The sequence below is a fragment of the Dermacentor variabilis genome, chromosome 5, assembly GCF_050947875.1.
Source record: "Dermacentor variabilis isolate Ectoservices chromosome 5, ASM5094787v1, whole genome shotgun sequence".
NCBI classification, from domain to species: domain Eukaryota; kingdom Metazoa; phylum Arthropoda; class Arachnida; order Ixodida; family Ixodidae; genus Dermacentor; species Dermacentor variabilis.
Window position 1 is genome coordinate 104,064,892 of NC_134572.1, and position 144,179 is coordinate 104,209,070.

At 44.5% G+C, this 144,179-nt stretch overlaps 1 protein-coding gene, 1 non-coding gene and 1 pseudogene across 2 annotated transcripts in view; all 3 read right to left on the reverse strand.

The window, feature by feature from the left end:
* Positions 1-7,640: 7,640 nt before the first annotated feature.
* On the reverse strand, positions 7,641-93,172 carry LOC142583012 (facilitated trehalose transporter Tret1-like; annotated as a pseudogene).
* On the reverse strand, positions 76,544-76,618 carry TRNAS-GGA (transfer RNA serine (anticodon GGA)). Its single transcript has one exon. It is a non-coding gene; the product is annotated as a tRNA-Ser (tRNA).
* Positions 93,173-138,723: 45,551 nt separating the features above from the next.
* Positions 138,724-144,179, reverse strand: part of LOC142583013 (solute carrier family 2, facilitated glucose transporter member 8-like) — a 15,612-nt gene continuing 10,156 nt past the window's right edge. The window contains exon 3 of the mRNA XM_075693240.1: positions 138,724-141,822. Coding sequence (XP_075549355.1) covers positions 140,636-141,822 — 1,187 coding nt within the window. The 3' untranslated portion in view covers positions 138,724-140,635. The remainder of the gene's footprint in view (positions 141,823-144,179) is intronic.

Consider the following 144,179-nt stretch of genomic DNA (forward strand, 5'->3'; position numbering starts at 1 on the left):
TGAAGTTGCAGCACTTTCCATTGAAGTCAGTGGATCTGTCTTCAATTAAATTTCACTGGTCTATAGCCTTAACTTTTTTTCTCCAAACGCCCATTTTGCAAAATCAGTTTATTCATCCCGTAAATAGGCGCAAGCACTTGTTTTTTCCGAGAAAGCAATCGATGTGAAGTTGCAGCCCTTTCCAGTGAAGTCAGTGGATCTATTTTCAATTAAATTTCACTGGGCTATAGCCTTACCTTTTTGTCTCAAAACACCCATTTTCAAAATCAGTTTATTCATCCCGTAAATAGGCGGAAACACTTCTTTTAACCGAGAAAGCAATCGATGTGAAGTTGCAGCACTTTCCAGGGAAGTCAGTGGATGTGTCTTCAATTAAATTTCACTGGACTATAGCCTTACTTTTCTTTCTGAAAACACCCATTTTGCGAAATCAGTTTATTCACCCCGTAAATAGGCGGAAACACTTGTTTTAACCGAGAAAGTAATCGATGTGAAGTTGCAGCACTTTCCATTGAAGTCAGTGGATCTGTCTTCAATTAAATTTCACTGGTCTATAGCCTTAACTTTTTTTCTCAAAACGCCCATCTTGCAAAATCAGTTTATTCATCCCACAAATGGGCGCAAACACTTGCTTTAACCGAGAAAGCAATCGATGTGAAGTTGCAGCACTTTCTAGTGAAGTTAGTGGATCTGTCTTCAATTAAATTTCAATGGGCTATAGTATTACCTGTTTTCTCAAAACGCCCATTTTGCAAAATCAGTTTATTCCTCCCGTAAATAGGCGGAAACACTTGTTTTAACCGAGAAAGCAAACGGTGTGTAGTTGTAGCGCATTCCAGTGAAGTTAGTGGATCTGTTTTCAATTAAATTTCACTGGGCTATAGCCTTAGCATTTTTTTCTCAAAACACCCATTTTGCGAAATCAGTTTATTCATCCCGTAAATAGGCACAAAGACTTGTTTCAACCGAGAAAGCAATCGATGTGAAGTTGCAGCGCTTTCCAGCTAAGTTAGTGCATCTGTCTTCAATTAAATTTCACTGGGCTATAGCCTTACCTTTTTTTCTCGAAACACCCATTTTGCGAAATCAGTTTATTCATCACGTAATTAGGCGCAAGCACTTGTTTTAGCCGAGAAAGCAGTCGATGTGAAGTTGCAGCACTTACCAGTGAAGTTACTGGGTCTGTCTTAACTTAAATTTCACTGGGCAATAGCCTTACCTTTTTTCTCAAAACACCCATTTTGCGAAATCAGTTTATTCATCACGTAAATAGGCGCAAACACTTGTTTTAGCCGAGAAAGCAGTCGATGTGAAGTTGCAGCACTTACCAGTAAAGTTAGTGGATCTGTCTTAACTTAAATTTCACTGGGCTATAGCCTTCCCCTTTTTTTCTCAAAACGCCCATTTTGAAAAATCAGTTTATTCATCCCGTAAATAGGCGGAAACACTTGTTTTTACCGAGAAAGCAATCGATGTGAAGTTGCAGCACTTTCCAGTGAAGTCAGTGGATCTATTTTCAATTAAATTTCACTGGGCTATAGCCTTACCTTTTTGTCTCAAAACACCCATTTTTCAAAATCAGTTTATTCATCCCGTAAATAGGCGGAAACACTTGTTTTAACTGAGAAAGCAATCGATGTGAAGTTGCAGCACTTGCCAGAGAAGTCAGTAGATCTGTCTTCAATAAATTTCACTGGGCTATAGCCTTACCTTTTTTTCTGGAAACACCCATTTTGCGAAATCAGTTTATTCATCACGTAAAAAGGCGCAAACACTTGTTTTAGCCGAGAAAGCAGTCGATGTGATGTTCCAGCACTTACCAGTGAAGTTACTGGGTCTGTCTTAACTTAAATTTCACTGGGCTATAGCCTTACCTTTTTTCTCAAAACACCCATTTTGCGAAATCAATTTATTCATCACGTAAATAGGCGCAAACACTTGTTTTAGCCGAGAAAGCAGTCGATGTGAAGTTGCAGCACTTACCAGTAAAGTTAGTGGATCTGTCTTCAATTAAATTTCACTGGACTATAGCCTTACTTTTTTTTCTGAAAACACCCATTTTGCGAAATCAGCTTATTCACCCCGTAAATAGGCGGAAACACTTGTTTTAACCGAGAAAGTAATCGATGTGAAATTGCAGCACTTTCCAGTGAAGTCAGTGGATCTGTCTTCAATTAAATTTCACTGGTCTATAGCCTTAACTTTTTTTCTCAAAACGCCCATTTTGCAAAATCAGTTTATTCATCCCGCAAATGGGCGCAAACTCTTGCTTTAACCGAGAAAGCAATCGATGTGAAGTTGCAGCACTTTCTAGTGAAGTTAGTGGATCTGTCTTCAATTAAATTTCAATTTGCTATAGCCTTACCCTTTTTTCTCAAAACACCCATTTTGTGAAATCAGTTTATTCATCCCGTAAATAGGCGGAAACACTTGTTTTAACCGAGAAAGCAATCGATGTGAAGTTGCAGCACTTTCCAGGGAAGTCAGTGGATCTGTCTTCAATTAAATTTCACTGGACTATAGCCTTACTTTTCTTTCTGAAAACACCCATTTTGCGAAATCAGTTTATTCACCCCGTAAATAGGCGGAAACACTTGTTTTAACCGAGAAAGTAATCGATGTGAAGTTGCAGCACTTTCCACTGAAGTCAGTGGATCTATTTTCAATTAAATTTCACTGGGGTATAGCCTTACCTTTTTGTCTCAAAACACCCATTTTTCAAAATCAGTTTATTCATCCCGTAAATAGGCGGAAACGCTTGTTTTAACTGAGAAAGCAATCGATGTGAAGTTGCAGCACTTTCCAGAGAAGTCAGTAGATCTGTCTTCAATAAATTTCACTGGGCTATAGCCTTACTTTTTTTCTGGAAACACCCATTTTGCGAAATCAGTTTATTCATCACGTAAAAAGGCGCAAACACTTGTTTTAGCCGAGAAAGCAGTCGATGTGAAGTTGCAGCACTTACCAGTGAAGTTACTGGGTCGGTCTTAACTTAAATTTCACTGGGCTATAGCCTTACCTTTTTTCTCAAAACACCCATTTTGCGAAATCAATTTATTCATCACGTAAATAGGCGCAAACACTTGTTTTAGCCGAGAAAGCAGTCGATGTGAAGTTGCAGCACTTACCAGTAAAGTTAGTGGATCTGTCTTAACTTAAATTTCACTGGGCTATAGCCTTCCCTTTTTTTCTCAAAACGCCCATTTTGCAAAATCAGTTTATTCATCCCGTAAATAGGCGGAAACACTTGTTTTAACCGAGAAAGCAATCGATGTGAAGTTGCAGCACTTTCCAGGGAAGTCAGTGAATCTGTCTTCAATTAAATTTCACTGGACTATAGCCTTACTTTTTTTTCTGAAAACACCCATTTTGCGAAATCAGCTTATTCACCCCGTAAATAGGCGGAAACACTTGTTTTAACCGAGAAAGTATTCGATGTGAAATTGCAGCACTTTCCAGTGAAGTCAGTGGATCTGTCTTCAATTAAATTTCACTGGTCTATAGCCTTAACTTTTTTTCTCAAAACGCCCATTTTGCAAAATCAGTTTATTCATCCCGCAAATGGGCGCAAACTCTTGCTTTAACCGAGAAAGCAATCGATGTGAAGTTGCAGCACTTTCTAGTGAAGTTAGTGGATCTGTCTTCAATTAAATTTCAATTTGCTATAGCCTTACCCTTTTTTCTCAAAACACCCATTTTGTGAAATCAGTTTATTCATCCCGTAAATAGGCAGAAACGCTTGTTTTAACCGGGAAAGCAATCGATGTGAAGTTGCAGCACTTTCCAGTGAAGTCAATAGATCTGTCTTCAATAAATTTCACTGGGCTATAGCCTTCCCCTTTTTTTCTCAAAACGCCCATTTTGCAAAATCAGTTTATTCATCCCGTAAATAGGCAGAAACGCTTGTTTTAACCGAGAAAGCAATCGATGTGAAGTTGCAGCACTTTCCAGTGAAGTCAGTGGATCTATTTTCAATTAAATTTCACTGGGCTATGGCCTTACCTTTTTGTCTCAAAACACCCATTTTTCAAAATCAGTTTATTCATCCCGTAAATAGGCGGAAACACTTGTTTTAACTGAGAAACCAATCGATGTGAAGTTGCAGCACTTTCCAGTGAAGTCAGTGGATCTGTCTTCAATTAAATTTCACTGGTCTATAGCCTTAACTTTTTTTCTCAAAACGCCCATTTTGCAAAATCAGTTTATTCATCCCGCAAATGGGCGCAAACACTTCCTTTAACCGAGAAAGCAAGCGATGTGAAGTTGCAGCACTTTCTAGTGAAGTTAGTGGATCTGTCTTCAATTACATTTTAATGGGCTTATAGCCTTACCCTTTTTTCTCAAAACACCCATTTTGCGAAATCAGTTTATTTTTCGCGTAAATAGGCGCAAACATTTGTTTTAGCCGAGAAAGCAAACGGTGTGTAGTTGTAGCGCTTTCCAGTTAAGTTAGTGGATTTGTTTTCAACGAAATTTCACTGGGCTGTAGCCTTATCTTCTTTTCTCAAAACGCCCATTTTGCAAAATCAGTTTATTCATCGCGTAAGTGGGCGCAAACACTTGTTTTAACAGAGAAAGCTCCCGATGTGAAGTTGGAGCGCTTCCGAGTGAAGTTACTAGATCTGTCTTCAATGAACTTGCACTGGGCTATAGCCTTAGCTTTTTTTTCCTCAAAACGCCCATTTTGCAAAATCAGTTTATTCATCCCGTAAATAGGCACGAACACTTGTTTTGAACCGGGAAAGCAATCGATGTGAAGTTGCAGCGCTTTCTGGTGAAGTTATGGGATCTGTCTTGAAATAAATTTCACTGGGCCTGAACTTTTTTTTCTCAGAACACTCATTTTTCGAAATCAGTTTATTCATCCTGGAAATAGGCACAAACACTTGTTTTAACCGAGAAAGAAATCGATGTGAAGTTGCAGCACTTTCCAGTGAAGTTAATCTATCTGTCTTCAATTAAATTTCGCTGGGCTATAGCCTTACCTTTTCCCTGAAAACAGCCATTTTGCGAAATCAGTTTACTCATCCCTCAAATGGGCACAAACACCTATTTTAACCGAGAAAGGAATCGATGTAAAGTTGCAGCACTTTCAAGGGACGTTAGTGGATCTGTCTTCAATTAAATTTCACTGGGCTATAGCCTTACCTTTTTTTCTCAAAAGGCCCATTTTGCGAAATCAGTTTATTCATCCCGTAAATGGACGCAAACACTTTTTTTTTGCCGAGAAAGCAATCGATGTGAAGCTGCAGCCCTTTCTAGTGAAGTTAGTGCATCTGTCTTCAATTAAATTTCACTGGGTTATAGCATTACCTTTTTTTTTCAAAAGAAAACGTCCATTTTGCGAGATTATTTTATTCATCACGTAAAGGCGTAAACACTTGTTTTAGCCGAGAAAGCAATCGATGTGAAGTTGCAGCGCTTTCCAATGAAGTTAGTGCATCTGCCTTCAAGTAAATTTCTGGGCGATATATAGCCTTACCTTTTTTTCTCAAGACGGCCATTTTGCGAAATCAGTTTATTGATCCCGTAAATGGGAGCGAACACTTGTTTTAGCCGAGAAAGTAATCGATGTGAAGTTGCAGCGCTTTCCAGTGAAGTTACTGCATCTGCTTCAATTAAATTTCACTGAGCTATAGCCTTACCTTTCTTCCTCAAAACGCCCATTTTGCGAAATCTATTAATTCATCGCGTATATAGCCGCAAACCATTGTTTTAGCCGAGAAAGCAATCGATGTGAAGTTGCAGCGCTTTCCAGTGAAGTTAGTGCATCTGTCTTCAAATAAATTTCACAAGGCTACAGTCTTACCTTTGTTTTCTCAGAAGATCCATTTTGCGAAATCAGTTTATTGATACCGGAAATAGCCGGAAACACTCGCTTTAGCTGAGAAAGCAATCAATGTGAACTTGCAGCGCTTTCCAGTGAAGTTAGTGGACCTGCCTTCAATTAAATTTCACTAGGCTATAGCGTTACCTTTTTTTTTCTCAAAAGACCCATTTTCCGAAATGATTTTATTCATCCCGCAAATAGGCGCAAACATTTCTTTTAGCCGAGAAAGCAATCTATGTGAAATTGCAGCGCTTTCCAGTGAAGTTAGTGCAGCTGTATTACAATGCATATGACACTGTTTTAATGTTTAAATGTTTAAATGTTGAATGTTTAAATGTGCATCATTGGCAATGCGAAGATGTGTTGTTCGCGCTGCGCAGTGCTTCAGAAGTCCTTCGCGAGCTAAGAGATTTGGGAACCACGCTCAAATTTTAGTGCACTCTGCCGGTTGCTTCTACAGTCATATTACAAACACTGCGGTCTCGCACAGCTACCTCCATAATAGTGGAGATGTGTTATTGAGTGAGCGTAAACTATATTGTATTGCGATTTCATTTACAAGTAGAAAATCAAAATAAATAAAGTGTCCACGAAGCGATTTGAAGTGAAGCATTGTAGGTGGCAGCATTACTGTTTATCAGACCAGTGCACCTCCTTTTAATACGTGGTGTTCATTTCAACGAATGAAATTATTCATCAGTCTTACAGAGACGCCGGCCATTATAGTAGTACACAAACATGACACATGCCTGCAGAAACGATCTCTTGAGCTTTTGTGTACTCACACCTAGGCAGCTAAATTGGGGCTTGGCGAACAGGCTTCGTTAGTTTGGAGAATTGACAGCCATCTTTGTAGCATGCCCGAAGCTACAGAAGGCGGTTTTGTTGTTTTCAAATGACAGTGTATTTAGGCATGAGAACTTTGAAGACAGAAATATTTAATTTTCCGCTTAGAACCCAGCCACTGTCTTAAGTTCGGCCACAAAGTGTAGGTGGGGGAATTGCACATATTCCAGCCGCAGTGGTTCTGAGGCTATCATGCTGTGTACTGCCGAGCATGAGATTACGGGTTTGATTGCGCATTTGAACAAGGGTGAAACACAGAAACTCACATTGGAAATGTGCCGGTTAAAGACACGTACGTGGGCATATTTATTACGGAACCCTTAACTACGGCGTTCCTGATAAAGCACTGGGCCAGTTCCGGGACGTTATATCCCACAATTAAATTTAATTTACTTACCTATAGCTGCCAAGAGAGGAGAAACGCAGCTGAGTAATACACACACAAAAAGGATCACTTGGGCGTCGACATTAGAAAATTTTCTGGCATAGGTCCGAGTCAGCACACGGAAGACCGGTGTGTGTGGTGAGCACTTGACACTACATCAGCTCCTACACAGTCGAGTTGAGACGACAATACCTTCCACTAGAGTTGCTTTTCTCTCACCGCTGACGGTGCACCAGCTGCTTGGTGCACTAGCGCTTATCTGCATCATGCCGAGAGGGTGGACCTGCGTCAGCCTGTGGTGGTCCAGACAAGCTCAAAAAGTAGTCCAGAGACATGATGATGCAGTCTTTCCGCAAGGTTTACGGCGAGATTTCAGCCGGTCGGCCAGCCAACTTTTTGTCGAATCGGGATACATTTTCCTGTCCTTTTTCTTCGCTCGCTCTCTTGTCGAGTCGGCTCACAGGCAGCCCACGGGAGTTTCCCGTGAGATACGATCATCAAGGGCGAGTTTTCGTGGCAACCTTGTACTACGGTTCCAAAGCAGCATAAAAAAAGCGAAGGAGTAAGTACGGCCAGGTATCAAAATACGACATGTTTATTCATATCACTGAGCCAAGGTAAAATAAACCACGCGCGATGTAACAGTTTTGCAGGCGCGCCGCTTTAGTGACATAAAAACTATTGCTTAACAATGGGGCACGTGGGCTTTGTGGCTGTGCCACTGGGCAGTCTATTCACTCACTGATTTCCGTTATGCTTGAACTCGCTCGGTGCTGATTGATTGTTCATTCCTGTGCATAATGTGAAACCCCTTTTTTCGGTGGAGGGGGGATGTATAGTGTAGAAAAATAGGATTGAAATAAAATAAAATGCTTCAGCCATCTGTTAACATCGTATGATTTTCATGATTTACGTAATAAATCATCGATAACTTGCAACACGACTGCATCATTTAGGCGACTTGCACTTTTCGGAGTGACGTATGCAGTAACTATGCACACGACCGCTTCACAATTGTGCGGACATCAATTGTTTTAAAGAACCTTTATCCCACAATTCAAAAGCCCTGCTTTCCGTTAAAGAAAGTGCCAGCTATACATATATACACACAACCGTGTAATACTTGTCTGTAAGTATAAGAACGATATTTGAATACTGTACAATCTGAGCCTAAAGACGCTCAGCGCAGAAAAAAACTGTAATGAATAGAAGAACGCAGAGAAGAATGAGATGTAAACCATGAATTACAATATAAAATAAGATAAAATATAACGTAATCCGCCTCTACATATATTATGTTACCCCTTTTAGTACACCTACTGTCCAACATACAAACTCGAGTCAAAATAAAATACTTCGCACAAATGGACAGACTAGCTAGTCGAGTACTGTTGCCGAGTAAATTCATATATAAACAACTTAAGTGCTAGCAACACGTGCTCCTTTATGGACTTCGCTGAAACCAGGCGTACGTCAAAAGCTATACCCTTTACAGAAGCGTTGCAGTCTTCTGACGTACACAGTTGAGTGAATCCTAACTAGAGCGCGATTCCAGCTTACTTGAACTGATGGCAACATTGGCGCTTCATAGCTAGTGTTAACAAAAGCAAGTTTGCATTAGAAGGTAAGCCCTGTTAGGGCGAAAAGAATCGCGTACGTTAAGTGCACTTATGCTGATTTGTCGCTAATGCCACGGCTTGTGTCCGCCGTGTTCAATGGCTGGTGGCTAATCGGCTTATAAGATCGCTTTTGCAGCCGTATCTCTTCATACTGCTCTAAAATAATCATTCAGATAACTTGACTTTCATAATAATAATCACTCTCATAATGACTCGTACATACATCTTCTGCCACATATGACTGAGGAATTGCGCCTCATACAAAAAGCGATACGCTACCTTCTGCTATTGATGTGCCGCTTTGGGTGCTTTGGTGATGGCGATCACGCAACTTTCAGCAAAGAATCTCGTCGCTGTAAGGAGCCAGAGGGCTTATTGCTTGTTTGGCAGTGCCGACAGAAAGTCTCTCTTCAATATCAAATTCACAAGCGAAGTTAGAACAATAAGTATTATCGGGAAGGTCATACTTTCTTTTGTGTAAACTCACTGGGAATAACGTCCTGGTCAAGGGCACGTAATAAATAAATAAATCTATCTATTTGTTGTCGACGCGCTTTTCGGCCATCTGAATATGTATTTCCCGGTAAACATGTTTACTTAACGTGGTTCGCCACATCTCAAAAGCCTGCAGCCGTTTTTAAAATGATTGATGGCGCACTAAAACGTGCTCACTGAATAACTACCCTCAACAATGGAGTAACAATCATGCACACAATTTCGTAAATGCAAGCAAGGAAGAATAAATGATATACCACGTTCATGCCACCGTTACTAAATCACTCAAAGGTGAAGGTTTTGCACACGCAAAAGTCACCTAAAAAATTAGGCATTTTTGGCACCTTTGCAGAACACTCGGTTGTGCGCCATATGCGCTGAAGTGTCACACTGACTGTCCTTCGCAGCAGGAATTGGAGTTTCTTGGAACTTTTTCAATTCACAGTCATTTCGACGTCTTTGTCCATGGTGTCGAGAGAGGCAGAGGAGTCGGTCTTGCCGAATATGAGCTCTATTTCTTCTAGACTCTTGCCTTTAGTTTCTGGCACAATAAATATAAACAAAATAAGCGAGCCGGCCAGAAGTCCCGCAAACATCCAGTACGTTCCCGCCGCAGTCATGAGCTTCACTAGATCGTCGTAGCACTTGGTGACCAGAAAGGCTAGTGCAAAAAGGAACGCCGTGGAGACACCCGTAGCAAAGCCTCTGGCCCTAAGTGGAATCATTTCTCCCAACAGCACCCAGGGCAGCGGACCGAGACCGATGGCGTACATTACGAAATAGATGGCGACGGCAAGCAGGGGCAACCAACCGAAGGAGTCCAGAAACTCTTGTCCACGAGTCGCTTTCAGGTGGAAGGAAATGCCCAGGAGGGCAAGGCTAGCACTGGATCCCACAGCAGAGACGATGAGGAGCGCTTTGCGTCCCAGTCGGTCGGTGAGCACTGTGGCGACGAAAAGTACGACTACTTGGAGGGCGCCAACAATGATGGTGCAGTCGGCAGCAGAAATGGACGTTCCGGCAGCTTCGAATATGTCCTGCGCGTAGAAGAGAATGACGCAGACGGCGGACGCCTGCTGCATGAACATCGGCAAAAGCGTGCAGAAGAACGGCTTGTAGAAGTACGGCATAGTTACGTCCACGAGGGTGAAAGGCTGCTGGTTGGCCAGGTTCGCGTCGAGCGCACTTAGTTCCTCGGCAATCTTGGGACCGTGGTAGAAGTGCAGCGCAGCGATGGCGGCCTTGCGGCGTCCCTTCTGAAGCAGCCAGTGGGGCGACTCGTGCACCCAGAAGAGCGCGAGCGCCATGATGACGCTGGGCGCGAGGCAGAAGGCAGCCAGCCAGCGGTACGAGAGGAACTTGCCCAGGAAGAAAGTGAGCAAGGTTCCGACGGAGAGGATCGCATTGGCACCCGTGTTGAGTAGACCGCGTATGTTCGCGGGACTGATCTCGGAGATGAAAACGGCGACGGTCAGGGCAGTTATGCCGACGGCGACGCCGGTCAGCGCTCGGCCCACGAACAGCAGCGCCGTGGACGGCGCGAACATGATGCATAGCCAGCCGGCCATGAACCACACTGCGGCTGCGAAGAGTGCGCCACGTCGACCAATCAGGTTCACCAGCTGACCTGCACAATCAGGTAACAAGGAGGAGAAGACGAAAGTCAAGAACTTTGTTGCTGTAAGGAGTGTGGGATTCGATGGTGCAGCTGCGCATGGACGTGTGCGTTTCTTAAGTCTGCAGGGTCACATGATTCTTGACCCCGTACTTATTTGAGCATTTCCTAACATATGGCGACAGACATGGCCTGTATAAGCTCGACCACCGCATTAACTATTTCGCGCACCAATGAACATGTTCACGAACTGAATGCAATGTGCTATAACCTTTAGATTGTACTTTGATGGTCTTGCTGGGGAGCTACGTATGAACCTGTCTCCGTAAACACCTGGATTTATGCTTTGTTTAGTGGGCATGTAGTATATTTTTCGTACCATTAGGACATCCAGGGCATTATGAGGTATCTTGGAGTGTGCTAGCGCAATAAGCATTGTGGCTGTCGTCTTTGGCTGTCGTCTTGCTGTCGTGCACTGTAAACCAATTCACATCCTTATGGGTATTCTTGTGTCTATACCACAAGCCCTTAGTGCCCCGAAAATGGGCGTTTTGCGTGTGATAAAAACACTTACTGAGGGTGAAAATCACAATACTACACCCTTAGCAACGTGATATGTTTATGGGGATAACTACAAGATTACGCAATTCAGACAGCCTTCTAAATCTAAGTTAACAAGATTATCAACTTTTCTCCACGAATAAGATAACATTTGATTGAATATTTACTTAACGAAGTGAGATACGATTGTATGCTGGGTATGTTAGCACTCTAACTTGCATAGCATTTTTATCGCCAGTGGACGAGGACAGAAAGGAAACGTCAACGACACAGTGCGCTAACTTCAATTTTCTACAAGACAAAAAAAGAACTTTCAATTTCAAGAACAACCACAATTTAAAAAAAACGGTAACCAATAAGAAATATAATACCACGTGATATGAGCCGTATCTATACGAAATAGGAACAAATAAATACTGTAAAGCCAACATGATACGCATGCTATGTTAGAAAACTTCCACGTTACATGTCTAAAAACTTCAATTGCTTCTCAGATACAACAATCGCACGTACGTAGACGCATTTGGTGCTGCAACGTAACATCTCTAGATTGTACGATAATATCCGCTGCTCTAGCGTTAGTATTGCCTAGAAGTGGGCACCAATCAAACTTGCTTGTACAGCCGCACTGTTTGCAGTGTGCACCCAGGTGCCCTTACTAGCATCGCTTCACCTAAAGCTCAAGCTCACGCATATGATCCTTGCACGAAAGCTGGATCTAAAAGCAACGTCCTCTGCGCATGTGACGTGTGGCTTACGATGTTTAGTTTGGCAACCGCTTCGTTCCTGGTCAGCGACGGTCCTTTTTTTGTTTTACGTAACTCTAGCAACTAGTGAGATGCAGAAATCATCACACGCAAATGTATGTGTCAGCCAAGTTTTTTATGCGGTGTCACACGCCATGAATGAATGTTAAATTGTGATCCTGTGTCTCGGAGTTAGTTGCTGGTCGTATTGTACCACTTCGGCTGAACGCCGTGCAGCCCTTAATTGATACTCAACCAACAGACCCAAATCTTCGGCCTGTTTCACGCTTGCGGGCAAGTGATAACCGAGGAAAGCTTCCGTACGTGTCAAAGCTGAGGTAAATTTTAGTTCAGTTCACTTGACTGAAGTAATATTTCGAGGAATGCAGCTTTGCCGCTTATTGAAGAACGCCGTCCTCGAAGGTGTTCGAACATTCCATCAGCTCCTTCGATAGCTGGAAACCGACTGTAGTTGATTTAAGAGGAATGTGCTAAGCATTGTTTTCCCTGCCGCATTGCATTTCCCACCTCTCGAGTTTAGTGCCCCACCGCAATGACTGCCCTGAAAGTTTTCTGCCCTGCATCGAAAGCGCACACACCTTAAGTAGTTTTTTTACGCGTGTGGATTTAATGTCCTTCAGAACTGTCGGAAAGACCGGCACGTGGAAGAGCATGCGAACAAGTGGCAGCGCTGTTGTTGTTCGCTAGCCGAAAGGGTCCTCGCGGCCTTTTATGATTGATGCAGCGTTCCCGTCTCGTTGTCTCTGACGTAATGCTGGCTTTACAGCGCGAGCAGCAGGTAGCAACAATAGCGAGCAAAAAGAAGTTTATTCACTTGACAGCTATAAAATCTGTGCATACTAAACATGCTTCCCTAAATTGCCGAACTATATTATTTCGGGGTCTTGTGTTCTAGTCACACGATTTTATGTCCCGATGGGGAAGGAGGGGGGATAAAATTTTTAAAACACGGTGTTCCTTAACCTTTACGCAAAGCTCAATACGTGAGCGCATTTTTTTCTTTCAACTATCTTTCCGCAGGGTAACCGAACCCACGACCACCTAGCACAAGTGCGCAGCCACGCAGCAACGGCAGTTAGTAGGTTCTTTTTTTCTTTCCAGGCACAAGGCGAGATATAGCAACAGTCCCTTCCGTTTCTGAGTTGAGAACAATGCATGACGATGTGTCCGAGAAGAAAAATGCTCTTGAAAAATGTTTCACAAGAAATTTGTTTTAAGCTTTTATAAGAAATAAAACGTTCCTCCTACTGTCGTTGCCCCAGCCACTGATATATGACGTTGAGCTCAATATTACACAAGGAAAATGCATACGTAATTTCTGTGATTACTATTGTCGCACTGTGTTTATGCGTTCGTGCTTACAAAATATTGACTAATTTTTTCGTTCCTTCCTGAAATTTAAGTTTTCTAAACACAGTTCCAGTAATGACGTTACATTAGGCAGTAAAGTATTATTGGCATAGGTTGAGAGCACCTCAATTAGCACATTCGTTTACGGTGAGGCTTGCAGGCAAGGAAGAAATCCCCGTTTTGTTAACATTTGCTGCAGAAGGCCATATACAAGAAGCGCAATTCGACGCACGATCTTCCTGTTTAATTTACCACCTAGTGCTTCATGACAAAATGCCCTGCAGTACTAGACCAGCGCCTGGTATACTTTGAGGGAAGTGCGTTGCGCTTCGCGTCTTGCTTTTGTCGGACTCTCGCAGAAAGTGCTGCGAGATGCATACATGTGGTATCCTTGGATACATCGCGAACGCATGTGCTTATGCATGAAGATCACGCACCTGCGGAGATTGTACCTGCTTTTGCTGCAGCGGCGTCAGCGTGTGAGAAAAATAACGCGCAATAACATCCGTTTAAATCACTGCCATGCAGCAACCTCTTGTAGCTCCTAGCCAATAGCGTTGTGCAATTGCACCTTAGCAGTGTGTCTACGTCAAGCACTGGAACGCGAGCGCTTTTCCTTTCGCAAGAGACTACGTTGTTTTAGGTAGCTTTTCGGTGTTTACTTAGTATGCGGTAATAAGCAACATAAGTAGCGAAACAGGCTGAGGTGGTCATCCGGAGAAATGAAGTGCAGAGAAGTTTGCTTTCTGAGACGATTATTCTGCAGGTCAGACACAATCTCCTATCTAAACTTATAACCCATGGATTGAGGCTCCCATACAGCATTTGAGATAAAAAAAAAAAATGCGCGGAAATTAAAGCTGCACAGCTGACTGCAACAATCTGAAGTTTTGAAGGGATGTCCACTGCAATGCTGTAAACTTTTCACAACGCATTCTTTATACTATACTATAATGCGGGAAGACGACGCGTGCTTACAGTGGCGCATCGAGGAAGTTTTTACGGGACAACTGTCCGAGGTAGCGCGCCTTATATATAGAATTCCGCATCGCTGAACATTCCAGATGTTAATGAACGAAGAAGACAAAACACCGCCAGTTAATGTTTAATGTTAAGTTAATGTTTCCCGCTCCGTCATGGGAGCCAAATACAATATAAGACGAAAAGCGATAAAAACGCTAGCCTAAAAATGTTGTATGAAGTCACCGCGAAACCTAGCTTAGGGTGACCGCGAAACCTAGCTTAGGGTGACCGCGAAACCTAGCTTAGGGTGACCGCGAAACCTAGCTTAGGGTGACCGCGAAACCTAGCTTAGGGTGACCGCGAAACCTAGCTTAGGGTGACCGCGAAACCTAGCTTAGGGTGACCGCGAAACCTAGCTTAGGGTGACCGCGAAACCTAGCTTAGGGTGACCGCGAAACCTAGCTTAGGGTGACCGCGAAACCTAGCTTAGGGTGACCGCGAAACCTAGCTTAGGGTGACCGCGAAACCTAGCTTAGGGTGACCGCGAAACCTAGCTTAGGGTGACCGCGAAACCTAGCTTAGGGTGACCGCGAAACCTAGCTTAGGGTGACCGCGAAACCTAGCTTAGGGTGACCGCGAAACCTAGCTTAGGGTGACCGCGAAACCTAGCTTAGGGTGACCGCGAAACCTAGCTTAGGGTGACCGCGAAACCTAGCTTAGGGTGACCGCGAAACCTAGCTTAGGGTGACCGCGAAACCTAGCTTAGGGTGACCGCGAAACCTAGCTTAGGGTGACCGCGAAACCTAGCTTAGGGTGACCGCGAAACCTAGCTTAGGGTGACCGCGAAACCTAGCTTAGGGTGAACGCGAAACCTAGCTTAGTACGACCGCGAAACTTATTTGAGGTGTCCGAGACATCATGCGGTAGGCTTTCATAAGTGTATGATACTAGCCTATGTCTAATAGCTTTCCCATTAGATTGCCCTTTTTTATGGGTTTTGAATTTCGCAAAACTGAAAAGCGCATTCTCACCACCAGCGAGTCCACCGAACACAGCTCCGAGGGTGACGAGAGAACCGAACCAGCCACTGTCAGAGGCTGAGAACTCGATGCTCTTGCGGATGTCCGGCAAAGCGGGCGAGGAGTAGGTGCAAGAGTAGCCAAACGAAATGGACGCCATGTACGCTGTCGCCACAGTGAGGTAGAGTCGCCTCTTGGCGTCCTTCTCCGTGCCGGAGCATTCAGTAGCAACGTAGGCATCGTCAGAGTTGGGAACTGCACAAAATAAAGACAGAGCGTCCTATCGGAAATTTGCTTCACTGCAGGCAATCAACGTTTTTTCTTCGTTCTTAACTACATCTGCCGCCCGGGTTACCGTGACGTGAACAGACCATGTTGTATCGCTTGTGGCTCGTATTTACTAAAACTGATGCTTTCCTCCCTAGAATAGCTGCCAATCCTACATCTGACACATGCATTTGTGTTGAGACACAAATTTCCTTTGTTTCTGTTCGTGCCATAAATCCAAACGAGATAAAAGCTCGCAGGAATGCGGGGAGTTGAAATAATTACCAGTAGTCGAAAAAGAAATGTCGCTGGAGCCAATGTGAGCTTGTCCGTCAATCCGATCATAACTTCGTGCAGGATTGGCTCGATAAATGCATCATGACAATTAATCCTAGCAAGTCTAAAATAACCTCAATTGCTCGCTGTCCAACCCATCGTTTTCTCTAACAGTTTCTAACATACATATTGACTATGTACCTTCCTCTATGTAGCTGTCGTGGCGCATGCACATTGCTAACATTACTTCATCAGCTAACCAATATCTTAGATTCTCGAATGTCATTTGCGCCACGCACCACAGCATGTAAAACTGCTTGAATACACAACACTGGTTCGATAAAAACTGCATTATGGATCCGCAGTATGGGATCCACATCAGTCATAACTCGCCGATGCACTAGAACCCGTTTTAAATCGTGTTGCCAGATTGATTCACTCGTCGTATTCTTCCGGGATCAGCGTTTCATCATTAAAAGCCCAGGGTGACCTATCGCCCCTTTCCTCCCGTTTTCGCGCTGCTAGCTTGTTCTTAGTTCACAAATTGTTTTACTCTGCTATCAACAGCGCACTCAACATCGCACACCCTTCACACTTATCGCATCGGTCACCCACTTAAGGTTTCTTGTCCACATGCCCGCACAACAACTTTTAGTCCTTTATTCTAATGCGAAAGCCTCAAGTGGCTCATACCACCAATAGATCAAAGGAAAAAAAAAACACGTCGTCCGTTTCAATGGTGCAAATACTATCATCATCAGCAATGGCTCATACAACTCCCCCCCCCCCCCCCAAGGGATCAATAAACGCACTGGCTCAAGCCTCTTGTAATGCAAAGGCTACAACCATTCAGCAAAGTGAAGCGTGCAGTGCATATATTCATTGCAAGCACGCCTACAACGTACAGAAACACGGCGTCAAGTCGAGTAGTCAAACAAACAAACAAAAAACAGAGGACCTTCTCAATGGCTCATAACCCCATAACGCTGAGGCCACAAGCACTCAGCAAAGTGAAGCGAAACGCTAATACATTCATTGAAATCACCTATACAACACACCGAACAGCATGCGTTTCAATCCCCTGCTGAGAGAATGCAACGTAAAGTCGAGGAGAGACACCATTGGCGCGAGTCTGACCCCGCTTTACAATCGTGCGAAGGCGCAGCTAAGCATCGAAAACGATCTGAAAAAGGCGAACTGCGAAAGCAAAAACGCGACGATGCGAGACGCTGCATTGCCAAGTGTGCAGTAGGCTTTGGCCTTCACGTGTTGCTGCCGAACTTTTTTTTTTTTTTCGAGCAGCGTCGTGTGCTCTGATTCGTTTGGTAATTCAGTGTGTGTGCGTGTGCGCGCGTGCGTATACCTACCCCTTATGTAACACCCCTCGTGAGCGCGTAATTAAGGTAACAAAATGAAAAAAATGAAAGATTTTCATCAGGGAAATAACTAGACTTTGTTTATATTCGTCAGGGTGCTTGCTCCATGGCAAAGTCTTTTCTTCAGTACCCCTGTTTCTGTGGTTCTTTAAAAGTTGCTGCTCTTCAGGCATCTTCAAATGCCTCCCGCTGAAGTTTTACCAGAGGCCTGTAATTTCTGAGATCATGGGACTCGCTTCTTCATACGTTCCTCGATACTAGTTTTATTTGATCGAAACAAACTGAATGTACCAAGAAAATATTGCAAAGAACTCCAAGAAATTTAAGCGTCTTAGTCGTGAGCCATTCCTGCATGAAGGCAGTGACTGAATAGTAGCTTAGTTACAAGCCCGTACTTTTACTTAAACGCTCCTGGTCGATCCCCGAAGTAGTGGTCAGTGTAGCACAATGTTTCGCACGTCTACGTGCCAGCAAAATTCCCTGCTGTCTCCTGCTCGGCAAAGTCAACAGCAAACTTCTCCAAATGCGCCATATCTTTCGAAGTGGTCATGAATGGGTGATGTATTCATTTTCTCTTCGTTTATTGCCTTTTATTGGTCGCCTTGAACGTTAGGGAAACAGGAAGCAGCAGTACCACTACAACTCACGCTTTTCACACCGCAAGATTACTTATACCATAAAATACAGCATTTGTATTGACAGCAAATTGTCCGTCATTCAGTGTGCAAATGATTTATTTATTTATTTATTTATTTATTTATTTATTTAGTGATCATATTGAGACGCACCGTACAGCGTTTTCGAGGAATGCGGCTAAAGCCAATAGTTTGCTGCCTGATTAGGTCGCAATACCCTTGGACAAATTCACACTTCCCTGAATGCAGCGCACAACAGCAAAGCACATTACAGTCGAAAAGAATATATATATATATATATATATATATATATATATATATATATATATATATATATATATATATATATATATATTTACACCTTTATATATTACACAGCTTCCCATAGAAATGATTTCAAATGTTACATCAATGACAACAAAAAATGTGCCATCAATAATCATGCAACATATAACTGTATCTAGGGCACATTAAGGCATCCAACCAAGTGAATCTCTAGCACTCCTAAGGACATCAGCACATAAAGCAGGGGTTCTTTCTTTCGGTATTAAACAGTTTTTGTTTAATAAAGAAGGAAGCTGAAACGTTCATGTCTTAGTGTAGTAGTTGGTAGGTGCGCGCGAGTTTATACTCTTGAGATAGCAAGGACCGTCAAAATTTTGGTGGTTCCTAAGTCTTTGTTCAAAAGTTACAACAGCAAGCTTGTACTAGAACGCTTACGGACACTCCTAGTGTGTTAAGTTTCTGAAGTATGGTTTACTGTGTTCTAGGAATATCAGATTACATATGGAGCGCATAGCTCTTTTCTTAGCAGTAATTCCAGATAACCTTTAGAAGTTATTCCCCACACAAGAAAAGAATTCTGAATCGCAGTATAAATATCACAGCTTTTTGATGCACGTAGGAAAGTAATTACGGATCACGTTCATTATCGCAATGGGTTTCTGAAGAACTTTGCGGATGGCATCGATAGGAAAGGACCAAAATAAGCTTTAATGAAAAAAATCCCTTAAAAAGATTATTGACATCGCATTCTGCACATCCTGGTTCCCAAATATTAACTTCAGGTTTCTTAGTATCAAATAATTTTTTCTATAAAAATAAGATATTCTGTTTTGTAAATATTTAGTCACCATAAATGCTTACGTTTAACTTCGTAAAGTCCCGCAGTTGAGCACAAAGTCGAAATTGACAGGGTAGTTGGTAGGTGCGCGCGAGTTTATAATGTAACTAAAATCAAATATCCATGGCTTTCACGACTGTGACGACCAAGTATCTTTCATGAGATAAGAAAAGGTTAGAATTATTTGGTGAGTGAGAAGTATCGTTTTACGCGCCCCTGACCACTCATAATAATTAAAAACATAACATGAAAAAGTGGGAGGTTTTTCTTGGCATAGCAACCGATGACGATTGACTGACTTGAATAAGACTTGAAGCAGTAGTATTTGTTTTGTTTCAATCAGAGAAAAGACGTGAGAAGACGGCACGAAGTAGTGGATCATTCACCTCTGTTCAAATGGTGAGTTTCAATAAAAAGTTCATGAAAAGTAAAGACAGATGCACCAACCGGGCTAGAGCACGTCATCAATGCAAATTGAATTAAACGTATTACCTGATGTTCAATGTTTACGCGTATTTTATTCGCGGCAAAGTGTTTATTGGCCCAATGGTAACACTATTTATTTTTTTAGCATTGTGTAATAAGAAAAAAAAATCTAGAGCAGTTGTAGTCATTAGCACAGCTTCACGCATACCAAAAATAACAAAACCGAGGAACTTAATTTGCTGTTATAATAGCAGGGCGTCCTGTAACGCGGACCGCAAATGTCACACAGCCGTCATGGCTCTTTTCATACCTAAATGTGCGCCATCAGGCGTTGCAGTCAGGCTGTCCTACTCGCTAAGCTCTCGGCGCAGGTGTCAGGTTGTGTATCGCCCTCCTGTTATCGATAACGGCTGCCGCAAGCTACACGCAAACTCGCAGATTAAGTGAACGCAGGGTTTAGAGCTTTGTTAGCGAGCGCTTCTAACCGGTTGAAGCAAGCATATATGGCAATTTCTATGTTTGGTTTAATAGGGAGCCGGGCGATAGATGCCCATCATAGAGCCATCGGTAAGGAGTACTCATTAACCAAGGTAGGAAATGACCCGCCACAAGATGCCATGTTGTCCGCACGTTGCGCTGCTACGATATAGCGTCACGAATATCAAGAAATAGTGCGAGAGACTACAAATATTGAAGAAAGAAAAATGCACAGTGCACTTAAGATCTTACGACTTCCTGACAGCGTAATATGAAGGCGCCAGTGCTTGCGATAACTCGCAAGAGCAGAGATGCAACTCTACCCAGTAGCCTTGGGGGAGCGCCGATTTCTGTGTTGGCCTTGCACTATTTAGCACGGCAACTGGTCGCGATAACGGCAGCTCGACGCAAGGGCATCCACAGTAGGATCCTTTCGTAGCAAATTAAGTTGTTGGGCGAGCTTGTCCATGTTGATGAGCCGGAAAAATGGCACGAAGAAACAACGAAGACAAGGAAGACACCTGAAAAAGCACTTGTCTTTTCTCTTGTCTAGTCCTGTCTTCTTCCTAGTCTTTGTTCTTCTTTCATGCCCTTCTTACTATTCATGTAGGCCCTTCTACATTACAGCACTGAATATAAACATGACGGGGAACCAATGCCTGGCTAACCATTGTGTTATCGATGTCATCAAGCACCTTCCTGTCCGTAGACATATTGTATAGCACGTTTAGCTTGCTTTCTGTTCAACAGCTGTCAGTTGTTAACGTTGAGAAGGCTTTGTTTGCAAAGTAGGATGAATTTCTCTTGAACTGCAAAATATGCATTTTGAGAAACTCATATGAGCTCCCTTTATAGGGGACTTCTGCTATTTTGAACTCAAAGTAGACTTTGCTTTCGTACAAACTTCGCACACTTCGCGGATTTACAAAAACTGATTTGTTTTCTTAATATACTGCTCTTCGAGAAGTCGATTAAATCGCTTTCGCTTTACTGTGTCCTACTGCCCTTCGGTCAGCTCCATTTATAATGTAACTACCGTAGAAAGGCAGCCGTACCGCACTATTTCCCTAGACGAGGGAACATTTTGTGCAACGGCGAAAGTTTCTGTTGAACCAGTATAAATTTACCTTAGGTAAATGCTTGCTCAGCAGTGGGATTAGGTTTGTTGAATAATGCCCTTCCATTTCCCACATAAGCACGTTGGCGAAGCCGCCCCAAAGATACAGGAAATCCGTGAAGCGACAATCACCGCTCTCACGTTCTGGGATCCTGGTGTTATCCGAGCTTCTTCTCACATCTCAGAGCCTGAAAAACCTGCAAGGTGAAGGGCATAGCACTCCAAGGTTCGGCTCCGGGGCCACCGTACCACTGTGTTCTATAGCTGGCCGTTGTGTGCTCCTAACCTTCCGAGTTTAATTCTGGGCAGCAGCCTCCGCTCCTCCACTCGTTTCTCGGAGCGCGTGTTCTGGAACGGTGCCAGCGCCCCAGTGTCTGGCGTTTCCAGAGACGCCGCTGCCAGACTCTCGGGCGTTCCCCGCTGCTTGCGACACCGCAGCGACGAGCATAAGATGTGCATGCCAGCCGCGTTATTTCGTTGCAGGTCACTAGTTTCATTCGGCGTGTGGGTCGTATGCCTCAGGACCTTTGGTGACGTACTGATGAGCGTGCGCTTTTATCGCCTCGATTTGTTCATAAGTTCGTGGTTTCGTTGCTTGCGGATAGAGCCTATAACTGCAGTAGAATGAATGAATAATTGGGTTAGTTGGCGGTTCATTGTTGGAAAAATTGAGCGCTGTGACAGTAAACCATGACGGAAGACGGCATGTAGAGTGCTAACTCACTACTGCTGTGAGTGAGTGAGTTCTTCGATGCGTTCTCTTTCTTAGCATCTTGCCATCGCAGCGCTAAAGTTTCCCAAATGAGCCGCTCACTTTTCCATTCCTTCCTAAGCGACACCGCAACAGCCCTGAGGGCTTTCAGCAAGGTTTCACACTTGCTAGTGGTAGGTAAGTGAACCTGGCGAAGAATAGGATTTACGGTGTGCAAAACATTGCAGAACAGTGCAGCATTTATATGCATTTGTCCTCCGATGAAAAAAAAAGAAAAAACATGGCAGAAAATTAATAAACGAGAACTAAACGTCTCGGGAGGCCAGTGTCTAATCGCTGTACCCACCACCAATAAACTTGGGCATATTCTAGTAAGAGATAAATCTTTATAAGTAACGAGAAATGGTGGGGTGAGAACTGATCGACGGCGCATGTCGGAGCAGACGCTGCGTTCAGAGATGAGAAATGATGCCGACTCCTGTACAAAGGTCGCACACTCAATGCGCCGGGCTATTTCAATCACATTCCTGCATTTGTTGAGTCCGCGCTGGGCATATAAATGCCATAGCTTTACTAATAAGTTTCGGAGGTGACGGGAAAGTCATGGTCGGGGAAGTCGTACTGAAGAAAGGCGTAGCGAAATGTTTATGCAGGTGCGGTGGTACGCAAGATAATGGTTTGTCAGAATTGTCAGAGCCGAGAGGAAAAATTGACAATTACGTACACTAAATAGTAATTTCGTTAAATGAACTTTAAGAAACTTTCCTTTTCACAATTTACCCATCCCTTGTATAGTCTGATTATTAAACCAGCTTCCAATTGATTTCTGATTTCCACTTGTTGCGATCTTATCACCTTCATATATATGACATTATAATGATGATGATGGTGATTTATTGGCATCTCTTTTCAAACTGGGCGGCGACAGTCACCTAGGCTGTTTGAGTTAGACAGGTATGCTATACATGACTTTTAGTCTAGCATTTTTTTATATGCAACCTTACTATTTCTTTCTCTTCCTTAATTCACCTACATCTATCTACCTGGCTCCGCTACTTATGCCTGTCCGGTCCCATCAACCTCTTCCCTAATTTTTTTCCGCTAATACTGTAAACCTCTCTTGTTTATCTCGACTGCTGACTGGTTGATGCTTCCATCCGTTTTCAAACCCAAGCTCTTCAGGAGGGTGAACGTTACGTACGGGTCTCACTGGGTGAATACTGTCGCATTTCATTAGGATGTGCTTAGCGCCATCCGCACCATTGCTCCAGCAGACACATGCTTCGTCTTTTGCAAATAATTGCTCCAGTAAGCTTTTTTTCCCTTAGGCAACCAATTCGAGTCTCAAACAGCAAGACGCTGCCATCAGTAATATCAAACAGAACACAATAAGTGGTGTCATGTTCAGTTTCCTAGGGGTAAAAATTTAGCTATAATTTAGGCGTTGTTAAACCCTAAACTATTTCTGAGAAATTATCTTACTGTCTCTTTCCTTCCCCGTTGTCGTGTATTTATCATGCGCTTATATATATATATATATATATATATATATATATATATATATATATATATATATATATATATATATATATATATATATATATATATATATAGTTGTGGCTGAGGAAATCAAGCTGGCCCCGGTAGTAAAATGAAGAAAAAATGAGTACGATGTACGTTGAATCAGCACAGCTTATTTCACTGACGTGTCGGCTGGTAGACCAGCCGAAACGTCAGTGAAATTCCACGTACGTCGTACTCTCTTTTGATTCATAAGCAAAGAAATAAATAAAATATATATGTTTATAGACCGCAGAACTAAAACGTCAATATATATATATATATATATATATATATATATATATATATATATATATATATATATATATATATATATATATATATATATATATATCTCAAACGCTTGCCTTTGCTTCGAATAGTTGATGGATTCGACTTCGTCCTGTCATGTGCTAGCCGCCTGATTAGATCAGATCCGGGACCCCTGAAACGCAGGGGTCCCGGTTTCGAGTGCCGGACCAGGACGAATATTTCTTCAACCACGAGGCTTTTGTTTTGAGGAATCATTATGGGTTTCCTTTGCAGCAATTGCTACTATTGGGTGGATGTCTCATTTGCATTTGACAATACACCTACCACGTGAACGGCTGCCCCCACACATGCGTTTTCCCCCCTTTGGCACTTCGAGTGCTAGCGCACTAAAATGAATTTACGAAGGCAAGCGTCAGTACAAGACTTTCAAATCGTGTAAGCGTTACTTGTTTGCGCGGTGTTCTATAAACGGCGCAGTTGCGCGAACACGAAAACAATGGGCATTCTATTTACCCCTAGCGGGAGATAGGTGCGCCGGGCTCGCAGTCGTCACAATACGTTCTACATGTGTACCTTCGTTCAGGAGTGTCATTATGACGCTTTATTCTTATGCTGCCTGGCACTTGTTGACTTGACTCGCGTCCCGCATAGTTCGTTCGCTGTTCCTGCGACTACTACGATCACTTTGTGTTAGCTTCGAAAACTGATGTGTCAATTCCAGTTTACCCTCTAAAACGTAAGTGATATCGTAGAAGTACGGATATATGACACGAAACCTCGAATCAAACCAAAACCTCGAAGCAGAAATTGGCACAGTCTCCGGGCAAGCATACGTACTCAAACGCTTTGCAACGAAGCAACAGTTAGCTTTCACCGGGATGGTTACTCGAGTTGGAATTCATCCGTATCTGCAACTATTGCATGAGCCTTCGTTTAAGTCACGCTAATATACGCATGCTTGATCTACCTTAGGGCTTAGTCAGCGCGGTACACTACCAAAAGAGGGCTTCCCGTAGTACATCAAATTTAGTTGTATGGCCTATAATAACCCGCTTCACTGAAACTGCGCTTTGCATGGACTGCAACACGAGCGTAGGATCAGAACATGTTTTTTTTTATTTTTGCAATCAGCGTGCCTAATTCAGAGCCCGATATTTTGACTAAGCGCTGGACCAAACTTCGCGCACTTGCGACGCCCTTGAGTAAGCCAGTGCAGGTCACTTGTAACGTGTAGGTAACGTGTCCTTATCTGCCCTAGCAGGGAAACATCTTCCTTGTTGGACTACGGAGCTCAGTCGTTGCATTAAAAGATTGCATCTTTACATGAGGGACCTCTGCACATTGGACCGTGGTCTACTACAGTTTACATTTATGACCGATCAGGACAAAAGCAATTGACTTAGTCCACCATACGGGAAAACCTGGAGGAGTTGGCTTTCATTTACATATTTATTGATAAATTATTCATAATTAAAGCTCTTTTTTTCTCTGATTCGGCTGCAATAATTGTTAGATTGTCAATCTCTCCGAATTCGTTTTGAAATTGCAAGAATGACTAATATTGTCACCCTTCCAACAATAGTGCAGTCAGCGGCCCGTCAAATGAATATGAGCGTAACTTTTCCTTTTTCCAAACTGCCTACCACCGCCCATATACTCTAAAAATTCAGAGCTATTCCGCTCCGTGAAGGCGGATGACCAGTTGTATATACAGGGATAAATATGTTGATAATAGATATGTTGATTGGAAATAACGGACACATCCCACAAATGTTTTTTCACGATTTTTTTGTTGTTATATTGAATTGCATACTGAATGCTTTTTAATCTTCTTTTGTTTCCTTTTTTTGGATTTGTTATTTGGTGACCAAGGCGACTATTGCTGTACGATCGCTATGATATACGGCCAGTGTCTCTGTGGTGACAGTGAAAATGTTCTTGGTCAATGTGAAGTCTATAGATGACCGATGACGCGTCGTGGGCACACAGATGTTCACATAACATTGAATGCCGAACCTTTCCAAGAGAAACGCCGCGGACCACTTTCCGTCTGGCCGAGACACGTGCCCATATTGAAATCACCCACAATTACGATGGGAGTGGAGTCGGTAGGGGTGATCCAACCGATAGTGCATACGGTATAGGCGTTTGCGGCCCGGTCTTTGTCTGTTTTATGAGCCGCACGCCGTCGCCGCGCACATTCCCGCTTCTCTTGACGACGGTGTTCTTCGTAGGCGCGTTGTTCTTCCGCAGTCCTCATAGCACGGCGCCTATCCATTGCACGGATGGAAAGGAACTGAGATAAGGTAACGTGGTTTGCCTATAGAGCCCGTGACGTAAAACCGCAATCCATATTAAAGTGTCTATTGCGGTTTTACTTCTTTTTAAATATATTTTTTATGAGCAAACGTTTTGACACTTCTCGCGTTTAAACAGAGCTGGGGCACAGCCGGCGATACGCTTTTGCTTTATGCTTTAGTTCTTTTAGCACTTGGGTGGCCACTGTCTTTCTTGCCTACGCACACAAACCGCCAGAACCTTGCGTTATAACAGCTCCGCCGTAATGTAAGCTGCTATAAGGGTCGGGCGACGTGCCATGGCAAGCGTTTTGCTCAGCAGTTTTCTCGCATTTCATCAGCCTACAGCCGACAGACTGAGTTGTAACGAGCGTTATCATGCTGAACGCCTTTCGTAGCCTTGCTAATTCGTATCTGAAGTTACGAGAACACGCTATTGCGCGACGCTTTTCAGATTACTCTTGTTATCGCGAGGGCAACTCGACGCTGAATGCGGGGATTCTCGCGCGTTGCCTCGCCACATTTCGTAGTCGTTTTCCGTCGGAACGATACGCGCTGTATGAGCTCGGGACTGTCTGTACTCGCGGTTCGGGACTTGCGCATACCGGCTCGTTTTCCCAAGGCGACGCCGCAGCCTTCATTTTATGTATGGGTCATTGACCCCCAGGAACACTGCCAGAAGCCGTAGAGCAGAAACAGCTTCATGGGAGCAAATTTTCGCGTGCGGGCTGTGTAGCGATTCGCAGATATAGTTCAGTATTTGTGGAATGGGAACGAATCTCAACTTAAACGAAAATCATGTCTGAACTGTTGTCGCTTTTCAGTTCTATATTTTACTGTGTCACGCAGTCTGCGCCATCATTCGCTAATACCAGATCGACTGTTCACGCGGTGTGACGTATGTAACGAACGCTATAAGTGAAATGAACTAGCAACCGACACTTCCAACAGGCTTTGAAGTGCCTTCTTTTTTTTTAATTTGTCACCGTTAAACAATTAACAGTGAAAGAACGAGAAATGTCACTGTCGCCAATGCTTCGACAAGAGGAATTGTCTTCGTCAGGGAAGCAACAGGCTCGAAACGCTGGCTCGGGTGACATTTCTTGTTCTCCCACTGCATACCATTTCAAGACTGCATATTTCTGTAAGCATTTGTAATATTTGAACGAGTCGTTCCAAAGCGTCACACTTATGCGATGATGTATTTTTAAGGCCCGTCACGATGCTAAAGTTTCACTCCCATTAGTATATTGCTTAACACATTAATGCGCTACTGAATTTGTATGATGCCGTAGCACAGACTCACCACTTGCTCGTCGTTCTACAGATGTTAGAGACCAATTGATCACAAGCGCCTGCCATGCCCCCAACGCTTACAAAAGCTTCGGGCGCACTCTGAAAAGGAAGCTTACTCGTCGGCATTTTTGCAGGAGAGAAATTTTCATATATCTTGCTGAGCTCGACGACTTGTTGCTGGCACCAAGAAGGAACAAGAAATCGAATACCGATTTCTCTTTGCTTTTAGTGGCTGTCGTGAGAATTTCAACACATCGCTGCGCGGTTACTGAACTTATACCGAACACATTGACTTCACATGTGCGTCAGCGAAAGTTAGAAGCCTACGCTTCCAAGCGCATGTCTGGGTATTCATTTCTGCTATGCAGCACCTGTGAGATGCACACTGGTAGAACTCGCCGCCTTTGTTCGATGATTTTCGAACTACGAGAAAAACTGCGGCCACGTGTTCTTCTATGTTTATTTTTTATAAAAGTCATACGCATGGATTCCGGCCTCAGAACTTACAAATACAAAAAAATAATTGTACAACGAGAGTTTCTTTTTCAAAAATGGATGGACAGTGTCTTCGTTACAACAACGAACATATTGTCAATAGAATTTCGAAATCTCTATTTCCCTATCCGTCTGATCGCGCTATTTGTTCGTATCATATCTTGTGTGCTAAATCTAACCCATGTTCTAGGTAAACTGCAGTATTCGCATAAAGCAAATTGAGGTCTGTCACAAAATAGTAGACACCATATCTCACTGGTGGAATTGAAGTCATCCAATACTGCGTTGCTAGTTTTGCTACATCACAATACTCCCTCCCAACCCTTGCATCCCGCTTGATAAACAGTGTCTCATTGTGTCATATCACGCCGATGGCTTTTGCAGTGCTTCTAATGCTATCCCGTATGACAATACTCGTTGCTAAAAACGCCTTTGAGTGTGCCATCTCACTTATATAAGTCATCCGAATGCAAGAACAGATTGTCACACTTCAGAATAGTACTCTTCCCGCATCCAATGAAACATTGGAATGCCATACCAGATCTTACAGCCTCATGTCAGTCAGTTTACCGCGAAAGGCTAACCCGGTATTTTTCTGTGAACTTGTTCTGATTTCTCTTTTCTTCTGCCGATTCTGATACTAGACCAAATTGGTTGTCTTTCTCTGCTGTTATTCTTGTTGTATGCCATGACGACACAATTGGTTGCTCCCGCTCCTCCTCCTCCCCCTCCTTTTTTTTATGCAATGCTCATGGGCAGTTAAGAAGGAATAAAAACAACAGATAAAAACAAAGAACTCGATAATATTGCTCACTAGTCGCATGGTCTTAAGTTGAGGCGTATGTCGCAACCGTAGCATCTAAAAGGTCCAAACGCATGATAGACTTCTACACTGCGTGTATATAAGGGTAAAAAAATTCATATAATCCTTAAGATTGTGCCGCGACTTAGAACCGTCGATGGTTAAACCATACTTTAGGTATCATAGGGTTTAATCTTAGAATCCTGATATAAACCTACTACAGGACAGCTACTACCTAGTACAACGCTACCAGGCACGCTGAACAAACCTATTACAGGACAGCTACTACCTAACACAAATCTACCCAGCATGTTGAACAAGATTACTCTAAGATTGCGACCCCTACTATCATCACTGCTGCGCTGTCAATAAAATCGAATAGGATGGAAATGATGTCAAACTTTGTCCAGCGATCGTAGAAGCCTGCCACGTTGCTCCGTCGGCGGGCTCGTCTCGAGTAGGTCTGAAATCCATGGCAGCTAAGGATTAGCAGCACTATGCTGCGCGCATCCCGTGTCGACTCTTCTAAATAGCGGCTTTCGCGACTGCGTCACCGATCGCTTTTGCTCTACGCTACGACAAAAGAGGGCGCAACCCAGGGCCAAGCAGTTCGACTAGAGATCGCAGCTGCCAATAAACCCACCGCACCCGGCAAATGAGTCATGGACCTCACGCTACACAGAGAGAAACAGTGAATACTTCCGGCAGCCTTTCAAGTGTTGTTTTCTTTTTTAAATATTTGTCACGCTGGAACAATGAACAGTGTAAGAACAAGGAATGTCACTGTAGCCGACGCTTCGAGAAGATGAATTGTCTTCGCGAGGTAAACAACGGGCTGCCGAATACAGTTTTCCTTCTCGCAACGCTGATTCCGGCGATGTTTCGTATTTTACCACTGTTGATCATGTCAAGCCTCCATCTTCTGTAATATACAAGTCCGTTATATATTTATGATACAAATCGCTGGAAAGCGTAACGCCTATGCGTTAATGTATTTTTATGGCGCGTCACCATCCGAAAATTTAACTCCAATTACTATAATGCTTAACATATTATTGCGTTACTGAATTTTTATGATGAAGAGCAGAAGCGTCCATAGCTGGACAAACTGCAGTTAGACATCACTTGATCACAAGCGCCTGCCATGCAGCGAGTGCTTTCAAAAGCCTCGTGCGCGCTCTGAACACGAAACTTACTGCTCGGCATACCTGGAAGGCAAAATTTTTGACTAATCTTTCTTAGCCCCGCGACCTGCCGTTGGAACCAAGAAGGAAGAAAAAGAATGGAATACTGATTTATCTTTGCTTTAGTTGGCTGTCCTTGGAAGTTCTACACATCGGTGCATTGGCTACACATGGCTACATTGGCGTCAAGCATACGCTTCGAAGCACATGTGTTGATATTCGTCTCTGCTATACACCACCTGTGAGATGCACACTGGTAGAACAAGTATATAGACTTTCTTCAATGATTTTATTGCGACAACAATTATCTGGACGTCGTTCCAGGCGCATTTCCGCCGTCGTCGTGACGTCCCGTATAAAGTCCAAGGACGATAAAGTCCTAGTCGCACGCAGTATGCTGTATGTGCAAGTGAACGCGTGCGAGACGAACGCGGCTCAATCTCGCGTGAGCGACGAGGAATGCGGGCCCCGTAAGCGTGCTCCTTCCTCTCGCGCAATAGGCACGAGGGGGGCGTTCTTCTGTGGCGGTGGCTGCTGCTTACGGCGCCGTATCTTGAAAGAGATTTGCCTCGTGGCCAAAGTTCTCCCCCGCACGGGCGTCATCTTCAAAGCAATATGCGATATTTCCAGAGTGCGCGTAGTGCCGGTAGTTTTGCATGCGCTGTGCTTTCGACGTTCCGTTCGCGCTGAAGCGAGACATACACGCATGAGGGAGGAATCGTTGCAGCTGCCGCGATTCCTAACTCCAGCATTCTGACAGCGAGTTTCCGCGCCCACAGAGCAAGATGCATTCGTGTTTACCTGTCCGCGTGACACCGCCTTGTTAATTTACTTAAATCACGTTGGTGGGCTAGTTGGTTTGGATCCAGAAACACATACGCACGGACAGCTCTCTCTCTCTCTCTCTGTCTTTCTTTCTATGTCCTCGTTAAGTGGCGCTGAAACATTACACCACTGCTAATTTATTTTGTAAGCAAATGTTTACAAGTTTACACGACCGATAAAACTACTATGTTTTCTTCGTATAGCTATTTATTAATTTGCTATCGCAATCGGTGCGTCGCCTTCCAGGCGAAACTGCGACATTTTTTTTCGCACTCACCGGAAAACTCCGGCCCTCGTTTTCTAAACTAATTAAAAATAAAAATAAAAGGCGTACGCGTGCAGTCACGCCTCAGAACTTTCAATTACAAGAAGAACAAAGAAAGAAAACAAAATAATTCTTGAACAAAAGTTATTTTTTAAAAGTAAAAGCGCAGTGTCTCTCTTCTTTACAAGAATGAACACATTGTCAATGTAATTTCGAACTTGATATTTCCCACTCCATCGGACCGTGTCATTTGATCATATGTTCGACAAGACAACGTGTGCTAAATTTAACTCTCGTTCTAGTTCAATTGAAATTTACTAATAGAGCAAATTGAAATGTGTCGCTGAATTTTAGACACAATATCTCGCTGGCATAATTGTAGTCATAAAGAACTGTATTGCTAGTCTTACGAGAAGTCTATTACCAGTCTAAAAATTATTTTGATTTGTTGGCAAACAGACGTCTTTCATCACGGAGTCATCGCGTCCTTTGGGGGATTTTCGAGACTCAACTGGACAACACGGCTTTGTGCCTTCTGGAGTAACCGTACCTTGCCGCCAAAACACAAATGGTCTACCCAGTTTACTACAATCATTCAAGACTGTGCTTTGACAGCCTGTTCATTATTTGGTCCTCCGGTTCTAGTCAGTGAAGTTCATACCTTTTTACTAAACTGTACTAGTAAGTGAGGTTATATTCGAATTTTAGTCGTCCGTAATGTCTTATTCTTGATACCATTGTTGTATGCAATCACATAGTGCTCGGTCCTAAGCACTCCCACTATTGTGATTCAAATAAACATAACCTGATCTCATTTGCTCAGAACGAAGCCCTTAATAAAAACGGTGACATCCTGGACAACATCAACATGGCTGTAGTACTCCATCTTCTGGTGCCTCTATTCCAGCATTTGTCAGGGTGTGATCCTGTATTGTATAAACGTCCCCCGGATGCATCTGATTTGCTAGTTATTCTACAGTACCCAAGATAAACAGTCACTCCGCCACTCCTTGATTACCTGGTGGAGGCGACAACCGTTTGACACGCACGTATGACCAGGATGATTCATTCGGGTTGGCATACAATATTCGGTGTGTCGTTGCGTCGGCCCATACAAACTCTGCCAGAGCTTCAAAAAGCCGTCGATGATACCTCATTGCCTTCGCTCTGTTAAGGTACCGTACGAGTGCTTTCATCATGTTATTTTTCAACTCACCCGACCCTTTCCTTCTGTTCATTTTGGCAAAGTATGTGTATATCGATGTGGCTGCCTAATACGCCCAACGGTAAGCTGCCATTGAAATCTTCCCGGCAACTTGCTCAACTGATGTCTCAGGCTTTCTTCAAAACAACGCTCACATTCAATATGGCAGTCGTCGAGTGCTCCTGGCGGACTTAGTTCACCGCTATCTCTTCACTGCCGTCGCAGACACTACTAGTTCGTGCTAGACACAACCAAAACACACAAAGACCTTTATGAAGTCTCTGTCATACATTATGCAACAGGTAGTCGATGTACATTCCCGCTGATCATGGGGATAGGAAGGTGACCCTGTCTTCGCTGGCCTTCACGCGCAACTTGTCGCTCTTCGAGACCTCTTTTGGCCATAACTTGATCAATTTGTCGATTGGAGCATACTGCTCCCGCATGTTTCCTCTGAATATACTTTCGGATTTAGATGCGATCTCTGATAACACTTTAGATGCTCGTGGTAGTGTTGTCTTGACTGATCACAGAAGGAAAAATGCTCGTGCCCCCATATCTGCTTAATCATCATCATCATCATCATCATCATCATCATCATCATCATTTATGCCCACTGGAGGACGAAGGCCTCTCCCTGCAATTTCCAATTACCCCTGTCCTGCGCCAACCGATTCCGTTTAGCGCCTGCGAATTTCTTAATTTCATCACCCCACCTATTCTTCTGCCGTCATCGACTACACTTCTCTTCTCTTGGCACCCATTCTGTAACACTAATGGTCCACCGGTTATTTAACCTACGCATTACATGACCTGCCAAGCTTCATTTTGTTTTTAGTGTCAATTATAATATCGCCTATCCCTATTTGTTGTCTGATCCACACCACTCTCTTTCTGTCTTTCTGAATAACGTTCTTCGTTCCATCGCTCGCCTTAATAGCCGCACCAAAACTATGATGCGACACCCACACCTGGATCACCCGCTCATCACCAGAACCAGTTCTGCTTGTCAGCTGCCCTTCTTTCGCGCTGCACATACGTCCGTGTTGTGAGCCTGGACGTAGATACAAGTAAACTTGACCCCTGCATCGAACGAATGGAGCATATCACTCCCTTGTGCTTTTAGCGCTTAGTACAGCTGCATCGCCTACAACTCAAGTTTAAAACATTGTAAAAAATAGACAGCAATGCAACCTTCAAGTTTACAGACGATTACCACCATAGATCCTATGCATGTGTTTATTACCCATTTGCAGGCTTTTGCATCGGGTTTAAATAACTCGAGTATAACTTAGAAGTTGCCGGATATCTTACTTATGCGTCGATCTTCTAGAAACTTCTCGTTCGAGTATAATGACGTTTTCAGTAGAATGAAAAAAGATAATATAAAGTTCATACGAAGTAATATAGTAGTCGATCTTAATATTCTTGGAAAATAATGTATTAAAATGTAATTTGAAGCCACAGCGTTCATGGTCCGGCGATTACTTGATTTTCGCACACCGATTCTAACGCTATACCTAAGGGCATGCAAGAACCATCCAGCTTCAGATTTACACAACGATTGTTTTCTTTGGGGCGTGTGCTGACGCTAGAATTCCACTCCCATTGGTATAATGCTTGATATATTGAGACGGTACTGCATATCTTTGACGTAAGAGCACAGACGCGTCCTATGACGTCAGAGCACAGACGCGTCAGTAGCTCGCCTATCTGCAGTCCTTACAGACCAATTGAGTGCAGGCGACTGTCACATACCAAGCGCTTACAAAAGCCTCGTGCGCATCCGAAACACGAAGCTTATTGCTCCGCATATTTGGAGGTCGAAATAATAATTAATCTTGCTGAGCGCGACGAGCTACTGCTGGCACCAAGAAGGAACAAAACATCGAATACCGATTTCCCTGCGCTTTACCTGGCTGTCCTTGAAAGTCCTAGACACCGCTGCGCGGTTAATGAACTTCTACTAAACGCGTTGGCTACTAGTGCGTCAGAGAAAGTTACAAGCATACGCTTCCAAGAACATGCTTTGGTATTCGTTCTTGCTATACACCACCTGTAGAAAGGCGCACTGGCTGATCCCGCCGACTTTTATCATTGATTTCTTGAACTCACAGAAAAACTCTGGCCCACGTTTTCGATATATGTTAAAAGAAAGGCATATGCGTGGAGTCAGGCCCCAGAACTTCCAATTACAAGAAGAAAGCAAATATAAGATAAAATAATTGTTGAACAAGATTTCCTTTTCCAAAATGAAAGGACAGTGTCACTCTTCTTTACAAGAATTTCAAACGTTCAATTTTCTAATCCGTCTGATCGCGACATTCCATCATATCTTGGACAAGAAAGTGCGCGCTAAATCTAGACCCCGTTCTCACTACTCTGGAGGATATGTATGGAGCACACTGAAATATGTCGCAGGACGTTAGACACCATATCTCGCTGGCGGAATTCAAGTGATAATTATAGAGGTTGGACTGCGCTACATTTCGACGAGACACACAGCACAGAAAGACACACCGAAGAGCGCTTCAGAGTGTTTCTCTTCTGTGTCTCGTCCAAATGTTGCGTAATCCAGCCTCCAATATGATATACCAACACGCCCAGTCTTCAACTTTGTGAAGTGATAAAAACTGGATTGCTAGTCTTACGAGCAGTCTATTACCAGTCTAAAATTATCTTTATCTGGTGGCAAACAGACGTCTGGCATCACGGAGTCGTCGCGTCTTTTGGGGGATTTTATCACTGCGAGACTCAACTGGACAACACGGCTTTGTGCCTTCTGGAGTAACGTTACCTTGCCGCCAAAACACAATTGGTATACCCAGTTTACTACAATCATTCAAGACTGTGCTTTGACAGCCTGTTCATTATTTGGTCCTCCGGCTCTAGACAGCGAGGTTGATACCTTTTTACTAAACTGGAGTAGTAACTGAACTTATTTTCAAATTTTATTCGTACGTAATGTCGTATTCTTGATACCATTGTTGTATGCAATCACAAAGTGCTCGGTCCTAAGCACTCCCACTATTTTGATTCAAGTAAGCATGACGTGAACTCATTTGCTCAGAACGAAGCACTTAATAAAAACGGTGACATCCTGGACAACATCAACATGGCTGTAGTACTCCATCTTCTGGTGCCTCTATTCGAGCATTTGTCAGGGTGTGATCTTGTATTGTATAAACGTCCCCCGGATGCATTAGATGTGCTAGTTATTCTACAGTACCCAAGATAAACAGTCACTCCGCCACTCCTTGATTACCTGGTGGAGGCGACAACCGTTTGACACGCACATATGACCAGGATGATTCATTCGGGTTGGCATACAATATTCGGTGTGTCGTTGCGTCGGCCCATACAAACTCTGCCAGAGCTTCAAAAAGCCGTCCATGATACCTTATTGCCTTCGCTCTCTTAAGGTACCGTACGAGTGCTTTCATCAAGTTATTTTTCAACTCACTCGACCCTTTCCTTCTGTTCATTTTGGCAAAGTATGTGTCTATCGATGAGGTTGCCTAATACGCCCAACGGTAAGCTACCACTCAAAGCTTCCCGGCAACTTGCTCAACTGATGTCTCTGGCTTTCTTCAACACGACGCTCACATTAAATATGGCAGTCCTCGAGTGCTCCTGGCGGACTTAGTTCACCGCTATCTCTTCATTGCCGTCGCAGACACTACTAGTTCGTGCTAGACACAACCAAAACACACAAAGACCTTTAAGAAGTCTCTCTCACACATTATGCGACACGTAGTCGATGTACATTCCCGCTGATCATGGGGATGGGAAGGTGACCCTGTCTTCGCTGGCCTTCGTGCGCAACTTGTCGCTCCTCGAGACCTCTTTTGTTCATAACTTGATCTATTTGTTGATTGGAGAATACTACTCACGCATGTTTCCTGTGAATCTGCTTTCGGATTTAGATGCGTTCTCTGATAGCACTTTAGATGCTCGTGGTAGTGTTGTCTTGACTGATCACAGAAGGAAAAATGCTCAAGCCCACTATCTGCTTAATCATCATCATCATCATCATCATCATCATCATCATTAAGCCCACTGCCGAACGAAGGCCTCTTTCTGCAATCTGCAATTACCCCATTCTGCGCCAACCGATTCCATTTAGCGCCAGCGAATTTCTTAATTTCATCACCGCCACCTATTCTTCTGCCGTCCTCGACTGCACTTCCCTTCTCTTGGCACCCATTCTGTAACACTAATGATCCACCGGTTATTTATTCTACGCGTTACATGACCTGCAAAGCTTCATTTTTTTCTCTTAGTGTCAATTAGAATATCGCCTAGCCTCATTTGCTGTCTGATCCACACCGCTTTCTTTCTGTCTTTCTGCCTTACCTTCTTCGTTTCATCGCTCCACTTAAGAGTAGCACGAAAACTATTTATACGACAGCCACACCTGGATCACCCGCTGATCACCAGAACCAGTTCAGCTTGTCTGCTGCCCTTCTTGCGCTCTGCACATACGTCCATGTTGTGAGCCTGGACCTAACTACAAGTATACTTGACCCCTACATAGAACGGATGCATTATACCACTTCCTTGTGTTTTTGGCGTTTAGCACATCTCTATTGCCCCACAACTCAACTCTAAAACATTGTAAAAGATAGACAGCAATCCAATCTTCTAGTTCATTGACGGATCACCACTGTAGATCCCATTCATGCGTTTGCTATTTCCCATTTGTAGGATATTGCACCGGGTGTAAATCACTCGAGTATAACTTATAAGTTGTCGGATATCTTACTTATGCGTCGATCTTCTAGAAACTTCTCGTTCGAGTATAATGACGTTTTCAGTATAATGAAAAAAGATAATATAAAGTCCGTACGAAGTAATACTGTAGCCGATTTTAATTATCTTGCAAAATAATGTATTAAAATGGAATTTGAAGCCACAGCGTTGGTGGTCCGGCGATTGCCTGATTTTCGCACACCGATTCTAACGCTATACCTAAGGGCATGCAAGAACCATCCAGCTTCAGATTTACACAATGATTGTTTTCTTTGGGGCGTGACCTGACGCTAGAGTTCCACTCCCATTGGTATAATGCTTAATATATTGAGACGGTACTTCATTTCTTTGACGCAAGAGCACAGACGCGTTCTATGACGTGAGAGCACAAACGCGTCAGTAGCTCGCCTATCTGCAGTCTTTACAGACCAATTGAGTGCAGGCGACGGTCACGCACCAAACGCTTACAAAAGCCTCGTGCGCACCCTGAACACGAAGCTTACTGCTCGGCATACTTGGAGTAGAAAATATTAATTATTCTTGTTGAGAGCGACGAGCTGCTGATGGAGCCAAGAAGAAGCAAAAAATCGAATACCGATTTCCCTTCGCTTTGCCTGGCTGTCCTTGAAAGTCCTACACACCGCTTCGCGGTTAATGAACTTCTACTAAACGCGTGGGCTACTAGTGCGTCATAGAAAGTTACAAGCATACACTTCCAAGCACATGCTTTGGTATTCGTTCCTGCTATACACCACCTGTAAGATGCACACTGTCTGATCCCGCCGACTTTCTTCATTGATTTTTGAACTCACAGAAAAGCTCCGGCCCACGTTTACGATATATGTTAAAGGAAAGGCATGCGCATCGAGTCAGGCCTCATAACTTCCAATTACAAAAATCTAAATAAGAACGAAGTAAAATAATTGTTGTACAAAAGTTCCTTTTCTGAAATAAAAGGACAGTGTCACTCTTCTTTACAAGGATTTCAAACTTTCACTTTCCTAATTCGTCTGATCGCGCCATTCGAGAAGAAAGTGCATGCTAAATCTAGACCCGGTTCTAACTACCCTGGAGTATACATATGGAACAAATTGAAATCTGTTGCAGGACGTAAGACACCATATCTCACTGGCAGAATTCAAGTGATAATTTTGGACCTTGGATTGCGCAACATCTTGACGAGACACACAGAAGAGAAACACACACCACAGAGCGCTTCAAAGTGCTTTTCTTCTGTGTGTCTCGTCAAAATGTTGCGCAATCCAACCTCCAATATGCTATACCAACACGCCCAGTCTTAAGCCTTGTGAAGTGATAAAAAACCGCTTTCCTAGTCTTACGAGCAGTCTATTACAAGTCTAAAAATTGTTTTTATTTGTTGGCAAACAGTCGTGCGTCATCAAGGCGTCATCGCGTCCTTTGGGGAATTGTATCACTGCGAGACTCAACTCGACGACTGGGCAACACGGCTTTGTGCCTTCAGGATTAACCTTAACCTGCCGTCCATAACACCAATGGTCTACCCAGTTTACTACAGTCACACAAGACTGTGCTTTGACAGCCTGTTCATTATTTGGTCCTCCGACTCTAGACAGTGAAGTTGATACCTTTTTACTAAACTGTACTAGTAAGGGAACTTATTTAGGCATTTTATTCGTGCGCAATGTATTCTCGCTACCATTGTCGTATGTAATTTACGCAGAGTGCTCGGTCCTAAGCACTCTCAGCATTGTGATGCAAATAAACATAACCTGAACTCATTTGCCGAGAAGGAAGCGCTGAATAAAACACTGACGTTATCCTGGAGAACATCAACAAGGGCCGTACTAGACGTGGTAAGGGTAAAAGCAGAGCAATTCAGGCGGCTACTTGCAAAGAAATATGCAACCTTAGAAGAGAGAGATGAACATGACATAGAGGTTATGAATGCAACCGTAACTAGGCTGGATTCAGAGGCAGCAATTGAAGTGGGAGGTAAAGCACTAAGGCAACCAGTAGGCAAGCTCTCCCAAGTAACAAAGGACCTGATAAAGAAACGAGAAAGAATGAATGTGTCCAATTCAAGAGATAAGATAGAATTCGCGGAATTGTCGAAACTGATCCACAAGTAGAAAATGTTCAATATCTTAACGCGAGAAAGTCGGAGGAAGCCGTAAAAATAGACGCAGCATGAAATCATTGAGCAAGAAACTTAGCGTAGGACAAACTATGATGTACGCACTGAAAGATAAGCGGGGTAATATGATCAGCAACCTCGAAGGTATAGTAAAAGCAGCGGAAGAATTCTATACTGTCCTGTGTAGTACCCATAGGAGCCACGATCCCTCCATTTGAAGCAGTAATGAACAGGTTGCATAGACTCCTTCTATAACTAGCGATGAGGTTAGAAGGGCATTGCAATACGTGGAACGGAGAATAACGGCAGGATAAGATGGAATAACAGTCGATTTAATCAAAGATGGAAGATAGAACTTTTGAAGAACTGGCGGCTCTCTATACGAAGTGTCCATCGACTTCAAGGGTCCCAGAGAGCTGGAAGAATGCAAACATTATACTAATTCACAAAAAGGGAGACGTCAAATAATTGAAAAAATTATAGGCCCATTAGCTTACTCCCAGTATTATATAAAATATTCACCAAAATAATTTCCCAATAGAATAAGGACAACACTGGACTTTAGTCAACCAAGGGAACAGGCTGGCTTCAGGAAGGAATACTCTACAATGGATTACATCCATGCCATAGATCACGGGAGAGAGAGAGCGAGAGAGAGAGAAATAGAAGACAGGAAAGGCAGGGAGGTTAACCTGACGAACGTCCGGTTTGCTACCCTGCATTGGTGGGAAGGGGGTATGGGGATGAAAAGAGAGAGAGCACACTTCGCGCACCGTGAAAGGTTCGCACCGAGTCTACACACGGTTCAGTAGCGATAGCAGCAGTCATATATGCATTACGTAATCAAGGAGTACAGGCCGCTTACACAAATATCTTGGAAAATATCTACACAGATTCCGCAACTACTCTAATTCTATGCAAGAAAAGTAGGAAGATACCTATAAAGAAAGGAATCGTACAAGGAGACACAATCGCTCCAATGCCATTCACTACTTGCTTGGAAGAAGTATTGAAGCTATTAAACAGGGAAGGCTGAGGAATAATGATCAACAGCGAATATCTCAGCAACCTTAGGTTGCTGAGATATTGGAGAACACTGGAGACGAGTTACAACAAATGATTGAGGACCTTAACATAGAGAGTGTTAGAGTGGCGTCGAACATTAATATGCAGAAGACAAAGATAATGATGAATAGATTGGCAAGGAAACAAGAGTTCAGGATCGCCAGGTGGCCTGTAGAGCTTGTGAAGAATTTCGCGTTTACGTTTACCTAGGTAATTTACTCACAGGGAACCATGATTATGAGAGGGAAATTCGCAGAAGAATAAAAATTGGTTGGAGCGCATACGGCAGACACTGCCAGCTCCTGACTGGAAGTTTACTATTATCATTGAAAATTAAGGTACCATCAGTGCATTTTACCGTTGTTGACATATGGGACCGAAACTTGGAGACTGACAAAGCTTAAGAACAAGTTAAGGACCGGGCAAAGAGCGATGGAACGAAGAATGCCAGGCATAACGTTAAAAGACAGGAAAAGAGCGGCTTGGATCAGAGAGCAAACGGGTATAGGCGATATTCTAATAAACATTAAGAGAAAAAAATGGAACTAGGGAGGTCATATAATGGGTAGGTTAGATAACCGGCTGACCATTAGGGTTACAGAATGTGTGCCAAGGGAAGCGTAGTCGAGGATGGCAGAAGACTAGGTGGGTCGATTAAATTAGGAAACTCGCGGGTGCTAGTTAGAAACGGTTGGCGAAGGACAGGATAATTGGACATCGCAGGGAGAGGCCTTCGTCCGACAGGGGACATAAACTAGGCTGATTATTATTATTATTATTATTATTATTATTATTATTATTATTATTATTATTATTATTATTATTATTATTATTATTATTGCGTTGATGGTGGCGATGGTGACGATGATGATGATGATGATGATGATCTCTCCATCACCTGCAACTAAACATGAATATTGCAAAAATATATAACAATGCCACTTTCAAGTGCATAGGTGCATTAGCACTATTGGTCCCATTAACGCGTCTGTTATTCCTTTTTCGTACAATTTTGCATCGCGTGGAAATCACTCGAATATAACTTAGAGATTGCCGGATATAATAATGATTCGTCGATCTTCTAGAAACTTCTCGTCCGAGTAGTAATGACGTTTTCAGTATAGTGAAGGAAGATAATACAGAGTTTATAGGGAGCAATCGTGCAAGCGATTATGAAAAATTTGCAACAGATATGTATTAAAATTTGATTTGAAAACATAGCGTTGGCAGTCCGACAAAGGCCTGATACACCGACTATAACACTATACCTAAAGGCATGTAAGAACCATCAAGTGTCACACATATACGATGATGTTTTATTTACCGCAAGTCTTGACGCTAAAGCTTTACTCCCGTTAATATAATGCTTACTATATTAGTACGGCAAAGAATTTATATGATGTTTTAGCACAGACGCGTCAATAGCTCACCTATCTGCAGTCAATAGAGATCAATTAATCACAAGGTCCTGTCTTGCACCAAACGCGTACAGAAGTCTCGTGCGCCTTCTGAACATGTATCTTACTGCTCGGCTTAGGGCAAAATATTCATTAACCTTGCTGAGCGCGAGCACGTGCTGCTGGCAGGAACAAGAAACAAAAAAATCGAATAGGTTTCGCTTCCCTTTAAGTGGCTGTCCTTGAAAGTCCTACAGATTGCTGCACGGTTAATAAGCTTATACAAAACACTTCGGATACATGTGCGTCAGAGAAAGTTACAAGCATACGCTTCCAGGCAAATGTATTGGTATTCTTTTCTGCTATACACCACCTGTAAGATACAGACTGGTAGAAGCCGCCAACTTTCTTCAACAAAAAAAAAACTTCGGCCCACGTTTTCTATATATTATTACGATATCATCGAGCGATGCTCAATAGATGAGCCGCCGCGAGAACATCGATGAAGTTGGTCGGTGCGCTTGGCGCGAGCGAGTGTCGGCCTGGCTGCCTGGATCCAGTGTAAATAACCTGTAAATAGCTTCTTCTGTCTACCCGACAAGAAATATCCGACAAGAGAATTTCACAGGGAGAGATAGGAAACTCTCCTGTCCGATATTTATATGCGCCCAAGGCTGTCAGAATGATTACAAAGTTTTCAACCAAGTCTTTTGTTATCGCACGGCTCGTTAGAGCTCCACTGTCATCCTCTATAAATTTTTGTAACGCCCTAACGGTAAGCGTGTTACAGTGCGACAAGAAAAAAACCCTTAAGGGCGTAAATATTTTTACAGTGTAATACTCTTTCCGCATCCAATGAAACATTGGAATGCCCTACCAGAGGCCTCATGTCAGTAAGTCTCGCGCGAAAGACTAAATCGGCGTTTTTGAAAAACCTGTTTCGCTCTTCTTTTTCTTTTCCTGATTCTCATGATTGACCACAGCGTTTATCTTTCTCTGCTGTTATTCTTGTTTGATGTCATACCGACAAAAATATTCGCGACACCCCCCTCCCTTTTTTAACAGCGGAACTGTTCTAAGTCGAGCATTCGCCTTCCGGCGTCTGGTGCCACGCAGGGGGGCAGGGGCAGAGCCGGCGACCTGGAAGCGGGGAAGCGAGGGGAATAGGAACAGGTGTTCCGCCGGCGCGCGCCCTTTCGCCCCGTGGATTCCACTCGGCGCGAGAGGGAGCTTGCACGACAACGGCAGCGTCAATGTAACGAAAATCCCGAGCTTCGAGAGTGAGAAACACAAGAAAGCGCCAGCGGAGGGAAGCCGGTACCGCCGAGGATCGAGAACGGGAAGCGCAAGCCAAGGGAGGATGGAGGCAAGGCAACCCCCACTTTCAAGAGAAGCCGACCCAAGCCAAGCGACAGCAGAGGCAAGCTAACCCCCAACTTCCAGAGTAGGAGGCCGAGCAGAGATGTCGACGCAGAGAGATTCCTCCCACGGAGGGTGCCGATGGACGGTGCAAGAGAGAATTCCTCGACCGTGATTGCGGCCACAGCTGCAAGGTGTGTGACAGACTGTGGTGTGATCACCACCTCACGCAACTAAAGAGTGTGCGCAATCCGGAACCGAAGCTCGAATCTAGCAAAACGACGACAACGAGACAAGAGAAATTTACGAAAATTGCCCTAAACACGAGTTTATCGCTATTTTGACAGATTTCGCTGCGTGGAACTGACTTCGCTTCTTTTATATAATGTCTATGGTCGCTGAACTTGGAATGATGGAATGAAAAAAAAAATTCACCGGCGATTACGATACTACCTAATGTAAATTTTGAGCGCAACTGCTTAGGTGTTTTAGGTTCGAGTTATAGTGTGGCAAATAATTTGATTTTGAACTACAGGGTGCTCTGAGCGGCGGCGCGGAGCCTCTGCTTGGACATCTCGTTTAGCAGCAGCGGTAGACGAACCACTTCTACCGGGTGCGTCGCTCATTGCTGAGAAATAAAGTGTGAACACGGGACCACGTAGGTAGCGCGGAGCACATTCTCTTGCGGCGGCGGTGCCGCAGGCGAAGTAAATTATCCCATGCATAATCGGTCCGACGCCTACGCCGCCCCTTTGTTTCCGCTCTTGCCGCATACCTGGTGGCAGGCGGCACTCAGCTTTCCTCCTCGCGCCTCTTTGCTCTCGCCGCCTTTTTCCTCCCCCGCTTCGTGCCCGCCGTGGTTGCTCAGTGGCTATGGTGTTGGGATGCTGAGCACGAGGTCGCGGGATCGAATCCCGGCCACGGCGGCCGCATTTCGATGGGGACGAAATGCGAAAACACCCGTGTACTTAAATTTCGGTGCACGTTAAAGAACCCCAGGTGGTCTAAATTTCCGGAGTCCTCCACTACGGCGTGCCTCATAATCAGAAAGTGGTTTTGGCACGTAAAACCGCATAATTTAATTTTTTTTTAGTCCCCCGCTTCGCGCCGCATTCGCTCTCATCTTTCGCTGTGCTCGCTCGCTCAATTACACCGAGGAAGGACGCCGAGGAACAGCGACGCTCGCCGTACTAACGGGCGCTAAGAGAAACGCTCTAAAAAAATATCACCGACGATTATGATACCCCATCGTGCGAAATTTGAGCTCAGCTCTATACGTGGTTTCATTTCGCGATGTATTGGCTGGCGCGACAATCGGCGTCGTGCAGCGCTTCGCAAATGGAGCGAATGGAACGTGGCTACCTCGCTAATCTGGAGATGGCAAAAGCCGACGTGTGCGCGCGATTCATAGCAGCCGCCGCTGACAGACCTCCCACACAACGCGCGCTACTCTGGCGAGATCTCGTAGCCATCGTCGCCGCTCTACGGTGTTCTTCTCACGGTTTCGCCGTACCCTCCTCCGCTTTCCAACTCATGCTTCCGTTGCACCCTCCACTTCGTTTTCCTCCTCGCGTATTTCATCCCCCATTACACTCCGCATTCGCTTTTATCTTTCGCTGTGCTCGTTCGCTCAGTTACGCCGCCGTCGCCGCCAACGACGACGCTCGCCGCACAGACGGGCGCCTGAAAGCTGTGCTCTAGAAAAAAAAAAGAAAACGAACTCAATAGTTTTGTTCACTTGTGTGGTTTTAAGTTGAGGCGCATGTAACTGTAGCATCGGGAAGGGTGAAACTGATGGCAGACCTCTAAATTGCGTGTCTACAAGGGAAGAAAGTGAGGTATTCTTTAATATTGTCATGATTCAGAACCGTCAATTACTGAATTTAATTACTTTTGTGACACAGGATTGAATCTTCGAATCTTGATATAACACTGCGAAAGAATTTATTGCAGCATATCCAGATTTTCTGGATATCATGATATAGTTCGCGTTGGTACCACCACAAGGCGTATTGACGCCAAACTTTCCATGTCATGACATTCACTATCAAAAATGAACAAATTTAAGGCTATCTCTGTGCACTGAACTTTACCACAAATTTTGTCCCGCCGGCGTTATCATTATTCAGAGTAGCCACTCGGCGGCTTGAAATGATATGCCATCCTTACATGCGTTTAGTCGCGACACGGCGAACACAGCAATGATTGATTCCAGGTTTTTCAGAGGATCGCGGAATTGGCAGCCACAGCTTTCTTCTGTGTGTTTCTTTTTTTGAGTGATACGAAACGAACCTGCTAGGATAATCGTCAGAAGCACTCCGCGGCTGCTTTTCTTCATTGAGAACTCATTTTGCATTTGTTGTTGAGACTTGACGGCTGAACGTAATGCAGCGCCTGTTAGAGCTACCGTTGTGGACGGCTCTTGATTTTGACTTATCGGTTTTGTTAAGATGCCCCCAAATACTTCCCAAGCAATTTTCCTATTCGCATTCATTATCTACCGCAGGATCTGCAAATCGTGAAAAGATGGTCTATTTATAAATTATGGTGGACCTAGGAAGTTTGTTGTGAGCTATGAGGCATATGGCACGACACTATAATTGTGAAAGCTGACTCCGTGTCGTCATCCGTTAGCATGTTATGGCCGAAGGTGCTGACGTCACATTTACTGGGCACCGTACCTGGTACATCTTCAGGCATTGCGCATAAGTTACTTGGAGTCAGTCGTCGGAATACTGCAGCATGTCATGTCACTGGTATTCATGTGCGTGAAGGAAGACTGCAGCTTTCGATGATTGTGCAGTAATACAGGCGGTATTTGTCTGTTCTCCATATTATCTCGGTGATGCTGTTCCGCCTTTATCATAAAGCCGCTATGTACAGGGTCGTCCGCTCTTAGTACGAACACGGCGCAGTGTGACCGCTCTCCGCGGAGCGCCAGCGCACACGGCGCGGCCGCGCATCGGAGCTAAGCGGCGCAAGCGCACAGGAGCCTGGAGGTGGGATTTCGTCTCCCATGTCGTCTGCTAAAGCACGGGAGCACGCCGTGCTTTAGCAGACGACGCAAAGCCCTGCCTCCAAGCTCCCTGTGCGACTGCGCCGCTTAATTTCTATGCGCGGCTGCGCCGTATTCGCTGGCGCTCCGCGGAGAGCGGCCACGCTGCGCCGTGTTCGTACTAAGAGCGAACGACCCTGTACACTAGCAGAAATCGAAAGCCAAAAAGGCTGCCCACATACTCAAAGGCATAGAGATTCTAAGTGGTTGGATCCGCTGCATTTTTTATAAGTAGTACTAGCAAGTCTCTTGATCCTGAAATAAACCACGCATTTTAAAAATTTGTCCACATTTGACTCGCAGCATGGCGCTTCTTTTGTGTATATGTAAACCAGCTATCATATTCCGTGTTTCAAGAATAGCGGCAAAACATGCGTACGGCGCTTGTATAGTCCTTTGCAGTGGTAGAACAAGTAATTCGCTGCGAACACTGCAATTAAACGACACAGATTGATATAATGCCAGCATACGTCCTAAAACATGGCCCCCTTTTTAGAGTGGTCAAACCTTGCTGCTATATTTGGTTGTCCCATAGCACGGGGAAATTATGCGCGTAACGTTTTCAAGCGCTTGTACGAAGCTTTATATTAACCTAATCGGTGAGGGACCGCTCTTCAGAACTTTGATATTGCAAGCCTTAATGAACACGCTCTTACGAGCCTGAACGATGTGTTTAATTTGCATGTAGTCAGCCAAAAAAATGTTGTTGCCAGCTTACACGAAACGTATGATTTCTTTTCCAGATTACAAAGCCTTCAGGCTCAAGCGCTCCGGATTTGTCTAGGCCTGCCTCAGAGTTCTTCAACAATGGCTACGATAGCAATCGCTAGCGACCACGTCGTTAGAACCTACATTGAAATTGAAGTGCTCAGGGCCCATATAAGGCATCTAGGCAGGACTCCTCGTCACCACTTAGCCTCTCTGCCAGCGGACAGACACCAGACATCCTTCAGCACAACGATAACCACATATGATGAATCATTGCCAGCTTGTTCCACTCCAGCCGCGAGACCTTCGATTCATCCATGGTGCCTCGCTCAGCCGAAAATCAACCTCACAATACCTGGTATATCGAAAAAAGCTGATCTATCATTACCAGCCTTTAAACAGCTCACGTTACTATATTTGTACGAGAACTGCCGTGAGTCTAAGCATATTTACACTGATGAATCTGTCCTTCCAAACAGCTCCGCGGCGGCAATCATCATACCAGCGAAAGTTACAACAATCAAATTTAAGACGACCCACGGGACAACATCGACAGCAGCAGAGCTCGCAGCACTCTTTACTGCCCTTCATCAGTGATGAACCGTCACACAAGTGGATGGTATTCTGCGATTCGAAGGCGGAACTGCAGTCTCTACTGTCACCTTTACGACGCGGACCGCACGAACAACTAATATTTCATATTACAGAGACGTTACACCATATAAGTGATGCAGGCCATGAAATAACCTTCCAGTGGCTTCCAAGTCACTGCTGGATTATCGACAGCGAACTGGCGGATCAAGCTGCCCGCTCAGCCCATACTGAGGAGCACCACGTCCAAATTCCACTTTCTAGAACTCAGGCAGCACGGAAGCTCCGCCTACTTGCTCGGCAGTGTACCGCGTCGCAATGGAATGAGCCACATTCAAACAATACGTGACTGTACTCACTTGATCCCACATTAACACTTCGAGCGCCATCACAGCTTCGCCGTGGAGACGCCACGCTTTTATATCGACTGTGGTTGGGTGTTGCTTTTACCAAAGCCTATGCATTCCGCATAGGGATGACCGACACTGCAACATGTGACCACCGATGGGGGCGAAATGCCAAAACACCCGTGTACTTAGATTGAGGCGTACGTTAAAGAACCCGATGTGGTCAAAATTTCCGGAGTCCTCCACTACGGCGTGCCTCATAATCAGAAAGTGGTTTTGGCACGTAAAAACCCCATAATTTAATTAACATGTGACCACTGCGGCCAGGATGAATCGATTGACCATATTTTGTGCACCTGCCCGCAGTACAGTCTACAGAGGGAATGCCTTCGCCACGAACTTGACCAGCTGGACGACGAACGGCTATCGAAAAAAAGAATTTTACGCCATCGAAAGGACCTCCCGTCAAAGAAGAAGGCCGTGCAAGCACAGTTGCGATTTTTGCGATCTACCGGCCTTTGTGAACTGCTTTAACTGGAACGCCTCTTGTGCGTGTGTGTGCCTTCGTGTGTGCGTGTTTTCTGTTTTCTTTTAACATTTTCCTCTCTGTCCTCTTTCTAACCCCTATCTCCCATACCAAGTGTAGGGTAGCAAACTGGAGACTGATATCTGGTTAACCTCCCTGCCTATCCTCTTTATCTCTGTCTCTCTTTTCCAGATAAATAACTGTGGTGCTTTCAACCCTGCTCATACCAATGTGATCAGCTTTAGGTTATTCTTCAGTTGGCACTGACAGGGAATTGTACTCACAAGCTTTGGGCCGCACAAGGTCGCGGGATCGAATCCCTGCCACGGTGGCCGCATTTCTATGGAGGCGAAATTCGAAAACACCCGTGTACTTAGATTTAGCTGCACGTTAAGGAACCCCAGGTGGTCCACAGTCCTTCACTACAGCGTTCCTCATAATCACACAGTGGTTTTGGCACGTAAAAACCCCCCAATTTCTTTTTTTTTAAGTTTAGGGCTAGCTGATTCTCAATGTTTTGAATTCCGAGTCATTTCATCGAGCGAGTGCCATTTCTCTTAGTTACAGTGTCGATATTGTCTACTTTAGTGCGTAGCCCGATCCTCGGTTGATCGTCGCCGTCCCTCGACGTAACGGCGCGAACACGCTCGTGCGACAGCTCACGCGTTCGTCGTCATCGTCTTCTACCGGCGATTCCGATGACGCTTATCATGCCAGCGTTCCCATATTGCCCCTCGCGCTCGTGCAATTGCTCGCGTCTTCGTCACCGTGTCCTTCGGCAGCCGACTCCCAATCCGTGTATCTCCACTTTCGTAGTGGTTCAGACCCATATCACTGACGTCGTGCGTGGGTAAGGCGGCGGAACACGCCATTCAAAACAGAATCTCCAGATTCCTCGAAACCAAGGGGCTGTTACCACACACCCTCATCGGATTTAGACCCGGTCTATCAACTCAAGACACCATGATTTTAATCAAGCACCAAATCATTGATGACCCCATTAGAAACGCCAAGGCCATTCTTGGGTTGGATCTAGAGAAAGCGTTCGATAACCTCTCTCACCAATACATTGTGGACACCATTTCCGAACTCAACCTCGGAGCTAGGTTCCACTCGTACGTCAAGGCATTCTTGGATAACAGGACGGCTACGCTCCGATTTGCCGACCTCTCCACGGAGACACTCTCGCTGGGGAGCAGGGGCACCCCCCAAGGCTCGGTCATCTCCCCTATGCTTTTCAACCTTGCCATGGCGGGACTTGCTGAGAAACTAGGGCAGATCCACGGGCTCGAGCATACCATATACGCAGATGACATCACCATGTGGGTGTCCAAAGGAACCCCGGGCATGGTGCAGGACATCTTGCAAGAAGCAGTGAACGCCATAGAAGAATTTCTCATTCCCACAGGACTCAGATGCTCGCCTACCAAGTCGGAGCTGCTCGTACGCAGACCCACGCAGAAAGGCCGCAGGCCATACTCGTCAGACTTCGACTATAATCAAGAAATTATCGTACGAACCACTTCGGGACACGCCATACCGTGCGTCGACAAAATCAGAGTCCTGGGTATGATCGTAGAGACTAAAGACGTCAATGCCTCTACGGTTCAGAAGCTCATCACCAAAACCAACAACGCTATTGGACTCATCAGAAGAATTGCCAATAGACACAGGGGCCTCAAGGAACATAACCTCATCAAACTCATACACGCGTTCGTCACCTGTCACTTCGCATACGTTGCGGCAATGCTCAATTGGACACGATCCGAAAGAGACAGACTGAATGCCCAAATCAGAAAGGTCACCAAGCAAGCCCTCGGCATTCCAACCAGCACCAGCAACGAGAAGCTGGGGCACCTGGGCATGCACAACACCCTGGAAGAAATTGCCGAAGCCCAGCAGCGCGCCCAGCTTGCTAGGCTTTCGACGACCCCTCCGGGGCGCACGATCCTAGAGAAGCTAGGCTTTGCACAAGGACACATAGAAAAAGACTTTGCGGACCTCCCACGGGACATACGCGCCAGGATCACGGTCCGCCCTATACCCAGAAACGTACACCCCGAAAACAACAGGGGCAGACGACAAGCGAGAGGACAATTCCTTCTTAATCAAGCCTTGGCGAACCGTGAACGCTCAGCTTTTGTGGACGCGGCGGCATACACGGGAAACAAAGCTTTCGCAGTGGCGGTTGTGGACGGCCGCGGATCCACAAGATATGCAGCCACGGTAATTGCAAGGAAGCCTGAACAGGCCGAACAGGTTGCGATCGTTGTTGCGCTCACCGACGACAATCTTTCCCATATCTACAGCGACTCCATAGCCGCTATCAGAGCTTTCCAGAAGGGCACGGTCTGCGCACAGGCTCTCAAAATTGTTTCAAAGAAAGAGATTAAGAAACACTTCATATACTGGTTCCCGGCACACTTAGGACCAAAGCTCGGCGACGTCCCCAACCTTAACGAGGCGGCACACGAGGCTGCGCGCGCGCTTACAGACCGCGCGGCTTCACCCGACCACTCGGAGAATAAGGACGCGCCCACTACATACAACGAAGTCACTAAACACTACTACCTACAACGCAGACAATATAGCACGCCACACCGCACGCTCACTCGAGCTCAAGCAGTTACACTCAGAATGCTACAAACAGACACATACCCCACTCAAAACAGATTACACCATTACATGCCTGAGCTCTACGACAAGTCTTATTGCACCAATTGCAATACATCCCTTAACGTTTATCATTTACTCTGGCCGTGCTCGCAAGCTCACGTAAACTACGAACAGGACAAGCGCAAGTTTGAAGAGGCTATCCGGAGCGAAGAACTCGCTCCCCAACTCTGGGCCGTCCAGCAGGTCCACGACGCCGCCAGGAAACTCAACCTCCCGGTTCCGTCGTGGGAGACGCCCACTCCATGAGAGCCCGAAGCTCTCGTGGCCTGCAGGACCTGAATAAAGTTGATTTCCTTCCTTCCAGCCGACTCCGATCCCGCTCATCATGCCAGCGTTCCCATACTGCCCGTCCCTCTGCAGAGGCGCTGATGGCACCGGCCCACTGCCAGTCGGTGCGGTGATTTCGGTTGGAAATTCTATGCCTGATCATGTCGCGAAATGAAAACATGTGTAAACAGCTACGCTGGAAGTCAAGCTTAGCCCAACGCAGCCCCTTGTGCTTCAAGTGTAATATTTTTCAGGAAGATTGTTCTTGCCTACGCTTTATGAAACGAGGCCATTTTCGCTGTCCACTATACTGATGCAGTTGGTCTTCAAATGAAATGGTGAATAATTTAAGTGGTAGAGCCGAATATTTTCTTCGTCTACTAGGCAGTGATCCCTCTGTGCATTTTACTAGGTTCTGCAAAGAAAGGAAAGGGTAGCACTAGCTTGTCATTTTTACACTTGCCTTCGCCCCATTCGCCCTCTCCTAATATATATATATATATATATATATAAAACTAGCTTTGTTCTTTTATTTATCTGCAGCAATTATAGAGGACTCTATAAGCATGGTTAGATCACTCTATGTTACTTGCATTCAGGGACGTGCCAAAAGTGTGTGTGTTTAAGTGTGGTCCATACCAGCTGGCACAATTATTTCACGTAGAACAAAGACATACGTATGCTTGTAGTTATGTTATCCTGGTCCAGGACATAAAATCTTATAAAAGTGAAGACATCACAAATGAGCAACACATTGCTACATTTCGGGAAGGAAAAATGCAAAGCACCATGTGTATTTTTTAGCTGTAACAAATTAAAAAGAAACTTGCCTATGGCAGATAGCACATGTTAACCTTTAACTAATTCACTTGATGAGGCGCGCACTATACTTGTATGCGAAATCAGAATATTAGATTGCAGAATGAACGTAATTGCACTTAATTTCCTTTTTAATATACACACCTTTAAGGCTCTGTTGGCGATATATTGACGCCTTAGAGATTTTCAAGTGCTGATCCATCGCTTTAGCGTGTCTTAATATTTGTCTTTAGTGCCCCTTTAAGAATCGCTGTATCATGCATTGAAGCAAGAAATGTAATTCGAACGACCATATATTTCATCACACACCTTAAATATTATCTCGAAACTGGTGCCACCGTTAGAATTTCTTACAATGCGCTATTTAATAATCCAGAAATTGAGGTAGACGCAGGACATAATTAGAAACTCCCCTTGCACATTCAAGTACTTGCGCGATGACGAAAGTACTCCTCAGTTAAATTATGTCATTAGTACTCTATTATTCGTTGCAAAAAAGCATCCTGGCGTTGTATTACCAGACCAAACAAAATACCATTTGCCCAGTTCTATTTCATGTTTAGAAAATATAACTCACTGAAATTACCCTTGACAACGACGCGGGCGGTCAAAAGGTTTCGTTTTTGTTCGGCTCTGCACTGCTGACGTGTTTGAGTAGTTTTGTTGTCGCGTAGTGCTGCGCTGGTTTCGCTGGCTCACGAAACTCGCACAAACTGCATACAGCAGAGAATTCAACTTCCGAGCGATGTCGCGGGATGCCCGAACGGTCTACGGCACTTGACCAAAAAGCAGCTGCAGCGGAGAATTCACCTCTCTGGAGGAATGGATGGATGTTGTGAGCGTCCCCTTTGAAACAGGGCGGTGAGTTGCGCCACCAAGCTCTTGCTATTATACTGCCTAATGTCCTACCTAGGCTAAAAAAGAAAAAAAGAAAAAAAAAGAACCCACGATAAATTCCCAAATTTTTCGACCCCCTTTTGCGAACGTTGTTTTTGCATGTCTCCGTTTTTTGTCGTTTCCCTACTTTTCTTCCACTAATCTTCTAATCACCTCTTACTAGTCTCTATTGCGGACATGGTTACTTTGCCCTTGCTCTCGTTGAATCCAAGGGCTTCAAGGAGGCCAGTGGTGCCTAAATCGACCACTGGGCAGATATCTTCACATTCCAATAAAACATTCTCCGTCGTTTCACAAGCTGTACTGCAGCAAGCACAGGCTTCTTCCTTCTTATATATCGCTTTATCGGTGCGTGTTCTAAGGCATCCTGATCTCGCTTCGAAAAGTAATTTGCTTCCCTTTGAGTTATCATAAATTGTTTCTTTCCTGATTTCGTTTTTTCCTGTTATGTAGTTACTCATGGCAGGTTTCTTTTCCATTGCCGCCACCCATGAGATTATTTCAGCCTCTCTGACTTTCCGCCTGACGTTCTTTGTTGCTGTCTTGCTCACCCTACACGCCGGATACTTGCTGGTAAGCTTCCGACTCCTTTTCCTCCACTGTGAATCAATGTTGTTCCTGTATAAATACCTCAACACTCTTCCAGCCCATTTCATTCCTTCCATAGTCCTCAGTCGTTCTTCGTAATAAATTTTACTATGAACTTCCCTCACTTCAAAACTTGTCCAGCCCATATCACTCTGCCCAGCTTCATTTGTAGTATTCCCGTGAACGCCCAATGCGAGGCGTTCCACTCACCTTTGGTTGCCATCGAGTCCTGATTGTACCCCTGATTTCAAGCAAACAACCGCATTTCCAAAAGTAAGTCCTGGAACCATTACACCTTTCCACATACCCCGAAGCACCTTGTACCTATCGTATCCCCATAGCGCTCTGTGCCCCATTATGGCTGTATTTCTCTTCCCCTTTACTGTTATTGTTTTTTCCTGTTTCCATATATCTATTGCCTTCGTTTATCCATATACCAAGGTATTTATATTCTTTTACCCGAGGTATTTCCTGGCCCTGTATTACCACTGTCTGTTCACTGTTTTCATTGAATGCCATAAGACCTGATTTTCTAACGCTAAATTTCAAACCTAAATTCTCGCCTTCCTGTTGCTCGTTAGCCAGCAACACCATGTCTTCCGCATAAAATATACCTGGAAGCTGATGCTCTACAACTGTACCCGCCTGTTTGTATGAGAGATTAAACCCAATATTACTTCCTTCCGGCGCCCTCTCCTTCTCACCATGTACATCATAAACAGCAGTGGGGATAAAGGGCACCCCTGCCTCAGTCCTTATTGATATCCACTTTCTCCTCGCTCCTCATCCCTTCCCATACAACGCAAACGGTATTTTCTAGGTAAATATCTCTAAAAAGCTGTAGACAATCGTCGCCTAAGCCTTCCCCTTCCAGAATATGCCACAAAATGTTGCGGTCTATGTTGTCACACTCTCCTGTAATGTCTGAAAACGCCACATATAATGGTCTGCTTTCTACTCTTGATATTTCAACACACTGAATAAGAACAAATAAGTTATCATCCAAACGCCGGCCTATTCAGAAGCCGATCTGAAGTTCTCCCGAAATGCCATTGTTCTCTGCCCATACTTGCAGCTTTCATTTGATTGCCTGCATTGCTTACCAGTATATTTCCGATGAAATGGTCAACGGTATATACGAGTGAATTCTATCTTTCTCCCTTTTACATTTATAAATTAAATTCATTAATTCAAATTCAATTAATGTTTTTACTTGGTCATTTGCCAAGTTCTTCCTCGACTCTTGTGACTATATTTGTTTTTTGTTCAGCGTTCAAATTTGGCCTGGGCATTTTGCACTTCTTGCTTTCTTTCCCAACTACATATTCCGTTTTCAAAATGATGCGTTTTTGATCCCTCCCTATGCTGCTATACCATGCCTCGTCAATGTCCATTTCTCTCAAATTATCATGAATTCCTTCTGTCATCATACAGTAATCAACGGTCGATTGCCGGTTTCCCACTTCCCGCTTGATCAGCCCTTCACACTTAGGCCCTGTATTCACGTTAACGAGGTTATGTTGCTTCACAAAGATCTAGCACTGACTTCCTGTTGTTTTCGGTATAGCCATCTAGCCTGTATGTGGGCATTCATGTCACCTAATAGGATAATTTCGCCATCGTTCCCGAAACTTTTAATATCAGCACTTATGCATTCCACTAACTCTTGATTCTTCTCTGTGCAATTATTTCCGGCCCACAAACCAAGTTTTTTTCCCCCACTCATTGTACTTGATAACCAAAGATGCTCTTGATATTTTGAATTTACTATTTTCGATTTGGCTTCCTGATGGATGAGCATTCGGACTCGATCCCCCACCCTTTCTTTCCGACTTAGTTCGGTTGCACCGTTCCCAAACTGTCTTGGCTCGGTACCGCCGCCTGTCGGGCGCAGTTTTACTCACCGACGGCAGCACAGGGTGGTGATGACATATGCAGCGTCTCCACTCCCCCCGGTTCGGTGGCGGGAGATTTGAATTTAGAAAAAGGTATTCGGACTGTTCAGATGCAACTTTCTCGTAAACTAAGTACTTTCTTGGTACGAAACAAGAGTTGCGAAGTTTCTGGAATTGTATTTACGTAGTCCACGCCTACTTAGTATTTGCCTTTAGTGGCCCTTTAAAGAAAATGTAAATGGAACAACAGCGCATTTTTCGCACAAATGGGACAACAATTTGTTCTTTTGTCAACTAGGCATTATATTGCTCGTCGAAGTAATGCCCGCCTAATCGAGTAATTGAGATGAAAGGTTAGAATTGTGTTACCTGCCACAGGTGATTTTCTTAAATTTGGCACAGCTAAGGAAAAGCACCCTTTATATTACTTCAAGAGCAACACTGAAAAAGCAAAACGAAAACAGAAATGAAAGCTTGAGGCTGTTGTCTCTTCTCCCTGGTGGGAGACTGTGGAACTCAGTCCTATGTGACATCGCCTCCATGATTGGCGCGCGTACACCCAAATCTCGGAGGCCATGTATGTGGGTAAAAAAATATACCAGGGAACACAGTATTGAATCGCTACCAGCATTACATGGGGCGATAGGTGCGTGCGATTAAACCACTCGGCCACTGTTTCCGACCAATCAGCAATGACACGCTTTGGTTTATTGAGATACTTCGTGCATTTGCGCGACTGTGTTTCCAAAATTGCTTTTGGACACAGTGTTATTTCATGTGTGGATAGTCAAGACAGGCGTCACTAGAAAGCGGAGTCTTCGGACTACAGAAAAAATACCGGCCGTTACGATAGCCGCTGTAATTTTGTAACCCTGACCGCTTTGCTCCCGAAAACAGTAGAAATAGACTATTGTTGAATCTTTAACCACTCTGGGAAAAAAATTCTAGCGTTGCACTCATAAACAGTGCATTTGTCGTGCCTGTCTTGTCTTCCAGAACCTGGCTGTCACCTGCCTTCTTCAATAATCGACCTATGCTGTTAATTATTCGCACAAAACCCACTCGTTCCACTGAGAACAAGCTAGCTTCGCGCCACCACCGCTTGGTGGGCTAGTTGGTACGTGCCCAGAAAAGCTGGATATGCACTTGCACGATGCAAAAGGCTGCTTTGTTCGGCGTTTACGCACGATCTTGAGGACAATTTGAGTACATTACTTTCTTCAGAATGAGTTGGAGTCTAAGAATCAGGGTGTCTACAACAAAGTGTTATTTTTTTTATCAAGAAATGATTATTTTTTGTGAGCTACAGGCTCCCGTCTGTGGAAAAATTATGCATTTCAGACACATATTTACCGCGAAAACGCCTAATACGTTTACACAAGATTGATCAGCACATGCAATTAATGACCAATACAAGTCTGTATTGACAGAGGCACGCGTTACTCATAGCCTCATACTTCAAGCGTGTTTCAGTCGTATGCATGTGGTCCCGAGAGGCTAAAAAGGGGACAGGTGCAATGAAAAGATAATCATTCAGAAGAAGCTCAGTAAACCTCTATCCTAATCTAGGTTTCACGTACATAGCTGTAGCCATTAAGTAGATTGATGCAGGAATTCTGCCTGCCGAAATATGCTAAAATATATAAAACAATATCTGTAGGCCGCACTAAGCACGGGTTGAAATTGGAGAAATTCCTTCCCTGACAAAAGAGAATTAAATATCTTTACAGACGAATTCAAGACGGCTTAAGTATTAACTTAAGTTAACTAATCACAGGCTATTCGGAGAACTAGAATGCGGGTACCTAAAGCTACCCAACGCGCTAAACAAAATTTAAGCTTGCGACCACTACTGTGAATTCACTGCTGTGCTGTCAGTAGAGTCTATAATAGGATTGGAATGGTGTCAAACTTTGTCCGGCGATCATCGAAGCCTTCCACGTTGCTCCGTCGGCGAACTCGTCCCGAGCAGGTTTCAAATCCATGGCAGGGATTAGCAGCGTTATACTGCGCTCATCGCGCGTCGACTCGGCTAAATAGCGGCTCTTCATGACTGCGTTACCGATTGCTTTTGCTCCGCGCTAAGAGAAAAGCGGGGGCAACCCGGAGTCAGACAGTTGAACTAGAGATCGCACCTGCCAACGGACCCGCGGCGCCCTGCAAGTGACGCACGGACCGCACGCTGTTCGAGCAGTTCTTACGGTGGGTGTGGGCCGACCTTAGTGAGGGAGAACAGTCGGAAGAGGACGAAGCACGGCCGAGGGAACAAGACACGTCGGAGGGGTGCGGAGGGAATGTCGAGAGGATTGTGAGAGGGAGAGCGGATGCCGGCTTAACATAGGGAGCGTCAGGAGAAGGCCACGAGCAGCCGAAAGAGGTAGGAGGAGGAGGAGGGCGAACGCTTAAAACAGCTGATGCCAACTCGGCGGCGTGGCTCGTTGCGTAAGCGTTAGCCGCCTTCAATCATTAGCGTTCTCTCGCTCTCTCTTTCCTCCTCTCGCACTTTTCCTCCTCTCCTAACGTACGCGGTTCGCGCGGCGTCACACCGCTCTTTCGGTGACGTAAGCGGCGAGTTTTGCCGCGCAGGCGCTTCGGCCACGTGACACGGAGACACGCGGCTCCCGGCACGAGCCCACGACGGGACTGCGCCGTTCGCGTCGCTGCGACGTGCAGGAGCGATTGCAGAGCTAGCACATTTTTATGGTTGCCTCGGCAAGCAGCGTGCGCGCTGTGCCTGCTGGGGCTAAAGAGACGGCAGTGGCGCTTGTTTGATGCTATGTGGACGATTTCTCTTAGTCGGCCTTGAGGTCGTCCACTTGTTCTCCTTTTCTCTATCTACCTCTCTCCGTGCGATCGCGGGATTTTTGAACTGTTGGTGGAACGCGCCGTGTGCGTCGTTGAACGTACTGCTCGTTCGACGCCCTGAGTTCAGTTCGTTGTTAAATTTGTAATGCTGGCACAATACGGACGTGCTTTACTCCTCGCTTCCGCGCTCTGAGTAGTGTTGAGCTTGTGGTCGCAAGTAAGGCGAGTGATGCTCTTGCAGTAATGAAGGCTGGAATGCCGAAATTGTATCAAGTAGCATTGACTGAGAGCTTCACCCCTAATGTTTTAAAAAGTTGATTTTTTGAACTAGTTCCCTACAACTTCCTTCGCCTTATTCGGGTCGACTTGTATCAATGACATGCTTTCTCGCTCAGCTGTTTATCACAGAACACACATTCTTGGTCTTGGGTAACAAATACTAATCTCCATCCAGTCATTGCCTTTGCTCATCTAAGGCGTTGAATGAGGACAATAACTGCAGTAGTATTCTACACTATGAATGTTATGCATAGTAAAAAATGAAATAGAGAATACTTTGATAACGGTTCCAAGCGTGAAGAAAGAAACTTATTTTGCGAAATGTTTAAGATCAGCACACTATCAACAACAGAACTTCATCACTTGTTACGTTTAGGAATGTTTTGCTTATTTAACAATTTCTGCTGCGCCGAAAGCAAACGAGGCATTTTTATACCTGTGTGTGCACAAAGCTCACCCGCAGGGAAGGTTGGGAGCAGGAAATAGAGCAGCGAACATCTGTGTTTACATTCACGTTTTGCGGGCTCACATGACTTCAGGATCACTGAGTTCCCGCTGAACTTGGGTAATGTTCATGAAGCTTTGTGCCATAGTGTTCGAGGTTTCTAAACAGCTCAACATGTGGTTTAGTCTTACAAACACGTACGTCGTACAACTACCAACATGTTCTAACCAATGTGCACTTCATTTATTTGTTTCATCCGGCTTCGGGAAAGTACAAGCTGATGTTCAGAAGTGCCAGTGCACGGCTTGAAAATCTCCTCTGCACGTGGGAAACGTGACTGCTGCATGATATCAGGAAAGAACACCACGGCATTCTGCGCACATTTTTTGCTCACAAGCGAAATGAATTAATCAAGAAGCCAGAACGTTGCTGAAGAAAAAAAAAAATAAGAGCTGTGGGCACGGCAATACCTTTTCACAGGCAAAAAGACAATCTCAACTTTGTGCCTAGCAATAAACAGATCTAACGTGCTACTGGCCGGCCTGTGCTAGTAGGAAATGTGCGGTAAGAAATGCGTTCCGCGTATAGCTTCCACGCATGCTGATTTGCATAGTGAGTGTATGCTTAAGAACACGGTGATATTGGGATAGTTTGCATTGGAAAGGCAGAGGGGTGTGGAACAACACGTCACAACATAGGAAATGCGAGTCTCATTCACTTTTTTCTATGTAATTACCTGTAATCCGAGAAGCAACTCAGTGAAATGTGGCGCCAGAAATGCAACATGTCTACCCGGGTGAGGGGGGACGGGGCATGCTAGTAAACAGCAAAGTCTCTGAAAGGCTATCCACATTGTATATGATGTAAATTTCAACCATTGTCGCGGTGTGAATCCATGGCTTGACACGGGTTTCGCTCGCACGGAAGCTGCGAGACCCTGCTGTACAGTGCTTTACGTCGAAGCTGTTAGCCTCTTGGTGTTCGGCACTTTTTCGTGTCCGCATCCGTTAGAAAGAAAGAGTGGACTGATCTCGGCGGAAGTGCAGCCAGGAGTAGTGGCAGAGGCTTCAAGCACTCAGCAAAGTAAAGTGAAAAACGCATACATTCTTTAGAATAAGCCATACAGCATACAGAACAGCATTCGTTTCAATAAAGAACAAGCAGAGAACAAGCATAGCAACCACATAATTGATGATAAGGCGCGCCTGAGAACAATGCGAAGCACGCAGCACTCCCGCATACGCTTCCTGGTAAAGATTACTGTTGCGCAAGCTACCGCACAGACGGCAGCTTGCGGGTGCGTTGTGACGTCCCTATAGCCTTTCGTATACAAAAACTTGCCTAGCAACTGATTTCATTATGCCCCGCCATGAAGGGGGGGGGGGGGTAGAGGTGGAACTGGTTCAACTTTGGCCTGTCAATCCTGTCACTTAGCGTACACTTAAATGTAAGTACATAAGCGTTTTTGAATTTCGCTTTCATTGAAATGCAGCCGCCGCAGCCGCGGTCAAAAATACGACTCTTAGCTCGGCAGCACAGCACCATGGCCACTGGGCTACTATCCCACCCCTTTGCCCCTTCACTGGTACAATGTAGCCAACCGGAGATAATCTCTGGTTAACCTTCCTGTCTTTACTTTGCCTGTCTCTCTCTCTCTCTCTCTCTCTCTCTCCTGTTTGCTCAATCTTTTGCCACGTACCCATTGTGCACACGACCACGTGACAAGTGAAGGCGTCAACGTCAATTGTTAAGAGCATATCCACACCCGTGAAGGCGGAGCTTTCAAGCGACTTTCAAATGACTACTACAGTAAGACGAAAACACTTATAAACGGGAAATTACCTAGGAGTTGAGCAGACACTGCGCAGATTCCTCTAGCCGCCAGGAAGAGGGCGTGACAAGCATTTCAAATATGACATATAGGCAAAAAAAAAAAAAAACTGCGTTGAAGCTGAGTAGGAGCGAACACATTTTAGTGTTTACGTGGGGTGGCAGCACGGTTTGGACGTTCATAATGACGTTCGTGCAATCTTTTGCAGGTTTTCAGAATCTTTAGAATGCAACGTCATATAAAGGCTCAATTTGGAACCGTCTGGGTCCTAAAGGGACTTACAGCCAATTTTCAAGGTACCAATTTTTTTTAAGTGCAATGGAAAGCTTACCGGTCAGCATGTTTAATCATGAAGTGGTAACGCGGAAAACGCAGTGGAACATATTTTATCACAATTTTTCGGTCCGCAGCGAGGATGTAGTCGTTCGCTGGGAGCATGATGAAAACGGTGATAGGTGAGCGCGATAGCGATTATACGCCGACATTAGTGGGAGTCAGACGACAAGCGCGGCCGTAGCTCTGAGAAGTATCATTTTGGTTATCGAGTCGATGTTCCTGCGATTCATGTTTTCCAAAGTATTAAAGTATTTCTGCTACGTGCTTTCATGGTTTCCTGTCTAATTGCCTTGGTATTTAAACATTCAAAACGAAACCAATCGGATCGAAAACGAAACGACGCCTTCACACGTGATACGGAGTTCAGCGTGTTGTCGTAGCCACGCGTGCGTTTCGGTTTCCGAAGCATAGAAAAATGCGCGAGTGTCTAATAATATACCAACTGCAATGTTGAGCAATAATGATGCTGTACTTAATAACAGTCGACTTACATACAGTAATGGTATACATCCGACGAAGATTTCACCGCCAGGCCTCGCTACTTACTGGTTTTTGAGACTTTGTTTGCCCCCAATTTACAATAATAATTCCTTCTTAAATCGCGAACTGCCTACTGGATTCCATCACAACAAATAATGGTCCTTTCATTTCCATCAACGTCTCACAACACATTCTGCCCGGTTGTCAGTCCCTTTAATGGAATCGCCTCCAGCTGGCGCTGTTCTTGGCGTGTGCATATTTAAAGAGTTTGCGGAAATCTGCAAACGTTCGCTCTGAGACTGCAAAAATGTAGCTGGCCACCGTCTAGCTACATTCCTGCCCACTTTCTGCAAGCAAAAAAAGTAAGAGATACATAGGCACTCGTAACTTTCCTTCTTCCTTGGTCGCCGAAGCGAAATGAAATTACGCAGTTGAACACCCGGAAACCGCAAAGTGGGTTTATGATTGTACTCACTGTACGATATGTGCGTACGGAAATTGTATTTCGAGCAAAGGCGCTCTGGCATGGTCGGCGAGGGCATATTCTAGAGCTACTCTGTGACCGAAGAAACCTCGCGCAGCGAAGTAGGAACAAAAATATTTGCTTCAAAAATGTGCTCTGAAAGGTAAGCTTTCACAGACAATGCCTTCTTTTCTTATTACTCTCTCTCTCTCTCTCTCTCTCTGTCTCTCTCTGTTTATACGTTCTGCTTGTCATGGCGTCGGTCCGCACGTCGCCTTAGTCCCAGCAATGTGAACGTCACCAGGGGGTGATCGCTCATGTTCTAGGAGCCGTTTCTAGCAGCTGTCAGTGGCTTTCGTTCGACGTCCACGGGGCTGTGCCTCAAGCTAAATGTTAGGCAGAAGAAGACATGAACGCGCAAATGGCAATACAAAAGTGTAGCTCGCGAACTCGGCATCGCTCTCGTTTTCTAGCGTGCAAACTACGAACTCGCCGACTGCTACGGCCTTCTCTACCGATCATTATTGACGTTTACTAAAGCTACAAAGGCGAATGACATATTACAGGACACCAAAAACTACAAACGCCACTGTTAGTGCATTCGACGCTTACGGTCGCGTTCTATAGCAATGCCTGGTTTTAGCAAACACAGAAAGAGAAGAACAGAGATAGGAAAGTTGTTGCTAATAGAGGAAACTGCCTGAAAGTAACTGAACCCAAAGGAGAAAGCAAGCAAACGACAAGGAAAGAAGGGTGGAAAGGCGAGCACGAAGTAGTCGTCGGATACCTTATTCGGAGTGATAGCATAGCTTAAAGTTCAAAGTTTATGTCGTTCTTCTGTACAAAGGGAAAGAGCTCCCCCAAGCATAGACAAAGCAAAGCTGAGTCAAAGGAAAAAAGGCATGAGGTAAAAAAAAGACAAGATACACGAGCACGCCGCTAAGCTGCGGAGGAAATGCGATAGTACAACATGGCAAAATACATCGTATAGACATGTCGGTACGTGGATAGCTAAGCACAACATGTGCATGCCTTCAAAAGTGCATGCCTGATTGACATCTGCTTAACATGTACTAGCGCTTTAATTAGTTATCATCAACCAAATAGCCGCATAAAAAAAATGTTCCACTTAGAAAATTTATGTGCTTCATGTGCGAAAAACGTTGGAAGCGATGCAGGAAAACAGTAAATTTCGGTTGTTTCCTACGCGAAGAAACTACAGGTGGTAATTGGTGAATTGGGCGCCCTGATGCTGTTTTAAATATTCCTTAGTTACAGGCTTGAAAAGCGCTTCTCATGCTCTATATGAAAGATTCGCAGCGCAGCTGGTTTCTTACATTATCTCACTTGTAAATATGAACTTTTGAAGTAGAATGAACTGACCCCTATTGGCTGTGCTAACAAAGTCAGGCTAGCTTTGAGTGGTAGCTGTGTCAAGACTGTGCGAACGAGCTGTGTTAGAACTCGACTGGCGTATTAAGCATTGGGAATTGTTTGTTTACTCAGTGACAGTGAACGTGCTCTGGAGTTAACACTGATAATGAGATGTGCTGCAGCCAGTGCAGTTATGTCAACATTCCTTTGAATGAAAATACAAAAAGAAGAACTGAGTACCCGTTTCCTAAGAGACCAGAAGACTAGCCACATGATGTACCAAACAACCAGAATGAAGCATTATGTTTCATTGAAAGGAGCACTAACAAGGGCGTGGCATCTCAACAGAGGGTGATGAATAAACTTTGCTGAAAAAACTATCAGTTTCGCGTAAAAACAGGCGGCGCTGGATGCACGTTCTTGATGACTGCAAGCACAGCACACTTTGATTACCTTAAAATTGCACCTCCAATTCAAACGAGTTACATAAGTCACAAGATAAAAAAAAAGGAGTTCATGACCTTGGGTTAGGGATTTCGCTAAGAACCTCCACTGCAATGCACTGATTAACAGCAACTCGATGTATGTGAAACAAAGAATGTTTATTTTCCTCCTGTAGCAAAGTACTCCATGCTAATAGCTATCGTATTAAGTTATGTACCAACTCAGTGCTGTACCAACTGCTGGGTTCAGGACATTCTTCAACAAACTTGACAGGCCAAATATAGTTCAGCCATTTAGCTCGAATAACATTTATTGCAACTCGCTTTAAAAATCATTCACGGCGCTGTAAATACTCTGTGCTGCATCATTAGTCGCGCTTCATGTGCCCTGCAGTGTTTACATATAAGCACAAATCATTGTTGTCAAATGTGCACTCCAAGTAGCGCGTACTCTGTCACTTTTGCCTGCGGGGGAAGATAAGCACCCACTACACGCTTGCACTTATCGGGCACTCGTGTGTAGAATTCTCAGGCAGCCATTCCATAGACAAAGGCAGGAAGTCGTTGACCGAGTGAGCGGTGGCCTACTAACTCACGGTGAAGCCCTAAGGCTTATGTGAATAAACATATCCAGCGCAAGAAGGTGCTGCATACAACAACGTCTCCTATCATAATCCATCTCATCAATGAGTCCGCGTGCCAACAGCGATGTTTGGTGATAGTGTGAAGTCTGAAAGGCTTGCGCAAACTTAATCGCTTTTGAGCCAATCTTTGCTTTCACATCATCCGAGAAAACGCGTTTTCCGTAGTCACGTAGCCTGCGTCAACGGTTGATTACAGTGCAGGTTGGACATGAAGCCGAAGTGATATATCGACTGCACCAGGAAGCAAGGATGGCGTTTAGACGCAGCCTGTGCATACAGTGCTGCTGGTTGCATTATGGGTTGCATATTCTAGAGGCAACGTTTCCAGAGACTCTTGCGGAAGAAATAACCACAGAAATCAAGATCGAGTGGTCACTAATGGACGCGATATCGTTTCCTCTAGAAAATTTCTGATGAAGAACTTCATAGAGTAGTATGTGCTAGCTACATATTACGTAATGAATCCAATGAACGTGTATGTGGGCGTTCATCGCGCGTGAAGTGCATACGTGCAGGTTCATGACGTGCATGTGCACGTGAACGTGCATGCTGTACGTGTTTAACCGGATCCCTTTACGTGTACAGGCGCCCAAATCTAACTGGCGTGCTCGAGCTTCGACTTTTCCCAGCGTCAGAGCCGTATGATGTCCTTAAGAGGGTACAGCCTAGCAGACGATGGGCCCAGCTGCTCGCGCTTTGTGCGCATGCGCTAAGCCTCAGACTGTTTCCAGCCTCGCCCCGTCATACGGCGCTGACGCATGGAAAAGTCGCCGCTCGCGCACGCGGGATAAAGATTTTGGCGCCTCTACGTGCATTTCTTAGTGCTTCTTTTTTTTTTCTTGTAACCTGCTCGGACTACAGTTCGATTCAACCAAGGGGTGTAACGCCTAAACGGGTTGCTCACAATCATTCTATCAACTGGACTTCGTGTTAGCACGAGTTTATGACTGCGCAGTTTTAGTGAGCGACTGCGTTTTACGAGCTGTCTCCAGAGTATCTCACGTAACTGACCTGGTTATCATAACGACAGCCATCTGTCTTTACCCCAGTACCACCAAAAGCTTCAGATTGTGTTCAAATAGCCATGCCACGGACCATATTGAAAAAAAAACAAAACACGCAAAGTCGTCGGACTACGGGGAAGATGTAATGTCGTCTAATGTCACTGACATGCTCGCTACGTTTTCCGTAGTAGCACGGCACCAACGTCATCCCTCTGTGTCGCCATGGAAGCTCTACATACATCTTTTGCCACACCTTTTGCCACGGTCACAAACGTTTTCTAAATGATCGTTGAGTACTTGTCTCGCTTAGGCTGATATAAATGAAATGTCGGTAAGGCACCTGGAACCTCCTAAAGCATCTCCTCGACGAGACGAACACTAAAACCAACCAACGCACACACTGGCGCGCACTCTACACACAGCCAAGCGAGAATATTCGAGCAAGGGAATTTTATCGAAACCCGTACAGAAGTACCTATCAGTCGCATCGTGCCCTACACCGCCTTCCCCTGACTACGAAGGCTCCGAGAACGCTGAGCTCGACGCAGAATTCGCGATTGAGGAAATCAGGCAGGCGCTCCACGCCCTCAACGGCAGATCGGCTCCCGGTCCGGACAAGGTCACAAACAAAGCTCTACGGAATCTGGACGAGAAGTCCATCGAATACCTAACGGGCATCATTAACCAAGCATGGAGCAGTGGCAAAGTCCCGGAAATGTGGAAATCGGCCAACACCATTCTCATCCCCAAGCCAGGCAAGCCGCCCAGCCTCGATAACCTCCGCCCAATTTCGCTCACATCGTGCGTGGGGAAAGTTGCTGAGCGCGCAATCCTAAACAGGCTTTCATGCTACCTGGAGAACCACGACATTTACCCACACAACATGATCGGCTTCAAGGTCGGTCTCTCGACGCAGGACGCGATGAAGCTCATCAAGCATCACATTATTGACTGTAATACGCGGGACACGAGAGCCATACTAGTTCTAGATCTGGAAAAGGCATTTGATAGCATTCTTCACTCGATCGTGTGTTTTAAACACAATCTCGAGCCACTTACGTCGCGGCCATGCACAACTGGCTAAGATCGGAGAGGGATAAGCTCAATGCCTTAATCAGGCAGGCAATCAAGAGAGCTCTCGGCCTCCCCATTTACACTCCCACGGAACGCTTACTTCACCTTGGCATGCATAACACGCTAGAGGAAATAGCAGAAGCACAGGAGAGGGCCCAGTTCATCAGGCTATCTACCACACAAGCTGGAAGACACATCTTACAGGAGGTGGGTGTTCTTTCCAGTTCCAAAACTTTCCAGTTCTGCAGCATCCCTCGAGAGCAGCGGGACCGCATCACTGTCGCCCCGATCCCACGAAACGTCCATCCAGAACACAACGTGGGAAGACGTCGGGCGCGCGCGAAGGCTCTCCTGGAAAAGGCTCGTGAACGGGCTTCGGAGAACAGTTTCGTAGACGCAGCGCGCTACGCCGATGGACAGGCCTTCGCTGTAGTTAGCGTAAATCATGAAAGCCAAATAACGAACGCAATATCGATTCGGACGACGTCCTCTGAAAGCGCAGAGCAGGCTGCAATAGCGATGGCCTTATTGGACGACAAGAGGTCATCAATCTACAGTGACTCGATAGCAGCTGTTAGGGCACTTGCCAAAGGAACCACATCCGAGCTGGCCCTAGGGATATTAGGAAGCAAAGAGATCAAGCCACACACATTAATCTGGTTTCCAGCCCACATGGGACAGATCGAGGGTGCCCCGCCCAACCTCAATGAGTCGGCACACGGAGCTGCGCGAGGGATCATAAACCGCGTAGCTGGGCAGCGTGACTCCGGGGGTACTGACAATCGGGATTCTCCTTCCTCGTACACCGAAATTACTAAGCACTCGGAGGATCTACCCCCTCCCGCATTGCAGACTCAATAGACCTCAGGCTTTGACACTAAGGCTTCTACAGACGGGGGCATACCCAAACCCCCTACTTCTTCACAAGATGTACCCCGAAATTCAGACGACAATTCATGTGCACTATGCAATGACTTAGCGAACTTACCTCACATGCTCTGGCAATGCCCCGCGTTACGCGGCGATGAAAGTAACACTTCTTCACGCTGGGATGCTGTCCTACACAGCCCCAACCTCGAAGAACAGCTATGGGCTGTCCAACGGGCCCGCGACGCAGCGGAGAGGCTCGGCCTCTCTGTTCCGACGTGGGAGCGGCCCGCTGCGCGCTAGGGCGCGCCCTAAAGGACCCTAATAAAGTTTTTCATCCATCCATCCATCCATCTATGCGAGCGATCAAACGCTGGTTTCCTTGTTTCATACAGGGTGTTACAGCTAACTTGGGTCAAGTACTAAAAAAATAAACACAGGCCCTACGCCTGTCGTACTGGCGCAGTATTGTTCTCAGCCATATGGAGCAGGTCGCGATATAATTTCCAATCCGCCAAGCTCGCTAGTTAACAAAGATTGCCTAATGAATATTTTTAAATAGTAACTCTAGCGAAACATATTCAATACCAGAGTTGTAGCGCTTCTTCAGAAATATCGAATTATTTCGTTTAGGCTAAGACAACTGCCCTGCTTAATTTTTTTCCAGCCTTTGTTTAAAGTGCGCGCAATAATTTAAATATAATACTACCCGACTGCCAGCTAACGCTCGCCGCTTTTAGTACCTTCAAGTGTAAGTTCAACGAATTAGCAGAAGATGCTCCGCGCACTGAGATCAATTGAAGAGGCTGTCGGTGACTGTGACGGACATTGAGTGACAAAAGGGGCGTACCGTCTTAAGTAAAAAAAAAAAATTCTTCAACGAAAATGCGGCCGCCACATGCGAATGCGATATGGGATCGGAGGCAGCATGGTTTTTATCTCCGTCGTTCATTGCACTATGAGCATATCAACCTCGGCCCCTCCATCGTGTTTCTTCATTGGTCCAAAAAGAAAAAAAAAACAAAAATGCCTGCGCTGCGTCAAATGCTGGCTCCGGTCCCACATCGCATTCTCACGTGGCGGCCGCTTTTTCGTGGAAGCACGTGCCGCCTGCGGCACACGCTTACCTGAAACTGTATCTGCATTTATTTCAAGGAAGGGCCGAGGGGGAGGGGGGAGGTGCCGGCAACGCATGGCGGAACCGATAGTGTTACGTCTCTTAGAACTTGTTAGTCGCATAATTCAGGAACTGCGGATGAAAAAGTTGCACTGGCACTTACGTCTCCTTAGGTGCATTGAATGCGAAAGCAGTGTGGCTTTTCCGCGCGATGTACTTTTCACTTGGTCATTTTTGGAATTGGGCAAAGTCAGTTCTGGAAGTCGGCCACCGAAATTTTTTTGGGTGGGCCAAGTCAATTTTGGGAGTCGGCCAGGTTGGTTTTGAAAGTGGGCCAACTCAGTTTTCGAATTGGGTAAAATGAATGTTTTTTTCTGGTGTGGGCTACGGCGGGGGGGATCTTTCCAACGCCGTGGCGGTTCACCGTCTGATTTGGCAGCGCAAGCAGTAGCAGGTCCAGCACCGGGAACGGGACTTCATCCCTTGGTCACATGGGTTTCGGTATCATTGGATTTTATCACTAGACGCCATATTTTCCGCTCCATTTTGCATATACCACACTCGCATTAAAAGACGAACGATAAACTATGCAAAGTAAAAGCAGCTAGCGACAGGTCAGGAAGCGCGAATACCTGTTTGTCGGTGCTATAGAAAGAAAGGCCACGCGAGTTCGCCTAGCAGCCCCAAACGTGGCAGAAGTTGAGCGCGCTCAAATGGATTGCTCAAACGGATGGGGCGATCGTTTCACAGTTCTTTGGACTGACGCCGCCAGCGAGAAGAGCTGAGATAAATATACGTGTCAGGCTGCAGCGGAGGCGCGGAGCCGCCTCGAACAGGTTTAAACCAGCTAAGACGCGTTGGCGCTACGCGGAGTGAACGTAGCACGCCGCCGCACTGACGTTCCAACGGTGATTGCAACGCGTGCGAGCAGCCACCGGCAAGGATATACGCGAGTCTCACATGTGCCGCGGTCCGACTCAGAGCCCCTCTCTCTCTCTCTCTTTCTCTCTCTCTCTCTCTCTCTCGTTTGCAGCCTCCACTCATCTCCTTACTTCAACCCCAAATAGCTACACGTGACGGGTTCAACGCATGCAGCGCTAACCGGCTGCCGCTGCGAAAGCCGATCCCGTCAACGGGCTTTACGGTGCACAAAAGCTATCTGCCAGCGATGGAACTGGCGCTCGGTTTTGCGAATGTCTGTCGCGAGTGTTGAGGACTTAAAACGAGGACTGGTTTGTTTGAGGGACTAATTGGGCTTAAAATTTATTGCTCGCTGTAAGCCCCTTCCTATTGCAAACCGTTTACACTGCTGGCAGATAAGGCTATATTATATAGCTTCTGAAGAATTCGAGGAAACCACTTCTAATGTTTTCTGCTGTAAATAGAAAAATACACGCTAAACTTTTTTTTGGAGTCCTGGATATCAAAAGGTTTGCAAAATATTTTAGACAGATGGAACACCTTGTCATTTCATTGCTTAATAGAAGGAATGTATACAGGCACAGAAAAAAAAAGTGTATAAGATTGGCAAAATATCTATTTTACAAAATTTAATTATGATGTTTGAGGTCCCGAAAGCACGATTTGATTATTAGGCACGCCTCAGTGGAAGACTCCGTAATAATTTGGACCACCAGGGGTTATTTATAGTACATTTAACTCTAAGTGGATGGGTGTGTTAGCAATTAGCCGCCCCCCCCCCCCCCTCGGGGATTTATTTCAGGCAATTTTTAGCAGGCTTAAACTTAAAATTGATGGATGGTATCCTGACTCATTAGTCATGCGCATCTTTTTTTTTGCGCACCGCATTATTATCAGAAACAAGAACTAGTGCGTCTGTATGATCAATACCGGCTGAATTTCATTACCGTTTTTCTGTCGTGACATTCTGGAAGTTTCCTTGTTGCTCGGCGCAATGTTTGAAAGAATCCTACAAGATCTACGGAACACTTACAAGTGACCTATCGTATCATATGTTAGCATATTACCTTGACATAAGTCAAATTAGGTAAGCAATATTTTCTATTATATGTTAATAACAATTATATATTTAAGTGGTATCACAAATCCGAACCTTCAAAAAAAGAAACGATTTCCTCACAGCATACAGAACAGGATTCTTGGGAACATTCAATGTTTCCTAATATTCGGAATGCATCCGTGCAGGCGTAATTCAGGAGCTACCCATCCCACCACCCTATAGACGCAGTATTAATAAAACCAGTCATTTTCTAACTCAGTAAACGCTCTATAGAAGGTTGTTCTGGGAAACAACCGTGATAACAAGGTCTTGTTTCAGATTATTCGCTCCGGCACGCCTAAGAAATTCTGTGAACATTTCTTGTTACTTGTTTTATATACAACTATTTACCAAATAACATTTCAGATAGTTACCTTGTGGTCAAGTAACCTTCAGCTTGAAAATACAAGACGGAAATGTCCACGCAAATAACGTAAAATATGAACCTCCGGAATGCTGGAACGGTGGATAGGACGACATCAAGCTGGATACGACAAAATGGTACGCAACTAGCTGAATTTGAAATGCTACAAGCTCTAAAGAGTTTTATCACTCAGTAGGGTAGGTAGAAGTCATGCATGAGAAGTTTCCTCATTTTGGTATAGACTACAGAACATACCGTGTCGGAATACCCAACGTTTCTCGGTTCTAGAAATCCTTGTTTGGGTCATGCGCGGCAGCTACGTTTCCTCGCCAGCTGGACTACTGATCTTAATAGTTTGCATATGCGCTGAGGAATCCTTCTCAGGGTATGTAATTTTATTTGTTTACCTACCTATTTATTTTACCATCTTTATATAGAGTGTTAGCGCTAACGTTAACTAAGCTGTTAAAAAAGAAAGGAATAAAATGTGGTGCATAATATGATTATAAAACCTGCGGTGTCCGGCCGTCTAACCTCTGGTGACTGAACACTGTAGGTATATTAATCTTATTTACTTATTTCTTACAGTTTGGCTGAGGCTAGTTGGGACACACAGTATATACACAAACCCGCCGTGATGGCTAAGCGGCTATGGCAGTCTGCTGCTCAGCATGAGGTCGCTGGTTGATCCATGGCCTATTTACATCGAGACGAAATTAAAAAAAAACTCGTTTACTTCGAATCTTAGGCGTACACTCCTTAGCGTGCACTCCACCCTAGGTGGTCCAAATCAAGTCACAATCCACTGTGAAGTTTAGCGAAATTAAGCTCCAGAATTTAATTACAGTGAACCTGTTTAGAGCTGCTTTGCCCACTATCATGTCCGCGTGTAGGAAAAGATCCCGGAGACAGGGCAATGCCGAGCCGACCTGCGGCGGAAGGAAGGAAGGAAGGAAAAAGTGGAGAAAGAAAGGCAGGGAAATTAACCAGTTTAGCTTAACCGGTTTGCTGCCCTACACATGGGAGCGGGATGGGGGGATGAAATATAGGGAAGGGAGAGAGAGAGAGAGAGAGAGAGAGAGAGAGAGAGCACATGACACAGCACACACATCGTCCGTTAGAGTCCATCACTCTGGTGTGGTACATGATATCACTGTCACAGCCACTTGTCCAATCCTGTCTCTTTCAAAAACCGAAGTAGTCCTATTTTGTTATAGCGCTAGCTTGACACGCACAACAGAAAGCACATCTGACACGCACAGCGCCGTGTGTGTCAGATGTGCCTTCTGTTGTCCGTGTCAAGCTTGCGCTATAACAAAATAAGATATGCCGTACCAACAAGCCCCTATTGCTATCCTCATTGATGCAGTCCCTTCGTCGCCTTCAGCTGCGATGTCATCTGTCGGCGGCACGTGAAAATCGTGTCGAGGGACAACGGTCTAGTGTCAAGGTGCGCTAGAACGGATGACCCGCGGCGGAGGTGCAGTTCCACATTAAGAGGCCCACTTACATCCTTGTACTGGTCATCCTTCTTCACAGAGTGGAAGGACACCGAGTTTCGGATTATGTATACATATGCAGGTAATAAATGTGTCAAAGGAATCAAGCGGCAGTGGCAATCGCTGCTAAATTTGAAAGTGAACGAAGTGTCGCTGGAATACTTCAAACTACTCAAGTAATCATGCCGTCATTGCAATCTTCGAGGATATTTGAGGTCCCCTTTTGCGTTATTAAACTGTACGCATCATCAATTTCTGCACAAATAAAAGCAACGAAAGATACGGCTTCTCATGATGACTGTTGACGGTAATGGATTTATCATTGAAACACTATAGCGGCACAACGTGTTGCCACAGTCGAAACAAGTTACTCATGAGGCGCGAGCTGTATCGGGATTCCTCCCTCGCGCGTCCTTAAAACACTCGACGCCGTCTAGCGGCACCGCTGCAAAGCCTGCACATGGCCTCCGAAACGCATGGCACGCCGGTGCGCTGCGAAGGCTGAGAAACGCGCAGTGCGGCAGCCCCCAGGCTTCACTCGATCTCGCCCTTCTTTCTAAACACACAGCGCCACAGTGGCTACCGCGAAGTTCACGCGTGGCTTCCGACACGAGAAGCGTGGCGCACCGTTGCATCCGAACGTTGGGAATTGTTCGCTACCTCGCCGTACACCCAGTGGCCTGTATACAATGACCTAAGTTGGCGAGAGGTTTATTGAAGAGCAGAACGTACTCAGTGCATTCATGGCGGAGCTCGCTAAAGCTCTGGCGTGAAATACGTTCGTTGAAAAGCGGCGCACAACGAGTGCGTTTGTGGCGCAGCCTGCTAAACCTATGTAAGGTTGCTGTCCTTGAGGAACCTGTGTGTCGAGGGTTCGATTTCGTCCATCATAGGATAAATTTGGAGGTTCGTTTTTCTAATTCTAGAGTGGGCACATACCCAGTGACTCAAATTGACGAATGCAAATTTGATGCCACACTGCCATCGAATAGGTTCATTTAGGCCCCGTACAGACTGACTCCTGCATACGTCGAGCTCGAAGTGGCTTCAAAGAGTTTCACTGAAGAGGGGCACTTGCCCAGTCCCACATCTACGGTGACCCATGTCGGGGGCAAAGAGGTTCGTTGAAGAGCTGCACATATGGGCACATTATAAAAAAAAAATGCTCTGTGACTAAGTTAGTCCGACGGTTGACTTCGAACTCTGTTCCCTCAGCAAAGCAGCCCGATGCTTCAGCCATTCGACTGTAGACTACACAGTAACCCATGTTGGCGGGTAAGCGGTTATATAAAAAACATAGATAGTTAGCCCCCTGAATGCTCATTAAGTGACACGAGAATCAAAACTTTAATCATTGCTGTACTATTTTAGTTCTTGTTTGAGTCGTCACACACTCAATAAGATGCAATTCTTGCTACTTTAACTGTACATTTTGTGATACTACTAAACATTCCCTGTTTAGATAGGTACACGCCTAAAAAAAAAAGAACATTTTCCTTGTTTTATTAAAGTTTTTCCAATCCAATTTTCCTTGTTCTCTTTTATTTAATGACGCAGACAGCTGCTACCACTGTATTAATTACATTGTTTTGGTTAGAAATCTCAGTGTTTCTTGTACACATGTGAAAAAGTTTGTTTATTGTGTCTCGCTTACAAACATTCAAACACCTCTGCGTTCGCAGTAGCGTTCCGACCTCCATTTATTAGAGGTGACATTTAGGTGAATTGCGAACGATGCATCTTCGTGGAACTAGCGAAAACTGTGTACACAGGACTAAGAAAGGACACGAAGAAAGGAAGGACCCACCACGGCGGCGGCTGCCTTTTAATGTATAGTGTGTAAAATTTGCCCAGTTTTCAGGTATACGGCTAGTTCACACACTCTGCCCGTATGCTCTCACCTTATGATGATCTCTGGCGGTATACATATAAGACAACGCGGCTTTAGAAACTACGGAATCTGGTCCCCTGAGTGACTCACTTGGTTGGAATGTTTGCTTACGGGCATCGTAAGCGGGTTTTCCACATCTGCGAAAAATGTGGCTGTGGAGAGAGTGAGATGTTGTCCCTGGGCGCTGTTAGGAAGGGACACGCATACGGGAGAGGACAGGCAGCGTTCCATATTGTAAAGCTGGGAAATATAATAAAAGCGTAGGTTGAGTATTGCTCAATCAGAGATAATGCAGTCCTGAGCAAAATATATGTCGTATAACCTTGGTGGTGCGCCGCCCATAGAAGGAGATGTAACTAACGCATATGGGAGGAAGCGCCACATCTGCTCGTTCCGTCACAGAATTTCTGTGTTTTTATATATAAATATAGGCTGAGCAATCGGCGGCATGCCTTGTACGTGATTAAGCGCAGACAATGACAACAAAAGTGCTCCGTCACCGTGACTTGCTTAGAGTGGAACTACCCTTAAAGGCAACCTGTCGAGTTCGTAATACATCCTTTATTTAGAAAAATCGCCGAAAGGAAACTGCTTGAAGTGAACAGTTAGGGTTGCGCACCAACGAAGGACTCATTGAAGCTCTACCAGTACTTCGCGAAAAGGAATTGAGTATGTAAACGTACGAGAATGTGCCGCCCCTTGTGCTTATACGTATGAGGTTGGGCGGTAGCTGCTAATGAAAATCGATTGACAGGGTCCTTGCGGAGGTGAACGGAACATAAATTCGGCTATATATATAATTTTAAAGCACTTCTTCCCAAACACTGCCACCTCGTGATTAACCATAAAAACAGAGCATGAACAGCGAGCCTCCCATCTTGGAATCCTCAATCGGCACTGGCACTGGCATAAGCTTTCACAAATGAAGCGTTCCGAGAAATATTTTGGTAGTGACATTAGAAGTACTCACTGCGTCAGAGACTTGCAGTCTTTGTCAACCGAGTACGGGCCACTTCGCAGATTTGCCGTAGATGTCGTTCAGCTGTGTTGTAGACCTTCTGCAACGTTCCTGACACTGCACACTTCTGGATGGTCAGAACGACCTTTCTTTCATTCCCCACGAACCAGATCTACCAATCTGATTAACCACCCTGCCTTTCCCCTTTCTTCTCTCTCTCTCTCTTTGCCTCTTTTTAATTGCGAGAGTGTCTCACTCAAAAAATTAAAACGGGATGTAAACATCTGCGTAATTTCAATAACGATGCGGTTTGCATGCACTAATGAGGAAAGGAAACAAAAGACAACGTCACTATCAACCGAGAGTTGCGGTTGTTTGAGCCTAAAGAACGCCTATATTTTGTCCTCTTGATTAAGCAAGAAAAGGAAACTGATGCGTTCTGAATACACACAAGGATCAGCAGAAACACGATACATGTTCACTAACGTGACAATAGTATTATTATGGTAGGTTATAATACTCATCGAATCAATTTTGCCACCGCATATGAAGGAGCAAGATGGTTGTGTTATGTTCCACAAACGTCACAAGAGAGATAGAGAGATATATACATTTATTACGATCGAAAAGAAAAAAATATAGGCGATATTTTCCTACAGAGGAGAATTATTTTGGTCAGAGTATCCTTCGTAGTGTGCTAGCCTATGCAACTACGATGAACCGGTTTGTCCACTGTCGTCGACATCGGCCCTGCGCGCTTTTTTACCGTTCTTAAAAGTCCATCCCGTCGTCTGACCATCACGTCTCAAGCAATAAGACACGAAAGGACCAACAAACTTGCCCAACAAACCTATTTTTTTTTTGCAACAAATCCTAGTTTTGAGACTTCAAACACACATCTCAGTGCGCGTTTAAGCTGATGTAGGCATTGAAAATTCAGGTGGATGTCAGAGCGGAATAAGCCGTCTAAAGAATTAGGTTTGGCAACGGAAGCGTACGGCTGTGGCAAGGGCGATGTCGCTAAGATCGACTGTACAGCTTTGCCCAGAGTGATGTCCTTGAAGTTTCTAATCGGTGTCCCCTGCTCCAAGTGAAAATCTGGCTTAGTAGAGCCCCGAGGCTCAGACCGATCTTTCTGCCTTCTTTGATGTGCTGTGAAGATGCTATTGGCAACTGCAGTGTGCTTGACAAGGACGAAAAAACCTGAACAGCAGAACGAGCACTTCCGTTCTGATTCGCGCTGGACGACGCAGCCACTGTTTTGCTGACAGCTTCGCCATCGCCTTCCTGAATAAATGTAGAGGCGACGGCCCGCCTTGTCAGCCACCGTCACGTCATCGTACAATAATTTCCTTCTGCTTTTGTCTGAGGGCTCTCGACGACAAGCCAATCAAGAGTGCCCGTCTTTATAACGTTACAATTTTATAAGAGAATAAAGGGAAAATGAGACATCCACCCGTTCGTAGCAATTGCTACAAAAGAAACCCATACGTGTTCCTCGAAAGAAAAGCCTCATAGTGGAAGAAAAATTTGTCCTGGTCCGGGACTCGAACCCGGGACCACCGCCTTTCCGGGGCAGCCGCTCTACCATCTGAGCTAACCAGGCGGCTAGCAGATGGCAGAGCGAAGTCGAATTTGTCGACAACACGAAGCAAAGGCAAGAGTTTGGGTTTTTCTTTCGAGGAACTCGTATGGGTTTCCTTTGTAGCAATAGCTACGAACGGGTGGATGTCTCATTTGCCCTTTATTCTTTACTTCTCTCCACCTTGCGGGTTTCCGCAGAACTACTACGTCAATTTTATAAGAGATGTTATAGTGGTCGGTCTAGACAGGAGCAAACAGCATGCAACGAGAAAAGAGAACAACGTGCTATAATGAGAACTAGCTTAAACTTTCTAATACTGTGTGCCTAAGGTAACAAAAAACGTGTTACTATAAGTGTAATGGTTCCGAATGTTAGAATGCAGCCAGTGAAGTTGCTTGCACTGTTTTAATTATTAACATTCTTACAGCGTCAACAATACTGGGGAGTAATGCAAATTATCTTTATTTTTGCTATTGGCTGGGGGCCAGTTCAAGATTCTTCTATCAAGATAGCCCATGCAGACTGATGGGTTCGTTGAACTCTAGCGCTTCAAAGAATAATGCTTGTAGCTGATATAATGTTCACCAAAAATTATCTGCAGGCAGCTTTAGTAATAAAGCAAAAATTTTCTGTGGCGTTGTGTATCATGTTAATATGAATTCTCTCCTGAAAACTGCGTATATCATCACTGGAGTCATGAAGACCGATATAAGATTCTGCTTCGTGTCTGGGAAGCAGAATTTGAATCAAACAGGAAGTAGGCGGGATTTCTAACAACTAACCTTTAACAGTAAAATTCTCGAGTAAGCCCTAACGTTAAACATTAAAATTAAATTATGGATTTTACGCGCCAAAACCACGATCTGATTATGAGGCACGCCGTAGTGGAAAACTCTGGTAATTTGTACCGCCTGTAGCTCTTTAATCTGCACCTAAATCTAAATACACGGCTGTCTTCACATTTCGCCCCATCGAATAGCTGCCACCGTGGCCGGGATTCAATCCCGCGACGTCTTGCGTAGCAGCCCGACATCATAGCCACTAAGCAACCACTGCGGGGGAAGCTCTAAAGTTGACCTGTTGGTTACCTCACAGAAGTAATAGTAAAAAAAGAATTAGCAAAAGTTGATCTGGCTTTCTAAATTGCCAATATGCTGGTACAGTGGTTGCATGCTGTAGTTTTTTATGCTTTCTGAAAGGATGCATGTAAATACCGTAATACACTCTTTTAATGCTTCTTGTAACTACAGATACCTAACACGCTACCCGCAGCACTTACATTGTCTACAAGTACGATGCTCGTTGTGTCCTGTTCATTAGCGCGAAGCAACAACGTGCGGGAACTTCTCAAACCAGACAAGTGCAAGTTGGTCGTACTATAACACGCGTTAAAAAGGCACTAAATAAAAACTCGGCATATCAGTTCATAGTCACCAAAGTTCCTCCTCTACTATAACTAATCGAATTCGCGGTATGAAGTTTATTACTAGAAGATAAAATTAAGGCCAACCGTGGTTCTGTTCTTTTTTCACTTTGTAACAGGCTTCAAGTGTTTGAAAAGACTGCGTCGAAGAAGGTTGACGCAACAATTTGGCGCGAAATAAAGGAATTGTCTTCTATCTTGCCTACCTCTTTGTCCCCGCCTATTTAATTGCTCCAAACCTATTAACATGCCAACAGGCCCGAATATCAGCACTTCTTAGTAGGTTTTTTTTAAATTTTCTGCCGACAGCCCTGGCCCGCAATGCCAATATGACGTCATGAATTTCAAAGTACTTGCGAGTATTTGGGTCCTTGCCACGCAGGTTATGTTTGTCTCTATTCTCGAAACGGCAAAAGCGTATTGTTATTGTAAAAGCGTAATTTACAAATGAAGCTCAACTTATTTTTCCATTTTAGTGTCCTTTGAAAGGGATTTAGAGAAAGAGATAGAAGCGAAAGGTAGAGATGGTTAACTGGAAGAAAAACTTTTGGTTTACTACCCTAATCTGGGGGATAAGAGGGCAACGAAACACGGAAATAATAGCTCAGAGAGAAATGTTCCAGCACTGCACCCTAGTTATTTCACAGCAGGAGGATAGGCAGGAGGAGGTGTGTTCCTTGCTACAGATGGACCTTTATTTCGCAAGAAAATCGATTTTCCGCTAATATGCAACTTAACGTTCCCGAACCAGGAGGCAAAAGGTAAAGTTTTTTTACAACACTTTGAGGGAAAACAGTGAAACAAACAGAAACAAACCCAAATATACTGTAGCACGAATCACATCTACTCATTTAATATTTTAAATAGCGTTTCTACCTTGGACAACTGCTTTGCAGAGAAGCTTCGTTCTTTAGAAAGCCAGGAAAAAAAAATGTTTCCGTGGTCTGTTGCCTGATTTCACTGACATGTATTATTTACAACATTTTCTTGCATATCATTGCTTAGCCTATTTACGGATAGCTCTAATCAAATAACGCATTATTCTACAACATACGTAGACTTTTGCGTAGACGAAAACCAACTTAAACTTTGGAAGCGTGTTTGAGCGCGCTGTTTCCGGTAGCCTAGTTTCAGAAAGAGAAATAATCGCCCTCATTCTATATTGGTCAACTTCGTCACAATTTCGAAATGACTTATCGTTCCGTTACGGGGCCTGTGACATACCTAAGTGAAAGAGAACCAAATAAATGTTTAAATAAATAGATATTCGATTTTGGTCCCGTTATTGCAGAATTGCACTGTGCGCCGAATCCGAAGCGCTCCATCTCGAGGCCCTGCACGTGTCGTTGCCAGAGGTTTCCGCAGAACGCCGTAAAGAGCCATTGCGCTTGCGCAACGCTGCATGCGAACGCTGAAGCACCTTTGAGATAGCGCTGTGTGGTCCTCATATCAGTTGCAAAATAAAGCTGTGCGTGCAAATTCTGAAGTGCTTTTAGGAGAGGTTCCCTGCGTTCGTACGGTGCGGCTCAGTGGACCGATACGCAAGCGGGACATTTGTTGACATAGGGTTGGCTTCGAAGGAAAGCGGTGTCGTTCCGTCCTAAGCATCTCAAGTGGGGCGTTCGGCCTTCGCTGATTCTTAGGAGAAAATCGCGTGCGCTTTATTTAACGTGAAGTGTGTTTTCCCAGAAAATTTACTAAGGGAAAAATATTACTAGGGCAAGATGTTAAATTCAACACCTTACGGTGAACTGGCAATCATACAAAAAATTTCCTAGAGGCGATTTATTTCTCCAAAGTTTTCAATTTTTTTAATCAATTATAGTGGTCGTAGCTTGATATAGATTTAATTGATATTGTAATGTATATTGTTTCTGAAAAAAAAAGGAAACCACGATATTACTACATTTCCAAACATCTAATTAAAAAAACTCAGAGCCCTCCCACTATGTGAGTAAGGAAGACCGGCGAAGCTGTTTAGCGCACGACACAGAGGTGGCCCACAATATTGAACAAAGGTACGAACACATTTATTGTCCAAGTTTGTGGTCATCATGGCGATAATAGTACGTATCTTTGCGTGTCTCCTCTGTTGTTAGATATGTCGGTCACGTAAGACGATTAATGGCTCATACATTGCTTAAGCAATGACTCATATCCCCGTCAACGTCGCCTCCCCATTGCGACGATAGAAGTGAAATTCTACGCTGAAATGATGAGCGGCAACGAAGCCAGCTGTGGAAGGCGACAACGCTCTAGCCATTGCTGATGATGATAGTTTTTTGCACAACGGAGCAAGCTGTGGTAGAAAACGAGCGTACGAGCAGTACTACTTCAGCGTTTGCGGGGTTGGTGCCGAGAATTTTTGAAGAGGCCTTTTTAAAAAAGTTTTCGGAAACCTTTAAAAAAAACACCTGTCTTGCCCTTGTGCCTGGGGACCTCCTTGGGTCCCACGTGTGGCAAGGGTAGTTCAAGGGCGCATTACAGTCCCCCAAGTCCAGAGGGGTATGTGCCATTGAGCTAGGACCCCTTATGCACTATCATCAGGATTGGCCCACATGATCTGTTTTTGTCAACATTTCGGACACTTTTTTACAGATCCTAGCCATGGACAGCTTCGCTGTAAAAGCTTGCATTGTTTCGGTCACCATTAAATTGTGTCTAATCGGTCCCAAGACTAAACTTTTGGATCAAGGTATTTAAGACAAAAATTAAGTGAAATATGGCGGAAAACTAGAGAAATGATAAAACATTGCTCCATATCGAGGCATGCACATTCCACTGGATTTACACATATAGATATACGGAATACAGCGCTTTTACTAATGTGATCTATTCATCCATTTTCGGAAAGTTGTAGGGCCGCATTCTTTAACGAAAAAGAAAATGCATGTAGGCGGGATGCAGGCTTTCCTTTTTATCAAATTTGGTTAAAGTTTTGGCAGTCGTCATGATGTAACCGTAAACCAGTTTAAGAATGGTGAGCAAAAAAAGAAAAAAAATCTGACAAGAAAAAAATAATGACGACCATTCCACTCTGTGAAAATGGAATGTAAGCGAAAGCTGACGACAGTCAAAGCCCTCAAACCAAAAGCAAAATGCATGCTTTCTCTGCCATTCCATCTTTACAGAAGGTTGTCATTTTTTGTGTTGCGAGTCTGGCGTCGCTGCTCGTTCGCAGGTGCCCGGGCTCGCGATTGCCATTTTCATTCAGCATGGCGGGAACGTTCTTCGTCGGTGGAAGTTTCGCGCTGGCGCCGTTTATATTGTCGTTGCTGTTCCCTCCAGCGCTCCTCGTACGCATGTTCATCGGGTGTACGAACTATATGTGTCTGCCCCATCGATAACGCAGCTGTTTTTAGCGCCGATACCTCTCCTACTTATATGCTGCGATAACCTTGATGTCACACAATTGTTCATGACGAGTGTTCTGATCTGCTCCGCATTTTGACGTCTGCGCCGCCGCACTGCACCAGTATGGGTTTGTTAAAAATCACTAAGTCCGTTTCTGTTGCCGGACGCCGAAAAAACTACGGAATGATAGTCATATACAGCTTTCGCTGTAAAATCTACAAGAACTAAGCCTAACAGCACTTGCAAAAAGAGTACTTGCACTCAGCACGTAGTCCACCCATATACGTCGACCCATACGAGTTAAGTTACCGAGAATGACTTCTCTGCCACGATTGTTTCTGTCCGCTCCCTTGGTTTAGTGAGCAGCCAACCGGATACTTCATCTAGTTAGCCTCTTTGCATTCCACTTCTTGTTTTCCTCCCCTCCTTCTCTTGCTTTAGCGTCAGGTTCATGCAACTACTGCTTATGTCACAGACAAGTACGCATGACGACACTGCGTTCATTGTACCCGAATTGTGGGTGTGTGTCTTGTCATAAAGCTACAATTTCTACAACTGCCATACCCTCCCGCAGCCAGCTGCTGTTGAGCGTAGCGGGTAACTTACTTGGAACGTAGCGTTGTCGCATGGGCCTTGGGTGCCCGCCGACTCGAAGGAACGGTACAGCGGTCATTCGCATCGCTCACGGTGGCTGTAGCCAGCTGGGCTCATAATGAAGCGAGGAGAAATGCGCGGCGTTTGTAAATTTACTGTGTGCCTCGGCGCATTCTGCTGCTGCTGAGCGCTACAAAAAGAGCATTGAACGGCAAAAGTATACTACGCGTGGTGCTACAGCGGCAAATAGTTTGATAAAGTACGCAGTATCTTTTAGTGATGATTAGTGTAAGGCTGATGCCATTCACGTGCTTACAACGGTTGCGATTATATTTCCTGATTGGTCTCAACAAAGACTGCATTAATTATTTTACGATGACTTGATCATGTGCTGGTATGGCGGCGCCTGACCTGCCGCCTTTTCCAATTTGGTCTATGAGATAGTTAGTTTTTCATGTGACGTCATGGACGCAGATATCACTGCGCTAATACTCATACGTGGCGGCCGCCACGACGTCAGTTCAGTGCGTTATCATGCGCACCATGCTTTGATGAACTGATGGTGACTGTTTCTGACCGGTTTATCACATTTATTGTTTTGGCGTTCGGCGCAACATGGGCCGTCGTGCTGTCGTGCTGTCACGTTTTTTGATGACACTCCTCGACGTGCTAGTACCCAAAGATGGCGGCCGTGATGACGTCTGTGAAAACTCTCTATAGGATAACGCATAAAATTAAAGACAAAGGTAATACGTCGAGTAATGTTTCACGATGGATGCACGTAGCTGGGCAAACTTTTTGTTCGAATGTGGGTGATATTTATGCTTGTCTAGTATTTTATATACAAATATCTTCGTACATTACGTGTCATAGAAAAAAAAAGCTTATAAGCTGGCTCTTCAAAATTTGTTTGGTTTATTGGCACTGCACGGAAATTCACAGCACGTATCATGTCCACGCCTGTTTCATATTTATTTATATATCATGTCACACATTGTTGTATGCCATGGGTACTTTCAACATTAAAAAACTAAGCACACAATTCTTCATAGCAAATAATATAACATCAGCCTAAGGTTCTCAGATGATGTCGGGTTAACAAATTGTGTAAATAGCCTCCAAACGGAAGTCTAGAGGACGCTTTTATGCGGAGAACTCACGTCCAGTCGTAGGTACCGGTAAAAAATATTTCCACGTGCCTCTAGCATTTCGAAGCAACGCACTTGCACGTTTATCAAAAGAAAGTTATTAGAAAAGTTATTATGAGAAGGAAATTAGGACTTTAAGAACTAAATGCTAGAAATACGAAATTCTGGTTGACATAAGCAGGAAGTACTGAAGCTGTTTATATCATGTATTACGTCGAACAGATAAGCGCACTGACAACGTCTTAAACATTGTCTTCTAAGGAAAGGTAAACCTAATTGATGGGTGATGGAAAGTACGACGGGTTGATGCCATTAGAAAATTTATGGGCGTGGTGAGGGTTCGATTTCAGCAGTACAAATGTATTTGGAGATGCGTGGGGGAGACCACGGGCCGAAATTAATTATTCCGATGACGGGGATGAGGAGCCTCGTTACGTACAAAAAATCAGACAATCATGGCAACATTAGAAAAGAACCAGGTAAATATTGTTGATAACAGAGCGGAATTTCATAACTGCATCATATAAGTAGCACAGGCACGTTTTCTACTTTGAGACCACGCAAAAGGTTGCTTTCAGGCGTTAAAATCTCGCGGGGGCGTTGTAAAGTCCGAAAGGCATGACACGCAATTCATATACGCCATCTGGCGTGACAAAGGCTGGTTTAAATCGGTCGTCTTGTGCCATGGAGATTTGCCAAAAGCTTTGTGTAAGTCGATAGAATAGAACCACTCCGAACTTTGCAGGCAATCAAGGGCATCATGAATTCTCAGCCGATCGTTTAACATATTTTCGAGGAATTTTGTTAAGTCGACAGTAATCGACACACAAACGAATCGATCCATCATTTTTCCTAACAAGAGCAACTAGTGATGACCAAGGGCTATTCGAAGGCTGAATGACGCGGCACTTGAGCATATCGGCTATTTGGCCATGATAACACGGCGCTCTGTCGCGGACACACGGTATCGTCTTTGTCGCAGTGGCGCTTTGGTACCCGTGTTGATGCGGTGACAAACAGACGACGTGCGCCTAAGGAAACATGCTGGAAGTCGAAATGATAACGGAACTTGTCGAGAAGGCGTTGAAGTTGGAGGCCTTAAGAAACAGTCAAAGTATCGGCGATGGAAACTATCTAGAACATCGGTCGAAGCATTGATGAATGCAGCAGGGTCGACACACCGAACGTGGCCCACGCATACCTCACGAAGCAAAGTGAGGGGACATGGCGATTGGCTCGATACGAGCAGTCTGATGACGCCATCATGAACTTCTAAAAGAGCAAAAGGCTGCGGGGAACATTTGCGGCGAACGAAGATAGCAGATGTCGTAAAAAGTGCGCTTGTGTCAGCGACGATGTGACAGGACACCGTGGCAAGGGCGGAGGAGTGCCGTGGTATTGCAACGTATTCTGCAACAAATACTTCAGCTTCACAGGCGTCAAAGAAAACGGAGCCTCGCAAAGCATTTGAAGTTCCACTTCAGCACCAGAACCGTCGATTACGCCCTTATTAGCGGAAAGAAAGTCCCAACCCAAAATAAAATCGTCAGAACAAGAATTCAGCACCAATACAGTAATATAATATACAGGATTCTCCGTTTAGTTGTCAACGTAACTGTTCGTTTTACTTGAGCGAAATCCAGAGTCGACGAAGGCAGGGCGCAATGTTGTAAAAGGACATTGACCGTCACATCGAAGTGTGTTGCGCTGTTGACCCGCAGCCGTCTAGTCACAAACCATAACACTCACGCACGTGGCCAAGCCCGATATCTGTCGTCACCAGAGGACAACATTTTCAAGTATCACTCGAAGCAAAGACCACTGGCGATAGCGTCAATGCGCGTGCCATTACTTTATCTCATGTGCAGTCAACACCAGCCGCCTTGAGACGTAAGAAAGTTAGATAAGATTACGACGCGACGCACTAGTGTCACCTATGCCGAACTACCATTAGGTTTCTGGAATTTCTCGGCGAGGTGAGTCTGTGTACTTGTGAGATTCGCGCCATATTAAAGAAAGTGGTTAAATTATCGGGTTTTATGTACCACAACCACGATCTGATTATGAGGCACGCCGTGTAGGGGTCTCCGGAATAATTTGGACCACCTGGGGTTCTTTAACGTGCACCTAAGTCTAAGTAGACGGGTGTTTTAGCATTTTGTCTCCATCGAAATGCGGCCGTCGTGGCCGGGATTCAATACTGCGACCTCGAGCTTGCAGCCCAACACCAAGGCGGGTTCACACTATTCTAGTCACTCTAAATTATAGGCATGCAATAGGTAATCATGAATTCCAGTAGGCATATGGTATTTGCTGGGCTAGTTGATGCAAATAGACTGGTTTGGCCAGCCTATCGTTGACAAGGTACCACAGAAAAGAAAAAGACCAGAACGAGAACAGAGCGGTGTTCTTGTTTGACTTTTGTCATTCATCCGTAACGCTATGCTGGTTGACCCAGTCTGGATAAAAAACAAAAAATAGTCATCATATGAAAGCCTGTTAGTAGCATTAGAAACAGCCGCTGAAGACAAAAATATATGCCTAATAATAGAGGATACCAGTCATAGTATTTTTTCTTTTTTTTGTTTTTATCTATACAATACTGCGGACTCATGATCCAAGTAGGGTGGTCGATACAAATACAAGAAATACAAAAGAAACAACAACGAAAAATGCAACAATAACACAGGCTCAGAAAGGTTATTTCACAGTCTGACCCCTTGTTTTGATGAGGCAGTTTCATTCACTAATTGTTCTCAGGAAATAAGAAAACTTAAATAGGTCTGTGCGAGCAAAATATGGATGAAAATATGGAAGAAAATTCGCAGATAACCCCTCACTTCATCGTTCAAAGGCTGTGAAATTTTCCCTTTCGTCATAGGACGTTGAAGACGTAACAGGTTCTGAAGATTGCAGCGTCTGATATGACGCAAATACATTCTGAGTTTGTTAAAATCAACAACAACAACAACAACAACAACAACAACAACAACAACAACAACAACAACAACAACAACAACAACAACAACAACAACAACAACAACAACAACAACAACAACAACAACAACAACAACAACAACACACGAGACAAGCAACAGCATCAAGGTTTGTCCATTTAACATGAATCACAAGAGGACATTGGCGTCGGTTGCGGTTCGAAGTGGACAGCGACGTGTCAGTGATGATAAAAATGAAAAAAAAAGGGGAGGGGAACCTCAAAGCACGCAACACAGCTGATCGGACTGTCTCGCCAGAGAAAAAGTCGAGGGCCATGTGAGGCATATCATATCGCCAGACGTCTGGCTGCTGTAATGTCCTCGCGCAGAGCTTGGCTTTCTCGCCTTGTTTTTAATATGAAGCTTTTGTGCTTTTTGCTGGAAACAGCGGTGGTGATATTGATAGTGAGGTCAGTGTACCATGCGATACAGGGAAGAGTAAAAATCTTTCTGCGACAGCGTGACCTGCGTAATATATACGGTTTTAATACTGTTGCTTCTTAAGTGTGCGAGAAATTAATCACCAAAAAGTGCCAATGTTGTTCCAGGCCTCTTAGAGGCACGCGGTTCTGTGCGCGCCCTGATAAAACATATATTAAACGCATAAATATTGGTCTTTTGTTATAGCTCAAGCTATAACTCAGGCTCTTCGAACAAAAGAAAGGCAAAGTGGCTCAATTTTAGGGGTCATCACAAGAGCATGCTTCCCTTAATACATCTAATTAAAAAAACGAAAATGTCAGAAAATCTTGTAATTAAATGCTGACTAACGTGCATGCCTCTCCAACTCTGCAAGGAAAACATCGGCACCGCTATACAAGAAAATGAACGAGCGTTTAAAGCGGGCACATTTACTAAGTAAATTTTCAGCTATTCAAATTCTGACTTCGTTCTCTCGAATATTACGAAGCGTATTGTTTTTGTTTTCTTTTATTATCCTGGGCTGCTACGCGGCATACTGAGAGAATCAAGTTACATTTAGACATGGAGGACCGAGATATTAAACCGGGACTCATTTCACAAAGTAGTGTTGCGATATGTGGGGTCATCCGAAATACATACCAGTTTTGTTGGCTCTAAATACTCAACCGGTTGTCTTTAACAGAATTCCGATATCTAAGTACGCGGAGCTACAAAGCTTAAAGCGGTGTCTAAATTATCGTACTTTTCAGTTTGTCTATTCTGCAGCGTAAGCTGTTATGGGCTCATTGTAATAGCCGTTTAGGCTGGCGATGGCGTCGTTCGCTACCGCCGCCGCCGCCGCCGCCGCCGCCAGTGTCTGTAGTAGCTATCGCCGGGAATGAGGAAAAAAAAAAAAAAAAACCAGTTCCTACCCTCTGCATGACAGTCAGCTACTCTACCACTCAGCCAAGACAGCGCTCGCATTCGCTAGCATGAAGCGGTCAAATGCTATATAAATGCGTGCTAGCGCTTAAAGAGACACGCGATGTGTGCACATTTTACGTTGCAGTTGCATATTATTACACGAGGTGGAACGCTATGTTGTAGATGCACAGGTAGCGGTATACAAGGCCGTTACAGAAGGTTTGAGGAAGTTTAAGGTGATGTATACAAGAATGCTAGAATATATATATATATATATACATATATATATATATATATATGTATATATATATATATATATATTGTGCAGAGGGTCAAATCAAACTGGCTAGGTGACTATCTCTGCGCCGCATTTTAAAGGCAATGGTAATAAATCATCATCATCATTGACATAGTATCATGCCACTTGCCCTGCAATTTGAGGTGCGCGCCATGTAGCACATATATACATGCGGCCTTTTCATTGAAGTTGCACATTATCGCACCAACTGGCACGCCATGTAGCAGTTGCAACTGTAGCGGTACAAGGCAGATAAAGCGAAAAGAAGATTATGGACATGTGTAAACATTGATGCAGTGAAAAACATCTATGGCATACCTGATTAATTCAAGCAGGCTAGGTGACTGTTTGTCACCGGCCCATTTCAAAGGGAATGGCATGAAATAATTACAATGATGATTTTTAGCATTATACCGTGCCATTTTACACGTGATTCGACATGTGCGCCGCGTAGCGTCGATAGGCACAAAACTTTGCATTGCAGTTCCGGTATATGCCACCAGGTGTCCATACGTGTAGCAGTTGCATATAGCAGTGGCATACTGCATGTAGCTGGACCTGCTTAACCCAAGCGGGCTAGGTGACTATTTGTCACCACCTCGTTTCTAAGGGAATGCCAATAAACCATCATGGTCATCATCGTCATCATCAGCAACGTACCGTGACGTGTGCCCCACGTGGTCTGGATAGGTGTGCTTACTATTCGGTACACGTTAAGGCGCTTCCCCGCAAGGTACGAACCCTTGCTGAAGAAGCGAATCGTAGTGGTACGCGCGCTGCTGCAACTAGGCAACGTCGGGCTCAGCAGACCGCTGTGCAAAGAGTAGTACAAACACCAGCACAAGCCGCAGCTCGCCGTCGATGCCGGGTGGACAGTTTAGATCTTTCTCGTGAAAATGACACATTGAGATTTCGCCGCGAGCACGTTGTAGTGCGTGGAGCCGATATTGGAGCTGAGCCGCTCCTCCAGCTTACGCTGTGACAATGTTGCGTGTGCCGCGCAGGCCTGAGACTTTTTTGAACAATCTTACACAAAATAAATGTTACGCGCCTGTCGCCCTCGACAGTAGGTCGAAATTTGTTCTTGCTAAATGTAGACAACGTCATTCAAATTGTCAGCGGCTGCCTAGGCTGATGAGTTTTGTTTTTCAGCTTTATTTGAATGAAGTTCGTAATAGTTAACGTTTGTGCTTGAGTAGTATATTAGCAGGCGTCATAATGCCAGCTGAAGCTAACAAGAGACGTCTTCCGCATTATGTGCATCGAAACAAAATAACGACCGTCGGATACTGCATGCTTAACGTCGGGATTGAATAACTGTACGGCAGTCACCGCTCATAAATTTAGGAGGTCCCGGACGGTGCGCCTGAAAACATTCTGCGCGCAGCTGCCACGCCTGCTTTACACGTTTTTTAGACAACACATTTTGCAGTATTAAGGCTCCCAATACGCGCCATATTTCCAGATGATAGCCTATGACGCATACCATCCATGCAACTACCGTGTTATGCAGTTTTCTTATCGAAAATTTGTGTGCATGTATTTTGCGGTGCCGGCTAACCAGTTTGCCGTATAGCTTAAAGGTTGACATTTCATAGCTGCCACACTTACGGCTTTTTGAATGTAAAGTTAGGTCAGGTTCCCACTTTCTTTATTCATAATGAAGCCCTGTTTTTCAATTCTGTTTAATCCCATGTTTTGAGGATGTTGTTAACTAATAGAGAACATCTTACGATGGTGGGGGGGGGGGGGGGAGGGGGCTTGCTTTCAGTACTTTGGACTACTTAATTTCCTGCGCCTTCCAATATATCACTTGGTTTGAAGAACATATGTGAAAATTATTACAAGGTATATAATTATAATAAATATAGAGAAACTGGCCAGCCTGTATACGCAATGCCTCAGGACTTCGAGGGTACCCGAATCTTGGAAAAACGCTAACATAATCCTAATCCATAAGAAAGGGGACGCCAAAGACTTGAAAAATTATAGACCGATCAGCTTACTGTCCATTGCCTACAAAGTATTTACTAAGGTAATTGCAAATAGAATCAGGAACACCTTAGACTTCCGCCAACCAAAGGACCAGGCAGGATTCCGTAAAGGCTACTATACAATAGACCATATTCACACTATCACTCAGGTGATAGAAAAATGTGCGGAATATAATCAACCTTTACATATAGCTTTCATTGATTACGAGAAAGCGTTTGATTCAGTCGAAACCTCAGCAGTCATGGAGGCATTGCGGAATCAGGGTGTAGACGAGCCGTATGTAAAAATACTGAACGATATCTATAGCGGCTTCACAGCCACTGGAGTCCTCCATAAAGAAAGCAACAAAATCCCAATAAAGAAAGGCGTCAGGCAGGGAGATACAATCTCTCCAATGCTATTCACATCGTGTTTACAGGAGGTATGCAGAGACCTGGATTGGGAAGAATTGGGGATGAAAGTTAATGGAGAATACCTTAGTAACTTGCGATTCGCTGATGATAGTGCCTTGCTTAGTAACTCAGGGGACCAGCTGCAATGCATGCTCACTGACCTGGAGAGGCAAAGCAGAAGAGTGGGTCTAAAAATTAATCTGCAGAAAACTAAAGTAATGTTTAACAGTCTCGGAAGAGAACAGCAGTTTACGATAGGCAGTGGGGCACTGGAAGTGGTAAGGGAATACATCTACTTAGGACAGGTAGTGATTGCGGATCCGGATCATGAGCCTGAAAGAATCAGAAGAATAAGAATGGGCTGGGGTGCGTTTGGCAGGCATTCTCAGATCATGAACAGCAGGTTGCCATTATCCCTCAAGAGAAAAGTTTATAACAGCTGTGTCTTACCAATACTCACGTACGGGGCAGAAACCTGGAGGCTTACGAAAAGGTTCTACTTAAATTGAGGACGACGCAACGAGCTATGGAAAGAAGAATGATAGGTGTAACGTTAAGGGATAAGAAAGGAGCAGATTGGGTGAGGGAACAAACGCGAGTTAATGACATCTTAGTTGAAATCAAGAAAAAGAAATGGGGGGGGGGCATGGGCAGGACATGTAATGAGGAGGGAAGATAACCGATGATCATTAAGGGTTACGAACTGGATTCCAAGGGAAAGGAAGCGTAGCAGGGGGCGGCAGAAAGTTAGGTGGGCGGATGAGATTAAAAAGTTTGCAGGGACAACATGGCCACAATTAGTACATGACCGGGGTAGTTGGAGAAGTATGGGAGAGGCCTTTGCCCTGCAGTGGGCGTAACCAGGCTGATGATAAAGATGAATTAGAATAACTATAACTATAATAACTATATATATATATATATATATATATATATATAAGCTTAGCGGTGGACTCAAGAAAAGCAAAGTTGCTTTATTTATACGCGAGTTTGTTTACAAGTAGCTTGCGCGTGTTTGAAGCATATTATTGCAAGAAGAACAGGCAATGTGAAATTACAAAGACGTGCAAACGAATGTCTTGACAGCAGTGCAATATGACCAGAATACACATTTTCTGCACGCATTTTCTAACAGGCTCAAAAAGAATAGTGTAATAAAAGAGGAATTTGCTCGCTGTCGCGCTTTTGGGGCTATATAATTATACTAAGGGCCGATGTTACCGTTGTGTAGAAAGCAATGAAATCATTTAAGCAGCAGCGATGCCGATTTCAACATGGGAGCGCTCCGTAGTTACGCGCTTTACCTTCTGTGTTTCCGAATGTATGGTGCACAATAAATGCCAGTTTCTTCCCCACAAATTAAATATCTACAGTTATCGCGTGTACAACGGAACGTGAGAGTTCCGGAGTCGATGTTGAAGCCGCATTATCGAATTCAGTGATTAGTAGGACGCTTCGTTTCACTTTGTTGAAAAGGCAAGTTTCGGAAACTTAATGTGACCTGAGAATTTCATTTGCTACTACGTTTAAGCTGCACCTCCTGCTGCTGCGGCCGCCGCCGCGGTCCTCCCAGTCTTGGAGGGTTCGAAAAGGACGCTTCCCTTTAATACAGTATCGTGGATGCTTTAAAATACCACAGGGTGACATAAAAACAATAGCTATTTCTGAACGTTGATGTGAATATTCGTCTGAGTTTTCCTTTGTCTAATTTCGCATCTGTAGATTCTGTAGAATACTGAGATCGTACCGACTATACCATGCAGAACATAGCCCTTTTACAGTGAAGCTGTATATGGCTAGTCAGTTCGCTCGCCCGCCCGTCTGTCGCCTGTACGCCGAAAACTCCTCCGGCGCAACCCCGTGCGTATGCGCGAAAAAAAAAAGAGAAAGAGAAGCGCGTGATTAGCTGCGCTAATAGCGACGTCGTTGCCCTCCGTCGGAGCCGAGCGCACGCGCAGCAGTTTTTCTCCGGTTCCGATATGAGTAGGCTACGTGTCATACGTACTTCTGAGGAGCAGGCAGCATTCGATCAGCAACGTTGCGAGCAGAACCCGAAATGTGCTCATCTACGCCTTGCCGATGCTGCAGCCCGGGCACAAGAGCAGGCTCATACAGCCCAGCGCAAGCAGCAACTGCGTACCGAGGATCTGGCAGCCTACCAAGCCGTCGTTTAATGAACCGTCGGGTTAGCCCGGTGATAAAAACTGGAAACGCACGTCTCAGCCTCGCTGATTAACCTTCTGTGTAGAGTGCTTGGGCGGTGATACTCTTATTTTTCATTCCAAGGTCATTTAAGTCCACCTAAAGCATCCCTAGAATACTCCTATGAGTGTGTCATGCATTGCGAGTGTTTCCAGGTATCTGTAGTTTCTGCTCTATTACGAGATCTGCACTGCTCGACTGATTCTGAAAATATCATTCGTGGTGTTCGCCGTACAGGCACAAGTTCGGAAGCCAGTCGTGGAGAACAATAGAAAAGAAGCAATAAGAATAAAAGTATGCTCCGGTCGCAAACGACTTCTGAATCGTGGGCAATTAGTTTCGTCTGTAGACCGTCCAGCTAGCCTGTAGGTCTAGGTGCTCTAGGGGGCAAGCAATGTTCCCGACGCAAGAGATGTTACCGAGTGCGAAAGCTGTTTCATACTCCCATAAAATGAGGAAAAAAATTTCGGAAGCTCACCTTTTTCGAACTTGCAGTTGAAGCTATCGAGCGCGCTAGATGGTCTACGTTCGTCTTTTGAACCCATCGTCGCGATCTTCGAGGTGAATCTACGAGCGTGTCTTCTAGTGGAAAGGTAGAAATCCGCGGGAATGTAACCTTCTATCCCCAAGCACTTGCCTAAGCCGGCCCGCTTTGCCTAAGATCTGAAGTAGCAACAACAGAAAGAGCAGCGGTGCCAAAGTGCACGGCTTTTCGTCTTTTATAACTCCTGTTGTTCACAGTCTGACCCTACTACGTGCGCAGCAGTAAACGTTTTCCGCCAGTAAGGGTCACAGTGCTAAAGAGGTTCTACGACGGGGCTCTCCTGCAGCTGAAGACTCGCGTCATCCCGTCTTCTTCTCCTGTTCTCTCGTTCTCTCAAGGTTTCCTCCTCTCCCCTTGTCGCGTCTTTGCTTACGCGCGCGCTGTTGAGCGGCGGACACAAAAGCCGCCAGCGGGCAAGACCCAGTCGGCACGGAGAAGTTTTTGAAGTGGGCGACGATAACAGTCTGAAGAGGTAGCTAGCTAGGCTGTGGATTTCTGTTATCCGTTAGAAGAGCGATCATCCCGCCGGAGAGAACGAACGGAGGAAGAGGGCTGTGAAGTTGGCGGCGATAGGCTTGACGCTCTGGTCCCTGCTCTCCGCTTTCCCATAACGGAGTCATCTACGAAGACGTGGCGTAGATATGCTTTTCGTAAAGTGGTTCGTTCTGTTGTGCACTTACACTGATAAGCAGGGGCAGGAAGCAGGAGGGGCGATGGGGGAGGGGTGTGTGCATATGATCTCAAGTCACAGAAGCTGGCGCACTAATGCGCGCGATATCTACGCCATGCAGTGTCGTCAATACGGGATTTTAGCAAACAAGACCTGCTCATTACCGCGGAACATCGACGTCGCGTGTACCTAGAGGCCAGCTAAAGTATTTGTACCACCGCACACAATATATGTACAGGTGCGACTAACGTCACAGTATCGGTTTTGCCTTGAAAATGTCCACAGTGGAATGTTGCGAAGCAATGTTTGAACGCGACTATCTTAGATTATGACACTATACGGCTACCTAAATAGCTCTCTTGTGTGAAGATTGGGTTGATATTATCTACCTACCGATAAAACTACGATTAGCAAATCCAGCTGCATAGACAACCATTTACGCTACCATGGGACAATGTGCTTGCTGAGTCGTTGAGAACCTTGATTCTATTTCTGCACAGTTGACAGACTTGAGCTCAAAGAACTATCCCATTCATGCACTTAGTGTTGCATATTGAGCAAGTTTTAAAGGTCTCCAACAAAATTTGCAACTAAACAATATCTGAAGTAAATTTAGAAGATGGTAAAGGTTATGCACTACAAGGTATAAGTGAGTGAATAGCAGAACTAAAGCTCTCCCGCGTCCCCACCGTAAAGATAGTCATCTGGCTAGAACATCTGGACATGATTATTTACTGGGAGCTCTCTGGAAATTCACTTCCCCTCCAATCCACAGAAGACTGCTGAAAATGCGTAGTGATTTAGCGTATGTCTGCCTACGATATACGAATGAAATTTCTGTCAAGGAAGGAAGGAGGAAGGAAGGAAAAAGTGAAGAAGGAAAGGCAGAAAGGTTAACCAGTTTAGCTTAACCGGTTTGCTACCCTACATAAGGGAGCGGGAAAGGGGGAATGAAAGAAAGTTACCACTGCACCATTTGTGCTAAAATCTTGCACAAACAGCACAACTCACGATCGACATTTCGTATTTTAGGATTTGGCATAGAAATGTCGATAGCTCGATCAAAGTAGAAATTGAATAGCGCTTTTGATCCACATCTAACTTGACACTCAGCACTGTCAGTTCCCCATGTAGCAGTGGCTTTAATACCACTGTTCTCGGCCGTCGTTCTTAAACGTACAGATGGACCTTGAATGTTTCAAGTTATTCAAGTTAGATCGTGAAATAAAGCCTACGTCTAGGTCTGAACGCTCGAATGCGAAAGGTAAGGCTGAGAAAATTGTGCTAGTTTATGAAGGATAAGAGTGCAGAGCGGAGGGCTAACATAACGATTGGTGAAACTCCCTATTATCTGCTAATTTTTCAAATGTTGGATACCTGAATTGTGAGAAGTGAGATGCGTTGCGGGTTAAAATTACTTTTAATTTGCTTAAGCTTCGCAGTACTGCCGGCATGCGCTGCATCATCGACATGTCTTTTCTATCTGCCCCAGCAGCTCCACACCGACAGCTTCCACAGTCGGTGTGGAAGTGGTTGTGTGCGGTCTCTGCTGGATGCTGCTTGTATTTCGGTGCCTCGCGTGGGTCTCTGTTTAGCGTAAAAGCCAAGCAACCAATTACTGGTTGTGGTTGCAATAAGCACACGACGTTCAAAAATTCATGCATTCTGAGCCCGTAATTTCTGTCACACTCCCCCCTTAAACTTGTTTTGAGAAAAGTGAGAAGTTGAAGTGTGAAATTCATTGTAGCCGTGCTTACACATTACCTATTCACTTAGGCATTTTTAGGGACCCAACAAAGGTGTTAAAACATTCCTCACCATGACCCTTTCGGAAGTTTTGGGTATACATTGAAATTTGCAAGGGGCCGTCTATGGAGCATTTGACCGCAAGCATTTTTCAGATTGGTACATTATTAGAGGATATGCGTGAAATTTATGCGTAGCGCGGTCATACTGCGATGATGCGTTCTTCATTTCCAAGGAAAACAATATCTCCTTCAGTCTCGACCACCTTCCGCAAAACGAGGTCTTTTCCCTGCCCTCTCCCACAGCCGAGCCGAGGGACTACGCCACGCTTATGTCACGAGTTCCGCATTCATTTTTTTTTCTTCGCTTCATCCTCCTTCGCTTTTATTTCTATTAAGACACAGCGCACTTTCAGTGGCGGTGTTGTGGGTTTTGCATTGGATTACTTGCCGAATTTGCGTGCCATAATCTGCGACTACGCAGGCAATGTGTCTCGTAGAGAGGCACTTATGCGTGTGATCTTTGTTCTAACCGCAGTAAGTGGAGCTTCCCCGAGACGAAGAGCGCAAGTGCTTTGGTTTGAAATTTCACATCTTTTTGCGCCCTACTTTGGTGACGCGATGGCCAGTGCGCAGTGCACGCACTTTGGTTGTCTCTTTTCAAGTGACGCGACTTGGGGAGGGGCCCTTTAAGGGTTTTAAATATAGCCAGAGAAAGAGAAAAAGGAGTCACGCTGTGTTACGTCATACGCTGAAGTTCTGAGGTAAAAATACACAACTGAAAACTTAACAGGGCCTATGGTTTTGAATCTTTGACAACTATTGATAGCTTTCACTGACGTAACCCTATAGACGTCATGTTTGTGAACCAGCACGGTGAAAAGCTGAGTCCGTTGGTGTCTCACACGACTCCGACAAGCTCCGACATAACCGGCAAGGCAGGGGCGTCTCCTGAGATTTCCGTCTTTCATGGAACGAGGTTACCCGCCGCAGTGAATACGCTGACGTTATCCTAGGTGGCCAATCGGGGAACCATCACGGCGAAAATCTGCATCCCTGACGTCCCTGTGTGAGCTACCTATACTTAACCACGGCTTACCATTTCTATAGCGCCTCTAAACGTCTCCTGCTGCCTGCGGTGAAGGGGAAATCGTGCAATAATTTCCTTGCTAAGATGTGATTGGCAAGCGTGACATGACGTTGCGGTTGTCGAGAGTGGTAAGCTCCAAAGTAAAGCCACTCTCCATGTCCGCTTATAACAATGTTTGTAGCAGGGGTACTCGACGCGTTACATTGTGGTTGGCAGTTACGTAAACCAGGAATTAATTGCTTCCATCAGAAGCAAGTATACTTGAAAGAAGCGTGGTCTACAACGCAAAGATAAAAAGAACAACTGTCTGGCACGAGTTGTCATGAGTGCACGAAACGAAAGTCTAATATTCTATTAGACCTTTCTCTGTTTTCTGAAAAAAGTTTCGGAGAGAGATGATGTTGTACACCGTAAACAGACGGCGTACGCAAGACAACCTGCTGTCTAGATGCTTGTAACCTTGAAGCACTGTGGCAAGAGGATTTGAAATTGGGTGATCTTATTACGAACGGAGTGAAAAAAAGTTTTAGGCGGGCGACTGAGATGACTATGTGGCACCGAGTCGCAGAGGCAAGTATGCTGAAATAACTCCTGGTTGATTTGTTGATTTGTAAAATTATTCGTTGATTTATAAAACTGTTTACATGAAGATTACATTTTGTGTTGCGCCTGGAAAATACGGAACAGTGCGAAACGCGTTTTGTACACTTTGAACTTTGTGAAACGGGCCAGCTTTCTCGGCGGAAAGTGATATTCCTTATTCGTAATAGAAAACGACAAGTCAACAGCCATCGCAACGAAAAAAAAAATTTAAATTGAAGAAAGATAGTTTAGAGAAAATTATAAAACGCACACAAAAGAGGGCATTTGCATAATTCAATAATCTTTCAGTTCTATACGAAATAAAAAAAAAAGTATCCGTACTTTGTTGTCTTAAGGTATTGCGAAAAAAATAACACTATGTATGCAATGTGTTTATTTTCCTTATTCGTGGGATGCTCAACATTGGCTGGTTTTCGGTATACATTGCACGCGAGTTTTCGTCTTGCGTGAGACATAACATTTCTGACAACGACGAAAGCTGATAGATGGTGGCAGTAGAACGTTACAACAGATGAAGAATGCAGCTCCTTTGTGCACGCAGGCATCCATGTCCAATGACTCAATAGGACGAAAGTGCCGTTCATATCATTTAATAAAAAAGCGAAAGCGTCTCTAAATTTGCTAGGGGGATACGGTGTTGGCGCTAGCGATCTCAACCAAGTAAACCATTTCTTGAGCTGACTTTTGTACGGGAATGAAAGACTTATGGAGCTTTACGAGTAACATTCCTTTCTAATTAATGTTGGTTATAAAGAAACCAATTTCATCAAGTGAAGATTATGCGACTGCACAGAAAAGAAATTTCACGAGTCTGCAATCCGATATTATAAAACCTTACAACATGGATGATTGCGCTTGTTGCTGTTCTATATTTTGCGGGAACCGCAAAAGTTAGACGAAGAAACGTAACCAAGAATACACGAGGACGTTCTCGGGTTTCCTCGTTTATGACATGTAACACTATGAGACGCTTGCACGTAAGAGTATTTTGTAAACATGTTTCCGCACTAGACAACCCGACTCCGATGTTATGATTGGAATATTCTTCATATATTGGAAACCTTGCTGCTTAAGAGAAAATTACATAAAATTAATTATAATTTATGACTACGTGAGCATGGGGATTTCCTGCTATGAGAAAATTTTTTTACGAAGACAAGCGTAGCGCCTTGTCTTTCTGGTGTTCATGGTGTTCCAGAATGAGCAGCAGTCGTTCAATCTATATTAGATAATAATAACTGCATAATTTGATTTTAATGAGGTAATGTCCACCACGCACTCATGTATCTTCCCCTCAGAAAATGATTAGTCTGCAGCATATATATTGTATCGAACGTTCTGCGTTGTTGTCGGGAATATACAGGCGGCGCTCACACGTGATGGCAGCTGCGGAACGTGAAATTTAAGCTCAAAGCTGTCAACCCTGTTGCCCCCTCCCACCTCCCGTTTGCTCTGTTCTGATGTTCATTGCTGTAGCACGCACTTTTTCCAGTAACATTGCACCAGGTATACAATCACGCTCGGAGCGAACCAGAAACAATAGAAAGAGAGCCATGTGCATGCCGGGAGCAACTGAAACAGCTGGGTGCAAATGATGGCATGTGTTGACAGACCACGTGCTTGAATATTGTTGCACTTACGGGCCGTGTTCTCCAGCAACTGCGTTTTGTGTCTCGGGTCGGTCTTCCGTTGGAACGAGAGAAGGAAGGCTCGGACATTTTCAAGCGTTAACACATGCGACCGATTAAAGAAGGCTAGAATCATATGCGAGCCATAAAAGCGAGGAAATAGACATCTTATAAGACGGTTCATTAGTGGATCCGAGTGGACGCGTAGAGATACCAAAGATAGGCAGGATAAGCTGACGAGCGTGTGGCTTTTTATCCGGGGCTACGTGCTGCAGGGAAGACGCGGACCGCAGAGAGCTCACTTGCCCTGAAAGCAGACCTGAACGAAGTCGAGTGTCTGGCGCGGAAAGTTCCGGTTCCTCTTGAAATAAAAGAAAATAATAGACGCTTTTCCGTCACGTTTGAGGCCTAAGCGCTCAAGTGCCAAGTGGACACCCAAAGAAACAGACCGCGAAAACGTGGCTCACGCTCTCCCATATCTCCCGCCTTACAAGGGAGGCTGCACTTCCTTTTAGAATCCGGCTGTACCACTTGTGATAATAACGAGCCAACGGTATTCGTAATAAGACGTGCGAGATGCGGTGGGAAAATATTAAGTGAAATGTTTCATTAGGCATAAAAAAATGTGTAGATCGAACAGAGTCCCCCGCACACAGAACGCGCACACAGACTTGGCCGTTTCCAGGCCGGTAAACACCGACCAACTATAGTTAAACTTGCGCGGCACAAAGATCAGCGTAGCATCCTGTCTGCCGGGCCAAAGCTTAAAGGTACGCCAATTTCTATCCGGGAAGATTTTTCATCGCGCGTCCGGCTTGCAAGGAAAAAGTTGTACGCCTATGAGAAACAAAACAATGCCTCCACTTTCAAGATACGCTTCGATAAACTTCAGGTGAATGATGGGCACTTTTTTTATGACATGCATTCAGAGTCAGTTTTACAAGTTAAATCCTAGCCATCACTTCAGACTTGCCCAGCACTCTCCTTTCCCTCCAAGCCGCTACTAAACCCTGTTGACACATCACGCAATCACAGACTGTCTGTTATACTGGCTAATGTTCGCAGTTACATGTCAGAAAAAGATACCATTGAAGCCCTTCTCGACGATAATCATACAGACATGGCCATTTTCACTTAGTCTTGGTTAACTACTGACATAGATAGCACTGAGCTACTGCATGCAGATTCCCCTTACGCTGTTTACAGACGCGATAGAAGGGAACGAAGGGGTTGTAGCGTTCTTGTCTTCACGAAAAACAGCATTCATTGTTACCAGCTCTCCAACAATTGTGCTCACAAAATTCTTTGTGTGCATATCCATGCCTACATGCACATGCATTCTCATATCTTGTTGTCGCCCACCCGATTCTGATCCTTCCTTTATCGACGGACTTAATTAACACTGTCATTTTAGATGCAGCCTCTCAATTCCCACGTGCTAACTATATTATTTGTGGTGATTTTAACTTTCCAGATATGACCTGGGACAATCTAACAGCATCATCCCGCCAGTCAAGAGATTTTCTTGCTTTAGCCTTAAATTTCAACCTTACACAAACAGTAAATTTACCTACACGTGGCTCAAACACCCTTGACCTGGTCGTCCCTTCTCAACCCGAATACATTCAGTCGATAGCATGTGTCAATGGGCTGAGCGATCACAGTATTGTTCTTTTCAATTTGGAAATCTCAGTTCCAGTCAAACAGTGTTCAATAAAACTAATACGGGACTACAAAAAAAGCTGACTTTTCCAAAATTAAGAGTGAACTGAATATTTGTTTTTTGAGTACCTCAAGGAAACTGCCTTCAGAAGGTCTGTTGATGCAAACAGGCTGTTGTGCAAGCATAAGCTAGTCAGCTGAATGGGAAAGCCTTGGTACACAAACCACCTAAAAAGCTAGCACAAAAAAGCGCCTTTTCAGAATGGCAAAAAAATGTGGTTCTGCCCTGAAATGGAAGAAGTATTTCACCTACCTGCGCGAGTACAACAGCCTTCTGAAGCTTTCTAAGAAAAAATTTTATCACCAGGATCTTCTCAATATCATCCGTGTAAACCCGAAAAAATTTTGTAAAATACTCGCACCAAGTAGAAATCAGTCGCATAATCATTACCATAACTAATCCTAATGGGTCCCATGTTCCAGTTGAAAAGCGTTCTGACGTCAGCAATTCATACTTCTCTTCCATCTTCACTTGTGAATCTTCCACTGACATTCCTGTTTTACTAAATTTTGCGGCACTGAAATGCCCCCCATTGATGTAACTGCTGAAGGTATCGCAAGCCTAATCAATAAACTTAATATATCTAGCTCCCCCGGACCTGACAACATACCGGTGAAGATACTAAAAGCCACTAACGTCATTTCTAGCCAGATATTACAAATCATTTTTACCCAGTCTATACGAGAGAGGTACTATGCCCAAAGACTGGAAACTAAGCAAAGTAACCCCCGTCTTTAAGTGTAGTAAGCGCTCCGACCCATCCAATTATCGCCCTATCTCACTTACATGTATTGCCTGTAAACTTTTAGAACACGTCATATATTCCCAAATAGCGTCCCACCTCGACAGAAATTCTTTTTTCTTTAGCAAACAACATGGCTTTCGTCTGGGCTTATCATGGGAAACACAACTTTTTGAATTCACTACAGATCTCCACCTAAACTTAGATTCTTCATTTCAGACTGATGTAATTTACTTAAATTTTTCAAAGGCTTTCGATCGCGTCCCTCATCACCGACTATAGTGTCCAACCTTTCATGACTTCACCTCGACCCACTAATCCTATCATGAATAATTTGCTTCCTGACAGATCGCCTCCAGTTCACCTGTGTTGGCGGTCGCTGTTCAGATACTACTGAAGTAATATCGGGTGTACCACAGGGATCCGTCCTCGGCCCACCCCTTTTTCTAATATACATTAACGACCTCCCAACAGACATATCATCCACAATACACAAGAGCACTGTAGGCAAATGTGTTGCGGAAATACTCGTTCCAGTACCTGTAGTGCTGACTTGCCGACCGATAGGCCACTTTATGTCGTGTGCAAGATATAAGTTTCCGAAAGTATCATAATTGAAGCTTCGGATGTTTGTCCAACCGATGCCTTACATAACAATGCCATAATTACTGCGGGTTATAATGTGCCAGCTAGCGCATCACTGCGTCGCATTATGAGCGAAACTACATTTTGTTAAACACTAAATGACATCTTCACAAAAATATTCTTTCTTTATTATCGATGATAATTTCTGTTGGTTAGCTTAGTTCTTGCTGGCTCTCGAGCTGCATTAACGATAGAAAATATTAATTGCTGTTTGAGGATCATGAAGTAATGTAGGTTTCTCTTGCTTACCAAAGACGCAAAATAGCAGCGACCACAAATACGTAGCTTGTGCTCGGAGGTTATTCGGTCAGGCACAATGAAGGCTTCCTTGGCTTGAAGGCACAATGTCGTCCTACAAGGCATCTTGAAGCTTTTGCTTTATCGGGTCTGACCCGTTCCATGTTCCAAGAAATAGAATAGCGAAGGTCTACGCTAACAAAGCACAGTGTTGACATATTTTGCTTGTCTAGTGGTTCGAATTTATCTCAAGTGCTCCAAAGGTTTTTGAGGACTGCCGCTAGTTCACCTGACAGCATGATATGCTTTGTTCTTTTTTTAAATCGTATCGCCACCGATATACGGTTCTTCTGAAGCGTTTACATTGAAGATCACATGAACGTCGGCGAATGCGACATTCATGCTTTCTTTTACTCTGAAAAGGCAAAGTTCGTCAGACTTTTATTTTAAAGGTTGCTCTACTCCTCACGTAGTGAAAAAAGTACAGGAGGTTTAACTCTTGTGAACCTAGTTATCACGAGCGAAAGGTCTGTTTGGCTTGGTTTTGCAAAGATTATGCACAAAGTGCTTTATTAAAGTTAGACCACAGTCTTTCACAAACGTTACACACGCTGCCGAATAGGTTGTCAGTGAACTCATGCTGAAACCTGGCCGTCGTAGTCGAGCAGCCGAAAGGTGTGGTTCGTCAAACGTTCATTGCGGGTGCCGTTGCTTGTATCCACGGCTTCGTCTCCTTCGCCTTGTTGTAGTTCGTGCTGCTGAATGACGGCGGCGCTTGCAGTACCTTCGTTCTTGGCACGTTTCTACGCTAGATAAGCTTCTCTATAACATCCTAATCTGGCCACCCTTTGCTCCAGTGTTTCAGCAGGCAACTTTGCCATTGCTTGAGATTTCGCAGCCTGACGTCTAGCTATATGTACCGGATGATTGGAGTCAGCCTGTCGCTTGCGATGAAGCGCGCGCCCAGACGGCCCAACTGGCACGTGAACCAAGCGCCGGCGAAGCAGCTGTTATACATGGTTATACCCTCGCCTAGTCACGTGGTACCGCAGTGGTGAGGCACCGAGCGAGCGCCGTGGCGCAGCTGCATCGCCTATCCGCAGCGGATCACGTGGCGTGACGTCACACCTGCCACAATTCCACTCCCGCTGTTCAAGGTCAACGCGACGCGATGAATGACCTTGCGAGACGTAGTGTAGTAGAGTTTTCGCTCTACAAGATTGCCAGTCAAGCAGTTCTGACTAGTATCTGAACGTAGTCCTCACTTTGGATTAAATATAGCTTCATAAGAGGTGGCCAATCCAGGGAGTTTAAGGTTCAAAAAAAAAAACACGGCGCTAAGAGGGACGTCGCATAGCATTGCTAAATAACAATACAAGCGCAATACTTCAGCGATTCTTTCGCCTTTGAACTCGCTTACTGCGACAGCAGCCATTCTCACACAGTGAAGACCACCATGTTACTTTCGCTTGCCTGCTTCTTTTTTCTCAAATGAGTGTGTTCACCCACTACGGGGAGCTAGAAAAAACCCGGAGGTTACAGGGAGGTTCAGAAGGAGGGGGCTGGTCGTATAAAAATAGCACACTTTAAAGCAAGAATTCGGAAAAGAAACATTTATTATAGCATTTCAAAGGTAATTACAATTGTGCTATAGCGCAGAAAGAATGGTGTGGAATATATAAATAATTTGTGACCTTTCATTTTTGTGATGTCTACGCAACTTCTTTTCTGCATGATGTGGTTGACCTTTTATTCACGGCTGTTTGACCAAGAGGGTTAAGCTAATCCTTTTTTATTTGTTCATTGGAATCCTCTTTATTTTTATTGTTTATTTGTTTTTATTTGAACATATTTTGCCCTGATGATCTTGAAGCATCATGCTTATTTTTGTGTATCTTGTTTGCTATCGAGTGAGCTGATATTATGGTCTGCTTCACGAGATTTGAGCACTTGTGTAAAACAGCCACATTTTTTTGTTTTTGCTTCCATTAGGACAACGTCTGAGCACCTACCTGCCCACCGCGACTGCATCGTGGCCTTTGAAATGAGCTTGTAGTCAACGTGCCGAACAATGTCTTGCACTACGTGCCTACCACTGTTACGTTTTGGTTCAGTGGTTAGTGCCCACGTCTCCCAAATACATATTGTTTCACGGGCATAGTTTTAAATACGAGTGGAGCTAGTAGCGGAGACGTTTTATTTTTTCTTCACACTATGGAAATGGTGAAGCTGGGGATGATAAGGGGGGGCTTAACGACAGCAAATAATCGCCGTTGTATGTCGTCCATGACGACAACAGTCGTCTTCACCGTAATAGGCGCGGACGGACGGACCTTTCAGACGAACGGACGGGACGGACAAGCGAAAACCCAATTGTGCAGTGCTTAGCGCCCCCTACTCAATATGTACACTGCTCAAGTGTACCAGTATGACGCAGTGTTGGTGGTTGTGGACAAGCATTCGGTTTCTTTGAAAAGTGGCGATGGTGAAGCTGGAGACGGCGAGGGGCACTGAGGGTGACAAATATTGGTGCACGTCGTACATGATGACAACGGTTGTCGTCAGCTTAACAGAGTGTACTGACGGACAGATGGGACGGTACGGGACCAACAAGGCAAATCAAGTTTCGATCATTTAACTGCTGTCGCGGTAAAATTCTTTACTGTACGTTTACTAAATGACATGAGCTTTCTTTTTTGCTTTCCACCATGTGCGGGAAGGAATCGTGACTGCTCATTTATTTGTTTATTTATTTATTCATGAATTTAGTACCTACTGTAAACCACATTGTGGCGCTTGCAGGACGGGCAGACATCATTAACCGCAACACTAGGAATATATAAACACAAGATAAATACCTTCATATTCTAAAGATAGTAATTACAATGTACACTTTTCTGTAATACATTCCTCGCAAAGCGCTTCGTGAAATGATCAAAACAGAAAGCCATAATAAATCCGTTCTCACCGGTCGATTACAGAAAGCAGAAGAGGGCGCAAACAGAGCGATGTAAACTAGATAAAATCATATCAGTAATATTAGGCAACTAAACGTTGTACACCAAAAGCAAGAGTGTTTGAGAGTCAAAGACTTGCCGTGATCATTTAAATGCATAGAGAACCATTTATACAGACACATTCTCTAGTACAACGGAAATACGAAGCTTTAAACAAAGAAAAAAAAAGCGCTTACATATTCAATATGACAGTCACATGTTGCACGGTGCGGGTAGAGAATTCTATTCAGAAATATTCAGTGGAAAGAAGGAGAATTTATAGCTGTGTGATCAAGCAAACATAGGTGTCAGTGTATCAGGACGATGGTGTCCTGCATTCCTTGCAGAAAGAGTGCTTACATGAAGGGTACATGAAGGTGAAGGATCCAGAGCCAACTTGTGGTTAATTAAATTATGTAAAAAATGTAGCCGGTACTCCTGTATTCTTTGTTAAAGCGAAGGAATGTCGTTAGCCAACATCAACTCTGACTGTGAGTCCGAACTTCACAATTTTTAATAAATAAAACGTACAGACATTCTCTGCATTCTTTCAAGCTTATTAATATTGATTTTTGTAGAGGGATCCCATGGGACGTAACCATATTCAAGTTTTGGCCGGATATAGGTTAGGTAAGTGCGTAGCTTAACGTTCGAGGGCGAATTTCTAAGTTTATGTCACGGACAATTTCGCTTGCGGAAGGCAGAAGAACATGTGTTGCCAGTGTGAAAGTTCAAAGAAAAATTGTTAGCGAACGTTACGCCAAGATACTTGTTACTCTCAACTTGCTTTAATGGAACAGATCCCATTTGATAAGCATGCTCCAGGGGAGTCTTTTTATGCGTTAGGCGAAAAGAGACAGATTTACTTGTGTTTGCAGCCATGCCCATTTTTTGCAGCACAAAACTATATTATTCAAGCTAGAGTTAATTACCCATTGATCATCCGTGAGCTTAATAGTACGAAATACAACACAGCCATCTGCCAAAAAAATCTTATTCGTGTTCCAGGTTTGACGACGGTAACAATGTCCTTAATATATAGAAGAAACATCAATGGACCCAAGACACTGCCCTGGGGAACACCTGAAGTGACTGGTGGATACCCCGAGTTGTGATCATCAACTGAAACGTACTGTTGCTGATTATCCAGACAGTCTGTAATCCAAGTAATTATGATGTCTGGAAGGTTACTGTTTCTTAATTTCAGAATTAATTTTTCGTGAATTACCCTATCGAAAGCTTTACTGAAATCTAAAAACACACCCTAAGTTTGACCGTTGGCATTCAAAGCTTTGGCTATTGAATAGATTACTATTGCTAATCGTGTGGCAGTGGAACAGCCGACTCTGAAGCCATGTTGAGAAACTGCTAGTCCTGAATTTTCTTCTAAGAACTCATTAATGCGAGTTCCGATTATGCGCTCATAAAGTTTGCAGCAAGATGATGTCTATGATTTAGGGCGGTAATTTTCGAGCAGTAATCGATCGCCTTTCTTAAAGACCGGAACAACTCGAGCCATCTTCTAATCTTCAGGCACTTTCGCACATAATGAAGATGCTCTGAAAAATACAACTGAGAACTTAGCAACAGTTTCGGCGTATCGCCTAAGAAACACATTCGGGAGATTGCCAGCACCAGGAGTTGTTTTGGTTTTTAACTTGAATAACGTAGGCACAATGCAATAAGGTAAGATAAAGTTCGCCTCACGCTGTTCAAACACTGCATAGCTGAAAGATGGGCCTTAAACTTGCACGGGGGAATACGCTATGAAATTATTCTTAAAACTTTGTGCGATGGCACTCAAGTCGCTGACAATGGTTCTATCAAGTGCAATTTCCGTGACGGTTTCCTTGTTATTATATAGGCGCCCTCAAAACCTACCCGGCGTGTTCTTTATAAATTTGAACAATGCTGCGGTAAAATCAGAAATTTTTTGAACCATGCACGGCGCATGACAGTTTCGTTTTGTATTTCAGTGACCTTACGTTGATGCTTATTCTTTATTCGTTTGATTTTGTGCTTTAGTTGTACTTTACCATGGGTCATCAAAGTTGTACTTTTATTGACTTTCTTAGCTTTAGTAGGTATGCATGTATCGATGCAATGCCTACATTGTAGTAAACGCTGTCCATGGTGTACACACATCGCCACTGCTATCTACAAAGCCCTAAGGCAGGTTTCCATGTAGTCAACGACGCTGGCGTCATCAACTCTGGAGCGATCTTTAAAAGATTTGGTTTTGGCAATTGTAGAAGCAGTAGTGTTGACAATGGGCAAGGAAAGCTCAACAAAGTAAGGATCAGGTAAAGCATCCTCGATTGATACGATATGCTAAGGAAAGGCTCGCTTTAAGAATATAACCTCTAATATAGAACTGGATGACCCTTGTACACGTTTGGCTTAATTAACAACTTGGAATATAAAATGCGTTAGCATAACGTCAAAAATAATGTTAGCGTTTGCATCAGCCCCCCCCTGCCCCTTTTTTTTTCTTTGTTGCTTGGAGGAGCTCCCAATTGACACCAGGCAAGTTAAGATTACCGGCCAAAAAATATTATTATTTTGGTAGAGAGAATGTGCTCTTGAAGTTTAATCAAGTAATCCGGTTTAGCGTTAGGTGGCCTGTAACCTGCGATCAGCACAAAGCAACGACCCCAGCACAATAAGCTGATACATAAGTATTCCACGCCAACAGTATCATTGATAAGCGTAGCTCCTATATGAACTTTAACTAGAATGGCTACACTTCCGCGTCTGCGCATTCTATCCTTCATAAAAGCCTTGTAATGGGGTGAAAAGGCAAGTTCATTTATTATATGGCTATGCAGCCAGGTTTCCGCTGTGACCCTGATGAGCGAATATATAGGAAATCTGTCTTATTCACTACACTACGAGTTTTGAAATTCATGATACGCAGGCGTATTTCCTAGGCTGAAGATGAATTTCCGTAGAAGGCTGGTTCGAAGATTTCTAAACCTGAATCTTCTGGGAGATTGCCTTGAACATCGGCTACTTACGTTTCTATTCCTGCGCTTGCGCATGACGACGGATCGTGGGGCGGTGCGTTTTTTTTTTAAACTGGAATTCTTTCATTTTTTCCCCGCTCCATATGTAAGCTATCCTATTTATGTACAATTTGGAAAAAGCTAAGGAAACTTTGTACCCTTTCTTGCGGTTTTCTTTCCTACTATCCCACAGCTTCCTTCTAACTTCTCGAACTTTTCGCGAATAGTCTTCACTTATTGGTATAGCAGTATTCTTCAGCTTGTGGCATTGTTTAAAAATTAAAGCTTTCTGTCTTGTATCGGACAACTCAGGATGACCGATTGTTTGTTATTTGTGTAAGGTCGACCTAATCTACGTATTTCTTCAATAACTATGGAGTTCAGCTCGAGAAGTTCCTGAAAAATACCTTTATTTACGGCTGTTTCCAGTGGTTCGCCGTTGTCACCCTCTAGTTGTGGTAGCCCAAAAGAATCAAACTAGGTCTTCTGCTGTGGTTCTGCAATTCGTCTATTTTTCTTTTTTTGAAGCGTCAGAACAATTCCGTTAAGGAGAGAGAGATGCAAATGAGAGGAAGGCAGGGAGGTTAACCAGACTTAAAACGTCCGGTTTGCTACCCTGCACTAGGGGAAGGGAAAGGGGAAGTAAAGACGGAAAGAAGAGCGTAACGAAAATAAAAGCAAAAAAAGATGAAAAGGGACGAAATGGGGTCATTACAGTCTTTCTAAAAGGCCACTGTCACGTAGAAAAGTCAACAGAAGATGTGAAAGCCGGTCTCGGACATAAAGTGACTTTGTCTCGAAGTTTCAATAAGGCGCCTACCTTTGTTTTAATTTCTACCGGACGGTTTTCTCTGACATCATAATTATCAGCTACCATTTCCTTACTGTGCTTTAGGATCTGAGCAGTGTCGCGGAACGAGGCTAGTTTCAATGTTCACTCCTAAAAGCAGTGCCTACCGGAGGCAAAAAAACAACAACAACAAAAAAACATCAAGCAAGCAATACAGCATTATTCGAAAGGCTAGCGCAAAATAGCAAGGACACAGACAGAGAAGACAACAGCACGAGCGCTCGTCCTGTTGTCTTCTCTGTCTGTGTCCTTGCTATTTTGCGCTAGTCTTTTGAATAATGATGACGCACCAACTAGCCCAGCTTTCTGCCTTGAAAGCAATACAGCCCTCGGAGCGGCAGCACTAGCAGAAAAAGACCCCTGGGACGGCAACACTTGCCGTTATCTTTGCTCACTTGCACAGAAAAAGGCAGATGATTGTCAGCCAAACGCATTCCTTCGGTGCCACCGTGCCCAGCGGTCGCGCATTCCACTCGTTCCGCAAGGTGTTGCTACTGGGAAAAGCGTCGTGCCGCTTTCTGAGCATGTTGTCGTTGTGTGATGCGGTGGTCTGATGGGTGGCATCAAAAGCTGATCAGCCGCTCGATGGCAGTTGAAATCTACATGCTTATGCGCAGTCGCAGTGACCACGGTGACCACGCAGGTGGCAGAACTGCACAGTGAAAAACAGAGGATTGTGAGTGAACCGCATTCTTTCAGGGTAAGCGGGCCCAGTATCCTTTTCGTATACAGCAACAGAAACCTGAACCATGAGCCACTACGATCGACTGAGCACATTGTTCATGCTGTCGGTACTATTTAATAGGTTTGACAGATAGAGAGGTAGAGAGAGGCTGTGTACCTTTCAAAAGTAGAGAGATTTGCGTGACAGCACTCCTGTAGAATGCTACTCAAGCAGCAAAATTTCCCAATGAGAAATGAGCCGACAGGCACACACCATACACAAAACATATCTCAACCTATACAACATACGGAATTAAGTTATCTCGTTCAGACCATCGCCTTTCAGACAGCTTAATAGCACCTTCATAGCGCAGGACTAAAAATAAGTTAGTGTACACCTGCCACAATTGGTGAGTGCATGCTCAGGCGCGGTGTGTCTAAACGGTCGCCTATCTTCTTTATGAATGCCCATATTTTCTTTGGTTGCTAACGCATTATGGAAGATCCCACCATTAAGTTTACATTCAATAAGTGCACAGTGCGGGTGCCACGAGCTTTAGGCGGCGCTGTTTTGTTTATTGGAAAAGTTATAATTAATTTTCGGAACACACACGCCCACGCACACACACACACACACACACACACACACACAAACACACACACACACACACACACACACACACACACACACACACACACACACACACACACACACACACACACACACACACACACACACACACACACACACACACACACACACACACACACACACACACACACACACACACACACACACACACACACACACACACACGCACACGCACACACGCGCGCACACACACACATACACACACACACACACACACGCACACTCCGGTATACTTAACTCCGGTATAGATTAATTCCGATATAGATTAACTCCGGTATAGATTAACTCCGGTATACACGAGCCGGGATACAATGATCCTCGGCCGGACGCCAAAGCCACTGCACCGACATGGTAGGTGGTGCATTATTTGAATGCACCACCTACTGCCCTAGCTTAAGAAAGCAAGGGCAAATAAAAGAAAATGACGGGGTTGTTCCTAATTTGAAACAGTTTTATGGGTGCGGGACATCAACAGGGCACAAAAATATTTTGTCTAACCCGCCGTGGTTGCTCAGTGGCTATGGTGTTAGGCTGCTGAGCACGAGGTCGCGGGATCGAATCCCGGCCACGGCGGCCTCATTTAGATGGGGGCGAAATGCGGAAACACCCGTGTACTTAGATTTAGGTGCACGTTAAAGAACCCCAGGTGGTCGAAATTTCCGGAGTCCTCGACTACGGCGTGCCTCATAATCAGAAAGTGGTTTTGGCACGTAAAACCCCATAATTAATTAAGTAATTGATTAATATTTTGTCTGTCTAATAACGATTGAAGTTTTTAAAGCTATACCAGTATTACAACTCCCACAAAGAAGCCTATACCGCCCTCACTATGCTACCTAGCCTGGAAAACGGACCGTTACTTGTTGTTTCATATGACTTGTTTGTCGTTCAACCGCCACATTTACTCGTGTCCTAGTGAAAAAAATCCACATCGAGACTGTCAAGTCAGCAATTCTTAAGCATGAAAAATCTACGCCAAACAAGAACCCACTATTATTAGAAATGCAGCGGTTACTTGATAGTATGTGGTACACAAAAATTGCATACCTAATTAGCAGTTGCTTTGAAATGGAACACATTTAATATGCTCAATATCATGAAGGAAGTTTGCAATTACCAGGTAACCTAAGAGAGTAGAAAATTACTCTTTCCAAGTACTTCAAAAATTTCCTACAGTTCGTGAGGCGCTTGCTTCGCCTAGTGCAAAATAGTTCACTCTTTTTACGAGCATTCACTTCAGGGAAATATAATAATTGAAAGAAGAAAATTCACACTGGACTACTCATGCTCAGGACGCCTCAACTGATCATGTTGAAGTTGGAAACCAATTGCTAGGATTATGTTCACATTGTGAAGAACCACCAGAATGCCGTGGCCGCTCCCAATAATGTCACTGTAGGGACAAATGTTCCAAGGTGTGGTCTCGCCTGTGTCCCTTAATTGAAACCAAGGAAAACGTTGCGCTGCCGAATGCACCAAGCAGGAACAGCAAGTGAACGTCGTCTCCAATTTTTCAATGTGCGTGTGCAACTTGAACATTTTATGCTACGATGCGACTAGAACATAGGACGCCAGCACGTTTTCAATAGTATCGGCTAATACAGTGTACAACAATACTATAGAAAGTGGTCTACCGTTGTACGAGGACTCCGTCTGTGAAGAGTGACCCACAATGGTTGGTCGATAATGGTGTCTTTGGTTAAAGGTGTACTTTTGTACACCTAAGCTATGTTTAGATGCCCCTACTTCGCTCCCTTGGACGAGTTTGATGAATTCATTTGTTCGAACTGCCGGCTTTAGATCCTGAAAACGTAAAGTTTCTTAGAAAAAGTACTAGCGGGAACTCTGGCACTGCGATTGTCCAGCTATAATGGGAATGATGGTTTGCATATAGTGCGCCTAATATTTATGCTTATCCCTTTAAACTTTCTTGTGACATTAGTCATTACGATTCGTCTTTCTAAATTTCCAAGCATTCACTTTCCAAAGGCAGCAACGCACTTAGCCTCGGAGCACATGTATGTGTAAGCATTGCGAAATTTTCCTTCATTACGCCACTTGCTGTTCGAAATAATGAGTTTGCGAAATCACAGAGCCGTTTGAAGCCGGAAGGAGGAAGTTTGCGCAAATCCATGTAGCGCCCACAATTCCTATGCTAGCTGAATCGCCATGCGTGCGGCTCCCCTAGACACCAGGTCCACAGTTCTCCCTATAGTAATTTTCACAGGAAAGTGTGTGCTTGCAAAGGATCCTCTTGACGCACAAAACACCACATGATTTCTTCCGGTATGATCACTTTCAACCGACACCGTCTGGAGGCTCCGTACAGGGGCCGTTTATTCAGACAGCTGAGAGGACATTGAATACCGTCTTGCTAGTAAATTGCAAACGAGCTCACCCGGAACGTAAGGCCACAGAGGCTGCCGCTCGGCTGAAGACGAGAGGCGTCGCAATGAAGCGGATTTGGGAACCAGCATCCTCCCAGAAAGGAAAGCGCCGTTTCGTGTGGTTCCTCCAAACATGGTGCGTAGCGGTATAAAGCTCCCGCGTCCCGATTCAGTTGAAAGGAGGAGGAAGGAGGAGGAGAAAAAAGTGAAGGCGAGAGCGTGTGTAAGAGATTTCACAGCAGTTATAGGGCGGCCAAGTTTAAGAACCGACAGGCGCACGAACGAATAGCGTCAGGAGATCCGGCTCCAACTTGCGTACGCCAGACTCGCGGCGAGCGCTATCACGATGTTGTGAAGTGCGAGAGTGCAATCAACGAAGTTTTAAGAGAGCGCGGTAGAGCCGACTTATCAGAGAGCTGCAGCCTGGTTCGTCGCTTCCTGCAACTCCGCATGAGATGCTTAACGTGCTCTGGCTGGTTTCTGTTACTAAATAGGTTAGTAAACGCCTTACTGGACACTTAAATGACTTCACTGCATGCTTGAGGGTGATTTTATGTAATTTTATTCTGTGTCCTTGGATATTTACATCTGAATGTGAAAAGGAGCAGTAGGTACCAGTTAATGGCCTAAACCTTTAAAAACATCATTTATTAAAAAAAGAAGTCCCGGCGAGAAGCTAGACATTGCTATGAAAGGAGAACTTATTTAGATCGAAGGAGAAAGTTTACCGCTTAGGTTAATTCAACTCCCCCTGCCGCCTTGCTGCCCTTACGTGCGTTCAGCGTTAGTAAAAGCGTGAAATCACAATAAATTCAGCAGGCGGCGATACTGCTTCCATAGGAAATGACGGTGACGGAAGCAACTAGTCCTGCATTGATGATGACGAAATTGCGGTGTGCCCTAGGTGATGTCCTTCTGATCGCTGGCAACAGTGCTAAGGTTTGTGGGCCGCTGAAACCCGACAACATGTTTAGCTATTGTAATTCATTAATTAAGTAGGCCATCGGAGACAGCAAACCACTTCAGGAAATAAAAAAAACAGTATTCAGATTCGCCCCTTTTTCTGCTTTTGTTAATTCGACTTCTCAAATTTTGCGACAAAATCTTGCTCTTCCAAAATAGCGGAATTAAGGGTGTCGACGGTACGGAACATTGCCTTTTCGGAATAAATCACAAGGTGTTGCACATGGCTCTTGAATCCATGTGCACCTGTTCCACAGTACGTAAAACATTTGTGACCACCTCCCTAAGTGTGCTGCACAAGTTCTTCCTCTATACAGTTGGCATGAGCGTCATGAATATGCGAATTGCAATGCATAGATGTATTTTGTTCTTAAGAAAGCAGACGCGCACTCAGCCTCGAGTCAAGTCAATTGCTGCGGTAAACAGTAGCTGCAGTACTTTGTACCCCTTCACTGCCATGTACCGCTTCACATAGCTACAGCGGCGCTTAACTGAAAACAAATCTTGCGCATTGCTTTTGTAAACATTAATTCGTTTCCATGGTTGGAATTGGTATAGTTATTCTAGTTTTACAACGGAACGAATGTTTACATAAGCAATGTGCAAGATTTGTTTTGATTTGAATGCCACTGTACCTTGCTGAGTAATTTTTGACACATTGCAGCCCTGTAAGCGGGCATATGTGCCCTTAGTGGCGATGCGGTGACATGCGAAATTTTAAAGCGGATCAATTTCTGCCTCTTCTCACAACTTTGCTGGCACTGCTGCTGCTGTGGTCTTGCTCGCACGCACCGTTGGGTTTCTTGCAACACCACCAGGTGGCAATCGCCTCTGCGCATCCCGGCCGGCACCACCGCAGCAGCGTTTTGTAGTTTGTGCGTATGGCACGGGCTGTGCTTGCTTTCGTATGCAATAAAAATGCAGGTGCTGGGCTGGGGAGGTCGCGTATTGAGCGGTGATCTTGCAAACATTACAATCGTTTATAGCCTGAAGAGAGCGCTTGGAGCGGGTGTCCCAACAGCGCGCTGGCCACGTATGCAGAAGGAGCACTTAAACACGCGTCAGAAAAATGGCTCCAAGGCGTGCACTCAGCGTCGAGGAAAGTCAGGCCCGAAACAAGCGTCGCGCGGAACAGGAGCATCTTCGCTACGCAGCCAAATGTAGTGCAGACCGTGAATGTATGTGTACAGTGTATACGTGCAATTATAATAATAAATTGAATCACGTGCAGCCCCATGATTCAATTAAAGTTTAACACTCCTGCCAGGGTGCGAGGTGCCATGTGAGGCAATGATAATGCTCAACCCTCTCAGATTGTAAGCAATGACGCACAACAACGCCTCAAGCAAACAAAATATTCCTGTTTGTTCTGTGGATTACGCGGACAAAGAGTAGTGATGTACACAAGGTAACATTTAAAATCAGGTCATCATTCTCGTATTGAAATAAATGCTGAAGAAATTGCTCATTCGCCGCCAACATTACCGCTGCCTGTCGTCAATCAAAGTAAAGAGCAAACGAAGTTCGCTTACATCGATTCACACTGCGCGCGGGATCCACCGATTTCTTTCTACCTTTCCGTCCCGTCGTATAGATAATACCCGTAGCCACCCCTCAAATAATGTACGCTACGACAACGGAACATACGGGAAGGAACAGGATGACCACGGATTTTTTCGCAGGGTCTGAGGTTTCAACGGAGCCGTACAGTGTTTTCTGAGAAATATGAATCTGGACGGATAAAATGATTTCAAATGCGGTGAGAAATTTTGAGAAAGAATCAAGTTCTAGAAAGAGTCCAAGCGCAAAGCTCAACTTTGCTATCGCTGTCAATGTTGCGCACATAGAGCGTAACTGCAGTTTAACTGCACTCTGTATAACGCGGAAAGGGGTGTGTTATTCTCTGTACTCTGTACTCTGTATAACTGCTGCGTAACTGTACTCTGTATAACGCAGAAAGGAGTGCGTTATTCAGGTCCCTCAAGAAGACAGGAATTCCTCACAGTTCTCTTCAGGACATTGTTTTCCCGCGCGGGAACCAGTTAGATAGAAAGGAGGTTTCTCGCCTTCTTTTAACTTACCTGCAGGACACGGATTCGGTCTCCACATGGTGACCTTAGGAGTGACTATGTGTAGTTGTGAGGTCTGTGTCTGATTTATATGATTTATGTATTTTAAGTGTCGCTATGGTGGAGCAATTGCCGGAAAGGAGTATGTTATTCTCTGTACTCTGTATAACTGCAGCGTAACTGTACTCTGCATAACGCGGAAAGGAGTGTTGTTAAGGTCCCTCAAGAAGACAGGAATTCTTCACAGTTCTCTTCAGGACATTGTTTTCCCGCGCGGGAACCAGTCAGATAGGAAGGAGGTTTCTCGCCTTCTTTTAACTTACCTGCAGGACACTTATTTGGCCTCCACATGGTGACCTTGGGAGTGACTATGTGTAGTTGTGTGGTCTGTGTCTGATTTGTATGATTTATGTATTTTAAGTGTCGCTACGGTGGAGCAGTTGCCGGCAGCACTGCAAGGCTAATCTCACCAGTAGCCTACAACCACTCAACTCGTAACTGCCACTTTTTTGTATATTTAAAATGCTACCTAGAGCAATAAAGAAGGTATTGCATATCTGCATGATAACTTTTATAGTGTAACTATCTTAAAAGGCGCCGTAAGGTTATAAAGGAATTTTTTTGCTTTATATATGAGATAGCAAAGGGAGACGAGGAGGTGAGTTGCTGCCTCTGTTGGCTTTTAGTGTTTATCATTAAGGCTTATTTTCAATCACTGAAGTAGTAATTTTATATATTCAGACACTATCTTCAATATGACCCGTTAACAACGTTTTGTGAACTGGGATAACTTTTAGCTATGATTTCATGACAGGGAGCTATTTAGCAACCAACCTTCCCATATGCCGCAGTTAATGAAGAACAGTACGTCTTTTACCAATCTACAGACCACAGTTAGAGGTGATACTCCTTGATTCGAGTGCTACAGCCACCATACCGTTTTAATGGATCACCAACCCTCCAGTTATACCAATGTACGTAACAGCGACTGCGCCTTGACCTTCGTTAGCACAGAGCCGGTCGGAAGAACACTGGGAGCCGTGCTGGTAACGCATTGATCTGCTTCATGCGATCCACCGGACTCAGTTAACGCCTATAGTGGAGTTCCAAATTTTTTATCTCTGTCCTTCTTCTTTCTTTCTAACTGCTTTTTCTTCGGGTAAGGATATAGTTAACAATCCTGCCTCTCCTATCTCTAGGCGTGGTGTGCAGAAGCGTTTCAGGTGATATTTTATTATTTGGCGATCTAATAATTTTTGAAATAAAGGAAAGACAAGTCATAAATAGTTCATACCTGGATTTTTGAATGTTCCTTACAGCGCTGATGTTGACACAACTGCAGGCAATCGTAGTATTAGAATTCGCCAGGACTGCGCAGGGCGGAAATGCACATATGTCAGCGTCGCATTGCTTGTCCCGTTGTCTGCACTATTTGCCATGTTTCACGTGTACCAACAAGTACAGACTAATTAAAGCCCTCATTGAATTATAACTGAGTTCGATGCACAGTTGTTAAGAAATGAAAGTTGGACCCTTTGGCAGGCAGCTCTCCTTTCTTTTTTTCTTTTTCTGATCTTGTGGTTGTATTGTACACCATCTATAGATAGCACACATAGTAGCAGTATAGGCACAAGTTTTCAGGCTTAAAAAAGTGCAGAACGATTGAATTTCACGTGCAGTTCATAATGTAGAGATTTAGAGGAAGTAGCTACGGCGAAATGTGCCGAATAAGCGGGCGTGGCTTCTTAGTAATCCCACTCGTTGAGTTTTCTCGAGCCAATTTTTTGTTTCAGTATGAGCAACGATGCATATAGATTTTTGCCACACGTCAAGCGCTTTCTGCAGTTGCGGAAGCAGGTCTGATGCAGTCCATCCTTTGCAGACTGTTAGAACGAAACAAAAAGAGAAATGAAAAAGAGCAACATTTTTGACCAGAACGAAAACGTAAGCGACACGTTATTTGTTATTTTGTTTCTAAATATTTTTCTCGGTTTTCGGCTAAAGGGAAGAGTCGGCCATCCAAAAGAACCGACGTCAAGCTAAGTCAGCCGTAGCACGTATCTCAGCGGTCCGTATTAGCGGGCATATTAATAAGGCAGGAATAGTGCGAGCGATAGCCAGTCGAGAGCTCTACTAAGCTAAGCCTACAGCTCGGTTCACTAGCAGATCGGAATTACTGCAACATCCAGGGATTGCGCGCTGAAGAGCTTATCATTTCGCTTGCTACGTGTACAACGCTTTCTTGCAGTAGTTTTATCATTCGTGTGTGTTCGTTTATGGTCGCCTTATCGCAACCGCTGTCTTGCATTTCGGCGAGTGCACTCGATGACGTTCTGCTTCTGACATCATGCTTAGTGCCTTGAGTCAAGGCATTGAGCATTATCAGAATTCATAGTTCTCCTATTCAGAAAAAATAGGTACTATGTTCTTATCATTACCTTGCTACGCAAATTTTTTCATGTGAAGAAAAACCATTATAATCCTTTACGGATTATATTTTTTTTTGTTCGAGAGCAGAACAGCAACGGAACTTTTTTCACTGGAACGAACTAAAACCAGACTGAAAAACAGTTCGTTCTGACAGGCTGGTCCTCTGTGACTTTTTCGTAACAGGTCATTCCTGCCTGCTTAGCACAGACATATCGTCCCCTCAATATAAGCAATAAATGTCGCTCACTTTCCATAATTTTGTGTATTCAAGATTACGAAATTTAGCAACATGTGTTCAGTTATGACTTGTTGGTGGGCATGTTGGTTGTGGATCATCAGGAACGTTTAACAGCTCGAACAGACGGAACACAAGAAGAGCGAGCCATGCGAATGGGCGCTGACCGTTCACTACATTTATTTCTTGAGGTGCACGAAATATATGCCTTAAATGGGACAAAATAATAAATAAACGAAGAGATAGAGAGACTACATGTACGTGGCCGGCGCCTAATGAGAATTGCTTTTTCGTCTAAACTTTTTCGTCTACGGTAAGTATAACTCCAAAGCTGACCTGTACATGCCGAAGGTGATTAGAATTCACTAATTTAACCCTAGACTTACACTTCTCCGATTGTAACCTAACCCAGTCGCGGTTAAAACATCTTGTATTTAATACTTACAACCAGCCTAGAAACAGTCCAGAAAATAGCATACTTATTTGGCTTTAGCGACGATAATCTACTCCACTTAACGGTTAGTATTCCTTTACCGTATACAGACGCAGTAAAAAATCGAAACTATGGAAGGATGACTATGCTAGTTTTAATGCTGACATGGAATTTTGTTTAAACAATGCATTGCTTCCTTCCTTCTATAGTCGAACCGCCGAGGGAAACTGGGTACTCATTCGAGACAAATCACGCTCATTCGTAAACCAGCACATCATAGTGATCAGAATGTACAATGATAAATTAAACCATTGTGTCACCAATTTCTTTGGTCGACTTCAAAACAAAAAGAAACGCGCATACAGAAGTGCCAAACACTTGGACACCCTGTCGGCCCGGTAAAAGTACAATCAGTGTTCGAAAAACTACAACTCTGCTTTATGCGCTGCTCAACGTGGATATTTTTTACGTGACCTTCCATCTGTGCACAATTTAACCCTAAAAAGTTTGGCAACTCATCTATCTGAATCGCGACGCTAATCACATTTCTTTACATGATAGTGGTCACGAACGTCTCCTAGACAATGAATGTCCTACATACTCCAATACATATTTTGATCTACCTTTAGTGCAGAAGATCACCCCACCCTACTTGATGTTCCCGGCTTGGACTATCAGTACATGACGCTATCGACATTACTATCGACGGTATTGTATCTCTAGTAAACAAACTTAAGTTACCTAATTGTCGTGGTGGCAATGGTATTAATTCTAAAATATTAAAGGACACCATTATGACTTCTAGCAAAATGCTATATCACAACCTCAAGGAGTCGCAAACTTCAAAAAAGCTCCCATGAGATTGCAAGACGGCGCAACTAGTTCCTATATTCTAAAACAGAGACAGATATTAACCAGATAGCTACTTGCCAATCTCACTCACATTTATTTGTTGTAAAATGCTAAAGCATATAATTGCCTGTCACAAATACAAATGGAATCAAACTGTTTTTTCGCGAATCAGCATGGATTCAGGAAAGCTTTGTCACGTGAGACACAGCTTTTAAAATTCACAGTTGACTTGCATTTCGCATGGACTCTAATGTGCAGATTGATAGGATCTTCTTGGACTTTTCCAAAGTGTTTGATTGCGTAGCCCACTGCCGCCTGATTTCAAAGCAAAACGCACTAAGATTCATTGACAGACACTAACTTGGCTCCAGAACTTTATTTATTATCGCGCACAGCTTGAAATCGTGAACAGTCTTTCTTGGCCCCTATCCTAAGTCATCTCTGGCGTAACACGAGGTAGCGTTCTTGGGCCACAACTATTTATAATATGCATTATAGACACTCCCAATAACTTAGGATCCCCAGCACGTACCTTCGCAGACGACTGCATTATTTGCCGCCCTATAACCAGCCCCAATGACCACCTCCTCTTTCAAAACCACCTTCAGCTTATTTGGGATGGGTTCACCACTTGGTTAATGACTATAATTTCATCTAAATGCAAAGTAATGTCTTTTACTTGTGAACACAATCTCTCATTTCCCTTATCGCATAAACCATAACCAGACTTTCTTCAGCTACTTCATACAAGTACTTGGGCATTCATCTCGTACCAAGCATTTCCTGGACCAATTAGCTTGCTACCACATGTGCTAATGCTTCAAAATCACTGGGGTGCTTGTGCTGAAACCTACGTAATTCACCCTCCAACATCCACAAGCTAGCTTACCAGATGTTTGTTCGCCCGCAGCTCAAATTCGCCTTACGGATTGTTCACCTTATCATAACAACCTAATCAGCTTTTTAGAATTAGTTCAGAATAGGGCCGTTAGGTTTATCTAACGTAACTACACATAGAATTCAAGCATCTCACAACCCTCTCATATAGCTTGGTACTTCACTTGCACTCTTAAGAACGAGCCGTGATTTTTCCCTCCTATGATTACTTCACACGTACAGTCATGCGGCTAGGAGATCTTTACGGCTTGAAGAAACACCTTGAGCATCCCGCCGAATAAATAATCACCTAAGCTCTACGCGCATCTGTGGGAACACTCATGCATTTAATGGGTCAGCGCTTCCTTGTGCCATTCGGTTATGGAACGTTATTCATGATTTCATCGTCTCCGAAGCAAGTCTTTCTAAATTCCACCGGCTCATTGGTTCATATTCCACTACGTAACTGCGGCAAATGGTATGATGTCTCTTGTTTTGTTTTCCAGTTTTGTGTCTCCTTTATTCTTTCTTGTTTCATTTATGACTTCATTATTTCGCTTATTATCCTTTTAATTTTTCTTCTGTGACGTCTGAGTGGCTACTTTTGTACATTGTTATTTTGTTAGCAGAATGAACTGTATCTTTTGTCTTTTCTTTACAAGATACACTACCATATCTTATCTTTGAGCACTGTTACAATTTTTGTATAAAATGCTGTGTGTACATTATTATACTGTCTATTTCTCATGTATGTATATTATGTTTTCTTACATACCCATTATACATATTCATTTAGTCCTCACCATGACGCCCCCCTTAACCAATGTCTCATACGAGGCCTCTAAGAAAACAATAAATAAATAAATAAATAAATAAATAAATAAATAAATAAATAAATAAATAAATAAGAAGAACTTGCTTCGCCTTTTCTGTCAGCGTCAGGAACGCCATGCTCACATATGCTTCTTGAAACGGCCAGTGCTGAAAAGATAGAAAAAGTAACAATTGTAACGTATTTGTATCGCATTTCGCACAGCTGCAAAAGGGTGGCTAAAAAAAAATTGCCGCCCAGCTGGTGTTATCCGCTCACGCTGGATCCTTGCGAGCGTGTTAAAAACAAAGAGAAATGGCGCCGGTTTTTTTCTACGCAGCAGACATTCTGTGGAATGTGCAGGGAACACAGTTTATTGTATTTCACTGCCCTGTGGCAAAGTGCATGTAGGGCAATGTAGCACATGCATAAGCGAGAGGTTAGAAGAGCAATACTACATTATTCGGAGTCTACTCATTGGTGGAATTCACGGAAAGGAATAGGCTCCGAATTATGAATACCGTCTTCAGGAAGTGGACTTGGAAAAGCCCTAATGGAGAACTAATAAATGACGTAGATTTCATACTCTGTGCTGGTCAGAGCATAGTGCACGATCATAGGGCAGTGATCATAGGTGTGTGAGATCCAGGATGTCTCTCATTTTGACGCAGTAAGGGTAAAAGCAGACGAATTGAGGGTTTTGCTCGGAAACACTTGTGCAGTTCTCGAACAGGAAGGCGAAAATAACGTAGACGTAATGAATGGGAAACAGCAACCACTGCAGGCTGACTTCAGAAGCGACAATCGAAGTAGGAGGTTAGGCACTGTGATATGTGTAGTGTGCGAGACAGTGCCGTGGTTGGGAGATGAAAAGAAGAGGACGACAAAGAGTGCGTACGTGGTGGTGAATCCTCTACTAGCTGAAAGACGACGACGTCGAAGAACGTCAAGCACGAGAACGCGCGGTGCAAGAAGATAAAAGGAAAGGGATCCAATCGGGGGAATCCACGGAGCTCCCAGGGGCCAATCGCCGGGGAACGCGGGGCTCCGAGGGTCACGAATACGGAAGCGACAAATGGGCCAAAGCGGAAGGCAAGGAAGGCGTGCTGGCAGAACGGCGGAGTTCAGGGAGCTCCAGGAAGCGACGCACGGCGAAGGTCGGCCACCGGTCCGGGAGACGAAGACGGGCTGTAGGGTTTCGTACCCGAGCTGCCAGGACTTCACCAGACCGGAGCCTCCTGAAAGCCTGTTCCCTGGAGTCGCAACTCCACCTTATCACGGGCTGCTGCCCGAGTCCTGCGAACTAATTTGCCCTTAGGAAAAGCCTAAGCAGTAGGGCTACGGGGCCGAGTTTGTGCCCAGTTGCCTGGCCAGAACGTCACTTCCATCTGCACGTGCCGCCAAGCCGCCTTCGTACCCTCTCGAAGCTGGAGCTGCTACGTTCTGGCCGCCGGTTCGTCAGTCCACCCCATGGACATTTTGCTGAGACGAACGCCACTTCTTTCGTTGCTTCGTCGCCGCCTAATCGACGTCGAACTACTGCGCGCGCTTACAAGCGTGGCCTGCCCTAAATCGCGTGGTATTGTACTATTTTAGCTCAAAGCGTATTTTGTTTCTTGCTGTGAATTTTTGATTGAGTGTTTACTTTATATGTTGCTTTTCAGAATAGTTATATTAAAAAGTTTTGTGTGCTTCTTGGAATAAGTGACTTTGTCGCTAATTGGGTCCTTCGGGGTTCTGTTTTGGAGTCCCGTTTTAAACGTTAGCAAAGAGAACCTGCATCACAGGGACTAAGGCAACCAGTAGGCAAGCTCTCCCTGGTAACAACGGGCCTACTAAAGAAACGACAAAGCCTGGAAGTACCTAGCCAGATAGAATTCGCCGAACTTTTAAAGCTGGTAAACAAGAAGAAATTAAGAGATACTCTAAATTATTGCTTCGGAAAGATTAAGGAACCAGTAACAAATGACCGTAGCATGAAATCATTGAGAAGAAAACTCGGCGTACGACCGGGCGAGATGTATGCAGTCAATAATAAGTAGGGTGATGCCACCAGCAATTTCGATGATATAGTAAAAGCAGCAGAAGAATTCTATACTCTCCTGCACAGTAACGCAACTTTCGTTGGAAGTAGTGATGAAGAGGATACGGGGGCAGTCTTGTATAGATAAAATTAGAAGGGCCTTGCAAGACATGTTCTGTAGAAAAGCGGCCAGAGAATACAAAATAACAGCCGATTTAATCAAAGGTGGAGGAGTTATTATGACTGAAAAACTTGCGGCTATTTACACGCCTTCCCTCAAGGCTTCAAGTGTAACAGCGGGCTGAAAGAATGTCAACGTTATACTAACCCGTAGAAACGGAGGTGTTGAGAATGGAAGAATTATAGACCCATTTGATTGCTTTCAGTATATGATGACCGCGGACGCTCGCTGTCCAAAGGCTGGCATGAGGAAGCGTTTTAATAGCGCCTGCTCGGCCGCCCGAGAAGAACCCCCGGTAAAAAAAACCCCGCCTTCCCCTCCGGCACCTTGCATGGGATAGAAGACAGTGCGCTTCATCCCGCTTTCCTCCCTTGCGCATGCAAAATCGAGCCAGCATATCGTTGACAACCGCGCACTGTTTCACTCTCACTTACAGCATACAGCGCGCAGCCACAATGTTATTGCACTTGAACATTATGCAGAACATTATGGCGGTGACGATGATGGTGGAAATGTGCTTGGGGTGTCCATGTAATTGTTATGACGATAAGATGTTGGGCGTAACGTTAAGAGACAAGAAAAGGGCGGCGTGGATCAGAGAGCCAACGGGGATGGCCGGTAATCTAGTTGACATTAAGAGAACATAAAGCTGGAGCTAGACAGGCCATGTAATGCGTAGGGCGGATAACCGGTGCCGAGGAAAGAGAAGTCGAAGACGGCCCAATATTAGTTGGGGTGATGAAATGACCAAATTCGCAGGCGCAAGTTGGAATCAGCTAGCGTAGGACAGGAGTAAATGGAGATCGCTGGAAGAGGCCTTCGTTCTGCAGGGGACATAAAAAGAGGCTGAGCATGACGATTTTGTCTACAAAGCCACCTATAGTAATTTGGGCATACATTGTCGAGATTGCGGATGCATATGACGTTTTGACAATACAACTGTGCTTAGCTGCTCCTTTGATAGGATGACTAAATTAATAATCGAGGCAATCGAAGTATCCGAACTGAAGATCGTATCTGTGAGCATGGCGCCTCCTACGCTGACAGTATAGGAAGGAAGCAGCTTCGGCGTATTTATGGTTAGGCGAAAAAGTAATTTTGATTAAGCGGCGGCTTGTACACGTGATTGCTGTGTGTGTTTCTTTATTTTCGTGTGTGCGATTTATGGCGTGCAATTCGTGCAATCCCGGAAATAAGGTAGTTGGAAGGCAGCGCCCGTTTGTGTTGCAATCTCTTCTTGTCCTTCATTCGTTCGTGCTCTTAAGCGTCCGTCACGTGCTCAATGAACATAAATAACTGTTTTTTGACTTCGCACAAATGCCAGATATTACAATTAGCCAGCACTGAATCTGATGAGGTGCTTTCTTTTTTTGAAAGCAGTCGTAGCTAGTTCTTTCTTTTTTTCGCGTGGTGACACGACGAGGTCCTCCACAATCATTAGAATTTTTTCACAAGCTTCCAAAGCATATGTGACAATGTTCTCGAGGCGCGTTGACGTCAGATGGGATGCACGTCACGTATCAGGTAACATTAACCTATTTCTACGCCAGCAAACGACGCCTGTTGTGGCGTATTCTTCTGTGCTCATTTCGCTGAGCTAAGTGCGCGCCTGCTAACATCATGTTAACTTTGTGCTTCTTCATTTTGACGGCTTCCGTCTTACTTGCGCCGTATCACTCCTCTGTTTATGGGCCTAAAGTTGGACTGTGGAGGCTGCCTGACCGTGTGCCAGGCATTGCGTTATCCTTTGTCGTACGTCCTTCTTATCTCTGTTCAGGCTGTGTTCTCGCATCAGTTTTCGCGTCTTGGACGCCACAGACAGCTTGGCGACTTCTAATGCTTTTTTTTGCCGTATCCAAACTTTCTCTCAATCTTGACGTACTTATTTATCCCATACTTGTAGAAACGTATCCAAGAAACGAGAAAAAGTGTGTGTAAGGTGAAAGATTTTTTGCATAGTGACAGATTATGATGGATTGTTCACAAATGTGCCGAAGCATCAGATTCCTATTCCAAGGCATCGTAGGCTCGAATGAACGAAAGTCAAGGTGGTTGTATGATTATTTTTGTATTTTCCTTTGAGTTGTCATATTTACAAAGTAACAAAATTTTATTAAATTGTTATGTTGCACTTTCTTATAAACATGCTTCAATGAAAGGAGCAAGCTATGAATTAAAGTAAATAATGGCTCATGACGTGGATTAATGCATATGTTACTCACACGCTCAAGTTGATTATCGGATAGAGACAATACAAGAGAAGAAAGACTTCCTTCGGCCGTTGCTGATGGAACTCCGCCCTACGAACATCCCGCCAACCTGGCCGTGCCATTATGTCTTGGGCAGTCATGCTTAGCTCACTGAAGTTAAATGAAGACATATTGTATACGCAAAGAGGCCTATTTACATGAAGGTGAAAGTACGTGGCTTTCTTCCCTTGCCAACACTTGATAGAACTGGCTCAGATAAGTCCCGTGAACAAATTTGCATGCGCCGTAACTGAAGGGGTTATGCGAAACTGAATGTTGCCACTCGCTTAAGAACAGCTGGTATAACATTTAGGTAAGGCGGTTCGAATACCGAAATTTTTGAATCGGGTTGAATACGAATACTGGAGGAAAAACTACTTTCGAATACTGAATCGAAAATCAAATACTCCCAATTTTCCACTTTCTTAAAAAATATTTTGATAATAAAGTTTCGTGAAATATGTTCCGCAACGAAGGGCTTGTTTACGTTGATTCATATATACAATGCCGTTATGAACTGGATGTCAGGGCAACTGAGAAGCTGTTAAGGGAGCAACAAGGCGAAGTACGTTCACATCTGGTGCACAATGACCATGAAACTGATGGAAAAAAATCACCGAACATTACGATACTCCCTAATGCAAAATTTCAGCTTTCCTTTCGCGACATATTGACTGGCGCGGGCAATCAGTAGCGCGGGATCAGTAGTCGTAATTACTTTTCGGGGACGAACTAGTCGCGTGCTTTCATGGCGCTCAATAATTTTGGACGGTGAAACAGCGCGTAGGACGAGGACAATGAAAAATAAACGACACATGCGCTGACTAACCTGTTGATCTTTCATTGTCCTCATCCCACGCGCTGTTTCACTGGCCAAATAAAACACCTACTAGCCCAACGTCAGTCCCTTATATGCCACTTGATGCTATTTGTTTTATTTGCTTGGAATTTACCGAACGAGAACAGCGAGCTCTTCGCCATGGTCCTGCGAAAACATGGACTGCCAGCTGACAATTCTTTGGTTACACAACAAAAAGTTTACACCTGCAGCGCAAGCACAGTCGTTGGTAGTGCCTGACAACTTGAAAAGAATATATGGCGAATGTCTTAGAGTCTACACTGGCGCTTCAATTGATATGGAACACGACGCAAGCTCAGCAGCATTTGTGATTCCGCCACTAAGCGTGTCTTAGACTGCTAGGCTTGAGTGCGTCGTGGGAGCGTGGCCATTGAAGGAGCCTTAACCCATTTCCCGCCATTGTTCCCATTTGGAAACACAACACGTCGTGACCTTATGAAGCCATATACTTATTAAATTTTAAAAAAAGTGCTAGTATTTGGTAAAAAATCTTTAAAATGCTCAGTGTTATTTCGAAGCAAGGAAAGTTCTTTTTTTATTTTCGTACTTTATGTTATGCGGTGGCAACTTCATAGCAGTTGTTGCGTGAACACGGCGATCCGCCGCACGGAGCAGCTCTGCGAAAAAAGGTATGTTTTTAAACTACCTGGTAAGAATGAATTCTTTACTCTACTTTCTTTTTGAATGTGTTTAATATTAGGACAGGCGAAATAGAGTAGCTGTTCGCGTGGATAATGCAAAAATGACCGCAAATGTCTGCATGTTCCCATTTGAGAACGTTGGCGCAAAGTGGGCGAGTGGGAGCAGCCGTACTGCAGTTGCGTGCATGTTGGCTCCAACGCGTCTTTCTTCGTCCATATGCCTCGGAAGAAAAGTTCGTTACGCTAGAGGAAGCGGTGGAAATGATTATCGCCGAGGATTCTGCACAAGTAATCGATGTAGTGCTGCTACCCCCGTTCCCCCCCCCCCCCCCCCCCATATGCGGACTATATTGTTACGGATGAGGAGGACGGCGAATGTGATATCGCCGTTGTACACGCTGTACCGAATGACGTTGCACGTGTGGTTGAATTCCACATGGCTGATGCCGCCGAATGTGAAGGAGCTCTCGAGGAAGCAGGTCCCCAAGTCCGAAAGCAGCATCTAAAGATTCTCGTGTCTGGAGGCGAACTACTCACTATACAGGCCAATAGTAGAGACTGAGCAACTGCGACCTACCCATGCCGATCTTATGCATAAGGAGCCCTTTGATCTCTTTGCTTGTCTACTGAACACGGAAATTAGAGGCCTCATAACCGACGAATCCAATCATTATGCCTGGCAACAGAATGACCACAGCGTCAGCGTAACTGAAAAAACATATACTTCAGTTTGTCGTCATTCTATTTTTGAGTGGTTACAGCAAGCTCCCACGCTCTTACCTCTATTGGTAGAAAGCTGAGGACCTCAGCATTCCTTTGGTGGCAAATCCATGCGAAATTCTGGCTAATAAAGAAGTACATCTATGCGACTTACAGTGGAAACCTTGAGAAGAATGAGAAGATGGCGAAGATAAGACGTCTACTTAGGCTTGTCAATAGCTTCCTTCAGCAGTTCTGAATTTTTTCAAAGAATCTCAGCGTGGACTAGAAAATCGTGCAGTATTGTGGTCGACACAGCTGTAAGAAGTCCCTAAACGGAGAACCAATAGCCAATACGCTTTGGTTACGAGGAATGGATCCTTTGCTCTTCATTAGGGCATCCCTTGAACAATGATATCTACTGCGGGAAGAACGACGGCGAAAGCACGTGTCTACCGCTTGAAGCACGCGTTGTTTTTGACGCTCTCAAGTGCGTTGGGCGTCAACAAACCATGTTATTATTGTGGGCAATTTTTTCACATCACATGGTTTAGTGCAAGAGCTGAAAGTACGTGGATTCAGAGCAACAGTAACCGTGAGGAAGCTGACGTTGAAGAAATGCCCGCTTCCGTATTCGAAGGAACTAGCCAGTCAAAGCAGATGATCTTTTGATTTTATGTGCGGTGGCGACGTCCTTGGGGGCTGTCAAGGGGAATGATAATAAGTGTGTGTGCGTTGCCACAAATTATTATGGCATTCACCTGAGTGCTACAGCCAACCGCTACAGCCAAAAGCAGCGAAAGCGAGCTTCAGTTGCCCAACCGAGAGTAATAGAATAATGCAACAAGCATATGGCTGGTGTCGACCTGCTTGATAGGTCTATCAGCGATTATCGTCATTGCCTGCATGGTAAAAAAAGGTATTGGCCATTACTGAGAAATCTGCTTGTAAAACTGCGCGTTGCAGCCTGGAGGCTGCACACAGAAATAGGGAGTGAACTGCCACTTGACCAGCTTCAGTTCACGAGGCTCATCATCCAAGGTCTGCTGGCCCAGAGGCTGGACACCCGAGAACGGCCTGGCCTTTCAGCTGCTCTTGTTTTCCACAGCAATGAAGACCGCGGTCATCATTTGGTGCCGTTGGGAAACCAGAGCCGGCGCCACCAGGGCACCAAAAACACACGAATGAAGAAAAAAAAGCGCGCATGGAATACCACACCTTGCTTCTGGCCCACTGGGAGGAAGAAAGCAATCCCAGCATACATAGGCTTAGGGCCATTGTTCCCAATTGGGAACACAATGTTTTGCAAACTACTGATGTCAGTGAAATAATTTTTTGTTCCATGTACAACTCCCACCGCTAGCCAAGCTGAAAGTGTTTTATTTTTGCTGCGCCCCATCTAGTAGCGGCGTTTAATGTGTTAAAGAAACTACGAGTATTGTCGGGCGTTGAGAGTTGTTATACTGTCGGGCAGCAAGTCCGCTCTGTAGTTGTGGAAGCAATGATTTGTTTTGGAGAAATGCACGCCTTATCAAAGAACTGTGTAGTCTAGAAGTTATCTTCAATTGCTCCAGTCGATCGCAGGCGTAGCGGGAAATACGGCTGCTGATAGACTTGCGCGAGGCGCCTTAGAAGAAAGGCCAACACGGAAGGCTTCCACAGATGCCCAACTTATTATAAAACAGGTCGTGGCCAGTATTTTTCACTGTTGATGCTCACCATTTTACCAGCCTTGTGTGACGAAGGGCTGCGCAGACCTGAGGTCTCCCTGCTGCATCGCTTCGGCCTAGGGTCATCACGTACTCCGACATGACTGCATAATATCAGGCTCACCACGTCGGCGTTTGTATGAATTGTAATACATTATGCGATGGTGAACAGTATTTGTTGGAGTGTCTTGGATTTTCTACAGTGCGCAAACTTTTGTTGGAACGCGCTCCAGCGTCTAGGTTCTCTACAGGATAGTGCAAACGACACTGAGCATTCAGGAAGAAGGTGTCTAGACTCGTCCTGAAATGTTTAAGTCATGTGGACATATCCAATGAGGGTTAGCTCTTGAAAATTAATATAGGGGCGTTATGTCTTGAGATGACCAGCCCGGCGCGTCATCGTGCGCGGTTTTTATTACAGGGAACGGGCTTGCGTCCAGTTCCGCCTTGCTTTGCGAATTGACTCGGTTAAGTAGATGAAACTGTCATTAAAGGCGCATTTTAGTATAGAATTCAATGCCCTTGCTTCTCGCAAAGCAATATCTAAAGCATTAAGGAAATTCCTCTTTCCGGTTCCCCTTCATCGTTCACAATACGTTCAATGTCGCTACCAAGATGTGCTGATCGAGCCCGTCGGATGTGCTGTTCTACTGGGATAAAAAGCTTTTCTTTAAACTACATTAAGCAATACTTCCAGTTAAAGTGTGGTTACAAGCAAATAACATTTTTGTGCCTTGGTCGACCAATGGCCGCCGGTGTCACTGGCCTGAAGCGGTTGATCACTGTTCTGTAGTTTGTCAGGGCATTGCGTTTTTAGGGGGCATGCTATACACCAGAACACCGTGAATTCAAAGCGCGCCGCCGTATTGATGAGCGCTGGTCGCGCCATCTATCCCAAGCGCCGCGAAGTAGCAGGTCTGGGCTGCCACGCCGGGAGATGCGACCCGGCGCAAAAGCTAAACTTGGGCTTTTCAGCTGGGCGGAAGGCGTGTGTCGCGTTTTTTCTAACCTGTCATTTCCGCTGTCTCGATCCAATCAAACTTCAAGACCTCATGCAAGTCCGCAATGGCCACACTGAGTGCTGTGCAGGCTGCAGAAGCGAATACATCGGGCAAGTACGCTATTACGTTTGTACAAACCGCGCGCTATATGCTAGAACACGTGTGAGCTGTAATATCTCCGCATTTTTGGCACGTAACCCGTGAAGAAATATACAGCACTGTGTTGGTGCCATATATTAATAAAGCACGCAGAACATTGTCCTCTGCACTTTCAGTTTGGTCTTGTTTGTCATGGTCACTACTGGGTTGGCCGGGTTTGGCAACCAACTGGCGAGGTCCTTTGACAGGGCTTATAGACTGCCTTATTAGCAGACGCCTGCCCTTCACCACCTGCACATTGAAAACAAAATATATGTTATAGTATGAACGGCTGTAGTTCTTTCCCATGCCATCACTGTTGCGAAGATATAAAGTCCTCTAAAAATGAAAAATACACCAGGCCAATTGTATCGTGCAACCACTTAAGAGTACAACATTCAGAACACAAGCCTACATCACTCGAACAAGCAGTATATGAAGCTAAACCTGCACTCAATGGAAAATGAGGAACTACAGTAGTTATAATGCCCAACTACATGTGCAGTCAAGGCCCGTATAACAGGGTGAGCATGACAGATGCAGGTGTTGTACAGCTGCTGCAAAAACCATGACAGGGCACATAAAATTACCATCCCTTTGTACAATACAACAACCACACCTGCATTAAATTAGCCCCACCAACTGCAGCTACCTGGTATCAGACCTGTTTCGCCTATGCGAGGCCATATCGGATTGTTGGCGCTCCCTTAGAAAAGAAAACAGTAAAAAAAAAAAAACTGGCGAGAACGAGCAAAATTTTTTTACAAAATACAACAATAACTACCCACCTTATTTTCCTCGCTATATGAACGGAAAAATCTTGCGCTTTACCCCGCATACCCCGCACGCAGTTTAGAGCTCAGGAAGCTCAAATGAATTCGTTACGAATGACACCTGCAACACCGGCTCGCAAAGACAGGCGCGCTGCACGAACACCTTCGGCGGCGAGCAGTCGTCGTTTACGTTTTTGTGGACGCATGCTACGTGATGAGCAGACTTCGGTTTACTTTCATAGCAATAACGCTCACCAGCAGGGCAACATTCTATTGCCTACAACTTGTCGTTCACGCTTAATGGTCATGCCGTGCACCAGCTGTAAGTATCGCTAACCGCAAACTCAACTGTTCCGCTTAACCGTCGGGAGCTCTGCATGACTGAAAACACGAAAAGGCTTGTCTTTTTGTTATAGCCAAGGCGAAGCACCGGCACGGAATTCTGCTCTCTATGCTTGTTGTCCAGAAAGTGCTCGGAGCAAACCTGCGTGTTACACATATTACGTTCGTAGGGCGCAAAGTTGAACGTGGCACCAAAATATACAGAGATCGAATACTCACTCGTGCATTTTCACTGGGTTGGTAGTTCTTCCTATTCACTGCAGCTATCCACCGGTGGCGCAGCTTGGCATTCTTCGTTGCGGATGGAAATCGGTGCAGGCTGAAAACACCGCACCGGAACGATTCCCTATGTGTGTTGTGCTCTTCGCAAACAGCGCTAAGCAACCTGCTCCTTTTGCGCTGGTTGATTTGGCATCCAAACACGACGCAATGATGCCCAGATGACTTCTTGTACTTTGGATCTGCGTGAACGGGCACATTTCCGCACTTTGGAGTCCTAGAGCTGACGCTTGCCATGTGTGCCGGTCGCCGGCGAACACACTTTGGCAGCCCAGTACAAAATGGCGCCGGTCGACCGGGCAACCCGGGTGCGAGAGTATGCGTTCGGTTAGTCTGGGTGCGAGGCTATCGTGTTCTGGTCTATAGAGAACGCATAGAAAGACATGGACACCACACCACATACAGTTCTTTACCTTCCAAGTAGCAATTTTGGCGACATGCCTTACGAGATAATTGTGTTGCTTGGCTTGCATACGTTCTGTTAGAGCAGAATATGTGATAGGCACGCTGAAAGACCGAGATGTACTAGATTCTTCTTTCCAGGAGTCTGCAGCCCATGTAAGGAATATGTAGGCTGGAGGAAGAACCGCCATACTTGGCGGCGACGCTGAATGGAAGTGCATGCTTATCTGCGCTCGAGGTATTTTGGGTTCAGCTGCAGTGTTCTTTCATTTCTGTTTAGGATGTTTGCATGTGCGGTCTTCCATGCAATAAAAAAACAAAAGGCTGCGCGATAGCGTGGTGACGAGTGCCTGCGACTCCCAAATGCACACTGCTCAAGTAACATGGCTTCAAATCGCAGTTGTGGTGGTTGTCGCACGTTTTCTTTTCCTTGGCCTTGTAGCGATGGCGAAGCTGGGGACGACGGGGCGACCTGACGACGACAAAAGTCGTTATGTGTCGTCGATGGTGACAAAATCGTGGTCAAGGTAACGGAATGGACGAACGGATGAATGGGCAGGGTAAACGCAATTTCGCGGGCTTAGCTGCAGTCGCAGGGAAAATATTTGCGTTTGAGGGTAGCCAACAGGACGTTATTCTGGTTAACCAACCTGCCTTCTGCTTTTCTCTTTTCCTCCTTGATTTTGAACTCGTCAATTTTACCCTAGAATAGCCAACGTATCATTTTTCATAGCCTGAGTTTCGTACATGTATATGTAAATTTACATCGAAAAACAACACAAAATTCTCCGTAACCCATCTCGAAATGAAGTTTCAGTTGCAAATTGGGATAGATCCCGGCCGCGGTCGTGGTGGTCGCTCTTTTAATTGGTTAGAAACAGAAAAGTGTTCGTGTACTTAGATTTCGGTGTATGCGAAGAAACCCGGTCAAACTTAGTCCTGAGTGCCACTCTACGGCGTGCCCCCTAATTAGAACGTGGTTTTGGCAACCAGAACAGAAAAATGTGTGTTTAAACATTTATTTACCAATAAAAATTACTACACTCATTAACTTATCGCTAAAGTAATATTTATTTATTTATTGGCACGAATGTGCTCTCGACGTTCAGGAATAAAAGCGAACAAGTTGTTTTAGTTTTTTTTTTTTTTAGTGTGGAATAGTGTTTCGGCTTTAGCGTGTAAGATGATGATGTAGCGCTGGATGAATTGAGATTTTATACCGGAATCGGTGGGTCGGCAGCTGTTGATTAAACGAATAAATTTAGAGCATAATATTTAGTCTTGCATACGTCTTAAGGTAAGTAACCGCTGACGTGAGGACTCAGCTGCAATTGTCTTGCCCGCTTCTCGACACGCGCACCCCGTTTTATCAAACGCGCCAAGCCGTGGGGGCAAAGTTGTGCGCAGCTTACAACAGATGGCGTTGGTGCTCCTCCGACCTTTTAAAACCCTAGTGTTTGTGAGAGTAGCGCCATCATTTGAAGCTTTCGGCCACGCGGTCGCTCTCCGCCGCACATAATACTCTCCGGTTTCTCTTTCCTGTTGAGCGTATGCTGACACGTGACTCTAGGCAATTTTTGCTCTTGTTTATTTTTTCACGGAGAAGGACGCCCGTGCTTTGTAAAGGCTGTTTGGCACGTTTACTGAGTAACGCAGCTGTGCACACATCCTCCGCTGTGAGCCCGTCGACTAAATAAGTTGATGTTCATGGATACAGTCTACGTAAATCCCGTGTTGAGCTGCCCGCTGTGCGCCTGTGGCAAATTATATGGTGAAGCCAAGACTGGGTTCTAGAAGATCAACGAATAGCTATGCTCTCGCGTTGTTTAGAGTTGAAGAGAAAGCTTGTTAATGGCAGCTGTACAACAAGTTGGGTGAGTCGGCTTCCGTTAGTAATGAAATAAAAGAGCAAAGAAAGGAAGAAAGACATAATATAAGACAGGGCTAGCGCTCACTTTCAACTGATTTTTGTTATGTAAATCATGTGAAATATATAGAGGTGAAAATAACACGCCGTAAATAACAAAATTTACTGCACTCTTAATCTAACAGCGTAATCTATTACCACATGCAAAAGAACTAGCCTGAACGCTGAATTGCAGTCAGTGTCCAGACAGATGTCACATCTCTTTGTCTACGAGCGTGAGGGAAGGCCAGCTGATGGAAGCAATAGTGCACGCAATGTGATAGGCCTCTATCACAAACCTCGCTGCTTCCTGCTTGCTTGTGATTAGAACGTAAGTTTATAGAAGTGCTTCACATCAACCCATGTTACAATGATCTGTTAATCAAGATCATATGGAGCCAACTGATAATGAAGCCAAAAAAGCAAAGTAGTTTATTCCTATATATAACCAAAATGTAGAAGTAATAAATTAAAGCGAAGTCAAAGTGATCGAAGAAACTATTTGTTGGCGGTGGGATGAGCTGTTGAATAACACTGCATGTTAGTCCAAATGTTATTCCTGTGTTCTATGAGCTAATGATTTAAAAATTATTTGTTCTGGCCAACATAAACTTTTTCGCACTAAGAGCAACATTTTGTTTACCGTGCCTGTGCGGTAAAGCTGAAACTCAGCCTTGTGACTTAGGTTTCACAAATTGAAATCACCTTTCATCTCGCCGTTTCTTCCTGTCGACTGTTACACAAACGTGCCCAAGGTTGACAGAAGCTGTGTGGGGAACAGTGACCCCATGATCATTGGTAATATATTTTCAAGGCATGCTACAGCAATAAACATAAGTTCAAACAGCTACTTCTTTTGGCTTATCCCTCTCACTTCATGCATTCGCCTGCGCATCACTCTGCTTGAGCAGCCTTATTAACATGTCAGAGGTTTGAGTGATTAACTTTGTGGGGTAGCTTGATGCTACTGACCTACCAACTTCTGCATGAAAGCTTTTTTTGCACAGTACGCGAACAAGATTTCTCAAGTTGTGAGTAAAGGCTAGACAACAGAATGACATTTTTTACAACATATGAGTGGCCCGAATTAAAGCTAAGTAAATGTTTATTTGCTTGGGTCTCCAACTCCGAAAAAGATGATTGTGCGTACATTTCAAGTGAATGTTAAGAGATTGGAGCTAGTCATCCTTCAGTATTTCAAACGTAAAACGATGTTTCAAGCCGCAGTCATTGAATGTATTTAATATGTTACTAACTTTATAGGTTGGCGATGCTTCAGGGATACTTATCCCTGAAGCATCGATAATCAATATTCAGATAATCATCGTCCTACCTGCAAATTTCTGCAAATATTCCACGGATCTGTTCATTTATTTTCAATCAGCATGGCTCAAAAATTATTTTTTGGAACCAAAGGAGCATATGATGACGCGCGTCACTCATCAGTCCATATAATTGGACACGTTCGAAGCTGTGGAAAATCCTGTCCAAACGTAATGTATCGAGCGATACGAAAAGGCAGGAACGCAGGAGAGCGTTAGCCTCACATCCAACTAGGGGAAACAAAGCGGAAACAAAGTGGAAAAGGGGACGCGGTTCTCCAAACTGTTGGCGCTCCCACCGTCCGTCTGTTTGAATGAAACGCTGAACTTTGCATCGCCATGGGAGAGCGATAACGCTGTTCGATAGTGGGATTACTGATAATGCGCTCGAGCACGTAACAAAAGTAACGCCATTTTTAATTTCAATTTTGCTGTTTCGCACAACCTGTAAAGTGAAAAAAAATGTGCACGTAACGGTTTGTTAAAAACTGTGTTTCGCGCCCTTCATTTGGTAACAAAATATAAAGTAGGGAAAAACAAGACAGTAGCAATATACTAGCAGCTCAAGTTTTCTGTTTCGTAAATCGGGTGGAATAATAATATCAGCGCATCGATGCTTTCTATTATTTCATGCCGTGACACGCAGGAACTAGATGAAGGTGTTGTCACCGTGAAGGCACTTTGATTCGTCTCGTATTGTTTGAAACAAGTAGTCAGAGGATGCCAGATTCAAGATTACCTTTGAAAGATGAATTTTCATATCGTCCCAAATATGTTCTAAATGCTGATGTCAGCCCACTTCGCGCACCATTCGGGTCTCATTACCTCTGAATAATTACAAATGTGTGCCACAAACAACGCTGTATGAATGACACACGAGTCCAGCTTGAAAGTATACTATCCATCCCGGTGTAGTTCATTGAAGGCATAAAATACATTTCGTAATTTATCAATTAGAAATAGGCAGCTTTGGTAAATCCCACCAAGTATTATCGCCATGTTCTTTCCCTCACAGAAACTTGTTTATAGACGTGCGTCCACTGTGGACTAAACTATCACCCTTCACACGGACACACAATTATAGATGTGCGTCTGCTGTGAACTACAGAATGTGCAGTCTCTGCAGCACGCTCTTTTCTTCATGACCCAGAGGCTGGAGAAAGCATATTCAGAGTTATATTACAAGCTTCCAATCCTCCACACTCCAGCTGCGGTGGTCAGCAGCAAACTTTAGGCAAGCTGCTTTGATGGCTGCGAAGAGAATGGGCTTCTGAGTCACCACACAACTTTGCAGTTCTGCTCTGTCAACGCGAAAAGCACTGCGCCCATCGTTCGTACTTTCTAATGCTTTGTCATTAACTGCAGCAATAATACGCAGGTCTTGGTCAGTCGGAGTGCCAAGGAGTGGTCTCGTGTAAAGCGCATGTGTCCGTAGTTATCGGCTCGGTCGGCCTTCCTGTTGACCGACTTCAAGAAGGCACGGCAGCAACATTGAGTTGCGTATAACATTTCTGACGTTAATGTCATAGCTTCCTGCGGTTTAAGAAACGAACTTAGCATATGGGTGATTAGCAAAAAAAAGAAATAATAATAAACAATTTAGAAATCATTGTTAAAATTGTTATCCTTTGTCGTTCTTCGTCACGATCCACGTCCGCCATGCCCCTATGTGCTAAGTGTGACTGGCAACTGGTCACGTCAATTGACATTAACGGAGCCGATTTAATCTGCTGTTCAATATGTCGCAGTCATGTCTAAAAGCCGCAAAAATAATAAATACAAAATTTTAATGTAAACGGCAATGAAAAGACCAGAGAATGACCCGCTGTATTTTTCACTTAACTGCACCAGAATGCGGCTTCCTGCGATGCGTAAGCACCTTACAATCGTTAGCGACCGGTGAGATGCCTTCAACTGCCAATCCGCAGAGAGAGAATCACTGTGGGTGCGCCATGAGTAAAGCGCAACAGCACTTGTTTCCAACAGCGCCGGGTGGGTACTGCCACCAAGTCCGTGCTTATCCTGTCATCACTGTTGCACTTCAAGTATATTAGTTGATTAGTCGTGGAATACCACATAGCCTACTCTCAAATATTGATTAATATCAGTTTTGAGCCTATAATCCTTGCGTTGGTATGTTCGTCCTCATATCTCTAACGATAGCATGGTTAGGCATGCAGTTATCTGTGTGCAAAATCCTTTTGAAAGTGAGGCTTTCTTCTGAGACACCTTTCTGGTTAACGTTTAGCTTCTAACAGGAATCTGTAGCGTGATCCCGCCTTTGGTTTATCTTTTAAAATGTTTGTCAAATTGAAAAATGTCTTAATTGAGCATCGCTAAAATTGCAAGTACATTTATGAGGCCAGTTTCTGATGCCAGTAGTATTTTGCATTAGAGCATACTTAAAATATTACGTTTGTTATCGCGAAACAAAGAAAATGAAACTTGAAACACACAGTGGTACTTTAGTGAAATTCGAGAGAATGGAATGTGTTTTGTGTTACTGCAACCCTAGATGATAAGGTCGTGTGCAACTTGTGTCAAAATACACTAGAGTGATCACATAAAGCAACTTTTAAAATTGAGATGAGTTTCAGAACATATAAGCCAGCTGCAGTACAGGACGCAGTTTGATAACAGAGGATGTTCCCTAAATATACATAGTGTCACCATGCAAGTCGAGGCAGTAGCGATCCTGCTGTACAAATGTTAGCTGCGCGAACTTTAGTCAAGACAGCTCTGGTCGGGTGAGGATAACTTATAGACACAGGAACTAGTGATCGACGTAGCAGGTGAGCTAAGTAACGCTACTGGAATCTAATTTTATTTCTTACAAATTCTGAGTGGCTGGCGGGGGAGAGCTCTGGCAAGACCATGCAACATGCGCGGGAGTTTTAAGCTGGCGCTGATAGGCTAGCCCCTTCAGACGCCAAATATTTCTGTGCACTCAAAATTTGTTTACGATGCATTTGTGTTTATCTTCAAAACCATGCGAAGCGTGGTTATGTGGAATAAATTAGAAACATTAGATTCCGGAATGAGATTTATCAAGTTGACAGAATGTCTCTACAGAAACGTCACATATAAAACAAAAACAATTATTTTATGGCTAGAATACTCGGAAGGCTCCCATTCCATCCCAAAACTACATCACTATGCTGAATCTCAAGCACTGTAAGAAACACTCATACACGTGAACCCGCTATATGGTGAGATACTGTGACTATGATCATAAGCCCAGACTCCCGCACACCAATTTGTTTTACCTTACAATAAATATGCAGACAGGCAGCCCAGATCATGTCAGAATTGTTTCGAAGTGACTGTGACACATCCATAATGGCATTATTTTTTCAGTGTTTTTCGTTTTGAAGCGCTGTCTTAGTGTACGCAATTGGGCATAATGCGCATGAAAGCGGTGAGACGCTTCGCGATGGTTTGATGCCTCCATAAACGACAGATTATAATCGAGTTTTTCTTTCGTAGCTGTTCTGGTTATTCTGAAAGTGTAACTGTTGTGTAAAACCCTTGACCAGCATGCGCACAAATGATAAAAAGTCGAATTAACCTGACTCGCGTTTATACGTTTGAATTTTGGAAGCATGGTACTCGAGAGCCTGGTGCTTTACGACGTGTGTTACTAGGTTCTGAGTAGCGGTGGCTGATTAGTGTTCATTAGCGCCTGTTTTCAAGTTGTATTGCGTTGTATACCATGGGAATTGTTAGGGTGGCGTAAAGATGGTACAAATATAAATCTTAAAGATATAAGTGATGGAGCCAAGAAGAATGACCGGCTCTTACCATTCTCCTACAATGCCAGCATGAGCAATAGCTTGACCCTCAAGCAAATGCCTGGCTAAAAACTCCCTCTACGGGATAGTGAACAAACGCAGCCTAAAACATACTATCACAAGATAGGAAATGGGACTCGGGATATATTTCCGATTAGCTAGCTTGTTTTTCAGAAGAACGAAGCAATGTATAAGAACAGTAAACCATAAAATTTTACGGAACACGAGAGCTGAGAAAATGTTGAAATCTGCGCAGCCTCACAGCGCAGCCTATATTCGCATTTACGGCCTCTACTAGTATATGTGAACAACATAGTGATGTTCGATTTTACTGACTACTGTTAGATGCTGCTCTTAATGTTTTCTGAGATCGGGTGGAAAACCTTGTGGGTTTCATAGTTTGACGCCCGAGATATTCATTTCAGCATACTATTGCAATACGAACGTTTCACTGATGCAGGCAGCAGCTCGTTCTTTTATGCGATATATTTCGAGCGAGTCGCGTGGTGTCGTATCTTTGCGGATACCAAATATTGTGGTCTCGCACTGTCAGGATTTACTGATGCATGTGTCACAGCCGGTCAGAGTGCGCTAATCAATGTGAACCAATGTTAATTTATGAGATAATGCACACAAACGACAACGGGTGTTTGAACCACGGTTTACGCGAGATCAGAATATCAGAATACAGGATATAGAAAAAACATGCGAGACAATGATCGCAATAGCAATATGTATCTATTGATCCACATTGCTATGCTTTGCTTAAATAAATGTTTTTAATGTCAAAACGTGATACCCTCGTGACTACCTTTGCGTTGGCGCATGACTGCTCTATACCTATTTATTGCCCTTTCCTCGTAAATAAACAAGTCACGAGTGAAGCACACGTCTCCTTGTCTTGCTTTTGTCCTTTCGTTATAGGCTACGCATATCCTTTAAGTATGAACCCACTTGCCCCTCATGAAATGCTCAGAAACCGTCTTTCCGCAAAAATGATATTGTATAGCGATCAAGTATTACCATAGGATGTCTCCTGTAGAAGAGGACTTATTTGAAACATTGAGGCTGACGAAGCTTCAAGTTCGTGAACAGCAGCAGAAACGCGCAGTAAGATGCGACTGAAATGTGGAAAGGTCATGACTGCTACACGCGATTGCTTTTCCTGATCACCGCTTCGCTGGCAAGGTCAACCACTTGCTTTCCAAAAAGCTGCTCAATTTCTTCTAACGTTTTTCTCTTTGTTTCTGGAAGAAAAATCCAGAAGAGAAGGAAGCCCACGAGAAGCAAAACACCGAATAGCCAATAGGACCCTGCTACCCCCAGAACAAACTGTAGCCTGTAAAACTCCTTGATGAGAAGGAACGAGTAGCCGAAGGAGAACGCGGTGCAGAATCCCGTGGCAAAACCCTTTACGCGCAGCGGCAGCATCTCTCCGAGAAGCAACCAAGGAAGGTGGCCCATGCCGATGTTGAATGCCACAAAGATCAGTCCCACGGACGCAATCGGAAGCCATGTGTATGAGGTGGCGAATGTCTCCGGGCTGTGTTGTTTGAGGTAAAAAGAGTATCCGAACAGGAACAAGCAGATGCTCGTTGCCAAGGTAGAGACCAAGAGCAGGAGTTTGCGCCCTACACGATCTGTCAGTACTGTGGCGATCGCTACCACGACCACTTGCACTACACCAATGATTATGCTGCAGTCGTCCGACGGAATCGACGTCCCCGCCTCGCGGAAGATGTCGTGTGTGTAAACTACGAGGACGGTCACTCCCGATGATTGCTGTACAAACATCACCATCAGCATGCACAAGAATGGCCTGTAGACATGCGGCACAGCTAGGTCCCGTAAGCGGAATTGCTCGGTTCCGCAAAGGCTTTCTTCAATGGCCTCTAACTCCTTCTTGCCCTCTGGTCCGTAGTAGAACAGTGCTGACTCCAGCGCCGCCTCATGGCGGCCTTTCTGAAGAAGCCAGCGGGGTGATTCCTTCGTCCAGAACAACAGGACGCTCATGAGGACCGTTGGTGCCATGAGCGCGATGGCGAGGTGCTGGTAAGCAAGCCACTTCCCGAGGACGTAAGTGGCCAGGATGCCGCAGTAGAGGGCAACATTGCTGCCAGTGTTAAGTAGACCGCGAATGTTCGAGGGGCAGATCTCAGATATAAATACAGGCACTGCCGGCGCCACGATGCCGACAGCAACACCTGTAAGGGCTCGTCCGGAGAACAACAGGGGGATTGACTGGGCGAAGATGATGCACAACCAGCCAGCCAGAAACCAGCCGCAAGAGATGAAGAGAGTCGCCCGTCGACCGACCATGTTCACAAGCTGCCCTGGGAAGAGAAAAGAAAAGAGGGTTATTCGATTACTGTTCGACCACTTACATTCTGTGGGCAAATCCCCGTTTTATATCTAAAACAAAGCGAGGTTTCTATGCGTCAATAAATTTTTCCGACGTTGCGAGCATTGGTCGATCTTAGATAGTCCCAACTTACTTTGGACGTGACTTCAAGCGGCTTTACATTCGACAAACGGAAAAAGCAGGCAGTTGCCGAGGGAGCATTTATGTGAATGAACAGACCAATGTAAGTTTGCTTAGCTTATAACGACTCAATGATTGATGCTTAGTTCATGCTGCGTACTTGCCTGTTACTTCTAGTTGTTGACAACCAGGTCCCCCATAATGACACTACAATGTACATCATGCTGCCGTAGGGAAATGGGCTCGAAAATAAATGTAGCGCATACAGAATTCTCGTTTAAGAGTATAAGCCGATGTGCGACAATTTCATAATTCTAATTTAGCTTGATTTTCTGCTGGGGGGAGCACGGACTTCCCAAACTGTACCGAGTATGAATTAAAGCCCCCGCAATTTGCTTGAAATGGCGAAAACACACTTTCACCATAGGTCAGGACGGAAAACCAGGATTGAATGCCGCTGACTATATAATTAAGAAAGGGAGATGCACATGACATTTCGCACAATGCACTCCTTCACAAACCGTTCCAAGCTAGGTTTGCTTCGCCATCATTAACACTTACGTTCAGCATTTCAACATGAATGCATTCTCGAAGTTTAATATGTTACTCTGGTTAGCGATTTGTTCTTACCCCTGCATCGGTTAACTGCTTACTCGTTAACTGCGTCCACAATGCTGAGGGCTTGCTTCAGGTGACAGCTGTGATATTTCTTTCTTGTCTCCGTGTCTTTGCTGCGGTCACCTTACGTGACCTTGCTACGCCTATCTTCTGCTACGGCTTGTCCACCCTTACCCATGCCGGCGTGCTCTTCGAACAAAGCAACGATAGTTGCGCTCCAACTCCTCTGTACTTTCTGTCAGAGTTGTTGTTGCCTCCCAGCCATCACTCGTTTCTACGCACTTCTCACCGTTTTAGCATCCGTAATGGCCTTCTGCATCATTGTGATTACACTTCGTGCAACCACAAACAGCTGCAGGCAAACACTTGTGAGGTACTCTCTGGCCGTATGCATATAGATACCTCATTTCCTGCTGACATACAACACACCTATTCCGAAGCTTTAAAGCCTCCAGCTCTGCTGATCCTGATGGAGCATGTACCTATTTTTCTCCCACAATGCGTGCGTTCGCCGCTCTGTTGCCAATACACCAAAAACATTTCACAGTGAATCACTGGTGCATAAAATACGAAATGCGACAATAGACAATGCTAATATTGAACTTCATTGACAATGCACTGTAGTGACATGTTCACAGCCGGAAAAACTCTATATAATGGAGCGCCACAAAAGCTGCCGTATAGAGCGAACTTCAAGAGCCTCTTAGGCGCAGCGTGGTTAGACACAGGGATGTCAATTGCACGTTTTTGGAAGACCGGACTAAGTCGTGATTTTGGTGCCCAAGTAGTTAAATAATTTGAATGGTTTGTAATGTCCATCCAGCCATCTTTTCGATTACATCGTCGTCCTTATTATTCTGGCGATGTCACCAAGCCACCTCCTAAATCTTCATTTGCAGCGTTAACCATGACCACGCGGCAAAGAAAATATTCATGCCCACTACCGCCACAGGAGGTCAACTTCGTGCTGACGCTGCAATGTGGTTTGGGAGCAAGGCGTGCTAAACTCCGAAGTTGTCCTCAACATAAATTATTTGAAAATGAATTATGAGGTTTTACGTGACAAAACCACTTTCAGATTCTGGGGCACGCCGTGATGCGGTGACTCCGAAAAATAGGACTACCTGAGGTTCTTTAAATGGCACCTAAATCTAAGTACACGGTCGTTTTCGCATTTCCGCCCCACTTAGATGTGGCTGCCGTGGCCTAGATTCGATACCACGACCTCATGCTTTGCAGCCCAACACAGTGTCCTCAACATACCACTTGACAATGTGTAAGGGATATCGTGCGTTACGCAGACTCGTGTAGTAGTGTCTGTTCAAGAATTTCGGATACCGCAGCAGGCAATAACGTAGTGGAGAAAAACAGTCTGCATAAGCCGTAGAGGTTGTTCCTGAAAAGATGGTGGTGTGCTACTGCAGCTGTCAGCGTTAATATGCTGGATGAATCACCTAAGTCCAGTTCTTTCAATACTGTGGCAGTTTTCAATGAAATCGCTAATACTTATACGAAAGTAAAGTAGCCACGGCTAATTACATGAGCGGGCTTAACTCTTCTCTTTCATGCTAGCTTAGCTCTGCTCAGCGG